This window comes from Peromyscus eremicus, chromosome 7 (genome assembly GCF_949786415.1).
Source record: "Peromyscus eremicus chromosome 7, PerEre_H2_v1, whole genome shotgun sequence".
NCBI classification, from domain to species: Eukaryota; Metazoa; Chordata; class Mammalia; order Rodentia; family Cricetidae; genus Peromyscus; species Peromyscus eremicus.
In genome coordinates, this window is record NC_081422.1 from 96738109 (window position 1) to 96882287 (window position 144179).

Here is a 144179-nt window from a genome sequence, read left to right on the forward strand (position 1 = left end):
ATCTTATGAAAAAGCTGCAAAATGGCAAGTTTTACTAATTGGAACTAAACGGCATAATGTTTTCTACTGGCAAAACAGGAGTGTGCTGGACTGTCACAGAAAAAACTCATTATCCCTCTCCCTGTCCCCACTCCACATCCCTCTCTGCAGATGTATGCAGCATGCATTTGTGTACGCATGTTTGCATGTGTGGGGACACGTGTGGGGGATGCACATGTGTGTACATGCATGTGGAGGCCCCAAGTGAACATTGAGTGTCTCCCTCAATCACTTTCCACTTTATTGAGGCAGGGTCTCTCAATAAAGAGCTCGCTGATCAGCTATTGTAGGTAGCCAGCTTGCCCTGTGGGTCCCCCAGCCCTGTCTCCCCACTTCTGGGACTGCAGGTACCTGCTCAGCTTTTTTACAAGGGCCCTGGGTAATCGAACTCTGATCTTCAAGCTCACACTTTGTCCACGGGGCCATCTCCTCATCCTGCTCATGGATTTTTTAAAAAAGAGGATTGCTCTTGGGGTTGAGTGGGACATGAACAGAAAGCTTGGTTGATTTGGTGGCCAAGGTCAGCAGTGAGGGTCTGGCTGTGAAAAGGAGACGTGAACAGGTCCACATAAAGACACTCCACCTGTCTGGGACTCGGGAGACGGCTCAGTCAAGTGTTTGCTATGCAAACATGAGGAGTTTGATCCCCAACATCCATGGAAAAGGCCAGGTGAAGGGGCACCAGGGAGGTAGAGATGGGCGGAGCTCTGGAGCTTACCAGCCAGTGAGCCTAGCCCAGCTGGCAAGCCTCGGGTCCCAGTGAGAGACCTTGTCTTAACAAAAAGGTAGATGGCACCTAAGGTTGACTTCCTGGTACATGCATGTCCAGACACTCACACACACACACACACACACACACACACACACACACACACACACACACACACGTTACCTCTCTCAAGCAGACTGTAGACATTTGAACATCACTGCCTGGACTAGGTTTATGAGGACTCTGAGGTCTCCTCTGAGCATGTAGGAAAAACCTCGTGGTGACCAGGGATCACAGATCCTGGATGGGAAGGGCTGTTTGCACATATCCACCAACCCTGAATAATAGCCAGCAGGAGCCAGGACCATAAGAGTGAAGGAATTATTCAGTGTCATGGGGGATGCTGGCTCCCATTAAGTCAACCCACTGTCTGAGAACCAGCTAGAAACCAAACAGTAGATCCCTCAATGCTCTGGCGGGCTCTTCATAGCCCTGGGCTCTGGGAAAGATCCATGTAGCATCCCCATTTAGGGTACATCACTCCAAAGAGATATTAAAATGCTCAAGCCAAACTCACTGGCTATCACATCTCAGATTAAGCATTGCCCTGTATTCAGAGTGAGCAGCAATCTGAAGTGAGTATTGAATGGTCACTTCAAAATGAAATAGCAGATTACTGTGTTGTTTACATGGTTGTTGTCCAAAGAGGCTGTTACAACATCCTAAACAGTCATTTCCTCCTTGCTCCCAAGTAAGTCGAGGAGCAGATGCACAGCCTTGCCCTGTGCTGCTTCCATGGGAATTGAGAGAGAGCTTGCCACCTGGCTCATGGTGCTTACCTCCAAGAAACAAATCGGGGCTTGGGCAACCGATCGATGCATTCCAGGGAGCCCTTCTTCTCAGGGAATTCACCTGTCTGGAGCTTTGCCAACATTGCCAGATGACACAAGGAATCAGCCATCATGTTACCCTGGCTGTGCCGGGACCCTGGCAGTGACAACCCCTGCAGCATAGCGGAATTGTAGAGAGGCTTAGGGGAGAGGGACAGAAAGGCAGCCACAGCTAGAATGGCCAAGAACAGCTGTGCTATGTGACCAAGGACAGCAGACACCAGGAGAGAGGTACCTGTGTAGCCTTGCTGTGGCAGAGGGTGGTGGTGAGAGTGAGTGAGGAGGGTTTTATTTAGTTGCTGTGGAATAATCCTCTTATATACTGTATAGATTTGTCACTCAAATTGGTTTAATAAAATGCTGATTGGCCAGTAGCCAGGCAGGAAACATAGGTGGGGCAACCAAACTAAGGATGATGGGAAAGAGAAGGGCAGAGTCAGGAGTCACCAGTCAGATGCAGAGGGAGCAAGAGATGCTGTGGATATCGTTCTGTATAAATAAAACACTGATTCGCCAGTGGCCAAGCAGGAAATATAGGCGGGACAAGGAGAGAGGAGAATTCTGGGAAGTGGAAGGCTGAGTGGGAGAGACACTGCCAGCCGCCGCCATGACAAGCAGCATGTGAAGATGCCGATAAGCCACAAGCCACGTGGCAATGTATAGATTTATAGAAATGAGTTAATTTAAGATATAAGAACAGTTAGCAAGAAGCCTGCCACAGCCATACAGTTTGTAAGCAATATGAGTCTCTGTGTTTACTTGGTTGGGTCTGAGCAGCTGTGGGACTGGCGGATGAGAGAGATTTGTCCTGACCGCGGGCGGGCCAGGCAGGAAAACTCTAACTACAAAGAGATGAACATGCCATGCTAATAAAGGTACCACCACATGGCAAAGCATACATAGAAATATGGGTTAATTTAAGTGTAAGAGTTAGCTAGTAACAAGCCTGAGCTATTAGCCAAGCATTTATAAGTAATATTAAGCCTCTGAGTGATTATTTGGGACCAGGTGGTAGGGACAGGAAACATCTGTTAACAGAATGTGACAGCACATACTGTAATCCCAGCACTGTAGAAATAGAAGTAGAGACAGAAGGAGTTGGGGGCCAACCTGGACTAACTTCATGGACAGATAGCGAGGGATGCGGAGAGGGGAAAGGTGGCTGCAGGGTAGCAAGTTGCCCACTGAACACTTTGCCAATACATTTTCATGTATGTGAACACCAAAGAAACCTGAAAACTGGTGTTGACCATTTTGTTACCTAATAAAAAATGAACTGAAGGGCCATCGAGATGGCTCGGTGGGCAAAAGTGATTTCTGTGCCAGCCTGATGACGTGAGTTCAATCCCTAGAACCCTCATGGTAGAAGGAGAGAACCAACACCTGATAGTTATCTTTAAACCTGCACATGCATGCTGTGGCACATCCACCTGAACTCACACACTTCATAAACACACACAATAGTAATCAATAGATAAAAATCTTCAAAGCTCCACATACATGCTGTGGCATGTCCACCTGAACTCACACACTTCATAAACACACACAATAGTAATCAATAGATAAAAATCTTCAAAGGAATGAAGCCATTCCTCTGGAGGCACTTGGAGACCACTCACATTCCTCCATGACCTCAGTAGCCCCTTCCTGGAGAGGGCATGTGTAGGTACCAGGCCTCCTTTATACACAGTGTTATGAGACTAAGATGGCATGCCATACCTCCCAGAAGGAACACCAGGAGCAAAGTGGTGTTAACCTGTTGTGGGAGTAATACCCTCAGGTGATAAAAGCTCTGCTTGACTTTTTTTAAAGCTCAGCGAGAATGTGAAAGTCCATTTTGAAAAGACGCCAATGATCGTCTTTCCAGGAAGATGGCCTCTTAGCTCTCGGTCTCGCCTGACTGAAAGCCTCCTTGTGCCATCAGGAGCCATTAGCAGATGATTGAAGCCTCGGGTATCCCTCTATAAACATTGATTTAACTCAGTGAAGAGTGTTTGGTTCCCCCTTATCCAGCACTGGCTGGCCTGGGCTGTGGCCAGATTCTGTTTGCCAACAGGCAGGAATGCATGAAGGTGAAGGGTGTACACCCCAAAGTGGGTTATTCTGCCCCTGCCACCAGCCCAGCCGACTCCCACCTGGCCTGGCAAGATCCAGACCCTCCCTGGCTGTTTTCTCCTCAGAGAAGTGAAGAAAATCATTGCACCTACTGTATATAAGCTCTCAGGAGGAGTGAATGAGTCAATAACTCAGGAAATGGCCAGCAAATCCCTAGCACAGTGAGTATGTGGGTCCCTAACATAGTGTCTCAGTTAGGGTTTCTATTGCTGTGATGAAACACCATGACCAAGAGCAAATTGGGATGGAAAGGGCTTATGCTTCCACATCACAGTTCATTGTCAAAGGAAGTCAGGACAGGAGCTCACACAGGGCAGGAACCTGAAGGCTGGAGCTGAGGCAGAGGCCATGGAGGGGTGCTGCTTACTGGCTTTCTCATCATGGCTTGCTCAGACTGCTTTCCAATAGAACCTAGGACCACCAGCACAGGGATGGCACCATCCACAATGGGCTGGCTCTCCCCTATCAATCACCAATTAAGAAATGCCCTCCAGGCTTGCCTGCAGCCCAGTCTTATGGCGGCATCCCCTAATTGAGGTTCCCTCCTCTGATGGCTTCAGCTGGTGTCAGGTTGACATAAAACTGTCCAGCACAACTGACCCCTTGTCGTCTTGATACATGAACACATCACCCTCAAGTCACAGTTTTTCCTTTCCCATTCATCCCCAAGATCTCACATTTAAAACATAAATTAACTTTAAAAGTTCCACAGTCTTGACAAATTCAAACACATTAAAAGTTCAGTCCCTTTAAAATGTCTAGTCTCTTTAAAAATCCAAAATCTCTTTCAAAAGTTTGAAATCTCTCAATTACGGGCTCCTGTAAAAATCTAAATTAAGTTAAATACTTTCTTACTTCAGGAGGGAAGAACCAGGGCACAGTCACAACCTGGGCAAAGCAAAACCAAACTCCAAGAGTGCAAATAACTCAGTGTCCAGTATCTGGGATCCACTCACCATCTTCTGGGCTCCTCCAAGGGGCTTGGGTCACTTCTCCGGCTCCGCCCTCTGCAGCACACACAGCTTGTCTTCGAGGTTCAGGCCAGCTCCACTCCACATCTGCTGCTGTCCTTGCCAGCCAAGCCATGGTACTGGCATCTCCAAAGTGCTGGGGTCCCTTGCTGTCACTGGACTGCACTTTCACCGATAGCCTCTCGGAGGCGCTCTCCAGGGACTCCAGCCCTGCCACACAGGGCCAAGCCTCAGCTGTTCTCAATGACCCCCTCATGCCTTCAAAACCAGCACTACCTGGGTGACTCTTTCACACTCAATTTTGCTTCCAGTACAAGGTCCAACCTTGGCTACCTCTGGAACACTGCCTCTGCGTGCTGACCCTGAGAAAACACTTTCCAGAAGATTTCACCTCAATGATAGTGGTCTCTTAATCACAGCTGATTTCTTCAGCCCCAGCTCGCCAGAACCACAGATTTTTAACTCAAATGGCCCTGTAGAGTCTTTCCTTCCCGCTGAAACTTCACAAGCCAGGCCTCCATCATTTGTACAGATCTCGACATTCGCATCTTCCAAGAGCCTACAGAACATCCCACTGAGCTCTCAACACAAATGGCTTGTCTAGCCTAAAGTACTAAAGTCCTTTCACAACCCTCCCAAACACAAGGTCAGGTCTGTCACAGCAATGCTCCACTATGCTGGTACCAACTTATCTTAGTGAAGGTTTCTATGGCTGTGATGAAACACCATGACCAAGAGCAGGCTGGGGAGGAAAGGGTTTATTCAGCTTACACTTCCACATCACAGTTCATCATCGAAGGAAGTCAGGACAGAAAATCAAGCAGGGCAGGAACTCAGAGGCAGGAGCTGATGCAGAGGCCATGGAGGGGTGCTGCTTACTGGTTTGTTTCCCATAGCTTGCTTAGCCTGCTTTCTTACAGATCCCAGGACCACCAGCCTAGGGATGGCTCCACCTACATTGGGCTGACCCTTCCCCATCAATCACTGATTAAGAAAATGTCCTACAGGTTTGCCCTACAACCTATCTTTTTTTTCCCCCTTCAATTTTGTATTGATTCTCTGTGGATTTCCCATCACGCATCTGAATCCCACTTTATCTCCTCACCCCCTCACTTCCTCCCTCTGCCCATATAACCTCCCCCTCAAAATAAAGTAAAATAAAGGGGAAGATTCTCATCGTGGAAGCTGTAATGTGGCCCGGTGATTCACACAGTTTACCCTTTAGTCCATACATCTTTACTTGCAAGTGTTCATTGCTATGACTCATTGGTCTGGTTTGAGGCCTCTGGCTTCAGCTACACTATTGATAATGGGCTCTCTCTGGGGCCCCTCTTGGATGTCCTGTTGTTGTCCTGTGTCATGGAGGTCCTGCTGCTTTGGAACTGTAGGTTTGTCCCCTTCACATGCTCCAGCAGTTCCCAGATGTGGTAGATGTTGGGGTGGGCCAACTCATAGCCCTGGTTCTGGGGTCTCAGTGGTAGCTGGGCTGGTCAGCCGGCCAGCTTTCCCTCATCATCAGGCCAGAGAGAGCTCTCCAGCACAGCCTCATCTGGCTTCCCCAATACAGCCTGCAGCAAGGAGTGGGGCCAGATCTCCTGTTCTCAGATCTCTAGATTCGGGCCACTCACACTCACACCACTAGGGTTGATCCTACTGTTTTGCACAGGTGAGGTGCAGGGCTCTCTCTCCCAGCTGCTGCAGTGGGTATATGAGGTTCGAGATGCAGGGAAGGATCAGCTCTCCTGCTCTCACGCCATCAGGGCTGGCTCATCTGCACCCCGGACAACAGGGTCAGCTCTAGTGTGCTGTCCAGGCAGGATGCAGGGCCCACACTCCTTCCTGTGTGCCGCAGCTGGTGAGGGGCAGGGCGACCCTCTCATTCTTATGATCCTAAGGCCAGCTCTCTCACCTGCCAAAGACAGCAAGGGGCAGAGTGGGGAAGGACATCTTACCCTCACCCATGCCACCACATGGCAGACGAGGGAGATGGGGTCAGCTCTCCTCCTCTCATGCCTCAGAGTCGGCTCACCTGCATATGGATGACAGGTTAGACTCTAGTGTGCTGCCCTGGTGAGTTGCACACCTATGATGTGGGGTGGGGCCGTCTTTCCCCAGTGTGTGTCTGGGAAGCAGCTCTCCTGCTGCAGTATCCAGGAAGAGGCAGGACCATCCATCCCAGAGCCATCAAATGGGTAGGGCTGGCTCAGCACCACCCTTGAATTTCCACTCATGAGGTTCCTATGACCCCCTTCCCCTGTGCTAAAACTGGCCATGAACATTATCACAGACCCCAGCTGCAGCAGGACCATGAATCTAGATATGGCCCTTGGCAACAGCTCGGGCCCAGAGGTCACCATGGCCCTAGTACCAGCACAGGCCATCCAGTATGGCCCTGGTGGCCGCATGGCCCTCAGACACCAACATGGTCCCAGGTGGCTGACCAGACCTTGGGCATCTGCAGAGCCCTCAGTGGTAATAGGAGCCCTGGACATCACCCCAGACCCTAGCCACTGCAGGCAGCGGCCTAGATGTTTTTATGGCCCCAGGTGTCAGCACAGGCCACCCAGATCAGTATGGCCCTGGTGGTAGGATGGCCCTCGGACACCAACATGGTCCCAGGTGGGTGTCCAGACCCTGGTCATCTGTATGGCTCTCAGTGGTAACAAGAGCCATAGACATCAGCTTAGACAGCCATAAAGTCATGGACCCAGACATGGCCCTCGGCTGCAGCCCTGGTGACAGTGCTGACAACTCAAGTCAGCATGGTCCCAGTGGCAGCACAGGCCCTGGACACCATCCTGGTCACAGGCTGTGCCTTAGACCTCAGGCACCTTGTGGCCTTTAGTGACAACATGGGCCACTGTACATCAACACAGATCCTGGCTGTGGCAAGACCACGGACCCAGACATGATCACCGGCAGCAGCCTGGGCCCGGATGTCACCTTGGCCCCAGGTGGCATCACAGGCCACCCAGATTGGCATAGCCCCTGTGGCAGCATGGCCCTCAGACACCATCATGGACCCAGGTAGCAGCCCAGCCACAGGCCTCTGCAAGGCCCTCAGTGGCAACAGGAGCCACAGACATCAACACAGGCCCCTCAACTGCTTCAGAGCCTCGAATCAAGACTTGGGTGGCCCTCAGCAACCCACTGGACTGGGGTGGCAGGCAGGCCATTCACATAAGCCTGTTCCTCAGCCCCTCACCACTTCAGATATGCCTCTCTCCCCAGCCCATCAACAGTTCTGCCTCTCTCTTCCATTGCCCCACCCTGTACTTGCTCACCATAGTGGTCCCCTGATGCCTGATGGACTCCTGGTTGAGTCATAGGTGGCACTTGGTTGAGTCCTGCCCGCCCCAGCCGCAAGGCATGGTGCACAGATGTTGCTTTTCATCTCCCGAGTGCCAGGGCCTAGAAACCACAGGCTTGGTATGCTGGCTCCGGGATAGTTGTGGTCCCCCCAGACCACGACGTTGGTGGAGAGTCATGTGTGTCCTCTGCCACACAGGCCTGGAAAGTACCAAGCAGGGGGTGCCTACAGCCCAATCTTATGGAGGCAATTTCTTAATTGAAGTTCCCTCAGATGACTTCAGCTTGCATCAAGCTGACCTAAAACTATCCTGCACATGTAGTCAGTATGAAGTATGTCAGACAGTTCTGCGATGACATCACAGCTGTCACATGAGAGCTAACAAGATGGCTTTGCAGGGTCTACTCTCCCCAGGATCTGCATGATAGGAGAGAACCAACTCCTACAAGTTGTCCTCTGCATGTCCTCTATGCCTTGAGTGTGCTCTCACACACATACACACATGCACATGAATACACACACACTAAATGAACATATGCGATCAACGCTTTAGGTCATTTCAGTTTTACAAAAACCCCAAGGTCTGTCCTCCCTCAAAAGAATCATAGCACTCAGAGGTCGGGGAGACGGCTCAGTTGGCAAAGAGCTTGCAATGCAAAGTAGAGGACTTGAGTTTGGATCCCCAGCACCCACGTAAAAAGCTGGATGTGGCAGCCATCTATAACCCCAGTGCTGGAGAGGTAGAGACAGAAGGTTCCCAGGGCTCACTGGCTAACCGATCTAGCCAATCAGTGGGCCCAGTCCCAGTGAGAGACCCTGTCTCAAAAAATAAGGTGACGAGCGATTGAGGAAAGCGTTTGACATCACTCTAACCCCCACATGCGTGGGCACACCAAACAGCACTTCCTCGAAGCACAGCAACGAGCCCACCAGCTCTGGGAGTTCAGTTGTCACACTGCAGTGCCACCACATTCCAGGTGCCCCCACGTCACCTCTTCAACTGTGACTGTAGTCCGAGGGTCCTAGAGCCTGGGGGGAAGCAACTGTAGTTACTCAGACAAGAGGGCCAAGGAGCAGAAGGAAAGAGAAAGGAAAGCTCCCACTCGGCCTGCAAACCAACTCTTGAAAGCACATAAAGGGCTGGAGTTATAACATGGTGACAGAGCATTTACCTCACATACATGACACCATGACACCCTACGGCCAACCCCAGGACTAACAAAGGAAAAGAGAGGGAAGGAAACAACATGATAAAACTACCACCCAAAGATTAATCGATGGCTAAATAATCATGACCTGATTCTAGAGGGACAGATCACCCAGATCTCTGATGCCACTCAACTCCCCATATCTGGCCACCTGGTTTCTATCTTCCTTACAAAAACTAGACTCCTGTTTGAGAACACGAATCACCCTAAGAAAAGGTGTACACGTACTATCTGTGAGTCCTAAAGGGGAGGACTGAGTACCTCTGGGAAGCCTACACTCCCACACACATTCACATGTACACTCACACACACATTCGCCTGTACATTCATACATACATATGTTCACAAACACCTACTCACATGTACTCAAACTCACATATAAACACACACTCAGACATAAACTCACACACATATACAGACTCAAAAACACTCACGTTCAAAATCTCATGGTTTGTAAAAATGGTATTTGGAGTTGTTTAAAACTATTTTTCATGAATTCTTTGGTCCTTCTAATGTTCAAGTGATAGAGCCTGGGGGCTGGAGTGAGCTCAGTTGGTTTATAAAATGCTTTCCCTGAGAGCATGAAGCCTGAGTTCAATCCCGAAGTACCCACATTAGGGGGAAAGAAAGAAGGAGGAGGAGGAGGAGGAGGAGGAGGAGGAGGAGGAGGAAGAGGAGAAGAAGGAGAAGCTGAGAGCAGTTGTGTGTGCTTATCACGGAAGTACCGCAGAGGTGGACACAGCAGACCCCTGGGGCTCATTGACCAGCCAGCCTAACCTGATCAGAGAGGTCCAGACCAATGAGAGACGGACACACAAAAAGCAAGGTGGCCAGTGTCTGAGGAATGACAGCCAAGGTTGACCTCTAGCTTTCCCATGCATATGTGCATATGCCCCCCCCAAACACATTCACACACACACACTAGAGCTCAATCTCCATGCTCTTAAGTGGGCACTATATACATAAGGATTCTCTTCCAACAAAGAAAGCTAATATGGGACACTCAAGACGGAGACTCATGAGAGCTTCCTCCTGCTTCTCTCTCCTATATCTTTCCCCCAAGCAAATAGGCACCACGTTGGAAAGCCCCTCAAGCAGCCCTGTGAACAGGGTCAGGAACTGGGCCCTCCTGCCAGCGCCACCTCACACATCCTCCTCAGAGTCCACTGCTCCAGAGCTTCCTAAAGGCACCTCATAAAGGATGCTGAGTCAGAGCCACCAACTTCATCCAGTTGCTCGATTCCTGGCTCATAAAAATCACAAGGTGGGGCAGGAGAGATGAGTCAGCGGTTAAAAGCACTGGCTGCCCTTCCAGAGGACCTGAGTTCAGCACCTACATGGCAGCTCACGACCATCTGCAACTCCTAGTTCCAGGGGATCTGGTGCCCTCTTGTGGCCCCTGTGGGCACTACACACACAAGGTGCACCTCCATGTAGATAAAACATAAATGTATGTGGAATAAAAATTAAATCTTTAAAAGCTCATGTGGTGACAAAAGTTTATTGTTTGAATACAACAAGTTTGAGGAGGATTTGTTACACAGCCGTAGATAACCAATACCGTACTTTCACAAGTGAAAGACCCTCTCAAGATCCCCAGACATGAAAAAATGTCTGACTTAACAGTTTAAATTCCCTATGATATTTGAGTATGGTGGTGGATGCTTGTAATCCCATTGCTGGGAGGTGGGGACAAAAAGGATAAGTTCAAAGCCATAGTAAGACAGTATCTCAGATGAACAGTGACAAATACCCTGTGGCACACAGAGAGCAGCAATGAACACAGACCCATTCAAAATTCCTAAGGATGAGTGCCAGAACGACAAAGACAAACCAGGCCTCCCAAGAAACAGTAGGACCAGCTCTCTGGGAAGAACCAGGAATGAAACAGCTTCATGTTTCACAGCTCGCCACAAGAGGACAGAGGTCTCTGCCTTCAATGCTGCCGGAAAATGATGTCCAACCTGGACATGCAGCTGAAATCCAATCAAAGATGAGACTAGGATTAAAAACATTTAGAAACATTCAAAGTCTCTAAGCAAATTGACCTCACTTGAGCCATTTCTCTGGCAGAGTGCTTCATCCAGTGAGGGACATGGACCAAGTGATACTACCCCTGAAAGGAGGGACGCCAGGAACTCCTGGGACGCTGGCAATGAGAAATCTGAAGATGAGGGGGGTGTGGCTCACAGGCCAGGCACAGGAAGATAGTCTGAGGGATGCATCACCACTATATGGAAAGGGGTCCTTAAAGAGGCTTCCTGATACAGTGGATGATACTGAGAGGCTATGGAGTGCTATTGAGTTTGGGGGACTGCTTTGTGAAAGGTATGCAGAAAACTAAACCAATGCTAACTCAGCAAGGAAAATATGAACCAGAAACTGAATGTCATCACAATGCACAATATGTCAATGTTTACATTATAGTAATGTAAATGCTGTATGCTGATGTGTTAGATAGTTTGGAAGTCTGGTAACCCTCCCAGCCGCATTCTTCCTTCCCCCATCTCGTCTCTGAAGGGCACAGAATCTCCACTTCCCATGGAAACAGTAGGTCACAGTAGTCGGGTGTGTGGTTTACTAACCGTTTCTGCATGTGTCTTGCTATAGTTTAGATGCTCTGGTAAATGGTCTCAACCTTTATGTTGGTTTTCTCATTGTTTGTTTCTAGTCTGTAAAATGCATTTATTCTTGTGAATGGACTTTGTATCCAGTGAGCTTCCTAAATGACCTTCTCAACTGTTCACAGGTCCATAAGGAGGTCCTGTTGGGCCTTTCTCCACACAGCCTCACGTTGCTGAGAAGAACTTCTTCTTCCTTCTTCTCTCATTCTTTTGTTTCTTCCCCTGTCTGATTGTTCCAGGTAGACGTGACGAAGACAGTAGGTGTCTGTTCCACGCTTCCTATCTCGGTGTGTTTTAGGGTGAAGGAATGCAAAACTTGTACATCTAGAAAAAATTCAGCGAGGTCACAATATATCATTGTTCTTATACATCACAGTTTGGTTTAGTTTTGAGACAGGGTCTCACTCTGTAGCTTTGACTAGCCTGGAGATCACAACCAGGCTGGCCTTGAGTTTACAGCAATCCTCCTGCCTCTGCCTCTTAAGTACTACGAGTGCAGTCTTAGGCCACCATGCCTGTCTTCTATCATGGGATCTGATTTGTTGATGATTCAATTAGATTTTTTGTTGTTGTTGTTGGTTTTTTGAGACAGGGTTTCCCTGTGTAGCTTTGCACCTTTCCTGGAACTCACTTGGTAGCCCAGGATGGCCTTGAACTCACAGAGATCCGCCTGGCTCTGCCTCCCGAGTGCTAGGAATAAAGGCGTGTGCCACCACTGCCTTGCTTTCAATTAGAATTTTTAATCTACACTCACAGGAAATATTGGCTCACAGTTGTCCATTTGCAAGGCCCTTGTTGGACTCTGTGGAGGTTACGGTAACCTTGAAAGTGACTAGAGAATTGCTGGAGAGCCCATGAAGGCTTTTTCCCTCCTTAAATGTTTGGAAGCATTTGTTGGTGAAGCCACTGGAACCTGTGGTTTTCCTTATGGGGAGATTTTTCAATTAAAAATCAATGTCTTTAAATTACAGAAGACCTTTGGCATTCTCTTTCTCTATGTGTCTGTTTTGATGTGCTGTGTTTTTAAAGGATCATCCATTGGACTCCAATTGTTCTATTAATTACACTAGTTCTTTGTTCATTTTTGTTAGTGTCCATAGGATCAGACCCAATCAGAATTATTAGTTATTATTATTATTATTATTATTATTATTATTATCCCAGATATTGCTGATTTGTGCTTTTCCCCCCCTATTTGCCCTTCATTGGTCTGACCAAAGTTTAGCCAATTGCTCCACAACTAAACATGGGGTGCAGACACCATCACTGAATGCCAGCTTTCATTCCTTCTGGGGTACCCCCAAGAGAGCTCTAGCTAGATCATATGATAGTTGCGTTTTAGTGTTTTGTTTGCTTTTATTTTTGATTTGGGGCTGGGGTTTTTCTTGTGTTTCTGTATATGTTATGTGTGTGCGTGTGTGAGTCAGGGTGGGTGGGTACCACAGCGCGTGTGCTAAGATCAGAGGACCACCTCAGGTGTCCATCCTTGCTGCCACTTTGTTTGAGCCAGGGTCTCTTTGATGTTACTTCATGCTCCAGGCTGGCTGGTCTGTGAGTTCCTGAGGATTCTCTGTCTCTGCCCCACCCTCTCCAGTAGGAATGCTGGGATAACAGACACACCCTGCTGCTCCTGGCTTCACACGGGTTCTGGGCATCCAAACTTAGGTCCTCATGCTATCATGTCATGCGCTTTACCAATGAGCCACCTCCCCAGACCCCTCTTAGTGTTTTTGAGACAGGGTCTGGCTGATTACCTAGGTTGGTCTCAGACTCACAGTCCTCCAGCTTCAGCCTCCCAAGTGATGGGACTTTTACCACTCCTCTGCAGTGTGCCAGAAACAGGATATAGTTGAGCGTTCTGAGGAAACTCCGTACTATTTCCACGTGACTGTGCTCTTTTATTTTCCCACCAGCTGTGTGCAGGGTTGTTTCCACCTGAATTCTCACTGAGATTTATTGTGTCCTTGATGACAGCCTCTGGCTGGGGTCAGTTCGAATATCACTGTGGTTCAGCACTTCTCTAATGCCTGAGAGATTAAACATTCGTCCATATCTATAAATACATTTACATGCATGAATAAAAATACATATATATATATTATATATATATATATATATATATATATATATATATATATATACTTTATATACTGGGCTTTTGCGCCTTTTAGGAAGTTATCTGTTTGTTCTTTTTTCCTGTGACAGTTGTTGAGTTCTTGGTAAATTCTGGATGTCCCTCTTCTGCCAGATGACTATCCAACAGAGATTTTACTCCATCTTCGAAGCTCCCTCCACTCTTCTGTTCCTTTTGCTGAGCCCAGCTTTTTACTCTGATGAGATCTCACTTCTCAGTTCTTTTTATTACTTCTTGAGCTCTCGGGGTCCTATTCGGTTGAGTTGGTGCCTGTAATTATACCTCTAACTTTCCCCAGAGCTTTCTTCTAGTAGTTTCAATGTTTCCCATCTTACATTAAGGTTTGGGTTAAACCTGAGAATCACGAGGAGAAAAAAAACAAATCCACAATTGTCCAATTAAAGCAAGCTGTATTTTGGGGTGCACCTCGGACTGGCCAACTGGCTGTCTCACCCCAAGTCTGGATTTGAGAGAGCGGCCCCTGCCAGCCTCTTGAGGCTCTTTATATAGGAGAGATAAGGGTTCACAGAGGGAGACCATTGGCTGTTACACGCTGTTAGAAAAATAGAATGAAAGGGAAGGATCAAGGCTAAGGATATACGTCATATGAAGGGGGTCCCAAGCAGTTTACATCAGAGCTAAGAAACAGGAGCTTATTCTTAATTAAAATAGAAACCTTACCTTGCAAGAACTTAACACAGGACAAACAGGAATTTATCCTTTAACTACAAACAGAACCCTTAACCTGCACAGGACAAACAGGAACTTATTCTTAACTGTCTTAACTGCAAACAGAACCCTTAACCTGCAAGGTCTATTTCTTCTGTTTTAGTCTCCCCCGTTAACTTGCAAGGTGTGTTGTTCTGATTTGGGCCTCCCACTTGGATGTTTTTAGTTGGCTTTGGGGCAGGGTGAGAGATAGGAGTCTAATTTCAATTATCCAAATGCGGATATCCAGTTTTCATAGCACCCTTTGTTGAACAGGCTGTCTCCCCCACAACATGGGTTTTCAGTATCTTTGTCACGGATCAGATGGCTGTGGCTATGTGGGTTGATTTCTGGATCCTCTGTTCTATTTTGGCGGGCTGCGGGCTGGTGTTTGCGCTGGCACCACACTGCTTTTGTTGCTGTGGCTCTACACCGAAGAGTCTACAGGACTGCGACACACACCCCAGCGCTGCTCTTTTCGCACAGAACTGCCATGGTGGTCTGTGCAGTTTGTGGTCTTCTGTGCTTCCCTGAGACTCCAAAACATACTTTCTAGCCTGTGAATAACTGCATTGGTACTTTGAATAGGGATTATTGAATCTGGAGACTCCTTTTAGGAATATGGCCATCTTAACACTACTAATTCTGCTGGGCCCTTTGCAGGGGTGATTGCTCCATCTTCTATTGGCCTTTTCGGTTCCTCTCTCAGTCGTTTTTAAAGTTTCATCATAAGGTTGTTCACTTCCATATGCTTAGGCTTATTCCTGGCTCTGACCTTGTTTGTTTAAGGCTATTCCTAATGGGATTGTCTTCTTTATTTCTTTCTCCAAGAGCTCATTATGGATTTCTAGAAAAGCTACTGAATGACAATTGATGATTGATTGATCCTTTGTTTTCACGTGCATATCAAGGGTGTGCTTTTTTTCTTTTCTTTCTTTCTTTTTTTTTTTTTTCTTTTTGATAGCATCTTTCTATGTAGGCTGTCTTGGAACTCGCAATGTAGACCAGGCTGACCTTGAACTCACAAAGATCCTCCTGCCTTTGCCTTAGGAGTGATGGGATTAAAGGTGGGCACCACCACATCCAGCCTATCAGCTATCTTTTCTCTGGCACCTTCAACTTTGTTTTCTGAGATAGGGTCTCTCATTGGAACCTGGGGCTTACAGATTAGGCTATAGTGGCTGCAGCTACCCATCGGGGTCATCCTGTCTCCATTCCCCCAGTGCTAGGACTACAAACATATGCCCGGAACTCAAGTTGGAAGAAGCGAGTCCAATCTCAAAATGGAGAACCATGATCCAAAGGAACCAGAACAGTTGGGGAAGCTGTTTATTGGTGGTCTGAGCTTTGAAACCACAGATGATAGCTTAAGAGAACATTTTGAGAAATGGGGCACACTTACAGACTGTGTGGTAATGAGAGATTCCCCAAACAAAACGTTCCAGGGGCTTTGGTTTTGTGACCTACTCTTGTGTTGAAGAAGTGGATGCTGCAATGTGTGCTCGGCCACACAAGGTTGATGGGCATGTGGTGGAACCAAAGAGAGCTATTTCTAGAGAAGATTCTGTAAAGCCTGGTGCCCATTTAACCATGAAGAAAATTTTTGTTGGTGGTATTAAAGAAGATACAGAAGAATATAATCTGCCATACTTTGAAAAATATGGCAAAATTGAAACCATAGAAGTTATGGAAGACAGGCAGAGTGGAAAAAAGAGAGGATCTGCTTTTGTAACTTTTGATGATCATGACACAGCTGATAAAACTGTTGTTCAGAAATACCACACTATTAACGGGCATAACTGTGAAGGGGAAAAGGCCCTTTCTAAACAAGAAATGAAGTCTGCTGGATCACAGAGAGGTCGTGGAGGTGGATCTGGCAACTTTATGGGTCGTGGAGGAAACTTTGGAGGTGGTGGAGGTAATTTTGGTCGTGGTGGAAACTTTGGTGGAAGAGGAGGCTATGGTGGTGGAGGTGGTGGCAGCAGAGGTAGTTACGGAGGTGGTGATGGTGGTATAATGGATTTGGAGGTGATGGTGGCAGCTCTGGTGGTGGTCCTGGTTACAGTAGTAGAGGAGGCTATGGTGGTGGTGGACCAGGATACGGAAACCAAGGTGGTGGATATGGTGGTGGTGGAGGAGGATATGATGGTTACAATGAAGGAGGAAATTTTGGTGGAGGTAACTATGGTGGTGGTGGGAACTATAATGACTTTGGAAATTATAGTGGACAACAGCAATCAAATTATGGGCCCATGAAAGGGGGCAGTTTTGGTGGAAGAAGCTCAGGCAGTCCCCATGGTGGTGGCTATGGATCTGGTGGTGGAAGTGGTGGATATGGTAGCAGAAGGTTTAAAAAAAAAAAAAGCAGAAAAGGGCTCCAGTTCTTAGAAGGAGAGAGAGGGAGGAGTTGTCAGGGAAGCTGCAGGTTACTTTGAGACAGTCGTCCTAAATGCATCAGAGGAACTGTAAAAATCTGCCACAGAAGGAGCGATGATCCAAAGTCAGAAAAGTTACTGCAGCTTAAACAGGAAACCCTTCTTGTTCAGGACTGTCATGGCCACAGTGTGCAAAAAGTGCAGCTATTGATTCATGCAATGTAGTGTCAATTAGATGTACACCCCTGAGGTCTTTTATCTGTTGTAGCTTTGTCCTTTTCTTTTTCTTTTTATTACATCAGGTATATTGCCCTGTTAATTGTGGTAGTGGTACCAAGAATAAAAAATTAAGGAATTTTTAACTTTAAAAAAAAAAACCACATGCTTACATGCTTTTTCTGTGTTTGGGGTGGGGGGTGGGGGGTGGTAGAAAGCATTAATCATGCAGCAAGAACTTTACTAAGCCATGTCCCAAGCTAGTGATTTGTGTGTGTTTGTGCGCACGCATCCTGATGCTTTCTGACTTTGACAGATCGAAACGATTTCTAGTGAAGCCTTAGGATCATCTAAGCAGATGATGGTATCATTTACAGCACATAATTTCTTTTCTATTTGTATCCCTTTTTCTTTTACTTGTTTCATTGTTCTAGCTTAAATTTCAATTGCTGCACTGAGTAAGTGTGGTGAGAGTGGGAATCCTTATCTTCTGCCACATTTAAGAGGAAATTGATTCAGATTTTCCCTGTTCAGTCAGATGTTGGCTATGGGTTTGTAATGGAGATTTTAGTATGTAGAGTCCTGATCTACCTATTGGTGTAGGACTTTTATCAGGAAAAGATGTTAAATTTTGACAAAGACTTTTCTGCATCCATCGGGATGATCACATGAGTTTGTCCTTAACTTCCCTCAAATAACTATGGTTGATGTATCTTACATATTCTGCTATGCCGTATCTGATTTTCATTCATTTTAGGACTTTGAAAAATCCCTTCCCTGATTTCCCTAGTCACTGCTTATTCATAACTGTACTGTTTGGGGTCCATGTGTGCTATAGACTCCTTTCCTCTCTCTCGCTGCTGATTTCTGGCTTCACTCCAATCACATCTGATAAAGAAATTATTTCGGGCGAAGGACCCATTCCCCCACCCCTCGGTGGAAGGGAAGGAGTACAAGAGAGTCCAGATGAGGGTCAACCTTCAGCTGCGCTCACCATGGCAGAGATGCTTCTGTTTCCAGTGGGCGGTAGTTAATGCATAACTGACCAATGTGCTGAGAATAAATGACCATTGAGTATTCAGCTTTAAATGGAACATCTAGAGCACCCCCTCCAAAACCCAGGGAACCTGACAGAAGAGGGCTCAGGGAGAATGGAAGAGTCTGGAAATGAGAAGGAACACTATGAAAAACTGTCTTCTAGACACAGCATCAGTGTTTCACTCAGGAACTCACAACAGCTGTATTTATCTGCACAAGACTGTATGACACTGGGCCCAACAACGTCACATCGTACATGGGGACGGGACTAAAGATGATTAGTGGTTACTGGAGGAGGAACCACAGCCTTTGTTGATGTATCCACTAGTAAGTTGTAAGGGAAATAACCACCACCACCATGTTTATGTAGGCAACCCTAATTGAATGCATCAAAAGGCACGAAAAGAGAAGACTGACTTGCAGAGAAGATGGGCTTCAGAGAGCAGGAGGAAATGAAGGAGGATTATGTGGGGATTTTAATCAAAGTACAAAATATATGTATGAAATTGTGAAGCTTTAAAAAATTATTTCAAGTGTTTAGGGTTGTTTCTATATTTGCTAAATTTTGCTTTAGAACTTAAAATATCTATTTGGGAGTAAGTTATGTGAGTAGCTGAAAAGAATGTGTCTCTGTCTCAGTTGTTGTATGGGATGATTTATAGCTGTCTGTCCACTTGATCTACAATATACTTTAACCCTGACATTTCCTTGCTGATTTGGGAGATATTGGAGATACTCATTATTAATATAAATCATGCTCAGTAGTGTTTATAAAATTGAGTGCACCAACACTCAATGTATAAAAATATAATACACACACACACACATGCATATACATAATTATTATAGTGTCCTAATGGATTCTTCACTTTATCACCATGTAGTGACTTTCTTTGTCTCTCCTCACTAACTCTGGCTTGAGTTATACTTGGTCAGATATGACAATAGCCACTCCTGCTTGCTTTTAGGTTCCCCTTGCTTGGAATGTCATATTCCCTCCCAAACTTTCAGTCAGTGTGTCTATGTCATCACTGTAAAGTAAGTTTCTTGCAGACAGCAACTACTTGGATTTTTTTTTTTTTTTTTGAGACAGGGTCTCTCTGTGTAGCTTTGCGCCTTTCCTGGAACTCACTTGGTAGCCCAGGCTGGCCTCGAACTCACAGAGATCCGCCTGCCTCTGCCTCCCGAGTGCTGGGATTAAAGGCGTGCGCCACCACCGCCCGGCCGGATTTTTTTTTTTAAATTCAGTCAACTATTCTATGTCTTTCAATTGGACAATTAAGACCACTTACATTTACAGTTATTATTGAAATGTATGCATTAGTTTGTGTAATTTTGTTCTTCTAGCTGTAGAGAATATTCTAATGCTCTTATATTTCACCCTATTCACCTTAGACTCGTGTTTACTACATCAATAATCTTTGATTCCTCTGATTCTTATCTGTTTATCTGCTCTTCTAGTGAGATTTCTCTTTTACTGAGATCTCATGTCTTACTTCTGTCTGTGTGTGGGATTAAGTATCTTATATTTAATTAACTAAATTAAGTATCTTATACTGAAATCATATACTGGCCTAATGGTCATGAATTCTTTTAGTGTACGCTGATCTTTGACAGTCTCCATTTCTCAACTGATCTTTAAGGATAAGTTTCCTGGACATGGCTGGCTAAGTTAGTAGTTTTTTTTTCCTAAGGCTTGAAAGATTATTCCATGCATTCCCACTAGACCTTTACAGTGTATGCTAAGGAGTCTTTAGCACCTCTCTTGCATCTTTCAGGGTTTTTTTCTTTGTTCTTGACAGTTTAACTATAATATGATGTGAAGAGGCCCTTTTTTAAAAATGGAGGGGGCTTTTAAATCAATACTAACAGTTGCTTAACTACATATACATGACTGAAAGTAAGAAATCTACCCAAATGCTCAGTCATGAAGCTGAAAATCCCCACTCATTTCCAGACAGACTCATGAAGTTCATTCCCAGCAGCCAGCAAGAGGGGCCAGCACTCCCCAGTGTATCCAGTGTAGCTGAGAAGGGAATGCAATCTCGAGCTTGCTTGATCTCCTACTTCCAGCGAAGACCATGATCAGAAAAGAAATAAGTGGCTCCTGTCAGTGTCTTTCTTAGATGACAGATCTTGGCTGAGGAGTATAATAGGATGCTGCTTCTCACGTCCTCCATTCACAGTGGGATCAAAGCCTTCAGTCCAGCTGTGGCCCACTGTTTGTTCAAGGGAAGGTACTGGTGTGTCTTCTGCAACCTTCAGGCTGTACTGATCAGCTGTGTTTGGCTTCTCTGTCATTTTGATCAAAATACCAGGAGAATGTGAGCTGCAACAGGAGATAGGACCAATCAATCCTATATACTAACAAGTTAGACATTGAGGGAGTCATTAAGATGGTCACATCCTGCCCCTCCTCAGTGGCCTTCTGGAAGTTGAGGATCTCAAGGCCACCAGGTGGTGAGTAGCACCTGAGCCTCTCCATACATCTCACTATACTGGCGTGTCTGCCAACAGCTTCATGTTGTATACATCCACAGCAGAACACACTCATCATAGCTCCCATAGCTAGAATATGCTCCCATGGGGCTGCTCTGGATGCTACTCACATCCGTGGAATGTGTATAGGCAAAGGGAGGTCCTCAGGCAGAATCAAAGGGGCTATGCCCAAGCTCTGAGCCCAGGGCCAGCTGCCTTTCACTAGTGGAAACAGACACGCCAAGCATCCTGCTGTCCAGCCTCTCAGAAGGCTATTACTTCCCCCCCACATTCCACCCAGCAGAGCAGCCTTACAGCTCCACCGGCATTTGCCAAGCCTATAAAATCATGGCCAGCCACTGGGCTGTGGCATTTCATGTCCAGGATGGCAGAAGTATCCGTGTTTTGGATCTCAGTCAATGGATTGGCAGCATTGTCATAATTGAAACTATACAGGTAGACTTAAATTCATTGGTAGACTTAAGTTGCTAATATTTCATTAATGGCTTTTGCATTTACATTCTTCTTTATTTATTAATTTTAATTTTATGTGCATTGGTGTTTCGCCTGCATGTGTATCTGTGTGAGGATGTTGGGTCCCCTGGAACTGGACATTCTTGAAGGATACATGTCAGTAAATTTCCTGTAATGTCTCTGTCAGTCTAGACTGTTCTTAAAAAAATCAAAAAGGATTCTTTCTTGTTTTCTAAAAGTATTGCATTATGGTTGGTATTTTTGAGTGTTTTAAAAAGGTTTTTTTGAGATATAAATTATAGAACATAACATTTACTTTATATATGCATACCCTTTGCCATTTTTATAAGTTCTGTATAGTTACTCCACCATCCAGTTTTAACACATGCCACTTACCCTGTAAAACTTGCCCAGACTCATCTCTTACTCCAGACAACTACTAATTTAGAGATTTACTCTCTAGAAATTGTACACATAGACTCATGTTATCCATGACTTTCAGCTTCTGTTGCTTATTTGGTGTGGATTTTCTTAGGTTTATCCAGCTGCAAATGAACCATCAGTTTGCTACTCTGCATTGCCCTATAGTGTTGTCCTGGCTGAGTATAGTATGCATTTAATTCACCAGTTGATGGACACTTAGATTGTCTGTGGGTTTGGGCTATTATGAATACAGTTATAGACATTCAATGTCTTTACACCAATATGCATATAGAGATCCATGTTTCCATTTAAATTTGCAGGTCCCTAGAAGTAGAATTGCTGTATTGAATACATAAAGACCTTTACTCCTTCTTAATAAGAAAACAAGCAACCCAATTTTAAAAAATGCACAGAAGTTTTAAATATACATTGCATCAAAGAAAATAGAGCATGAACATAGCTAATAAACCTGTAAAACTGTACTCAACATCTTCAGTCATTAGTAAAATGCAAATTAATATCATAACATGTGTTAGCTTTCCACTACTATAACAAAATACCTAAGATGAACAGCTGTAAGGGGAGGGGGGAGAGTTCATTTGTGCTCAGAAGTTTCCACATGTGGTAGATCAGCTCTGTAGCTCTGAGACTATGGTGAGGCAGAGCTGGTGGGGAGCAGGTCGTTGATCAAAATTTCTCACTTCATCATAGCTGAGAGGCCAAGAAAGAAGGACTACAGTCTTAATATACCCTTCAAGGGCTCATCACCATGACCCAACTCCCTGCAACTAGTCCACACCTCATGAAGGTTCCACCACCCACTAACAGCAGTGAGGCTGGGAAACAAGGATTTAACATTTAAGATTTCTTACTCTTATTCTGTGGCTTGCTGTGCAGCTGAGTGGCTGGCCCCTGATGTCCTCCTCCTTCCCTGGCTAGTTGTCCCTTGTTCTTTCTCCCAGATTTCTCCTTCTATTTATCCTCTCTTCCTGCCAGCCCTGTCAAACATTTCTGGGCCCTTGCAAACATTTCTGATCCAAAGGATGGCAAAGAGTTACCATGCTACACGCACACATTATGATGCCTGTAATCAGGAAGACTGGTGATATTCAAGGTTTGGTGAGGATGGGGTTAAACTGGAACCCTCAAATGTTAGTGGTGGGCAAGTAAAATGGCTTAGCCATTTTTGAAAACAGCTTGGTATTTGAAAAGGCTAAACATAAACCTGGCAATTCAACATGTCATTCTAGGGAAAGTACAGAAACGAAATCTGTTTGAACCCAACCCAACCCCAGGGCCTAGGAGTGACCTTGGCAGCTGCCTTGGCGGCTGCAGGTTTCATGTGTGATGTACTTGTTTTTACCTCTGATGACCCACAGAGTTATGCAGCTTGTGGCTGTGATGTGTGAACACCTTCCTCACCACAGCAGGTGCTTCTGAAGACAGAAGAGGACTTAGAAAGGCCACAAGCAAGTTTATGTTAATCTTTTATTCTGTGTTTTGAGTGTATGATAAAATGGTGACATTTCTTAAGTCCAGGGAGAGGACGCATCTGTGCTTCTATCTTAAAGAGTCTGCCTAATTCAAAAGAACAAAGTTTTTCTCGTTATTTTTTTTCCTATAAGTTTTATAACTGCGGTTTGCGGGGGTGGGGGGAGGTGTATGGGTTTGTGTGTATGTACCCATGTATGTGGAAGCCGGAAGTCAAAGTTAATGTGTTGTAGAATATTATTTTAAGGTGTGTTACCTTTGTTTATGTTGCATTTGTTTAACTCTGTGAAGCTGTGTTACTGTGTCTGTGTAAAACACCTGATGGTCTGATAAAGAGCTGAACGACCAATAGTGAGACAGGAGAAAAAAATAGACAGGGCTGGCAGGAAGAGAGGATAAATAGAAGGAGAAATCTGGGAGAAAGAACAAGGGACAACTAGCCAGGGAAGGAGGAGGACATCAGGGGCCAGCCACTCAGCTGCACAGCAAGCCACAGAGTAAGAGTAAGATTTACAGAAGTAAGAGAATGGGAAAAGCCCAGAGGCAAAAGGTAGACAGGCTAATATAAGTTAAGGAAAGCTGGCAAGAAACTAAGCCAAGCTAAGGCGAGGCACTCATAATTAAGACTAAGCCTCCATGTGTGATTTATGTGGGAGCTGGGTGACGGGCCCCCAAAAAGAGCAAAAAAAAAAACCACAATGTCTTCCTCAATCTCTCTCCACTTTATTTTTGAGACAGTCTCCCTGTATCTGGAGTCAAATTAGATAGATGGCCAATAAGTTCAAAGAATCCTCCTGCACCCACTTCCCCAGTGCTAGGATTACAGGCATGCAGCATGAAAAAGACCTGGCCTTTTATGGGGGGGCCAGGGACCCAAACCCAGGTTCTCATGCTTGCGCAGTAAGCACATTACCAACTGAGCCATCTCCTCAGCCCCTAGCTTTTCGGGTTGGTTTCATTTTTTGAGATGGGACCTTACTATGTAGCTCAGATTGACCTTTAACTCCTGCCTCAACCTCCCAAGTAGTGGGATTTCAATCATGTGCCTCCATGGCTAGTTGCCTTAGCTCTTAAAGGAGGTCACTGTATTGTGAAATAAGCCCCATTCTTCCTGGAGGATTGAATGAGCATGTGGTAAATGACTAGATCCTGTGGCTTCAGTGTCCCCCACCCCCAAAGCACTGTGAGCAAAAGAAATGGCCTCCCCTGCTGTCTCTATTCTCCCTTTCCTGGGGTCCTTACCTGTGCTGCAGGCTTATGGTCCCAAACCACACTTATTGCTGTATTAGGACTATTCGGGCAGAGAGTGAAGACCCTACTTCTTATTGATGTTAACTGGTATCAGCATTTAAAAATAAGGAATATGGCTTAAAATCTGACTGGCCATCTCTTCCTGAGGAGCTTGTGAACATCTCTGTGGGGAATCCAATTGTGCTGTCACCATCTGGCTGATCTGGCTCTGCGGGGCACCTCATACCTGTCCTTCTGAAGGTCTCTCAGACCATGCAGCTGGTCAGCTGTCTGAACTGGTGATTCCTACAGCTGCTATCTCTCCAATTGATGTTCCCTGCAGGGTCTCATCCTCAGCTCTCCAGTTCCTATCCCTATTCAGCATCTCACGCAGCCTATGACAGGCTTGATGAGTTAGGATCACAGTATGCATTCTGAATATGAAGATTCTGCCCAAGGGCATACAGCTGCTAAGTGGTGAGCTGGCTTTGAGGCCCTCTCTCTGCCCTCAGATTCATTTCACTGAGCCCGAGCCCTGAGCCTGGGGGTTGTCCTCAAGCATTGTTGACATAAACTGCTGAGGGCGCAGGTGTATCATTAGTCCCGCCATGCACACTTGTCAGAGGTTCTAGGAGCAGTAGAGGAACTGGTACCCACATTCCCTGTGTTGGCATCTTCAGAGGCACTCATCTTCCGAGATGAGGGCTGTTTCATTCATGTTTGGAGGAACAATTAATAAATGGGTGGACTGTCATCTGGGCAGCTCTCACATGGATAGTCATTAATCAAAACAGATTCAACCACAGAAACAATTCGGCTGAGGCATAAAGGAAGAGGAGGGCTGGCCAACCAAACCAGAGTCTGTGGTCTTACAATCACAGTCACGTCTTCTAATGGCTGCACACTGAAGGGAGAGCCTTCTGTAAAAAGCCTAAATAATGTTTGAACAGCCATCAGAAGTGAATCTTCTGCAGAGAACTGGAGGAGACCTGTGGTGCTTTGAATGAGAAATATTCCTGCAGGCTTGAATATTTGAATACTTGGTCCCCAGCAGGTTGCTCTGCTGGATAGTTTTTATCAATTTGACACACACTCAAGTCAACTGAGAAGACAGCCCCTCAACTAAGAAATCACCTTGAGCAGACTGGCCTGTAGGCATTCCTGTGGGGTATTTTCTTGATTAATAGTTAATGGGAGAGAGTCCAGCCCACTGTGGGCAGTACCACCCTTAGCCAGGTGGCCCAAGGTTGTATAAAAAAGGTAGTTGAGCTGGGTGGTGGTGGCATATGCCTTTAATCCCAGCACTCAGGAAGCAGAGGCAGGCAGATCTCTGTGAGTTTGAGGCCAGCCTGGACTACAGAGCTAGTTCTAGGACAGCTAGGGCTGTTACACAGAGAAGCCTTGTCTCAAAAAACCAAAAAAAAAAAAAGGTAGTTGAGCAAGGCATGGGGGCCAGTAAGTAGTAGCACTCCTCCATGGCCCCTGCTCCATTTCCTTCTTCCAGGTTCCTGACTTGAGTTCCTGCCTTGGTTTTTCTCGATGATACACCACAACCTGTAACCTGTAACCTGTAACCAGAAACAAATCCTTTCCTGCTACAAGTTGTTGTCAATTAGTGCTTCATTTCAGCAACAGAGAATCAAACTAGGATAGTGGCACCGTTCGGGGAGGTTATGGAACCTTTAGGACAGATTTGCTAGACGGAGTATGTCACTGGGGGCAGGCTTTGAGGGTTTAGAGCCCTGTCCTACTTTCTGCTTCCTGCATATGGCTAAAGTCGTGACCCGCCTGCTGCCATGCCTCCTCCACCGTTATGAGCTCTCATTCTGAAACTGTAAACCAAGATAAATTAATCCATGAGTCACTTCTGATCGTGGTATTTTATCACAGCAATAAACAGTACCTAACACAAAATCCACATGAGCTACAGTGTAAACATGGTTTGTCCCCTTGAAACTCAATTGAGGGTCATAACGACAGCTCAAGTACAAAGTGATCCCCACTCAAGCATGCGAACCTGAGTTCAGATCTCCAGCTTCCCTGTTAAAAGGGGGGTGCTGCAGTGCATATCTGTAACCTCACACTGGGTAGACAGAGACAGGAGGATACTCAGTGCTCACTGGCCAGCCAGTCTAGCCCAAATGGTAGGCTCTTGGTTCAGTGAGAGACCCTGTCTCAAATAATAAGGTGGAAAATGATAAAGGAAGACGACCCTGTGTCAATCTCTAGCCTCCACACACCTATCATATACACACATACTAACACACAATGCATGCACGCACACACAAACGCATATGCATATGCATGCAAACATCATGCACACACACAAAAAGAAAAAGTCATATTGAATTTTGCCATTAGTGGTGTTGGAAGGCAGAACCTTTAACAAGTGATTAGGTCATTGAACATAATGCCACTCTCAGATTGGATTAATTCTAAATTCTGGAGAGACAGCAAGCTCTAAACTCTCATGAGGCTACATCAGTTGAGTGGAGTAATTCTAAAGCAAGGCTGTCCCATGTTTATCTCCTTCTCATGCAATCACTTCTTCCATCTCCCTGCTGTGCTCAGACAGTACCAGAAGGTTCTTATGGGTTGTACTTATCCAATCTTGAATACTCAGCCTCCAGAACCACAAGCTTAATGAAGCCTGTTCCTTTGTAAATGACCTTGGGTGGCAGTTTGAGCGAGAGATGTCCCTCATAGGCTCATGTAGTTGGGCTGCTGTTTGAGGAGATTATAGAACCTTTGGGAGGTGTGCTAGTTAGTTGGGTTTTGGTTTGTTTGTTTTGCCAACTTGACACAAGCTAGAGTTATTTGGGAAGAGGAAGCTCAATCGAGAAAATGCCTTCATCAGATTGTCAGTAGGGCATTTTCTCAATTAATGATTGATGTGCCACAGTAGGGTAGTGCCACCTCTGGGCAAGTGGTCCTGGGCTGTAATAAGAAAGCAGACAGAGCAAATCACCAGGAGCAAGGCAGTAAGTAGCACTTCTCCAGGGCTTCTGCTGCAGTTCCTGCCTCCAGGTTCCTGTCTTGAGTTGCTGCCCTGACTTCCTGATTTCTCTCAGTGATAGGAGTGTGACCTGAGAGTTGTAAGATGAAATAAACCCTGTGTTGGTTTGCATGAGAATGGCCCCCATCGGCTCATGCCTTTAAATACTTGGTCCCTGGTTGGTAGAAGTGTTTGGGAAAGATTAGGAGGTGTGGCCTTGTTAGGTGTGTCACTGGGGCTAGGCTTTGAAGTTTCAAAAGCCCACACCATTCCCAATCTCTCTCCCTACCTACCTCTCTCTCTGCCTTGTGCTTGTAGATTGAGATGTGAGAGCTCTAAGCTACTTCTCCAGTGATACATCTGTCATCTGCCTGCTGTCATGTTCCCTACCATAATGAGCATGGACTCTAATCCTCCTGAACCATGAGCTCCAAACTAAACTTTCTTCTATGAAGTTGCTCTTGATCGTGGTGTTTTATCACAGCAAAAGGAACCCTACAGCAGGAGGGGAAGACTTGTATGCCACTGGGGGCTTTGAGGCTTTATGGCCACACCATACTTTCTGTCATCTCAAGGCTTCCTGTATGTGAACAAAAATGTGGCTGGCCAGCTTCCTGCTCCCACCTGCCACAATGGCACTCCTCCCTTGCTATGAGAAACTCTATCCCTCTGGAGCCATAAGCCAAAATAAACTCTTAAGCTGCCTTTGGCCACGGTATTTATCACAACAACAAAAAGGTAGCTAATGCACCTTGCTCCAGGAATTCTGATATGTTGTCAGAAAATGGACTAAGACAGTATGAGACAAATTTCATTACATTTTCTCTGAAATGTGTAATTACAATGAAAAATCCACACAAGAGGAAAGGTATGTAGTTTATAAGAAACCTTTCAATGGAATCTTTGAAAGTTTTTTTTTTTTAAATAAAAACCCTGACCTTTCTTGAATTACTTTTTATATTAGGATTTATGTTTGAGACAATACACAATCCCTGTCGAGATATTTTTAGTGACGACATCTTTAAATTTTTCATAGACCACATTGATAAGACAAAAAAGTGTTAATTTTCCTTGCAATATTCATTCAGAAATCTTAACAGTATAGACTTACACAAAAATGCAATAACTGAGATTCCTCCTCTTTTTTTTACCAAGTTTATTTCTGAACTTTTAATAATATTATGCATAGATTGTTAATCCAATCAAATATTTTTTTAGACCTAATGTTTAAAAAAAATGAGATGCCATGATGAAACCCATTGTCTTGTAAGCTAATCTTAAATATTAGTGACAAACGCTAATTTGAAGAACTTGTTTCTTGTGAGGGAACAGACACCCTGGGCTTGGGGTAGCTAAGGACACCAGCAACAGACAAGAAGAATTATCTGATTCATGTTAAACAATACTCTTAGCCTTGCTTGTAGAGGCTGCATAAAGATTCAGAAACCTGTGTGTAAAGGCAGATTTGGGACCACTGCCTACACCCACCCCGGCTTTGCCTTGTCTCGCCGTGCCAACCATTCCCTTGCCTCCCATGCCTCAGTGCCCAGGGGAATGCACTTGGGCATTGCACAGTTCTCTTGGGGGCCCACAGAGCAAGTACCAGCCTTTCCAATCATGCCATGTGCTCCTTTTCCACAGTACACAGTAGACCTCTCTGCTATTCTGTCAAAACAGATGACCAGGGGGTCCAGATTCTCTTTGATTACCTGCAGCCTGCCCAAGAAGTCACTTGCTGGGCATGTGGCCCACAAGGACTTGAGTTGTTTAGCCACATCTAACTTCTTCCAAAAAGACCCTGGAGAGGAGTTCCAGCTCCCTGGGGTTGGACTTGGCTGCTGATACCCTTAAGCCTTGTGAGGCCTTGGAATCACCTGCAATCCAGGCAGGATGCTCCGACCTACCAGATGCAGGACAGTTCTCTCAGAAGCTCAAATGTGCTGCCTTGAATTTTTAAAAAAGTACTGTTGCTTTGACAAGTTGGTTTGTTATCTCAGCCCATTTGAGAACTTGTTCTTTTTTTAATAAATATTTTTATTTTATAATTAATTTAATTTTACATATCAGCCACAAATTCCCCTGTCCTCCCTCCTCTCACCCCCCAGCCTTTCTCCCCAATCCACCCCCTATTCCCACCTCCTCCAAGGCAAGGTCTCCCCTGGGGAGTCAGCCCAGCCTGGTAGATTCAGTTGAGGCAGGTCCAGTCCCCTCCTCCTTGCACCAAAGCTGAGCAAAGTGTCTCAGCATAGGCCCCAGGTTCCAAAAAGCCAGCTCATGCACCAAGGACAGGTCCCAGTCCTACTGCCTGGGGGCCTCCCAAACAGTTCAAGCTAGTCAACTGTCTCACTTATCCAGAAGGTCTGGTCCAGTTCCATGGGGGCTCCTCAGCTATTGGTTCACAGTTCATGTGTTTCATCCCAAGTGAGGTAACCCAGACTCAGAAAGACTCACTCATAAGTGGATACTAGATGTAAAGCAAAGGATAACAAGACTGCAACTTACAGCTCCAGGGAGGACCCTGAGAAAGACACAGGGCTCATCCAGCGATGGAGAAATGGATGAGATCTACATGAGCAAACTGGGAGGGGGGGTGGTAATGGAGGGCAAGGGTCGGGGGAAAGCGAGCTTAGGAGAGCGGGACGTCCCAGCTGAATCAGGAACAGAGAACTTGTTCTTAAGAGAGATGGCCCCCCAAGGGAGTGGCACTGTTAGGAGATGTGGCCTTTGGAGTAGGTGTGGTCTTGTTGGAGGAACTGTGTCACCTGGAGGCAGGCTTTGAGGTCTCCTATATGCTCAAGTCACACCCAGTGAGACAGTTCACTTCCTGTTGCCTTTGGATCAAGATGTCGAATTCTCCAGCACCATTATCTGCCTGCACACTGCCATATTCCCAGCTGCCATGCTCCCAGCCAAGAAGATAATGGACTAAACCTCTGAGATCGTAAGCCACTACCTCAACTAAATGTTTTCCTTTCTAAGAGTTGCCATGGTCATGGTGTCTCTTCACAGCAATAGAAACCCTAACTAAGACATGGCTCAGAGGTTAAGAGCACTGGCTGCTCTTCCAGAGGACCCAGGTTCAATTCCTAGCACCCATGTGGTGGCTTACAATCATCTATAACTCCTGTTTCAGGGCACTAGGCATACACATGGTACACACATACATTCAGGCAAAACACTCATATACATAAAATGCATTTTTTAAAAGGTTTTAAGTACAAATACTATCCTCCTCTAAACAAGTGAAATGTCTCCAAGGAGCCAGAGTAAGTGAAATAGGGTAAGTCTCTGAAATCTTAATCTGGAGGCCACAGACTGCGCCAGGAGCTTAGAACCAGAACTCAGTCTAGAGCCCCATGAACTTGGGCCTTCTACCTGAAATGTGCTGTTTCTTCCACTGTGACTAGAGGCCATAACCCACAGTGGTGCTGCAGTACCTGTAGCTTTAATTCCAACAGAAATCACAGACGTTGCCACAGCTCATTAGAATTGCTGCAAACATCCCAGAACATCCTATGCACGCATGGCTGCTTCAAGGCACGGTGGGTGATAGACCTGCCACTAGACCTTGTTATTTAATGAGTTAATAGAGAGGCACACAGAAGACAGTATCACAAATTTGCTTTTCTTGCGTTTTGGTAGCTCAGTGTCAATGTAATAGCAATAGTTCTTTTTAATGCTATGCACTTTATTTCATGCACTAAATTAGAGAAGTTCTAAGGCTTCACCACAATGCAGGCAGAATCCTCAATACCAAGGCTACCAGCTCTCAATCCATTTGGAAAGCAATGAGGAAGGTGGGGGAGGGGGATCCTGGCCAATGGGAGGGGCTGACCTGCACCTGGGCTATCTTGTAGTGCTTCCCATCCTGGTTTGGCAATTTCTTTGTCTGTACACATGTGTGTGTTCATGTGTGTGGGTGTGTGCACAGATGTGCGTGTGCTAGAGGCACATGCTTAGCAAGCGCTTTACACTGCGTTGTCTTTTTCTACCTTGCCCAGTTGGGCTCAGAAATATCGGAGGGGCTCGCCATGCAGTCTGAGGGTATGGATCCCCTATTTTCAGGAAGTGGTCTGCACCCTTCTGACTAGTAAAAGCAATTGTCTATCCATGAGGCTAATGCCAAGTGCTCTGTAGCCAAGAAACCACCTGGCAGATCCTGCAGCAGCTCCTTCTGTACGCTGGAAACTGCTCCTCCAGGGGGAGCAGCACCAAGACCACACCCACTGCAGAGCTGGGACTGCCCAAGACCACACCCACTGCAGAGCTGGGACTGCCCAAGACCACACCCACTGCGGAGCTGGGGCTGCCCAAGGACCACACCCACTGCAGAGCTGGGGCTGCCCAAAGACCACACCCACTGCAGAGCTGGGACTGCCCAAGACCAAACCCACTGCAGAGCTGGGGCTGCCCAAGGACCACACCCACTGCAGAGCTGGGGCTGCCCAAAGACCACACCCACTGCAGAGCTGGGACTGCCCAAGACCACACCCACTGCAGAGCTGGGGCTGCCCAAGGACCACACCCACTGCGGAGCTGGGGCTGCCCAAGGACCACACCCACTGCAGAGCTGGGGCTGCCCAGTCCGTAGGTGCCTGGCAAATCCCTCTGAGCCACATTACCTCATCTGCTGATAAGCAACCACAGAAGCAACCACTCCTGAAGTTCTACCATCCACACTCTTCGACAGGGTGTCACTGCTCCACAATATGAGCCAGAGCAGGAAACGTCAAACTAATTTCACCATAGCATGTACCAGAGTTTCCAGAATATAAACTTGATGTTATCTTTTTCAGTGTTGTGTTGAATCAGGAGTTTTGGGGGGAGGAAGTTACAGATTAAGATAAAATTCAGAATCTTAGTGACCCATACCTATTATCCCCAGCATTTAAGAGGCTGAAGCAGGATTAATTGCCATGAGATCAAGGCCAGCCTGGACTACATAGTGAGTTCCAGGCCAGCCTGGGCTACAGAGTGAGATATCTAAAAAAATAAAAATAAAAAATGAAATTCACACATCATAAAATTCAGCCATTTGGGAAGGGTCACAAGAGTTCACCCTTCTGTGAAGATACATGGGCAGTTAATGCTTGCTGGGGGAAGGGAAGAGTCATATTCCTCAGTGACGTAGTCACTGGTAAGCTCAAGTAGACAGCTCTCTACCCATCCAGGCAACTCTAAGTGCAGTAGGCGCACACACACACACACTCACTCTCTCACACACACAGTAGAAAGAGGATTTGTGAAGAGGTTCAGTGGTGGGGAAGGGAATAAAATAGTGTGGGGGGGACTATTATCAAAGTACATCATACAAGCGTATGAAACTGTGAAAGAACTAAAAAAAAAAAAAAAAACACCTCACCCATCTGAAGCATGCAAATCCAATGTTAGTTGTGTTGTGCTCAGAGTGGGACAATGGTCAGTGCCATGAACTTTAGAATATTTGTAATTCCGAAGATAAATTCCACATTCTTCACTTAGTTCTACTTCCCCCAACTTCCACCAAGCCCTCAGCAACTCCTGGTATACTTCTCACCTGTGTGGATTTGTCTGATCTGGGCACTTCATATGAAAAATCACACTTTTTGTGATATTCTGTAGCTGGCTCCCTGTTAGCATGGTGTTTTCCAGGTACTTCCTTGTTGCCTAAGGTGCCTTCTGATTGGTTTAATACAGAGCTAAATGGCCAATAGCTAGGCAGTAGAGAATAGGCGGGACTTCTGGAGAGAAAGCAGACTCTGGGAGGAAGAGAGGCAGAGATGCCGGCGGCGAGAGGCAGAGCAAGTCGGACAAACAGAATGGAAGAGAGGTAAAAGCCATGTGGCAGAATATAGATTAATAGAAGCAGGTTAATTTAAGAGCTAGTTGGGAACAAGTCTAAGCTAAAGGTCATGCTTTCATAATTAATAATAAGTCTCCATGTCATTATATTCAGGCTGGTGGTCCAAGAAAATCCAATGAGAAAGCTTACTACACTTCCTTTTCATCGCCAGTACACTCCAATGCATGGCTAGCCACATGCTGCACATACACTCTTCAATTGTAGACATGTAGGTTGCTTCCACTGTGGAGCTGTTGTGAAAAATGCTACTGTGAACATATGTGACTAGCTTTTTGCAAGACTTGCTTTCATTCCCTTGAGCATGCCTGGGACTGATGTTGCTGTTCCACAGGCAACTCAACAATTACTTCCTGAAGAACCATCATCTGTTTCCCAGTGTCTGCACCATCCTTCATTTCCATAGCAACATAAGTACCCCATTTTCCTCACTGCATCATCAGCACTAATCAGTGCCCATCTTTTCCAGTGGCTGTACAGTGGTATCTCAATGTGGGTTTTAATCTCATTTCCTGGGAGTCAGTGACTGAGTATCTTTTATGTGTTTTATTACATATCTGTAATATATTTTCTTTAGAAAAAGATCCTTTGCTGATGTAATTTTTGTATGTGTATGGTTGTTATGAGCCTCCAGCTCATACACTCTTCAGATGTAGACGTCTTGTCTCAGCTGAGTACTGAGATGATGTGCATGCACCACTATGCTAGTTACTTTGCTTATTTTTAATAATTTGGGTGTCTTTTTATTACTGAATAGTTTTTATTCTCTACTATACTTTAAAACTTAACCCAGTAAGGAGGATTTGACTCCAACTTTATGTCTCTCACCAGGAAATAAGGTATTACCCCAGGGGCACTTATTCTGAAAGCTTTGGCTTTTAAATCTCTTTTTGGTTCACAGATATCTTTAAGAATCTTAACAAAAATCAAATTCCCTGAGAGAAAAACACATGTGTACGTATCTCTTTTTTCATATGATACCTAAGAGTTTCTGGCCTTTCCACTGTTCAGCCATCACCTGGACCAGGTGCTTTCTTTTTCCAAGGAGATTACAAACCCACTTTTGATTAACTGTCAAGGGGGGCTGCTGTGGGATGGTCTTTTTGTATGCTGTGAATATGTGTTGTTCTCATTGGTTGATAAATAAAGCTGTTTGGCCAATGGCAAAGCAGAATAAAGTTGGATGGTACTATCAAACTGAAGACGGAGATGAAGAAGGGCAGAGTTGGGGCAGACGCCAGCAGACGCCGAAGGAATAAGATGCCAAGCACCAGTAAGCCATGGGCCACGTGCTGATACAAAGATTAATAGGAATGGGTTAACTTAAATGTAAGAGCTAGTTAGTAATAAGCCTGAGTCATCAGCCAAACATTTATAATTAATATAAGCCTCAGAGTGATTATTTGAAAGCTGCTATGGGACAGGGCAGGACAGAGTAAAGCCTCCGTTCTTGTGGAGTTAAGTGTCAGCAGTGTGCTGAAACTATCAACATTTCTCTTAGAACAGCATTTACAGTGGGTTGCTCTAAAGTCTGAAGGCCATCTCCCCACCCACACCCAGATTTCCTCTTTGGTCCAGCTTCATGCCCTCATGCCCAGGACCCTCTCAGAACCAGTTCTGATCACATTTCAGCCCTATGCCTTCAATCTGCAACTGTAAGGAAGCAAAGCAGATTCTTTATCAGTTAGGAGAATATTATAATCTCCCCCAACACCTGTCACCCAAACAAATGTTCACCAGGCCCCAGGCAAGCTCAACTTCTCTTAAGGCAGGCATCTGCTTCAACCTCGGAGGCACCAGAAGCCTTTAGAGTGTTTTCTCCTCTGCCTCTGCTGACAACTCCCTTCTCTTGTCTCTGTCCTGTGCTTCAATGCTCTTCATGACAGCTGTTTGTGTCACCCATGTCCTCGGTGATGTACAGCTTGTTCTGCGGTATTTTTCTCACCTGTAACTTCTAACTCTGGACTCAAGGGTATTGTGCAAACAGAAAACCCCTTGCACAGCTCTACCAGATCTTCCTCGTCACTAGGAGAGGGGAGGTAGGACTTGGAGTCAGGAAACCATCACAGAGCAAAAGGCTAAAGGTTATTTCCCACTCAAGATACTTCCATAGTATGCCGTGCCAAGCAGGATGCTACGTGCTTTATAAATATTACTAAGTTCATTTTCACAAGAACTCTGAGGTCTGCCGGCAGTGGTGATGGCAAACGCCTTTAATCCCAGCACTCGGGAGGCAGAGGCAGGCGGGTCTCTGTGAGTTCGAGGCTAGCCTGGGCTACAGAGTGAGTTCCAGGAAAGGCGCAACTACACAGAGCAACCCTGTCTCGGAGAGGGGGGACGACAAGAACTCCAAGGTCGGCACTCTTTTTACTGCTCTATCTTACAGATGATAAAACTGAAGTGTAGAGAGATTAGTTGAGTGGCTCAGGTTTACCTAGCTAAAATGGACTGTGCTAGCATTAGGAGGAGGGTCATCCATTGCTCAGAGTCTACGCTTCCTCTTGGCTCTGCTAGAGGGAGGGCTCCAGGACCCTCCACAGACCATTTTAACTTCCTTATAAAGTGGGGGAAATTACAGCTTCTTAGAATCTAGACACAAATTCATCAGGAATCCAGGACAAGAGGGATGACATAACTCATCTGACAAAGCAGTATCTACAAACACTGAAGGAAGACTTCATCCCCAGACACGGTGGTGCTGTGATCTCAGCACCTACGACAGGTGAAGGCTGCCCCTAGCTACACAGGATATTCCAGGATAGGTTGGACAACATGAGAACCTGACTCAAACATCAACAGCAATGACAAAAAAAAAAAAAAAAGGAAACTTCATCCCTCATCATCTCATTTGGGAACCCTGACCAGTGACAGTTTATAAAACCTGCTAAGAAACAAATTCACTTACTTTGGACAAATTTGGGTAGTAAGAAATCTTCTGAAAAACCAAAGTCTAAGGGACTAAACTACAATCAAAATGTTCTGACAAATTTATGCAATAGACTACTTAAGCTTTTACAAGAACACAGTGTAATTCTAAGGAAATTCATAGACCCTCATGAGTCCGTGAGTGCTCCTAGGGACTGGGCTGTCCTTGTTCCTGCCTGTTAAGACACATGGAGACCTTCCATCTGAAGCTTGGGAGACTCTGAAATTCCAAAACCCCTTCAGACTAATCTACACAGTACAGCATCTTCAGAGTCTGAACAGTCCCTTTAGAAATATATCTTCACTGGGGGGTGATGGCACACACCTTTAATCCCAGCACCCAAGAGGTAGAGGCAGGCAGATCTCTGTGAGTTTGAGCCTGGTCTACGAGTGAGTTCCAGGACAGTCAGGACTGTTTCACAGAGAAACCCTGTCTCGAAAAAAATCAAAAAAAGAAATATATCTTCAGTTACTCCTCTTAACCCCAGTAACATTACTCTCCTCCTACCTAAGCACAAAGGAAGGCCCATGGTCATCATTTTAACACACCCATGATGATTGCCCAGTTCCACCTGTACAGCAGCACACTGTTCAGCCCTCAGGAACAGAGATAAAGGAAGGCAGCAGAGTAAGGACAGTGCTGTTGGAGGGACATGCTCAGGATGCTGTGAGAGCAAGAGCAGCTCCCTGCCCCTGACCAGTGCATGCCACACAGGTGTAGCTGAAAGTTTTCCTGGTCCTGTCCGGCTCCGCATCTTATTAAACCAGTGTACAAAAGCATTATCCCACAGCCCACAGGTTAAGATAGCCAAGCCACTGGGTGCTGTGGGGCAAAGCAGCAGTGATAGATTGTGGGAAGACGAGACTAAGAGGAAAGCCTGTGCAGCAGCAGGGGGCAGCATGTGGGCATCTGAAGGACGCCATTTATCACTGGCTCACCACATCTGAGCACCTCCTAGAAGATGGTCTTGTGCAGGGTATGAGGACCCCACCAAGACAGAGGTAGCCAAAGGTCCTGTCCCCAAGAGGTATAATCCAAGTAGCAAAGCCTTCTCAAAGGATGAGGAGCCTACAGAGAAAATCCTTTAGGAAACCTCGGATGAGCAGCTGGCTGAGGTTGGCCCAATGAGTGTCGTGTGCAGGTCCAGACCATGGAGGCTCTGTGGGCACGACACAGCATTTGGGTTTTATTCTGAGTGCAGTAAGAAGCCTCCTTAGGTTGCAAAGGAAGAAGCAGTGGCATTTCATTCATGGTCTGAAAGCAGAGCTCTGGACACGCTGTGAAGATGAATTATTGGTGTCAGGTGTTGGAGTGATACCAGGTGGGAGGCCACACCCAGATTCTAGGTGAGAGTCTGTGCAGTCTGGAACAGGCTTGTGGCAGCAGAAGAGAGCAGTGCATGGATCTGAGAGAAGCAGAAGCAGCGGGGCCTCCGATAAACTGGACAGAGGAGATGGCAAGGAATCAAGAGCAACACAGAGGAACCAGCAAACACAAGCTCTGTTCTGAGTTCTCTGCTGAAAATGTGAAGTGTTGGACCCTTCTCAGACCACCAAGTAAAGACATCTCACCAACGCGGAGGCAGCTCTCATTCCTTGACTGTGGAGTACACTGGCCTACACACGGTCATAAGAGCTTGAGAACAGAATGGAACATTCTAGAGAAGAGTACGCTAGGTGAGGAAAGCCATCTAGAGCCCTCTGACACACAAGTTAGAAGAGGAAGAGCCAGTGACGGTGAATGAGGTGGAGAGGCCAGGCAGACAGCAGTGGCAAAGGAGGACGAGAATGACGTTCAGATTAGGTTGTTAATGACCTCCATGGCAGGACAGTAGCTTTTGAGTAAAGAGGGCTCAGAATAGAGGAGACAAACCAGAAACCATCACTGCAAACAGCTATTTATGGAAATGCTTGCTGAAGAGGAGCAAATATCTAGAGTAGATGGGCAGCTTTTCTGTTTCTTTCTTTCTTTTTTTAAAAAAGATTTATTTATTTATTTATTTATTTATTTATTTATTTATTTATATACAGTATATATAAATACAGTATATATGTGTATATATATACATATGTGTGTGTGTGTGTGTGTGTGTGTGTGTGTGTGTGTATACACTGTGTAATGCCTGCACACCAGAAGAGGGCACCAGATCTCATTACAGATGGTGGTGAGCTACCATGTGGTTGCTGGGAATTGAACTCAGGACCTCTGGAAGAACAGCCAGTGCTCTTAACCACTGAGCCATCTCTCCAGCCCTTTGTTTCTTTTTAAAGGAAAAAGAAACACTAGAATGTTTGTGTGCTGATGGGAAGGACCCACTAGCAGGGGGAATAGAAGGAGCTGGGTCCTTGAGCTGGAAAGTACAGTATGTGCCCTCTCCTTGATCTAACTGCATGCTCCACTTCCTGTACTAGTCTGGCTCCCATGATCCTCTGCTGCCCAGAACCCCACTCTCCTCTCAATACACCCTCCTTGTGGCTTCAAATCCTGTCTCCCATCTGACCCTCTCTCTCCTCAGTGTGCAAATGCTAAGCATTCACAGTGGATGTCCAGGGGTCCCACACACTAAATCCAGCTCTAACCCTATGCCATCCTCTCTTCAACTTCAGAATGGGGCAAAAGCCTCCTTGCCAAGGACTTCACCATGACCCCTTCATACACTTCTAGCCAGGCTTTACACTTAACATGGGAAGAAGTGTAAGAAGCCAGCTGAGCAACTTTAGAGCCCAGGCTTCCACTACATACTTCCTTTGAGGGAAGCTCTGTAGTTACTTTACTTTCAAACTGTATTAAAAAAAAAAAATCTTTATTTTATTAGTACACAGCTATTCACATTTAAGTCAGAAAGAAAAAGTTTTGCTTTGTGGTGGTAATAAATATTCATGTGAGAAAAGTCTGCAAAGTGGTTTATTCTCACAAGTTACCGCTGGAAGAAGTCCTTCAGAGAAGCCAGTGAAATGACCTAGGTGCAGGTTCTTCAGCGCGGCTCTCGCCAGCATCGTCTCCAGTGTGACTATATTCCGAGTCTTCTGTTTGTGGCAGTACAGGGCTACACGAGGGCTGTGAACTGCCTCACTGTCCTCTCGCTTTCTCTTCTCAGTTCTTCAATGTGTGCGTCCAGACGCTCTAGAATATGGTGAGACCGTAGCTCCTCCTCCTCCAGAAACCTGGTAGCTATCGATCCCAGAGGAGAGACGGGCAGCGAGCACTGGGAGAGGGACAAATCATGACATGTGTTAGGAAGCAGGGATGAATGCTCCGACACTATTTGTGATATTTTCTGCCTAGCAATGCTAAAAGGGGAAATGTTCCTCTGGAGAGATATTTTCATGTTAATGCCAAGAAAGAAAAAAAGGGTAAGTTCTGAAAACATTGCACCACAGGTCTCTTTCTTTCTGACCCAAGCAGTGTCCATGTAAAGTGTAAACAGGTGTAGGAAAGCTTGTCACTAGTCTGAGACTATCTCCGCTCAGATCTGAACGCCTGCCTGCCACGCAGAGGACAACAGAGCCAATGCCTGCCACTTCAAAACTCTAGCTGTCACTCTCACTTTAAAGCCCTGAAAGTCTGCGGAAAACAAATTAGATGCCAGTTAAAAATCAGTATTTTTCCCTTTCTTAAAATTCCACCCCATGGTCTTTGATCTGCAACTCTCGGTTCTAGTAACGTTTCGGATCTCAGATTTTTGAAGGTAATACAGGAAATCTAGCGTATGTAGTTGGCCCTCATTTACAGTTAGGTTTTAGAAGTGACCCTGAATGCTGAGTTAGCACAAATCCCTGTCTTCAGGGTAAATAAACACACACAGTATAGACATACATACAGCCTGGGAGATTCTCTTCTCTCCATTCGACAACACAGAAGCAACTTTCCCCAGGCTACCAGCACACTAACTGGTACTGGAATTAAGGATCTTACACTACAGGGTGCTACCTGCCATCATCACATGAACACTACAACAGAAACGCAGACTGAGCCCGCCCTGTGCGACCTCCAGTAGGAACGTTTAAGTCAGCTCCCCTGCTTTGTTTGTGTCCACATGGGCACAGCAGGACCTCAGTAAAGTCTAGTGGGCAGGCAAACAGGCCATTGCTGAATAATCAGGATCAACTATGCTGGCCCCGTAGAGTACTGGCACCAACTACTAAGTATTTCTGAAGGAAAGCACATGGATGCTCACACTACTCAGAAAAAGTGACATCTATAAAATTCATATCCTCACAGGTCAGGAAAGATGTGCTGCCAAACTAAGGAAGAAAGTCACTTTTCTGTGCATTGAGGGTTTTTTGTTTTTGTTTTTAACTACATGTAAGTAAGACAGACATTTATTTTGAAAACTAAAGGGAAACCTTTCCATGGAACTGCTGGCACATTTTTAAAAAATCAAGGTTACTGAACTTTCACAAGGATGTGATCACAGCTGACAACAGGCAATGAATGGCCCAACACAAGTGCTCCCCTACAAAGGGCAAAGAACGTAGAGCCTAGTGGTGGGGACAAGGGGTCAGCACAGCATCAAAGATAGCCTCCACCACCAGGGCCATCGCAGGCACCCAAATCACGCTCTGCATACCTCAGATGCACCGCCCTCTGCCACCTGCCACCAGCCCTCCCTAACAGCCCCTCTTTTCCTTTCTCACTATCCATGCTTTGGGGCTCCCCTGGCATTCAGAAACAGTCCTTGATGCAATTCCTACAACACAGAATCAGCCTTCTCTGGAAAAGGCAGTCAGGAAGGTGCAGGCTAACGTCAGTGACTACCTACACCCACAGCTCAGAACTTGAGTTTGAAGTCATGGTGGCTGAATGTGCCTTCACAAGTAAAGCTGCATGGTAGAAATGCGTGGGAATCATAAAGGGTACTGATTGGGACCCAGTAAGAACAAAACAAAACAAAACACCCTCTTTACCTCAAAATTAAAAATAAAAATAAACGTTAACATCAGAATGTTTCCATACCGCAGACACAAACTCTTCTTGGTCATTCATACAGTCAGACAGGATGTCAGAGAAGTTGGCATCGTTTATATCTAGCACTGAAGGCAAAGAGTGAGCATGGCACAGAAAGTTGGAAGGCAGAGACACGGTGGAGCTGTCAGGGCTGGTGGGAGGACTTGGGGGGCTAGGGCCCCTGGCCATAGGGTCTATGCTATCCAACGTTTGTTCTCGAGGCGAGTGGTGACCTGTTTTGTACTGCTCAGTCTGTATTCCATCATGTCTGTGATGGCCATGGGTTGGCCTGGATAGCAGATTAGAAGACAAAATAAATGAAAATTTGTAGCAACTTTTCTTTCCAATAAATGCTGAAAGAATCATGCTCATTTGAACGTTAAATAAGAAGCTAAGCAGCGAGGCTCTATCACTTAGAAATGAGCAGCCCACTTGGAGACAGGTGTTCCTCACTCATTCAAGCTCTGCTCTCATGCTTCCCGCACAGCAGAGGCCAAACAAGCTGCCACTGTGATTCAGAGTGGGCAGGCAGGGCAGCCCCATGCCCAGAGAAGGCACATAATGTCACTGTGGGTGAGAGTGGGGGTGAGGTGCCACCCAAGGCTTCTGGTAGGAAAACACATAAGCTACATAGAACAATGAACTGAAGCCATTAGGCTTCTCATTGAATGGATCTTTCTTATGGTAATAACCTAAAATTAATTGACCAAAAATACAATGGACACTTTTTATAAGAAGCCAAGTTTTACTTCTTACAGAACAGGTGGGATAGAGGTGGTGGGAGGCAGCCTGAAAAGGCTCAGGGGAACAAGGTGGCTTTTACCCCTACATCCAGGGTGCACTGAACAAAGGCTGTAACCACCTGAGCCGCTTGTGCACACTGCAGTCAGAATGAAACCCAGAGCCTGTGCTGACTGCACTTCCAAAGCAGAGGAAATCACACTGCAGCACACACATTTCAAAGAGACTTTTAAGAAACTTTACTTAAACTCTGTGTTCTTGAACTCGGCTGCTCTGCTGCGTGCTGGTTTAAAGATCCTGCCATCTTTTTTGTTACACATGTGAGTAGCATGCTCCAGCTGAGATTTGGTGTCCATCAGATCTTTCTGGAGTTGTTGATTTTCAGACACTAATTTATTTAATGCCTCAATATAATTCTCCTGAAGGTCTGCTAGTGAAATCTCTTTTGCCTGATAAAGAAAGAATACTAAAATCACTCATGAGTTTGAGGGTACTTATGATCAATCTACAATGGCGCTGGCTGAAATAGTTTCTTTTTTAGTTTTAATTAATATGTAGCTTCACTTAGAGAAATTAAGATTTGTCTTTAGCCGTGTTAAGATGAACACAGAGAAAGCATCAGTCTGACTAGCAGGAAGGGAGCGGGATGGCTTCCTCCTGTACATGGACATCCAAGAGATGGAAACAGGAGAGGAAAACTTCAAGAATCAGACACAGGGAAAATCAAGAATATAACAGCCATGGCTCTTAAAGGAGAATGAGGGGCTCCCTTCCCACTCTACCCCCATTCACACACAGAATACCTGTGGAAGGAAATCAAAAGAACTAATTCAAAGAAAGTAATTTAAACACAAGGCTCTAAAAAGAATTCTGGCCCTAAGGGGGCTTTTAAATAAGTACCCTCTCATCTTAAGCACTTTTGGCACCTAGGTGTACATAAAGTTAGACAACAGAAAAGTAGGGCTCAAATATATGGCAGGAATTACTACCGGGATCTAGTCTTAGCTCAGGATAACACATCTTATTTCTTGATAATACAGGTCTACTTTTTTTTGTGATCTATTTTAAACAGCATTCTACAAAATTATGGTGATCTTTTCAGTTTAACATTTCATTTTCTGTAAAGAAAAACTATGAAAGCAAGCTGATCAATAGTGTTCTGATAAACATAATTTACCTGTCAAGTCACAAATGTGTAAATACACCTGTAAACTAGGAATTATAAGATCTTTCAGTAGCTGCCCATGTCTGACAACATCTCAGGCGTATTTGCAGGACACGGGGCTCCACTGTCAACTACTACCCATCTTTAAAGTATCCAATATTCATCAGAGCTACTGCTTTCATTAACATAATTAGATTAATTTGAAAAAGTAAATTCACCTTCCTAGGTGGGAGCATGCAAAAAGCACTTCCTAATAATTATGTTTTGATAATCTGTACAAGATATCCACACTATATGTAACCCTGAAACCACAGAAAGCTAAAACTGACAGGATTTTTACCACTTTGATGTCTAAAATCATTAAACTAGATAGAGTTTCTCAACTGGTGGGCTGTGACCCCTTTGGCAAACCTCTATGTCCAAAAAATTTATATTAACGATTCATAACAGTAGTAAAATTATAGTTATAAAGTAGCAATGAAAATATTTATGGTTGGTGGTCACCACAACATGAGGAACTGTAATAAAGGGTTGAAGCATTAGGAAAGTTGAGAACCACTGCACATACCTAAAAAAAAGATAATACTTATCTTTGCATGCATCTTTCTGAAACTGCCAAGACTTATTGGTTTATTAACAACTACTCCAGGTCCATGAATGGTAAAGGTAGCATGACAACTGGGTAGCAGACATGTACTTAGCAGGGTAAAGAAGGGTCAGTTTCCCACTAGGATTCAGAAGTTCAGCTGCGAGTCTGGCTGTGACATTGTGAAAGCTCTCAATATTGAATGTGAACAAGGAATCACTATATCATGTAAGGGTCCCTAAATCTTTAACACTGACAAATCACATGTTCTTATAAGGTTCTGTAGTATAAATCAGATTAGTTCATGAATTACCACTTACTCAGTGTTGGCTTTATCAGGGCATACAAAGTCATTTGGTCCATACTCCCACTCAGTTACCTACCCACTCATCCATTAACCAATCATCCACTAATTCGCCCATTTATCATCCATCCATCCAGTTATTAAGCCAACTAGCTGATTAGCCAATTGGCTTCCCAACTCCTGCCTCCATCCATCTTCCACCTCCTTTACAAAATGTTTAGTTAAAGGATTGAGAAGATGGTTCAGTTGGTAAAGTGCTTGCCATGCAAGAGGACCAGAGCTCAGATCTATAACATCATGTAAATGCTAGCTGAGTGGACACGGTGGACTGCCTATAATCCTGATACTTGGAAAGAGGAGGCAGGAGCTCTAGGGCAAAGTGGCTAGCCAGATCAGCCAAGGCAGTGACTTCAGGGTTCAAATGAGAGACCCTGCCTCAGTACTTAAGGTAGAGAATGATAGAGGAGGACACTAGTACCAACCTCTAGCTTCCATACGTGCATACACACACACACACATGTGCCTACACACACAGAAATAAAAGCAAACATGTTTTAAATGTTTGGCTATTGTCTCCTCTTCTATTTTCCCCCCATCCACATGGGTTTGTGCTTTAAAAAACAATTTTCATTATACTATCAAAGGGATGTGGAGTAGTGGCAAAACTGAATGAGTATTTCCATCTGCTGTATTAAATGAGAGCATATTTCACAGTACAATCATAAGTCAACCATTTTAGTAACTGGTTTATTTTACAATACTGCTGTGCCCACTTCTAAACATTTACTCCTACAAGACGGGTTCTTGGGAATGCAAATGCTGAGGACACTGAAGAACATGACTATTAATATCACTGATGTAAATACCCAGGTGTACTTGGGGATGTATGTATTTACAAGCTTGATGTCCATGACTCAGCTGTCCTGAAGGCCGTATCAATATGCATGGCAGAGCCTGTTCTCTAAATACTTGCCAACAGAGGCCATATATTCAATTTTTAAAGCATTATCAAGCTCATTAGAAGAGAAATTTTGTTTTTAAAAATTTTGGTTTTTAGGGAAGTTGACCAGTTTCCCTTGCTCACTTGAATTTACATTTCTATGAAATATTTACTCTACTGCATCTCTTCCCTATTACTCTTGTAGGGCCTTCTCATTTGCTGATACTTTATGTCAGCCCGTGTCTTAGATTACTTCTCCTTGTCTCTTCACTTGTGTTTCCTTCTTTTGCAGTGTGACGGATATCAATTCAGAGCCCCATGCTAGACAACTGCTCTCCTTCTAAGCTTCACTCGCGGCCCTTTTGTTGTTATTTTATTCTGAAACAGGGTCTTGCCCAGTTTGGCCTTGAACTCTTGGTCCTCCTGCCTAAGCCTCCTGAGTAGCTGGGATTATAAGCATGAACCACCATACCTGGCTTCTATTATTAGCCTTTTTAATGGAGTCTTTTGCCATCCAGAAATTTTACATTTTTATGTTGTAAAATCCTTTATGGCTTCATGATGCTTAGAGACTCTTACCCATCTGAAAGATTACAAAACAATAGTCCCCCATTTTTCTAGTTGAAATTAAGTGTTCTTCTAGCCTTTTGCACCTTCTCCCATCTAAGCCTCCATGACTGTGAAATTGCAACTACTTGGGAGCAAATAGGGAGGCTTGTGTGACTATGCAACTTTCTGGAGGCAGAAAACTCTCTGGAAGTTCAGAAAAAAAAAGAATTCAATCTTCAGATATTTGATCTACATAAAAAAAATAGATGGTTCAGAATAGATGTGTCATTTTATAAATGATAAGAATTTTATAATAAAATGCTTAAAGAACATCACACTGCCTGTAAACCAATCTTGTTCTCTGATTTCACAGTAGCTTATATATATATTTCTCATGGTCTCTACTAAATTACTGTAATGACTTTAGAGTCAAAAATTTGATTATTCATCCTGTGTTCAATCTAGCACTTACTATTGTAGATTTTTTGACTAAATGCAACAAAACTGAATTATTTCAAAGATGACAAACTTTATGGTAAAAACACACTGTGAGCACAATAACACAGTAGAGCACCGGCATCCATTTCACGCTTACTAACCACACTGTGTTGAACCCTTTGCAGATACTCAACTTGCTGAGAACACAGACTATATATGCATCTTATTACACACAACAGAAGACTGTCCTACTGCTGCAGCAACCCTCCTCTGGCAGTAGGATATCTGCATCTCATTTGAGACTGTACCTACCAAGGGACTGTCCCACTAGTTTAAGTCTAACTCCACCTAATGTCAATATTAACAAAGCTACTTTCAAAGGCTTCACAAGTACAAAAGCTGAAGTGTCTATGTGTGTACCTCATGCAAGCCCAGTTCCAGCTTCATCACTGTTTCAGAAAGACGGCGATTTTCTAACTTGAGTGATTCCAGCTGACTCAGAATCTCCTGAAAAAGGAAAATCAAGGCAAAAACCCACATAAATCAAATATATCTTACAAAGCTTTTCCACAGATAATTTTCACTAGTCTAGCTATTCTAGTCTACATCCTCCATTCATAGATATACTTTTTAAAAGTGTGTACATATAGTCTGTGTGTGTAGTGCGTGCACATGAGGGCACAGGTGTGCCTGCCGTGCATGTATGCAGAGAACCAGAGCCATCGAATTCTCAGAATCTGCCTATCTCTGCTGCACACCCCGCCCTACCCCTGCCCCCGCAATGCTAGGGTAACAGAACAGAACATGCAGCCAAGCTTGGCTTTTTATGTAGGTTTCTGGGAATCTGAACTCAGGTTCTCATTCTTGCAGAGCAAGTTCTCTTACCCAATGAGCCATTTCCCAGGCCCCACACATCCTTTTTAAAAGAATGTGTCAAAGGTGTTAGCAGGTAAACTGGTATGCATGTGACTAAGTGTCACTCTCAATGATGAATGGTCACAGGCAGACCCTTAGCCACACCCTGCCTCTGGCCCTGATCTTTCCTCTTCCCACACCACATGAAACCGCACTTTCATACACTGCTCGTTTATTTTCAGTCCCCGCGTCCTGCTGAGCTGTGCTGCTTGACTATCTTCATGAACAGACTCCTGCCTTCTTTTGCGACTTTTTCCTCAGCAGAAGTGGCCTGCAGAACTTCCTCAGCGCTCCTTTTTGAAAAGCTCCAGCCCACTATCTTTTATACCAAATTGAGAACTATCCTAAGTCTGATTCGAGTCACTCTTGTGCACACCCTGTTGTCTTTTCATGATAGCCACTATGTCTGGGGAAGCGGAATTTCAAATGTCAACTTCCTGCAGGGACTTCTAAAGCTAAATGGCTAACCCTTGGATTCCAGGCTTTCTGTGGAGCTGGCTAACCAGTTTTCTATATAAAAGTCCAGGCTTTCTCTGAAATCAAATGTGCCACACCAATGTCCCTCCACTAGCTTCCCTATCGTGTGCATATCTCACAGACAGGCATCATCCTCCCCAACACTTGGACTATTTTCTGTCTCTTTATAGAGCACTATTTGGCTGCCCAAACTATTTCCTCAGTAACAGCTTCTTTCCCTGTCTGCTCTGCTATCCTATCAATCACAAAGCCTAGCTGACCGTACCAGCCAAGAGTCCCTAGAACCCATCCACTTCCCTCCACAGCCCTTGCTCACTGCTCAGGACACATGTTCTCACACCTGCTCCACGCAGTTTCTTCCACCCTTACTCATTCTCCACTTGCAGCAGTAGAGATCTTTAAACTGGGAACTCCCTGGCTGTGCCCAGCACCTTGCCCACACAGTACTGGGTGGCCATTTTCCTCATCTGTATCCATCAGACCTCCCCACTCACCCTCACTACACTGCTTGCTGACCAGCCCCAAACAGGTGTCCACTCAAAGTTCACTGAAGTAAATGTGGAAGATACTCCTGGAATGGATTCATCCTTGGAAAACACAAGGGAACACGGAGGAGAAGGCTCAGGTGGCCTTTACCTTATGCTCTGCTGCCTTTTCTTCTGCCTTCTGCATCTCTGCCTTCAGCTGCTTCTCCATGTCTGAGGAAGAGCACTTGGCAGAAGCAATGGTGATGTCTCGCTGGTGTAACTCCCGAGTGAGCTGGGAGATTTCCATCTTCATTCCTTCCAGTGCAGAGCTGTAGGTCTGATCAGCCTGCAGAATCTGTTCTTTCAACTACAGAGAAACACAAAAACACCGAAAGTTCAGAGCAAGTACTTAGAATTCAAGCATGTGGTAGTACACAGTGTTAATTCTAGTGCTCAGGAGGCAGGGCCAGAGGCAGGAAGACCCCAAGATTGAGACCAGCCTGCTCTGGCCAGTGATTTCAAGGCCACATTGAACTTCACAGGAAGACCCTGTGTCAGAAAACAAGGTCTGGGGATGTAGCTCACTGGTATAGCACTTGCCTAGCATGCACAAGGCCTTAGAAGAAAGACAGGTTAAAGGCTGCCAGGTAAAGGGGTGTCATTTCTTCAGTGGTGTGGTCACTGGTAAATTGTTCCAGTAAATAACCCCCGACAATGTTCAAGTAAGCAACCCTAATTAAACTCAGTAGGCCTTAAAGAAAAACCAAGTGAGCGTAGCAGAGAAACTAGATGGGAAGGTGAGATCAGCAGCAGGAGGACAGAAGAGGGTAACGGGGGTGAATATGATAACAATACATAGTACATATGTATGAAATTGACAAATTGATGTTTAAAACGGACATAATTTAACAAAGAAAATACACAAAACATTAATAAAACAGATAATGCTTATCTTACCTAAGACATGAAATTTTTCCTAGATTACATAGACGGAAAATGAGCAATTTACCAAGTTGTGTAATTATTCTGAAAGTCTGGTGGTTAAACTTAAAATCATGCATTAAGTTTCAAAAGAGCATGAGTTACTCAAACACAGAGGGTCAATGTCAAAGTCTATGTTCAATTGAATGTAGAGTGTCCTAAGACTTTCATTCTCTCCATAGCTACAAATTAAAATTGTTTGTTTTGTTTTTTTGTTTGTTTATCTGGTTTTCACAGAAGAGATATAACAGAAAGGTAATAGGAAAAAAAGGGCAAGAGCCTTTGGGAAGATGGCTCAGGCTACAATGTTCTTAGAGCAGGAGCAGGAGGGCCTTGTCTAGATTCCTAGCATTCACATAAAATACACCTCAGAAGTTGTATATATCTGTAACCCTAGCATGGAGAAAGTGGACACAGGTCACCTTGGAATCACTGGCCAGCTAGGCTAGTCAACCAATGAGTACTGAGTTCAGCAAGAGCCCCTGAGAAATCCTGTCTCAAAGAGGGGATGAAAGTGCAGGAATAGACAGCAATAGGCAGACACCCAACATCTACTTCTGGGCTCTACGCACACATATGAACACATGCATGTACACACACATGCACACACACACACACACACACACACACACACACACACTGACAGGAACTAGGAACAATCTCAAGAAGTAATGAAAAACATAAATTAAGCCAAGTATTTTGACACACCTCTAATGTAAATACTTAGAATTCAAAGGCCAGAGGATCATGAGTTTGAGGCCAATCTGAGCTACATAACAAGACCAAGTCTCTAAATAAGCAAGTAAATAAATGCTAACAAAAGGGAAGCCAGAGCCCTTTATTAATTTAGTTTGGTATTTTGAGACAGTCTTGTATAACCCATGCTGGCCTTGATTTCCTGTGTCTTCACTTCCCAAGGGCTAGGATTACAGTGTACCAGCACACCTGGGGACAGGACCCTTGAATAAAAATGCTCTGAATAACTCAACAGCCAATGAGGACACTAACTACATCATCACAAAGAGGAAATACATATTTATCTTTAGCCAATGAGAAAATATAAAATGGCAGGTCACATAATATCTTTTTATAAGAAATAGTATAATTGTTTGGAAATCATCATGATGTTTAAAATAAAGTTGTAGAGTTCAAAGTGAACAGATTTCAATCATTTTTAATTTACTGTTTCTTTCACAATTTCATATATATACTCAGTGTACTTTGATCATCTCCCCATATCCTCTCTTATCCCTTCCTTCTCCCACTGAACCTCTTCTTCCCAGCCAGACTTCTCCAGGTCCTTGTCCACTCCTGAACATCAGTCTTCCTGAAGAGACTTCCCTCACTGACCGTCTCCCAGCTCAGCCCTCAGTCCACAAATACACTGGATTTTGTGACCCGCCCAGGCACCCAGGGTTTCACCTTCTTAATCTCGGTCCTGTACTCATTGTTATGCCCCTCCATTCTCTTCAGTTCTTCATATTTTTCCATTAGTTCTTGGCTCAGCTGTTTACATGTTGCACTCACAGATTCCAAACTGTATGGCAGAAATACAACCACAAATAAATACACAAAATTCCTGAAATCCATAAGATGGATTATCTAAATATACCTTCTTGATGCCCAAGACACATCTTCCTGATACCGTAAACTTCATAGCTTCGTTAAAAGTCACTTCCAATTCCCGGTCCCCAGGTGCAGCAAATCCATCACAAACCTTTAGGTAGCTTTGACTTCAACGTTTACCTCTACTCCTTCCCCTTGACTTAAACTTAACTGGTTACAGAATTATAAAGATACCAGCAACTTTACTAACAGTTTTACTATAGCGCTATGATTTTTCTCTAACTGTATGAGAGAGGGAAAGCCACCAAGAACTGTCATGACAGGTGCAAACTTCGTCACCTCAGCGACACATACTCCAGACTACACAAAACCCTCATGAACAGCCTTTAGAGTCCTGACTCATTATTCTCATTAAGAGCCAGTCCTGAGACATAAGAGCCACGGAGGCCACATGCCTCTCACCCACTGCTCTTCTCTGACAAGATCTTTTTGCTAAGCTTTGCTGTCTGCCATGGGCCATTTGCTCCACCTGCCTCCTTGTGTCTATACACACCATCCTTTCACCACAGAGCACCTCCCTCCCCCACCCCTTGGTGGCCAGTACCTTCCCATGAACTAGATCAGATCCACCTGATTACAGTCACCCCAGTCCTCATTCCCATAATCACTTCATATAATTCAAGTTCAATTTTGATAACTTGAAGGTAAATTTTTCTAGAATTTTCTACTTTAAATGTGCTAATTGAAATTCCTCAAGTCCTTTAACATGAATATTTTATCTCTGAAATTAAAATTTCTATGATTAAAATATTTTACTTCTTACTCCTGCCAAACTTAGCCATTAGCCCTTAGTCCTCCAGCACATGCTTCTAGACTGTTCCACAAATGCTTAGTATTATATTGTTTCATAAACAAAGCCAACTTGCCAGATAACTTATTCAAAAATATCATCTTTGTAGTACAACAGCACAAAAACAATCCCCTTTTCCTATTTTAAGTGCTATTTATACAACTAAACACCACAAATTATTTAAAACAGTTCTTTTGTCCTCTTGGTTTTTCAAAGAAAAAATTTAAGCCATTATTACTGAACACTGTTAATTATAAATCCTAATTTTATTTCCAGAAATTCTAGACTTTTCATTGATTTAGTATTTGTTATATGATTACCATGTGCTAAACACTAAGGGTAACAGAGGAGTAAAATCAGAGGTCACATCTCCTGTGCACCCATGGAAAGGCAGGGCCTGAGGGGCAAAAGTGTTCAATGTACAGCTGGAAGTCAACCCAGAGGAATGGCTTCTGAACCTGACAAGGGGCAGTGGCAATTATCAGAAAGGCAATCAGGGGAAAAAAAACTATGCAAAAACATACAATTTTATCCATTATCAAAAAACTAATAATAAGCTTTATTTAGCTCAGTGTGATAGGTGGAGCACACCTTTAATCCCAGTACTTGAGAGGCAGAGGCAGGTGGATCTCTTAGTTCTAGGCCAGCCTGGACTACAGAGCGAGTTTCAGGACAGCCAGGACTACATAGAAAAACTTGTCTCAAAAAACCTAATAATAATAATAATAATAATAATAATAATAATAATAATATTTAGTAGTAATAGTAAGCTTTATTTGACTCAGTCTAAAGCATACACATACACCTCAATAGTGATCACGAGTGTCTCACGTACTCCAAAAGGAGTAAAGCAGAGGGTGTGTACGAACAAAGCACACCTAATACTAGTGCTTTCCAGAAACAGCCAAGTGAAAACAAAAGGATGGGATGTATAAAGGCAACCTAGAAAGTGTAGAGTGGCATTTCTTCTTGTTCTCTGTTTGCCTAATGGCTAATAATTTACTTAAGTATTTCACCTACCCTTTGCACACACAAAAAAATTAGTATATAAGCAATTATGATAAATGAGTTTAAAACAAAATATCAAACTCTTACCAGTAAAAAACCTTCACAAATATGACAAACTAAACGTTTGTAACTATGGCAAAAATAAGCATCACCTGCTACACTATGCCATGCTGTGCTACACTATGCCATGCTACACTATGCCATGCTACACTATGCCATGCTGTGCTACACTATGCCATGCTGTGCTACACTATGCCATGCTACACTATGCCATGCTACACTATGCCATGCTGTGCTACACTATGCTGTGCTACACTATGCCATGCTACACTATGCCATGCTGTGTTACACTATGCCATGCTGTGCTACACTATGCCATGCTGTGCTACACTATGCCATGCTGTGCTACACTATGCCATGCTGTGCTACACTATGCTGTGCTACACTATACCATGCTGTGCTACACTATGCTGTGCTACACTATGCCATGCTATACTATGCCATGCTGTGCTACACTATGCCATGCTGTGCTACACTATGCTATGCTATGCTACACTATGCCATACTATGCTACACTATGCCATGCTGTGCTACACTATGCCATGCTGTGCTACACTATGCTATGCTATGCTACACTATGCCATGCTATGCTACACTATGCCATGCTGTGCTACACTATGCTGTGCTACACTATGCCATGCTGTGCTACACTATGCTGTGCTACACTATGCTATGCTACACTATGCCATGCTATGCTACGCTACACTGTGCTATATATAACCAATAAATACTACAGTACACTATACCATTAGCCAGCATTCAATGCACAGCCAAGAAAATCTAAATCATACCATAGCAGAGAAAGAAGGAATAACACGTGCCCACTGTGTCCTCTCCAAGAACAGTTTCAGTGAGGTAGTGGAGAGAAAAGCTGAACTGAAGGGGGCCTAAAAAGGTAAAGGGTAAAGTGGGGGCAGTCAGAATACACAAATCTTGAAGAATTTAATTTTGAAAAGCAGAGAAAGAGGAGATTGTTTAATGTAGATAAAAGGGTTAAAGGGGGTTTAACTGTTTTCAAAATGGAAGAGATCACAGAATACTTTCTGTCCATATAAATCATTCTGAAGAAAGAGCCCAGAGAGGAAATCATGGCAGGAGCAATGATTTGAGCAATGATTTGAGACATCTCAGCAGACCACAGGCCCTGAGGCAGGTTCTCCTCTGTGTTTTCAATGAATTAGGAAGTGAAGCCATTGCCAATGCTAGAGGGAGAAATCAACTTTATTTTCCACTACTGTATTATTTTACTGAGTCCACATAAAGATCAAAGTTCATCTTAACAACTTGAAGTTTTAAATGTGTAGCTAATTATCTACCTGCCTTCAAGACGAGTCACCTCTGCCTGCAGGAGCTCCTCACTGGTGTGGCTGAAGTCCAACTGTGACAACACATTGTCTAAGACTCCCTGCCCTGGAGAGGGGTAATTCCTTTCCACCTGACAATCCTCCAGCGGCCTGAGGAGACAGGAGAAGAAGGGATCAGGTCTCTTATTCTGGCAACAAAAACAATGCAAGGCCAGCATGCTGTCCCGACTGCTCTAGTAATTAAGCTCCTTAGAAGCTCTTAGTTTGTGGTCTGCTTTGTGGGGAAAAAAAAGGAATCTACACCAGGAGAACAATCCAGGGTCATCAGCGATTTAATCTTTACTAGGATTTGGCATATTTTTCAAGGGTGAAAGCCACATAAGATAGCAAAACCACTTTGCTGAAAACTTGATTCCTAACTGAAAAATTACAAGATGGTCAGGCAAGATGTCTGACTTAAACACAAGTCACTCTATTATTTTTTACTATAAACCTGCCCTAACAATAACATATAAAAATAAACCCAGGGCTGGGGATGTATAGTTTAGCTGATAGAGTACTCCCATACTCCCATGGCATGCATGAAGCCCTCAGACTGGGTTGGTCACACACATTGGTAACCCCAGCACTTGAGAAGTAAAGGCAGGAGGATCCTCAACACAGTAATTTTGAAAGCACTGGGATACAGGAGATCCCATTTCAAAACATAACAATAATAATAATAATAATAATAATAATAACATAAAAAATCAGTTCTCAAAAGGGCTAGCTCAGTGGCAGGATGTTACTGATGACAAGTAGCTACTCCTCACCATGCCCTGGTCTCCTAAGGCATGGAGGTTCACCAGACTCAATGAGGAGAAAATAAGGAGTTCCCAATTTTATGATCCTCAGAATCTTAGAGATGCAAATGAAAAGGAGACAAAGCCACCCATACAAATTTTATGACAATGAGAATCTAATTCATAAATTAAAACCAAGTCAGACAAGATGATCAAACACAAAAATGTAAATATTCAATATTAAAATCAGCACTCAATGCCAAACCTTCAAATGGACCAACAGAATAATATTTAAGATTCAAACAGACCTCATGCTTTCTACTGAGTGATGAGTGTCAACTGCCTTTAATTTTGTTTGTAGTTTCTCCTTTTGCCTTTTTTCCTCAAGGATGAAGTTTTCTTGAGATTGAAGACTTGCCTTCAACTCTTTCTGTTCTTCCTGCAGAGCCTGCAAAACACTCAAGAAAAAAGTCAGATATTATTACAACTTTCCTTCAGCTCTCTCTTTTTCCTGCAGAGCCTGCAAAATACTCCAAAAAAAAAAAAAAAAAAAAAAAAAGAAAAAGAAAGTCAGATAACGTTACAGCATTTTTATTTCATGAGAAAAGCAACCAGGGAGGCTGACTGTAAGTTTTAAGACAAGGACAGTATTAATACAGCTATCAGCAGCTGAGCCATCAGCCTCAGCTCAAGGAGGAAGCTCAGCATCCTGGGACACAGTTCTAGGTCAATCAGTCTCGAAAGACTCGCATACACACGTTCCCTAAGCTAGACATTATAACACACACCTCTAATAATTTTTCAGACTCTCTCAGTTTCTCCTCCTTTTGCCGCTGCTCCTGCAGGATAGTCATATTGGTCCCCATCAGGTCGTTGACCCTCATATTAAGGCGCTCTATCTCCAGCTCGTTGGAACAGATGGTATCCTTAGCCCGCTCCAGCTTACTGCTCAGGTGCTGGATTTCAGACTGGCTGGACAGTTCTACAGACTCTAATTTCTGTTTACGGTTAGTAAGCTGAGCCTAGAAAAATATTAATTTTTTATTATTAGGAATTATTATTATTAGGAAATAGGCAAAGAGAAATAATAAAAGAATAATCAATAATTGTACTCACTAAGGAAAAAATACCTAAGAAGGACTGGTACTATCAGTAGTTTTTGGACACTTTCTAGCTGATAAATTTAACCAAATACAGCACATCTGAAATTAGTTCCTTTCAGTGGCATTATCTATCAAAGTCTTCTCAAATAAAACCATTTCAGCAACTGTGCCACAGGCCTGTGGTGTGCAGTGCCTAACCTTACAGCTCTGCATGCCAGGTGGAGTATTTTGCCTTCCCAAAGTCTGCTTTTCTCATGTTTTAATTCAGTATCCAGACTGGGTTTTCATCTATACATTCAAAATGGACATAAAGGTAAACTTCCCTTACTTTAAACATCTGTTAAGGAAAAGACATACAATTTTATTTTAGAAATTCAAACAGAAATATCTCTGTGGAATTCATCTGCTATAGATTTAAAGATTCTACTGTATATAGTACAGGGCCAAACTCTTATACTTCATATTATGGTGACACAATGCAGCTGCTGAAAGAGAGAGAGGGAGAGAGGCAAAGACACAAACAATGTCTGTGTAAATGAGAGCTCAAGGCTTTAGTGTAAGGCAACTGTTTTGTCTTTTGACCAGATCCCTAGAATGGTGTGTGTGTGTGACAGAAGAGTCAGCCCAGGTTGACTGCTAACTGCTATGCATGCAATTGTCTCCACACTTTCAAACACAATCTAACCTTCTTCTTTCCAAGAAGAAATCTTACACAGAACTCTCTGAAGAATAAGTAAAGGCAGAAATTGGTTGAGAGTAGGAAGGAAAAAAGACTGGTTCTTAGCTGAGCCTCAGCTCACCCCAGCCCTACCTATCCACCAGCCTGGAGTTCACAGACCCAGATGGAAACCCTCTGTCCAAATGAGCACTCTGGAGCACAGACAACACAGGGAAACTCAACACTGTGATCACTATGGAACACTGTGATCATTATATATAACATCCTGTAATCACTATGTTACACTGTGATCCCTATGTAACAATGTGATTGTTATGTAACACACTGTGATCACTATGTAACACTGTGATCATTATATAACATACTGTAATCACTATGTAACACTGATGGCTATGTAACACACTGATCACTATGGAATCCTGTAATCACTGTTACACTGTGATCCCTATGTAACAATGTGATTGTTATGTAACACACTGTGATCACTATGTAACACTGTGATCACTATGTAACACTGTGATCATTATATAACATACTGTAATCACTATGTAACACTGTGATGGCTATGTAACACACTGATCACTATGGAACACTGTGATCATTATATAACATACTGTAATCACTATGTTACACTGTGATCCCCATGTAACAATGTGATTGTTATGTAATACTGTGATCACTATGGAACACTATGATGGCTATGTAACACACTGTGATCACTATATGACACACTGGGATCGCTATCTAACACTGTGATCTGAAAGCAAATTCAGTACTGGAGTTGTAGCTGTGTTAAGTAACCATGTAACCAGTTAGTCTAGATTTGTTACTTTAAAATTAGCTTCTCAGTTTTGAAAATTAAGTCTTCTTTTATAGATCTATTTCATGCATGCAAAAAGACTGTTTTCATTAACTAGAAATGATACCCCAGGCTGTACTGTGTACCACAGCAGTAAGGGTCACATGTGGAGACTGTGCACTGAGCTGTGGCTATTCTAATTTGAGAAATGCTCTAACTGTAAAATAAACAGGGGGTGCCAACGACTTAGTTTAAAACAAGAATATAAATTTTGAACTGATGATATTTTGACATACTGGGTTAAATAAAACATTAATTTCTTTTTACTTTTTTAATCTAACTACAAAAAAAGGTAAATTGTGCAACTCACATTATACTCCTACAGTGGCACTAACCTCAAGAATACCTCTTCCAATACTAAGCAAGTCAGAAAATCACAGAAACAACTCCTAAAATTATCATTACTTCTCCTAAACAGCTGGCTTTAGAAGCATTTAAAGGTTAATATATTAGAAATCTTTTCATGTACAAACTACTTCAAGAAACTAGAAATTTTCCTTATTCACTAAGCATTCAGCATTCTTTTACTGACTGAAGGGTGGAGTCATCGCAACTAGGCAAACGACAGGGAAAGTAAGGAAACCATTAAAGGCTGCAGCGCACGCCTTTAATCCCAGCACTCGGGAGGTAGAGACAGGTGGATCTCTGTGAGTTCGAGGCCTGCCTGGGCTACAGAGCGAGATCCAGGAAAGGCGCAAAGCTACACAGAGAAACCCTGTCTCGAAAAACAAAAAACAAAACAAAACAAAACAAAAAATTAAAATTAAAATAAAAAATAAAAAGAAGGCCATTCACATTAGGGAGACAGGAGGCACCTCAAGGCCAAGTGCACTGGGCCGTAGACACAGAAGGGTCCGAGGTGCGCACTGAGCTCAGAGCTCTGTGGGCTCTTTCAGGCTGCCTCCTGGGATGCCATGGCCTGCATGGACACATCCGGAGGTGACCCTGATGGAGAGACAGGTCAGAGACTGGTGCTACAATGATGAGGCCTTTACACTAGGATTCCCTAGAAAATCAAAGCCCTTGCTGCTTCCAACCACGTTGTTCTTAAGCAATCTCCCCCTCGGTAACAATGGTTTCCTTGAAGCTCCAAAACTACATTAAAAAAAAAAAAAAAAAAAAAAAAAAAAAAACAAAAGGACAGAGAAAGGATGTTCTCATTTTTCTAAAATGAGCATGGGAGTATATAATGTTAATAGCTGAGTAGAAGAATTCAAGCAAATACATGACTCGAAGAGCATGAAGTTATTTTTGAATCTCATTTTTAGATGTTAAAAATACTTAAGAATTTTTTCTCATAAGATTTGCCCAATCTCCCAGATTTTCTGCTTTCCTACATATCAACTAAATGCAATGAGTCAAGCTCAACCGGACTCTACTTCAACTGTGAAAGGCTGATTTTTAGACACCTGCGAGAAAATTGTACAGACTGAATATAAAATTGCTATTATTTAATCCTGTTAATGTCATCCTGTCATATTGTAAGGATTTTAAGTCCTTACCTGTTCTGAAATGAGATGATCTCATTTGCTTTGAAACTTTTTTTTTCCCCTTTGGTTTTTTGAGACAGTGCTTTTCTGTGTAGCCCTGGCTGTCCTAGAACTCTCTCCGTAGACCAGGCTGGCTTGCTCAAACTCACATAGGTCCACCTGCCTCTGCCTCCCAGTACTGGAACTAAAGGCATGTGTGCCACCACAACCCAGCCTTCTCTGTAACATTTTAATAACCAAAAATAAAGAGTAAAAGTGTACCCCAGTTTTAGTTTTCCAAGATGGAAAGAATCGGGCTGAAGAGGTGGCTCACTGGATAAGAGCATGGGCTATTCTTCCAGAGGTCCTGGATTCAGTTCCCAGCACCCACACTGTGGCTCACAGCGATCTGTTCCAAGGAATACAATGCCCTGCCCTGGCTCTGTGGCACTGCACAACAGTGGTGCATATACATTAAAGCAAAACACCCATACACATAAGTAAAAAGAAATAAATCAATTTTTAATGCCATGTCCCTCTTGAAAACAAAGAAAGAGGGGAAAAGTTCCAAAGAACAACCGCACAAAATGTACTCATGTTGTTAACACAAACGAACTGCACACAGAAAGCCAGTTTAGACGGCCTGGGGTTTGGCTCGCTGACACAATGCTTGCCTAGCATGAGTGAAGCCACGGGTTCAATATTACACTGAAAAGAAATTTAGGTACAATTTCTGTAGTACATTTCTAAGGCCCCATTCATACACAAGATTGTCAAGATGATGACAACTATTAACACTGGGTAATGGGCACACAGAGGTTTAATTAAATGTTTAGTAAAGATAATCATACAGCAATTGACTGACACAAACTGAGTCACAGGAAGCTTTAATTCTTGCTTAATTTGCCAAAGGAGAACGAGAACTAGATTTCATAAGTAATACTTTTAACTAATCAGATAACTTTCTTTTAAACAAAACTATGAGAAGAATTATTCAAACACCTTTAGTGGGGCACAACAGATGTCAGCTCTTTAAAGGTATCTTATTGGTAAATAAAAACTCTATTTTTACTAACAATGAAGTTTGAATTACATAGAATTAATCACAATAGTAATTTGATAGCAGTGGCTTAAAGATGATGTAATCAATAAATAACATGAATAAAATGAGGACTGAAAATAAAAACTCAATTTGTTCTTTCCCAGTCTAAGGGCTATAATTCAAATACAGCAGTGTATCCTAGTCTTTAAGAACACAGAGCTTCTCAATCAGGTTAAATCCTCACCCCTTATCCCACCCTCTCCCCCAATGAGGACTTCACTGTCCCCATTTTGGCTGGTAGCTTCTTGATGATGACAATACAGTCTTTATTCTGTGGGGTGTAGGGCCATCCTGCAAGTCTCAGTGGAGTTACTCATTAGCAAAACCATTCACAATAATGTATCAGACAGCTGGTATTTTAGGGGAACAAAGAAGATGAAGGCTTAAAAGAAAAAAACCAAACATCTCCCTCTAGCTCTTTGAACTTACCAAGTCTGTCCTGGCACTCTAGAAACTGAGATAACTACCAGTGTAGACGGATTGTCATACTACCAATAATATACCATGAACTGATGAACATCCAACAGGTAACAGAGGGCGACTATACATACTCCACTCTCTCTGCTCATTCCTCCTGTTTTCTTGATTTTTAAAGGAAAAAGGCAAAGGAGCTGGCTATGTCCCAAGAAGACGTATCCTAAATTCAGTGTCTATTTAGTTTTTGCTGAAGTCATTAGCTTTTTACAAGTTCCTACCACTACACTAAAAAAGCATGTCTGTAGCCATGAAGACATCACTTTCACTAGGGTGCATACCAGTGCAGTGAGATTCTTTCCAAAGTCAAACTAACTGAGCTCCCTAGCGGAGGCACCTTAGCCAAAGTGCTCAAGCTGTCATGGAGACAGACAAAGTAGACAGAAGCAGAGCTGAGAAACCAATGGCAGGAGCAGAAAGAAATAGGGAAGCAGACAGACAGAGGGCAGAGGCGTGAGGTGGAGTGAAGAGCAAGGTTAGGAGAGTGAAGACAATGTGGAAGAAGGGTGACATGGGGAATCTGAGCTCTAGATGTCTAAGAGCTGAGCCACAGTACAGGAAGATGGGCTTAGCACACAAAGGTTAGCAGAGACAATCCAAGAAAGACAATGGTGACCGACCATCCGAAGGTTCACGGCAGTAGGTCAAATCCAATCAGAACCCACCTGTCAGACAATTGAGGCCCTACCTGGATTATCTCTGACTGTTCAGCCGAGAGCCTTCCTCTGTGCTTCCAGAGAAGACACCTGTTGCTGATAGACGCAAACGCTGCTTCTCCCAGTCCAGAGATTTCTGTCGGAATTCCTGAGGAGGCAATTAAGGTACTTAATATCTAAGTGCTTCCTGGACTGTGATGACTTCTCACTTCGCTTTCCCAGCCCCCCCACTCCCTGGGTACAGCTGCACCCTTCTCCTCAGCAGGAGTTCCATTACTCCCTTAGCTGACTGAGCTGCAGAGGAAAACTGAATTTTGCTCTCCTGTGCCTCTGGATGTCTGTCTTTCTAAATTTAACACCCTAATGGTGAAGAGGAAACAGACCCATGGCAGTGGGGCTCAGGAGCTTCTTCACAGATCTTCTGCCTCCTAAGGGTTATTACTATTTTGTATAATTTTTCAGAAAAATGATGCTTAAAATATTTCCCTTGCCATCTAAATTCCTGACATCCAAACCCAGAATTGAAGAGATTCAAACAGATTTCCAAATGCAGTAACTCAGTAACCCAATTCTCACTTCAAATTCTGCTAAAACAATATTTTTGATAGCCAAAGTTTTATTATTTCACAGAAGAATTGTAAAAGCTTGAATAACATGGAAAATATGCACCACATTTTAACAGGTATTTATAACCCAGAGCCAAATAGTTCAAAAGTCATGGTTAGTCAACAGCAATTCCAAATTACACTTCATGAAATAAGCCCGACATTTCTGACAATCAGGCAAACCAAAGGAAAAGATCCTCAATCTTCCCATCTGTCTTCCAGGAATCTTCAGCTTCAGATTGCTCCTTAGATTGTTATCAGTCAGCTTTCTGACAGTCCAGTCAGTCAGTCTGTCTGTATGGCATTCCATCATATGTGCCAGCACTGATTTAGGAAAGTTTTTAATAAATAAACCAAAACTGGTCCCCCAAAACTGGTCCCACTGGAGGGTGATAGACATGGCATGCACACTAAATGAATGAGTAAATAAGAATATTAATTGAAATCAAACAGGACATAAACTTTTGAAGGAATTCAAAGAGAAAGCAAACAACCACCTGAATGAAATAAAGTCAATACAGAATAGGAAAGAGAAATTCAATAGAGACAGAAACACTGAAAAAACGTAAATGAAAATCTCATTGAATTAAATAAAAACTCAATGGAAAGCCCCTCTAATAAATTAAATTGAAGACATTAGGGCCTGAAAACAAAGCGGATGAATTAGAGCATTCGAACAATAACAAAGATAATAAAGTCGAGACTGGAGAGATGGCTCAGTGGTTAACAACACTGGCTCCTCTTCCAGAGGACCCGGGTTCAATTCCCAGTACCCACATGGCAGCTCACAACTGTCTGAAACTCTAGTTCCAAGACTATAACACCCTTACACAGACATGAATGCAGACAAACACCAATGCACATAAAATTAAATTAAATTAAATCTTAAAAAAAGATAATAAGAAACTATGAAGGGAATGTACAAGATCCAAAGGACACCATTACAAGACTAAATATAGATGGCTCAGTACGTAAACATGCTTGCTATGCAAGCATCTAGGCCAGCAATCAGTAGAAAATCTGGGCATGGCAGCCCATGTTTGAAATTCCAGTGCTAAGGAGGTATTAACAGAAGGTTCCCTAGGCTTACAGGTCAGCCAGTCTTGTTGAATCTGGGAGTGCCAGGTTCAGTGAGAGATTCTGTCTCTAAAATAAAGGTATAGAATAATGAACACTGACCTCTAGCCTACACACACACACACACACACACGCACGCACGCACGCACGCACGCACGCACGCCCTCACATGCATGCATGCTCATACACATGCGAGCACACACATAAACAAAGATCAAATCTGTGATTCATTGGCATAGAAGAGTGAGAAGTTCAAGATAAAGGTGTAGAAAATACACTACCATCATAGGTTAAAATTCCCCAAATATAGGGACAGAGCCATCAAGACACAAAAAACATTTAGTATGTCAAGAAAAGAACCTTTCTACATCATATTATAGCTAAGACACTAACAAAACCAAGAATACCAAAGTTGCAAGAAAGAGGTACAACTACATACACAGAGGTAAAGCCATCAGAATAAAGGGTTTCTCAACAAAAGCTCTAAAAGCCAAGAAAGCAGGAAACAATATAATTCAAGCTCTGAAAGACAATACTGCCAACCCAGATTAGAACCACTGCGACTATTTGTGCTAGCTGATTTCTATTAATTTGACACATACGAGACATATGTGGGAAGAGGGAATCTCAACTGAGGAGTTGCCTCCATCAGACTGGCCTGTGCACATGTCTGCAGGACACTTTCTTGATTAGTGACTTGAGGGAGCTGCCATCCTTGGGCAGATGGGTCTGGGCTGTGTGAGAAAGGTACTTGAGCAAGTCCAGGAAGCAAACCAGAAGACAGCATTCTTCCATTGTCTCCATTTCAGTTCCTCCTGCAGCTCCTGCTTTGAGCTCCTGCCCTGGCTTCCCCTGTTGACAGACTATAAGCTGTAAGCTGAAACAAACCCTTTTCTCCCCAAGTTGGTTTTGGTCACAGTGTTTTACCACAGCAACAGAATGTTACTAAGACACTATTCTTCAGAACTGAAGGAGAAAGGAAAATTGTCCTTGATAAACACAAACTGAAGGAATTCTTGGCCTCATTGTAATAATACTGAAGTAATCTACACACTGAAGAGAAAGCTCAACATCCATGATACGACAGGGAAGAACAAACTCCAGTGAACAAATGAGGATTAGGAAAACACCGGACACTAAGAAACAACAAAATGACAGACAGGAATGATACCTTTCATTAATATCTCTGAATAGTAACGCTTTCAATTCTCCAACCACAAGACACAGACTAGAGCTAGGGAGGTGGCTCAGGAGGTAAGGCTGCTTGCTGAAAAAGCAAGAGTCCCTGAGTTCAAATCCCCAGCACCCATGTAAAAGGTTGAGCATGGCTATGTGTACCTGTAACTCCAGCGTTTGGAGGAGGAGACAGTAGGATTCCAGGAGCTTGCTTAGCCAGTCACCCCAGCCAAAATGGCAAGTTTCCAGTTTACTGGGAGACCTTGTCTCAAAACAAACTGGAAATTGACAGAAGAAGACAGGCAATTTCTCCCTCTGGCCTCCACATGTGCTCATATGGGCACAACTCACTCTCTCTCTCTCTCTCTCTCTCTCTCTCTTTCTCTCTCCCTTCCTCCCCACCCCCCCCCCCCCCCCGCCTTCCCACAGACTAGTTGATTGGATTAAAAAATAGGTGTTGGTGGCGCACACACCTTTAATCCCAGCACTCAGGAAACAGAGGCAGGTAGATCTCTGGGAGTTCGAGGCCAGCCTGGTCTACAGTGAGTTCCAGGATAGCCAAGGCTGTTACACAGAGAAACCCTGTCTCGGAAAAAAAAAAAAAAGGATCCATCTATTTTTGTTGTCTGCAAAAAACACACCTTACTAGCAAACACAAACATTGCCTTAGGAGAAAAGGATAAATCATTCACTATGACCAAGTAACCAAGTATACATCATTACAAGGATACAAGGATGAGTCAACACACACAAATATAATGCATCATATTGACAGATGCAAGGACAGAAATCACATGATCCTCTTAATTGATGAAAAGACTTCTGATAGAACCCAATAGCTCTTCATTATAAAAGCCTTGAAAAAACTAACAGTAAAGAACTATAGCTCAATATAATAAAGGACACATATGGCAAACCTACAGCCAACATATTAAACGGGGAGAACCCCAAAGCACTGCCACTAAATGAGGAATGAGAGGCAAAGACATATACTTTCTCCACCATCATTCAATAGTCTTTGGAGTCTTAGAGCAAAAAGCTAAAGGAAAGAAAAGGGATATAAATAAAGGAAGAAATCAAATGATCCTTTCTTTAGACACAATGATCCTGGACTCTAATCCCACCACCAGACAGCTTCAGGAACTAATAAACACCTTCAGAAAAGGAGCAAGATATATGGCCCCCACACAAAACTCAGTAGCTTTTCCATAACCAATAATGGACACCCTAACAAAGAACTCAAGAGTAATCTCATTCACAACAGCTTTAAAAATACTGCAGAATTAAATAAGTATACATATGTACACACATACACATACTGTAGAATAACACAAGCAAGGAAGTAAATGACAACGAAAACTTTAAAACACCAAAGAAGGAAATGGAAGACATCAGAGGATGGAAAGGCCTCATGGATTGGCAAAAATAATATGGAAATGGCTATATTACTGAAAGCATCTCATAAAGGCAAGAACTGAGGAATGCTGATAGGAATAAGTGAATAAGACGATCAAAACAGCTAGACAAGAAAGGATGCTAAGAAATGCCAGAGTGTGATATGTATGATACACTATGTCTGTGGAGGAAACTCACGAAGATTATGATGAGAGCAGTATTAAAGAGGATAATAATGAGCTGGAAGTGGACTCTCAGAGCCAGTGAAGTAACCAGAGGATAACTCCTGAAGCTCTGTGCTCGTGGTTGGTAGTGTAGGTTGATAAGGATGTGAAGGGCTGGGAGGAAAAGGTAGCAGGGAAGAAGGCTGGAGGGGAAGCAGTATTTGTGTGGTCCTCTGATTCTAAGTTCTAAATCTATAAAAATGTTAAAAACAAAAGGACACTAAATATAAAAATTACATTTCCAGACAGTAAAATATACTGGCATTTGTGTGTGACAGAAAAATTTTAAGTAGTCACACAAAGTTGCTGAACAGTGTTTCTCAAATTAGGTAAAGTACAGATTCCTAGATCCCATGCCTACTTCTAGATCAGACTCTCTGAGGTCCCAAAGCACCCCAGGTGACTGTTACAACGCACTGCAGAGCTCAAAGAGAAGAGAGGGAACTCACTGCCTCCTGTCAGTAATCATGGAGTTATAGAGCAAACACAAATTCAGCAGAGGGAGGCAAATCCTTTGTAACGTCCACTCTATCTAAATGGGAACTGAAACTAAACCTCCTGATGTGCTGAGTACTCTCTGCAAGACAAAACCAAGAATTCCCCAGATTCACTAACACATACTCAGGTGTGGAGACACAGGATGCTGCTACTAACTTATAGTCACTGTTCTCAGAATGGGAGGTACTGAATACTAGGATCTTCTCCAGGATATAGTCCCAAGCATGTTGGCTACCCCTGCTCCCTGTACCCTAAATGCTAATTTCATGCTCCATCATTTTAACAATAACAACAAACAAACAAAACAAAACTTCCATACATTTCCAAGTGCCCTGTAGGGTAGAACTACCCTCTTGAGAATTATTGATGGCTTGGAACCCCACCTGCCACAGGCGAGCAAGTGTTGATGGGCTGTACTGTGGATCACCCACCCACCACTGAGTAGCTCAGTGGCAGTGCCTTCCCCTAGAAGGCAGGAACTGGCTTCAGGAAAGAGCTCCGCTGGAAACAGCATTTTCCTACGCATCAGCTGACAGTGGCAACTGGGACTATTGCTGTGAACATACCTCTATTTTTCCAGTTAACCTTTCAATCTCAGACCGATCCTCCCGCAGACTTTTTTTAGTTCCTTTAAATTCTCTTAGTTGCTTTTTCTGCAGCTTTTCATAGCTTCTCTTCAGTCTGTCTAACTGTAAAAACAGTTATTTATTACTTAAAATTTAAGAATTAGTACATTGTGGTGGTCAGAAAAATTGGGATTATAAAGCAAAAGCAGTGCTAAATTATCCTATTGAAAATAGATTGGCAGCATGTTAGAGTTGCAAAGCAAAATAGAAACCCTAAAAATTATAGGGCTGGAATGTAGCTCAGTTGGTAGAGTGCTGACCTAGTAAGCACTGGGCCCTGGGCTGAATCCCAAGTACCACATGAACAGGGTGTGGTAGTAAATGCAATGATCACACAATTAGTGGAGGCAGGAAAACCAAAGGTCAAGGTCATCTTCAAATACATGAAGAATCTGAGGCCAGCCTGAGATACCTTATCTCAAAGTACATCCCTGCTTGTATGTATATGTATGAGAAATAAATGCTAACAATGAAATTTCCAGGCCAAAAAAAAAAAGAAAACAAAAAAAAGTTAGTTTTATTACAATTGCCATGCATTCATAGACCCCATGATCCACTCCACAAAGAGAGGAAGCAGTAACTGTTCCCCTCTAGGCCAGTGGTTCTCAAGACATACTCCTAAGGGCACTGATGCACAGTAAACAGGAGACTGACTTCAACGAAAGCAATTTTCCCCAAAGTTAAAAAGAACATTGAATACTATAATAAAATTTTCTTCATTTTAAAGATTTTATTTTTAATTTCTAACTATGTGTGTTTGTCTCTACATGGGTATGTAAGTGCATGCAGGTACAGATGCCCATGAAAGCCAGAAGATGGTATCAGATCCCTCAAGCCAGAGTTATAGGTGGTTGTGAGCTGAACTGGGGTCCTCTGCAAAAACAGTACACTCTTAACTGCTGAGCGATCTCTTGCCTCCCAATTTCCTTGCTTTTAAAAAAAAAAAGTTTTAAAACATTCTTTTATTTGTGGGAGGTAGCATGTTGGGGAGGGGAGGTGTGTGTACACTACAGCCCACCCAGTGGAGGTCAGAGGACAGCTTGCAGGAGCTGGTTCTCTCCTTCCACCATGTAGGTTCAGGGATCAAATTCATGCCATCCAGCTTAGTGACAAGTGCCTCTACCCAATGAGCCTTCTCACAGCACTTGCTTTTCTTAATGCCAAAATATTTCTAAGCCTTTTGTTTCTTCCAATATTTAAAAATCAGCAACTAAATTAACTTAGAAATTAAAATATTAAGTTTTCTGGTCTCAAGACTTCAGTATTCTACAAATAGAGCTCTTTTTCCTTTAGGTGCTCAGCCAATTGCTGGTTTAGGTAATAACAAACATATTCTTGCCGGGCGGTGGTGGCGCACGCCTTTAATCCCAGCACTCGGGAGACAGAGCCAGGCGGATCTCTGTGAGTTCGAGGCCAGCCTGGTCTCCAAAGCGAGTTCCAGGAAAGGCGCAAAGCTACACAGAGAAACCCTGTCTCAAAAAACAAAACAAAACAAAAAACATACATATTCTTTGCCTAGATTCAAGGTCAGAAAGATAGATTTCTACTGCATACTTCCCACAGGGTATCACACAGGCTGTGCACTTCCCACCATATGAAGTAGAAACCAGTTCTCAAGACAACAGCTGAGGATTACAGAGAAAGAACGACCGCATGTCACATCACAGAACTAAAGCCTCACTTCCTCCTGCAGCTTCTTTAACTCCTGCTTATACTCCATGGCCATTTGTTGCTTGGTTTTTTCATGTTCTTCTATCTGCTGATGCAACATTCCAACCTAAAAGCAGAAAGGGTAATACAGCTCAATATTAGCATTGAAATGATATCCCTGAGACATAAAAACAGAAAATAATCCTTGTACTTACTTGCAAACTAACATTCTCAGTGTATCTACATGGTTAGCCTTCTTCCCAGGAAGGCAAAAAAAATGGCTGAGTCAATAATCTACATAACAGCTAAAAACATGACCAATTCTTCTACAAATTTAAAGTTAGTTCAAGACTCACACTCTTTGTCTGATTTATTCTCCCCAACCCTTTGTTAAAATAAATAATAAATCCTCATAAAAATAGCAGATACAAAATTTAAATTTTTTGATCATCAAAAATATTTCATTTTTAGAAACCTATAAAACTTGAACAGTAATTTCTGCACATAAAGTACAAGTCAGTAATCTTTGAAACAGGCTGGAAGACAATAGTGGCTCCTACTTACTTCAAAATTCCTCTGACCACCCAGGGTAAGGAAGTGAATCCTAATCCATTCTTCAATGATTTGGTCCCAGTGACAACAATCTCATATGTAGCCCTCAACTCTAACTAAATATCCAGCAGTATCTTCCTGACAACCAGTTAGAATTTAACCAGTACATGGAAATAGAAAGGAAGACAGGAGTCCAGATAGTCGTGTGTGTGTGTGTGTGTGTGTGTGTGTGTGTGTGTGTGTGTGTGTTCATGTGTATGTAGGTGTGCATACATATATATATAAACATGCCTGTGGAGACCAGAGGTAAATGTTGGGTGTCTTCCTCAATAATTTTCCACCTTATTTTCTGAGCAGGGTCTTTTATTGAACTTAGAGCTTATCTGTCCAGCTAGACTGGCTGGTCAGCAAGCCCTAGAGACCCTGCTGTCTCTGTCCCTCCAGTGCTGATTATAGATGTATGCAGTCATACCTGAAGTTGACATGGTGCTGGGGATTGAACTCAGGTCCTCATGCTTGTGGGGCAAACAATTTACCCACTTACTGAGTCATCGTCCCAACTTTTTCTGATTTCTTAAAACAGATATTTAAATGACTGATTTTCAGCCTTCCTATAGTAACATATCTGGAGATACAGATAGATAAAATGATCTTTAGGCACCATGTGAGGCGCATCCTATGTTGTTTTTCTGTTTATTTTGGTTCTGTGCTGGGGATTGATCTTAGGGCCTCTGCACATATAAGTACACATTCTGAGCCGGCAGTGGTGGCATACACCTTTAATCCCAGCACTTGGGAAGCAGAGATAGGTGGATCTCTGTGAGTTCAAGGCCAGCCTGGTCTACAGAGTGAGTTCCAGGACAGGCTCCAAAGATATACAGAGAAACCTTGTCACAAACAAACAAACAAACAAAAAAAGTACACATTCTACCACTGTACCATTAATCCAATCCCACAAATATTGATCCACAGGCCACTGAACCCAGGCCTTTGCATGTATAAGCATACTCTCTGCTACTGTCCATTCACCTGACCCCACAAATGTGAACCATAAGAAGTTCATTATCATTCATTATCAAAGCATATTCTAATTTTCACTGTGATTTCTTCATGACTTAAAGGTACTTGGGAGGGTGAGGAGCTAGCTCAGCAATTAAGAGCATTGGCTGCTCTTACAGAGGACTGGGGTTCAGTTCCTGGCATCCACTCAGTGATTCCCAATTGTCCGCAATTCTAGTCCCAGGGGATCCAATGCCCTCCCTCTGACCTCCATGGGTACCAGGCACACACATGGTGAACAAAGATATATGCAGGTATAACATTCATATTCATAAATAAAATAAACAAATCTAAAATAAGGGTCCTTTAGAAGTGTACTGTTTTTCAAGTACTTGAAAGGTCTGTTAGAAGTATATCACTTAATTTGCAAGTACTTGAAAAATTGTCTTTTATTGTGTTGAGTTTTAGCTTAAAACTACTTTGTTACAAAAATACATAATTTAATCTGTGCAGCTGCTTGACAGCAATAAAATACTTCAGTCACTTAAAAAGAACATATTTAGGATTAATTAGGTCAAGTTGATTTTAATCAACTCTCTACCTCAACTGCCTTTCCATGTGCTTGTTCTATTAGTAGCCAGAGAACTGTGTTAAGACTTCTACAGTTTCCATGAATATAATTTCTCCCTAAATCCTGTGTTTGCTTTGTACATTTTAAGGCTGTTATTAACTACTTACAGCTGGATTATTAGAGTCCCAGAGTAGAAGTCAGAGGATAACCTGTGGGAGTTGGTCCTCTCCCTCCACTCTGTGGGTCCCAGGGATTGAACTCAGGTCTTCAGGCTTGGCAGCAAGCATCCTTACCTGCTAAGCCATCTCGCTAGCCCAAGTTACATCCATATTCTTTTCAAAGTCTTTTCATGTTACAATATTTCCAAATTCTTACTTTCAAATTTTGGTGTATATTTTTAAAATTTCCTTCCTCTAAATTCTTTGGATTTAACAAGCTCTCTTCCTAATCCCCTGAAATAAATCACCACCTATAGATTTTCAACCTATCTTCTCCTGATACTCTTATGCCAATAAATTGTCCTCTTCGACACTATCTGCATCCTGCAACTCCGATTACAGTTCTATCTTGCATTCAAACTATTTTATTTCTATTATGACTTCTCCCAGTCATTCAGAACTTTACTTCTTAATTTCCAAATACACAGATTTTTCAGGGTTACCTTTTTCTAACTTGTCTCTGCTATGTAAGAGAGCTAATCTATGATTTCAAGCCTTTGTTTATGGCAAAATGTACTTCATAGCCCAGTACAAAGTCAATTTTGGTAATCATTCAGTTTGTGCTAGAAAAGAAACGCACACTCTGCAGTTCTCTTATGTTGTGTGCTATAGTTATAAACTGGGTCAAGTTTGCTGATCAAGTTTGCTGTCCAAATCTGTATCTTTATGAATGTCCTCCAGCAGTTACTAAGAAAAATGTGTTAAAGCTCCCAAGCATGACTGTGGCTTCATTGTTTCCTACTGACAGCCCCGGTACCTTTTGCATACATATAAGGAAGGTTAAAACTATCTTACTGTATTATTGTGTCCTATTTTGAGTTTTCCTAAAAGTACAATCTGTGATGTGGATTTCTGGATAGGTAACTGGAGTGACCTTGGAAAGCACAGTGAGGGGACAGGAAGGAAGAGCCATACAGGGTCTATTCCTGGACAGATGACCACAGTAAGCAGCTGGAGTTGTGTTACTGGGAACCCACTAAGGAAGCAGACAGAGGTGTTTCAGATCTGTCTCTATGAACAATGGGAAGCTGCTGACCTTTCTCACCTTCACCCTGCTGAGGTTTGTCCTGGAAAAGTCAACTACCCCACAGTTCTAGATTTAGGGTGAGCAGCTTCCTGAGGTCCTGAGAGGAGCAAGGGCAGTAGAATGCTGATAACACAAAGAGCCATATTTAATGGCTAAGGATGAAATTGGAGGGAAGGAACATGGTACAGAATGCAAACATAATTGCATGTCCTGAGACTGTTACTCCCTCGTGATGAAGCATTGCTGTTCCCTTAGTAATGCTCTTCCCTTCTGCTTCAAGCACGCTTTTTCTAGGAGGAATACAATTACAGCATCTTTCTCTTCTAGTGTCTGGGTGGCAGGCATTTTTATTTTACCTTATACTTTCAACCTTCATGTGCTTTTACAATCATTAAAAATTGTGGTTCATTATTTTCACCTCGTTGGCTAATTTTGGTCTTTTAATTGAGTCAGTGGCTGCATTTACAATTGATGGACTTACCTGGATTTAAGTTTACTGTCTTATGTGCTATGTATACTTAATAAGTCCTGCACCTTTTTTCCTTACTGCTTGCCCGCTTTGAACTGACTCCTTTCTCATCATTCCATGTTCTCCCATCTACAAACCTGGAGGATATTCTCAACTAGTATAAACTTTAAGGTTCCCTCAGACTGACATGGGGATCACTGACATAACAAGTCTAATGTCAGTTGGTTGCCTTTCCAATTCCCTGGTAATCCTGAGACTAAACCTGTAATTAAATTCCACTCATCTCCAAACTGACTTAACTGTGCACATAATACTAAATGTATGATAAGCTGCTATATCTGACCACTATTGACTTAGATTTTCTTCCTGGAGCTCTGGCCGTCTATCTAGATCTCTCATTAATATCTAAATTATGTTCTTTTTTAAAATTGTTTATTTCATTTATTGTGTGCATATGCATGCCATGGTGTATGTGAGGAACTCAGTGAAAAGCTTGCAGAAGTCAGCAAGCTCCTTACCACTGAGCTATCCCCAACCCTCAGTGGTCACTTTAAATATCACTTTTTTCTTTCAAGGTGGTCTCAGTATTCACAGCAATACTGGCATAGGGGTCATGTCCCCACTTTGTACATGATGAAGCAGGCTGAAGTTTCTTGTTCAAAAACTTTCAGCTGAAAAACACAGAAACATGGGCTGGAGAGATGGCTCAGAGGTTAAGAGCACTGGCTGTTCTTCCAGAGGTCCTAAGTTCAGTTCCCAGCAACCACATGGTGGCTCACAACCATCAATAATGAGATCTGGTGCTCTCTTCTGGCGTAGGCATATTGTATACTTAATAAATAAATCTTTAAAAAAAAGGGGGGGGGCTGGAGAGATGGCTCAGCGGTTAAGAGCACTCGCTGCTCTTCCAAAGATCCTGAGTTCAATTCCCAGCAACCACATGGTAGCTCACAACCATCTGTAATGAGATCTGGTGCCCTCTTCTGGCCTGCAGGCATACATGCAGGCAGAACACTGTATACATAATAAATAAATAAATCTTTAAAAGAGAGAGAGAGAGAGAGAGAGAGAGAGAGAGAGAGAGAGAGAGAGAGAGAGAGAGAGAGAAACACAGAAACAGGGCTCTAAATTCTCACTTGTTCCACTAGGTCAACTTGTCCCACGGGGAGTTAGAGACAACAGTGGCAGAAATTCCATCAAAATCAACCCTGTCTCAACTCTCCAAAGAGAAATACATTAGCTAGCAAAATGACTCTTACACTGGTTCTCCTCCAAGCATGGTCTGCAAGCAGCTAGTGCTGGCCAAAACCAGCAGCTCAGCATGAGATAAGGAGCCTTCAACAGGGTGTAAATCAGCCATCCATGAAACTCAAGCTTAGTGTAAATGACATTCACACACAATAAAACATTCTCACCAAAGACGCAGTGCACAGATTCACACTCTGCCACAAGCTTTCCATCTCATCAGGTACCTGTCCTTTGAGGAGTACAACTTCTGCCTGTACCTCTCAGACAGAAGACAAAAACTTAAAGAACTATTTCTAGTTGTCACAACATGTGAGATTATCAACACATTAGAAATGAGTGAGGTGTTTTTTTTTTGCGTGTGTGTGTGTGTGTGTGTGTGTGTGTGTGTGTGTGTTTTCTCATATGTGTGGGTGCACACACAAAACCTGCTAGAGCACACCATGTGGAGCCCCAAGGTTGACATCAGGAGTCTTCCCCAACTGCCCTCTACTTGACCAGTGAAGAAGGATCTCTCGGTTGAACCCAGAGTTTGCCATACAGCTTAGTCTAGCTAGCCAGCTTGCTCCAATGACCCCATCTCTGCCTTCCAAGAGCTAGAAGGGCCACCATGCCCACCTGGGATTTAAGTGGGCTCAGGGGATCTGTACTCTGGTCTTCATGCTTGGACAGCAAGCACTTTATCCACCGAATCATTACCCCAGTCCTAGAAGTAAGTGTGTTCATGAAACAAGATTTCACAGACTCTGAACTAGAGCCCATTATTGATATTTGACAGAAGTACATAACGTCTAGAAACTTAACCAAGGAAGCAGCAAGTCAGCTAGACATCTGCAATTCTAAATCTCCTGGATATTCCATGCCAAACTCAAGATCTTAAAATCCTTACCTAGGAACCTGCCATTCAGTCCACTTCCTCTTTGAAGCAATTACGTAACGGTAATAATGCCTGTGGTATGGATTAAGTTCAAACAGCCTCAGAGTGGAGAAATAGTCTCGCGATCACAAATGTGAGTTTCTTTGGTAGATTTTAACAAAATAAACAACTTAGAAATCAACATATACTGTGATTTTCTGAACCAAGAAACCACTGTCACTTCAATGACTTAGTATAACTGCTCTGTCTTACCCCACGAGAGGTGAAGCAGCCACGGTAGTTCCCAGGAAAGGAGCATGGGTCTACTCAAATTGTGTCATTTGTTTGGTTGTCTGTCTGTTCTTATATGTGTATGGGTGTTTTACCTGCATGTATCTGTGCACCACACGCATGCCTAGTGCCCATGGAGGCCAGGAGAAGGTGTCAGATCTCCTGGGACTGGAATTACAGACAGCTGTTAGCCACCATATGAGTGCTAGGAATTGAACCTGGGTCCTCTGAAAGAGCAGCCAGTGCTCTTAACCACTGACCTATTTCTCCAGTCCCACCAAACTGCTGGGGGAGGAGGGTTGTTGTTACTTTTGTTAATCCAGTGTGACTGTCATTTGGTGTTCCTTCTCATCACCTTCCCTGTCTGTGTGTAAACTGTGTTCTTAAAACAATCTACCTAAGCTTTAGAATAAACTCTAGACTGGCAAATACAATTTGCAGAAATCTAAATTTGATAGAGCCGATATTACTTAAGTGATATTGACTCTAAGTGCAAATGGCCAACCACTAGGAGATAATTTTTAATTCTTTGAAAATTTCATACACGTATACAGTATCCAAAGTCACAATTTCATGCTGCCAGTCTTGGCAGTATACAGGGCATAGCAGCCAACTTGCCCTGATGAGGGCAAATCCCACGTAGGCAAGTCTGGCCGAATGAGCATGAGGTTTGGGGTTAGCATCTACCTACAGCTCTTGTCCTTCCTTCCCAGACTAATTGGTATGGAACGTAGAGACAATGCTTCCACCTGCAATGCTCCTGCTTCCCTTCCAGTATTCAGTGTCCTTCTTCCATTGTACCCCCAGTCCTCAACTTTGTTTTTTACCTAACCTTACAAGTGAAGACAAAACCAACCCCTATTAAACTTGGTGATGTTCATACGGACATGTAATATGATGAAAGTTATGCAGACACTCTGTAACCCTTCTTCCACTTTCTTTGTGTGCTAGGTTACAGATGTAACCACCACTCAACTTTATTACATGAGCTCTGGGGATGCAAACTCAGAGCCTTAGCTTACACAGTAAACACTTAACAAAGCCATATTCCCAGTCTCCTCTGACGTTCTCTTACATAAGGTGTGTATTACATATAGTGTCCAAAGTAAAATGGTCCCTGAAATAAATATTAATATTATTACACTTTCATAATATTTTCTCCTAAAGGAAAGAATAAATATTATAATAAACACCAAAAAGAAAAAGAAAAAAAGAAACTAACTTGGTGAACAAATGCTTTCTTTTAACAAACACTTAAGAAACATGTTTAGTACAAAAGATTCAACTATCAAGAGTGAATCAAGGGTACTGGGGCATGGGGTTGCTCCAGCTGTATCACAGTCAAGCCTGAACACGGCTCGAACCCTGTATAATTTAAAAACCAGAGGTGACAGTAGCAGGAAGAGTGAAGCAGCCGTTTTACCTCTTTGTGCTTCATGTCCAGCTGACTCCTCAGAGTCTTCAGCTCTCGATCACGGATGTCCAAACAAGTCTCCAGGGCATGGGTCTGCCCCTCCCACTCAGATTTCTTATGAGCCACCATTATATCGATCTGTTTCATGAGCTCTTGCAGTTCTGCTTCACAGGATGTTAAAAATCCCCTACAAACACCGACAGACCAAACACAACTTATGCCCGAGTGCCTTCTCCTCTTTCATAGATAAAAATATCACAGACTGAAGCTGTCTGAAGAACTGAAACACCACGGAGGCAAAGAGCAGGACATCTGCACCTTCCTTTTCATGCTGTCATATACTATGGCTCCTGACTCCACGGAATATTTTGCTCTCCTCTAAGGAGTAACCTAAAGCTGAAGCCACTTGGTGAAACACAGATGGATGTTTTACATCTGGCTCTCCAAGGGAGACTTCCACTACTACTAACCAAGTCTTGTGGAATATTTTAGGGATGCTTTTGGAAAATTCAGGCAAGCCTAGGTCGTATCTCTTTCAGCCAAAATGAATGGCCTTGGCAGCAAATGGGCTATTGTGCAGGAAAAAGATACTATTAAAAAATAAATAAAATAAAAGCTGTTTCAAGAAATTCATCCTTGAGCAAGACCTATTGCAACTACTTCTCGAGCTGTTACTGGGAACACACTGCCGCCCACCTCACTGCTCTCAACCTCCTGATGCCTTCTGAGCTGCAGGAGAGAACCCGGCTAGGGTAGGAGCAAGAGCACCCCCGGTACTGCTAAGCCAAACGATGTAGGGAGGGATGCCGTCCACAAATGTGTGGTGGCTCAGCTTAGTGTCTGCTTAACAGAACCAGATGAGCTTTTAAACTCACCGAGAAGCTCACAGTCAAAGGCAAACTTACCCACTATGCCCCCGATTTTGTATTCCTTCCAACAAAGCCTCCATCGCCAAATCTCCTTTGTTTTGGCAACTGGGGAGAAAAAAAGGAAAGGAAAGGTGAAGAGAGAGAAAAGTCACTGTTCTGAATTCCAGCATTCCAACCTAATGTGAGTGAGTGACAGCAAAGAGTCACAGTGAGAAAACACAGAGCAGCGTAAGATGGCTGTACAAGCAAGGAACATCATTTAAGAAATGCTAGCACCAAATACATTCTAAAAGAAAACAAAATCCTAATTGCTTCTGACACTACCCTGCAAAATCAATGAAACATCTCATTATTCTAGGCCTTTATATTTATTGTTGGATTTAACTTTTCAGACAGGGTCTCATTATGTAGTCCTGGCTGGCCTGGAACCAGCTATGCTATGTAGACCAGACTGGCCTTGAACTCACAGAGGTCCACCTGCTTCTGCCTCCTGAGTAGCACCACCACACCTGCCTTTCTCTCTTTTGTTGTTTCTGTTGTCAAGATTTATTTTTTAACCATGTGTGTTTACACATGGGTGTGTACACATGCGTTCAAGTGCCCACAGAAGCCAGCGGCACTGGAGCCAGCAGATCTGGGGGCTAGGATCCAAACTCTGGTCATCTTCAGAACAGTGCATGCTCTTAACTACTGAGCAGTCCCTCTAGCCCCTCTATGCTACTTCTTGAAGAATGTAAGGGCAGAAAGTATTTCCTCTCAAGGGACATTTACACAGACCTCTTGACAGAGCGAGAGGAGTCGACTGGGACACTCACGAGAGGAAAACGGTGTTCACTCACACAGCACAGGAGGGGGGGGTGTTCACTCACACAGCACAGGAGGGGGGGGGTTCACTCACACAGCACAGGAGGGGGGGGTTCACTCACACAGCACGGGGGGGGGGGTGTTCACTCACACAGCACAGGAGGGGGGGGTGTTCACTCACACAGCACAGGAGGGGGGGGTTCACTCACACAGCACAGGAGGGGGGGGGTGTTCACTCACACAGCACAGGAGGGGGGGGTGTTCACTCACACAGCACAGGAGGGGGGGGTGTTCACTCACACAGCACAGGAGGGGGGGTTCACTCACACAGCACAGGGGGGGGTGTTCACTCACACAGCACAGGAGGGGGGGGTGTTCACTCACACAGCACAGGAGGGGGGGGTGTTCACTCACACAGCACAGGAGGGGGGGGTGTTCCCTCACACAGCACAGGAGGGGGGGGGTTCACTCACACAGCACAGGAGGGGGGGGTGTTCACTCACACAGCACAGGAGGGGGGGGTGTTCACTCACACAGCACAGGAGGGGGGGGTGTTCACTCACACAGCACAGGAGGGGGGGTTCACTCACACAGCACGGGGGGGGGGGTTGTTTGTTTTTAAGCATATGTTTCTTGATTTTCAAAACTAGAACCATTAGAATGAGGTCAAACTCCCTGGTCAGGAGTTGGAGAGATGACTAGTAGTCAAAAGCACTCGCTGCTCTTGCGGAAGACTTGGGTTCGGTCCTCAGAACCTACATGGCTACTCACAGCTGCAGCTCCAGTCCCAGGGGCTCCAACACCCTCTCTGGCCTCTGCAGGCAGCAGGCATGCACATGATGAACATACATGCAGGCCAAATACCCAGACTCATAAAACAAAATAAGAAGTCTTCAAAAAAATTAAGCTCCCAAGTCAGCCACAGACCCCACTGACTCTAAAACAGAGAAAACTTCCTGCATCATCCTCTGTTCGCTGAAACATAAATACAAGGTCAACAGCACTTCACAACTCCTTGTCTTTGACACACACACCCATTCTTCACCCCAAATTACACAGAATTTGAAAATAAAGGTTTTGCACTCTCCTCCTTCTTTCTAGACCACTGGTCTCTCGAGGACGGAAACCCAATGTGATCATCTTTGCAGTGGAGAGCTGAGACCAGTGTTTCAATGTGGCAGTGCTGCATGCCTTGGGCTGACCTCATCTCCCCTTCCCCCATCGTGCAGACTGTGACAGCCCAAGGACTGCCAAGAAGGACAAAGGGAGGAGACAGAAGAGAGAAATTCACACAAAAGAAAAAGAAAGACCCTTAAATTCAGAAGCGTCATGAGTTGTGTGGTTTCTCTTCTTCATAAATCCTCAAATGTGGCTTGGCAAACCACCTTTCATTCCTTAGAAAGTATCCTATTAGCCGGGCTGTGGTGGCGCACGCCTTTAATCCCAGCACTCGGGAGGCAGAGCCAGGCGGATCTCTGTGAGTTCGAGGCCAGCCTGGGCTACCAAGTGAGTTCCAGGAAAGGCACAAAGCTACACAGAGAAACCCTGTCTCGAAAAACCAAAAAAAAAAAAAAAAAAAAGAAAAGAAAGAAAGTATCCTATTGGGCAGGAGAGAAAGCTTCATGGTCAAGAGCACTTGTAGTTCTTGCCGAGGACCCAGGTTTGATTCCCAGAACCCACATGGCGACTCCTAACTATCCATAACTTTAGTTTTAGGGGATCACTAGGCATGTGTGTGCTGCAGATAAACATGCAAGCAAAAAGCTTATACACAGAAAATAAATTTTAAAAAAGAAAACTGTCCTCTTTCCTTAAACTTTCAAAGTTTCAACCCTGAATTAGCCAAAGGCTAGGGCGTAAAGATTCAGTCCCTCTGTCCTAATGCTTTACCAAAAATTGTATTTCTCGGAGAAGTAGATTACTTTATTCAACAAATTCAGTGTTGTATAAACTGCTCTCTAGATAATAATAAAAGGCATGCTCCTTCCCAAGAAATACCCCAGTGTAGGACTGAAAAAGAAACAAAAATGTTCACGACAATGAATGTAGGACAGAGACACACAGAAGACTCTCGAGACAGAGATGAGATTAGAAGACTGGAGAAGCACAGCTGTGTGCTGTATCTTCACCTAGTTCTATACATCCTAACAAGGACTGTGGGCTCTTCATGCACAATGTGGCGGAGAAGCACAGCTGTGTGCTGTATCTGCACCTAGTTCTATACATCCTAACAAGGACTGTGGGTTCTTCGTGCACAATGTGGCGGAGGGCTCCTGCCTCCGGCGAGTGTTCTGATATATTTCACCATGACCCAAAGGAAAACCCTAAAGGAAAGGACCCTACATTCAACTCCACTTTCTTCCAAACCACAGTGACAGTCAAATTACACCACCACACAGGCCCGCCTTTGCTCTGCTCCAGAACTGGGAGGCAGTAGAGTTCACTCAACGCTAAACAGAGGCCCATAAAGCAGTTCTGCTCTGTAACTAACCAGCTAGGTGTTGTCAGACTTTGGTTTTCCCATCTGTAAAATGAAGGTATGAACAGTAACTACCTAAGTCTTAATTTCATCTTTATAATTATTCCTCAAAATTATTCCTACTAAAATTTTACCTCTTTAGGTCATGTTATTCTTAAATAGTAATCTACTTAATAATATACAATTTGTTGGCATTTATGTATCACACTTTCAATAACTAATAATGTGTATAACAGACGCTAAACTTTAGTGACTGTTCACCTTATCTGCCTGCCTCTCACACTTTCTATCTTCTGTACCGCATAAAAGACAGGTGCTAGGGCTGGAGAGATTGTTAAGAGCATTGACTGCTCTTCTAAGGGACCTGGGTTCAATTTCCTGAACCCACATGGCAGCTCACAACTGTCTGTAACTCCAGTTCCAGGGGACCCGACACCCATGACCAAACAGCAATGCACATAAAATATAAAGAAAAAAAAAAAAAAAAAAAAAAAAAGGACAGGGGCTCTCACTTTGAGGAAACACTCTTAGAGGGTGAGATGATTTGACTATGTAAAGCTACAGGTTATATTCCTGAAGTTCAAATCCAGGGAGCGTGACTGTCCGGTCCAAGCAATGTGCCATCTTTTATATTGCTCTGCCTTCTTATGCTTAACAGGATTTTCTGGGTGGGAAACAGAAAAAAACTGAAGTGTAAGGCCTCTTGGCCACTAGGTGGCAGCAGCACTGTGATAAAGCTGTTCAGGTTGAGGGGAGCCACCCGCTCAAATTGAAATCCTAGGGCTGAGACAAAGAAATTCTAGTTTAAAACGGGCACAGAAGAGCAGCAACACACCCTGAAAAAAAGCCTGCGAATGTGAGGTGTGTTTCTTTAGCAACACCCTCTGCACCAGTTTCCATTCTCTAGGATCAGATTTCCTGTGGACACTTGGTTGTCTACGGTTGCTCCCAGCCACATGATTCTGTCCCTAACTAACATGGCCTTCCTTCACCTCAGACACGTTACTTGTTTCCTCTTTGATGATGCCATGTGACACAAGACTGTGTAGCAGAGTAGTCTGTGTTCCTAACAGTCAATACAGACTTCACAGAAACTGTCTGACGGTCTGGCACTCCTCTCCACTAACATCAAACACTAGCATGGGCTGCACAGCCAGCCAACAACAGGCAGAACTCGGTATTCACAACAGCCTTTGGGCTGAAGGCTGAAAGGAGAAGTATGGGTTCAGGACCCAACAAGACCAAGTTCTCAGCACAAAGGAGATTTATTTGCCCCAAAGGGACAGAGCGCAGGGAACAAGAGACAAAGACAGGAGACAGAGGATGAGGGAGAAGGGAACAAGGGAGAGGGGGAAGGGATATTTGTCCCAGAGGACAAAGGACTGCCTCCAGACTCCAGATAGAGAGGAGACAGATGTGCCCCATAGGCAAATGGTGATTTATAAAGGTAAAAGGGGAAACCCTGTGTTAGGATGAGGTGTTTAATTTTAATTGGGCATATTAATTAGGTGAGCCATAGGGGGCTTTTGATTGCTGGACTTCAATACTTTGACAGCTGGACCTTAGTAGTCAGTCTCAAGAGGAGGAAGTGGCCAAAAGAGGGAATAGACCTTGCTGTCTTTAGGAACGTAATCTAATGGTTTTTAGCAAGGCAGAGAGAATGAGAGAGAAAGGTAAGGCCTGCCAGAGCCACATGCTCCAGTGGGCTAGTGTCCCTTCAAAGGCTGTTTTCAGTCACTCAAATCTGGACCTGAATGATTAAAGGGGATGCAGGTTTTTATCAAGTCCAGGGAGCAGGAAACACAGGCTTTAAGTGTTGAGGGGGGAAGAACAGAAATAAGAGGCCTGATCATGCCAAATCTTTTAAATTCATTAGCATATTGGGACTTAAGGGACAGAAGGCACCATAGGCCTCTAGTTTAACTTTTTCTCTCAGGTTAAGGGGAAATATCCAACGTATACACCAAAGATAACACTATAAAATGGAACATAGAAAGAAAAAACTATGAGTAAACGTGTAAATGTGTGATGCTCAGAGAAGGAGCACCTTAAAGGAGAAGAAGGTGTGCAGTCACTCTGCCTGCCTTGGGATTCCTATCATTGCAAAGTTCTATGGAAAGAACAATCAACACTGTTCCTTGTTTACCAAAAACAAAAAACAAAACAAACAAACAAAAAACACCCTTTAAAGGTTGGGGGGTTGTAAACTAGAGAAATTTTTCAAAATAAAGATGAAAGTTTTAAAAGGCTATCCAAACTGTGACCAAAATCAGAAAGTAAAATTACAAAGACTAAGAAATATGACTACTTAAACTTTTAAATGGAAAAATGCCACAACAGAGGCAGGAGGATTTCTGAGTTCAAGGCCAGCCTGGTCTACAGATCGAGTTCCACGACAGCCAAGGATACACGAAGAAACAAAACAAAACAAAAAAGAAAGAAATAGTTTTATCACAAATGGTAATTACTAAACATATAAATAACTTACAAAAAGCAAAAAAAAAAATAGCTATAGGAAAATGGGTAGAAGATGGGAACAATCAGAACAGAAAAGGAAATGCAAATGTCCTTAGTTTAATGAAAAGATGCTCAGTCTTGCACATTGGAAAAATACAAAATGAGATATATAAAGGGCATTCCCTGCAGCATTATTTATAAAGTAGGAAACTCACTACATATCCATTCACTGAGGGAATACTATGAAGCTATAAAAAGAGGTAACAGTCACTACATCCTTTATGGAGGGCTCTGTTATAAGATACAAAACAGTAAAAAGAAGGAAGTGTGTTTGCCTTGGGGTGCTTGTTTTCTGAAGAACAAAGTGAGAAAGAAACACTATACCTCTAACGGTAACCTGCCTCAGCTAAGTCTGGGTTTGTGTGTTTTACAGGGACTGTGATGATGTTTGATAACTAACACAGAAAAAAGAAAAAGAAGCAGTACTGAGCTGGACATGGTGGCTCACACCTGTAATCCTAGTACTTGGGAGGTGGAAGCAGGAGGATCATAAGTTCAAGATCATCCTTGGCTACAGAGCAAGTTCAAGGCCAGCCTGGACTACATAAAACCCAGCTAAAGCAAAACTAAGAGGAAGCTATCAAAACTATGGGTCTTGAAGGGTTCCAGTGGGCTAAAAACAAAACAATTTAGGGTATCAAAAAATTGCAATATCTTCAAACAATTTAAACCCATTAAAGTTTCTTGGTTTGTTTTTAAAGGTAATGCCCTCAGATTATCTCTGGAGGTTGCCAGGCCACAGCTTTAAACATATTAAAGTCTATCTGTTGGTTTTAAAGCTAAAGCCTTCAGGTTACCTTTGGAGGTTGCTAGGCCACCAATTCATTGCTGTTGTCTGAAAAGAAAGGAACAGAGTTAAGCACTTTTCTTGCCATTCCTATACCAACTGTATTTTGGGTAATCAGTGTTGGAAGCCAAGTTCTTCATAAGAGTGCCAGCTAAGCAAGCACTTAAGACATGGCAAAACCAGAAAGCACCCTGCTGTGGCTGTCATGCAGTAAGAGAGACCCAGGCACTGTTAGCCAGGAAAGATCTCCTAGTAACTAAAAGACCCTTGAGCAATTTCATGGTGATCAACTGAGCTGACAGAGCAGGAACCACTACACAGCTCAACTGTAACATCCCAAATGAGATGACTCAGACATTACATGTCTCCCTGATAACGAACGCAACAGATAATTTTCAGAATATAAAGCCTACACCTATGGCATTTTTCCTGCACCTCCCATCAGAAGAAAAAAAAAAAAGGTTGAATCTAACACTTCTGATCATTGTATTTCAACAGAACTTTCTGTAATTATAGAAACATTTTTATCTGCATTACTCAAACAGTATCCACTAGGCAACCTATGACTGCTGGGCGTTTCAAATGTGGCTAATTCAACTGGGGAACCAAACTTTTATTTCATTTAAAATAGCATGGCTATCCGATAACTACCACACTGGGCAGTGTAATTCAAGACTTAGCCAGTGGAGGGGAGGCCATAGAGGAAGTAGAGGCACGTATTCAAAAATACACACAACCAGATAAATTTTAAATGGTAAAGAGAAAAGGGAGGTAAGAAACAGTTGATTAGAGGATTTAAATGCCTAGCAACCATATGCAGCAGACAGTTCTCTGCAGAATTTTGGTCCAAACAAGGTATTGCAAGCACATATGGGGTAGTTGAAGAAACCTGATCCCACTGGATATTGACACTGTGTTTTTTTTTTTTGTTTTTTTGTTTTTTTTTGGTTTTTTCGAGACAGGGTTTCTCTGTGTAGCTTTGTGCCTTTCCTGGATCTCGCTCTGTAGACCAGGCTGGCCTCGAACTCAGAGATCCGCCTGCCTCTGCCTCCCGTGTGCTGGGATTAAAGGCGTGCGCCACCACCGCTCGGCTGACACTGTGTATTTTTTATAAATCTGTACTGATATAAAAATAGTATTGTGGTTTTGTAAAAGCAAATCTAGCCCTTGGCATGGGAAGCACCTTAGCTATGACAGTGAGGGGGTGGGGAACATATTAGCTATGACAGTAAGGGGATGGGGACTAATGCTGTCACCATCAGCTCCTATACAGTACTTGAGGGCAGGAAGTTAGGCTAAGTAAAGGTCCTCCACAACTCTACAGGAGGAAGCAACATTGGCATAATTAACAATATCTATACCGTAAAACTTGTGTTGTTTTTCGAGACAGGGTTTTTCTGTGTAGGCTTGGCTGGCCTGAAACCATGCTGGCCTCGAACTCACAGAGATCTGCCTGCCTCTGCCTACCAAGTGCTGGGATTAAAGGTGTGCACCACCACTGCCCGGATTACAGGCCCAGAGTTTGAGGCCAGCCTGTCTACACATAGTGAGTTCTTAACCAGTTAGGGCTTCTTTGGGGAAGTGGAGGAGGAGTGGATGTTTGTTTTTCCGAGACAGGGCTTCTCAGTGTAACATGTTACAGCCCTGGCTGTCCTGGAATTCGCTTTGTAGACCAGGCTGTCCTGGAACTCAAGAGATCCACCTATCTCTGCCTCCCAAATGCTGGGATTAAAGGCGTGCAGAGTCAGGGCTTCCTAAAACCCTGTTTTGATGGAGAGCAGGCGCTGGGCAGGGAGGGCATACTTTGGGCAAGTAAGTGTACAGTCTTTAAATGAAACAACAGTTTGCTCTAACTCCACGAAAGCCCTATTGCAGTCCAGATTCACTGTCAAGTGTCTCCGTGATTAAAGCATTATAGAACTGCCCTTTCAAAACTTTCACTCTACCAATCTTGTTTCCTTCCGATGCTTGACTTGAAGGCACGAGGCCATCTGCAAATCCTCTGCATCAGGGTTCCCGCCACGTTTTGGCACCTCTCATACTAACATTACCAGGGAAGCCCGCGGGGCTTCCCGCTGAGCTGCTAACCCTAAAGCCTGGTCCTCCGCCAGCGGCTGCAGCAACCGGCAGCCTGCCGCCCTCCCGCACGCCTCCGCCGAGGCCGCAGCACCTGGCCGGCCAGCACGGAGCGGCACATGGAGCCGTCGGAGAACCCCCGGGGTGCTGCGCCCGGGCAGCCGCGGGCGGGCAGTAGAGGGCCTGGCTGCAGGCGGGCAGCGATGGACAGCGATGGGCAGCGGCCGCGGGCCATGCGGCCTGCAGGCTAGCGGCACCACGGTGGCCAGGGCCGCGTCTACCCCACAACAAGCCGCGCCTCGCCCGTCTTTGGGGGACGCAGGCGGTTACAGAGCGCGTCCCCGGCCGAGCGCGCCCCCCAGGCTTGCTCGCCGTTCCTCGGGAGCGCGCACGCGTCACAACAAATTGACGTTCGTCCCGCCTCCCACAGCCGCGAAGGGACTCACCCACATACGGGGTATAAGAGCGCCACGCGTCACGTGACCCCGCAGGAGGGCGGGGCCGGGAGGAAGCCGATGCGCGCTCGGTGGGTAAGGGATTTTTTTCGCGCCAGCGGCCCGGGGTTTCGGAGGGTGGCCAAGCGTTCGCCCTAGGCTTCAGGCGTCCAGTGCTTCCAGAGGCGCAGGCAGGTGCTCTCATCCGGCCTTCAGAGCCACTTCCTTATGGCGCGCCGCGCCGAGTGCAAGGGAGCCCGCATGGCGACGCTCCACCTCCCCTTTGCACTTCCGCATACGGTAGCGCCAGCCTTGGGGCCGGAAGCGGCGCCCCGGGCGACTCTGCGTCTAGTGACCTAGGATGGTGGCCCTCGAGGACCAATTTTAGTATAGAGGGCCGTGTTTTTAGCTTAGAAATAGATTTACAAAGCTATTGATTTCGAAAATGCATAAAACGTGGTCGTCTACTATCTGGAAAGAGATGTCTAGACAGTGTGAGAGGCTCCCCTGTTGTCACGCTTTGTGCCCAGAGATCTAGGGGTCTGGTGAAGGGAACGGCGCTCAGCCTGGCGTCTAAGGAGACAGCCTGAGAGCTGAGATTTTGTATTACTGGGGGGGTGGGGGACGGCACTATAAAGAGAAGAGTACGTGTGTAAAAAATATGTTCAAGAAACCCGGAGAGGTTCTGCTATGCGATAAGGGCTTGGGACGGTGGCCGTTGTCTGGGCGTTACCTGTGCTTGTTTCTTTGTTCGTGTAAAAGGGGGAGAACCCGAGTGCCTCCCCCAAAGATTTGTCATCCGTGTTGTGTTTGGAAGGACGGCCAAGCATTCTGAGGAAGAAATGCAGGAGGTGGATGAAAGGCTTGCCAAATTGCAAGCGTGAAGAGGAGGGACATGTTACAAAATACTGAGGCCAACTTGTGGAAAGATTGGGAATCATTGGTACAGCTTTTATACTTTACCGCTGGTGACAAAAGTACCCTGCCAATCAGTCACAAAGCTGACCTAACTCGTTTCATAGATTAGTTAAGGCAAGCAGCAAGTATTTGAGGACAGAAAGTCTACTAAAGCTAGAGGGAAGTCAGATCACTTCAGGAAAAAAAAAAAAAAAAGGAGCAATCTGTCAAGACCTGGGAAAATCAGCAGAGGAAGTGTGACGTGTAGCCCAAGGCACAGCTCCAAGAACAAAGGAGTGACAGGAAAGTAGGAAAACTTGTCAGATTCTGCAAGTGTGACTAGAACTGACAGGAAGGACTAGTTATACATTTCTGCAGATGGGATCCCTCCGCTGGCTTTGCATTGTCCACTGGCTAGATGCAATTAAATCTGAGTAAAAATGCTAAGCCGTCACCTGGTTCCCAGGTGGCAGTAGGAGCCGGCCACCTTTTGCTTTAATGTGTGTGTATGTACAGGGAACGGTAGTGGTGGAGGTTTGTGCCTAGAGGTGGAGTGGGGGGGGGGGGGGGGGCGGGGATGGAGGCCAGGGGCCAACATCAGTGTCTTCCTCCATCACTTCCTCTTTGAATCTTTCACTAAACCTGGAGCTTTCTGATTCAACTAGCATGCCTAGATAGCCTGGCAATCTCCCAGAGATCCTCCTGTCTCTGCCTCCCACCCCTGGGATGGCAAGTGTGTGCCATTGTGCCCCGCTTCTTATGTGGATGCCAGTGATCTGAATTCGGGTATTCATGCTTGCAGAGACTTCACCTGCTGAGTTGTCTCCCAGGCCCCTTCTGTCTAATTTTTTTAAAGTAAAAGCCCTTCCCCACCCCCAAACCAGATAGAGAGTGCCAGCTTGCCTTTAATACTGTTGGAGGCAAGCGCATACCTGTATGGCAAAGTTAGACTCCAATGCCAAGGGTTGTTTCTTACACGAGTCTCCCTTCTCTCAGAAATGGAAGAGTCCCTGAGAGAGACACTGGTGCTAGTAATTTCAAGGCCTTTGGGTTGCCACTTTGTAGCAGGGGACACAGTAGGGCGGGTTTGTGATAAGGAAGAAACTTGGAAGCTGGAAACCCGGAAGTGCTCGTGATGACCAGTCTTGTGAGTTAGATTACAACTGTTTCAGGAGGAAAATGAGGAGTGATCTATGGTCAGGGAGCTAAGCAAGCATCCCGAGCACTTGAACCAGGTACTGCAGAGGGCCAGCAAGACGGCTCAGTGGTATAAAGGCACTCCCTGCCAAGCCTGGCACTGAATTCAACTGTGGGACCCACCTGGTGAAAAAGAGAACCATCTGCCCCAAGATGTCCTTTGACTTCCACATGTACATACACAAATCAATGTAATTATTATTATTATTTTTTTTTTTTAGGAGGAAGAGGGAATTGGAAGTGATTAATAGCCTGGTGATTTGCGATATCTGTTGGGCCAGGTCATATCAAGCTCCTACAGCCAGTACCTGAAGTGGCTAGTAATCTAAATGACCCATACAGCCAGGGACTCCCCAAGCTCCCACAACCAGGATAGAGGATACCTACTAGTCTAAATGACTCTTACATTATCTGTATAGCCAGAGGCTCCCCCAAGCTCCCACAACCAGGACCAGGGGTGGCTAATAGCCCACATGACCTCTACGTTAGCTGTATGACAAGACCTGGCCAGACCCTTCCTTAGGCCCTTAAGCTAGTACAGGTAGCCTGTCTCTAGAACCCATCTTCTTGGAAGAAATGACATGGACCCTGAGTCAAGTCGTGCTGTGATTACGGGGATTGTATTACATCACTGGGGATTGTATTACATCAGGGAACTTGTTTCCAGATTATGCTGTTTAAATGTGCTGGGACTAAACCACCTGGCATCAGACTCCCCAAGTCTGACTCAGGTTGATGAAGTCAGTCTGAACTGCATTTTCATTCTTACCTCTTACACTTTGCTTCCCTGCCTGGACACCTGCAGGGTCCCCCTCAGCTGGGCATGTAGGTCAGTTGATAGGGTGCTTACCTAGTATACATAAGGGTTCAATTCCCAGTACCTCACAAAGCAGATATGGTGGCATATGCCTGTAATCCCATTGGTGGAGGCAGGAGGATTAGGAGCTTAAGGCTGCTTTTGGCTACAGAGAGAGTTTGAAACTCTGTCTCAAAAAAAAAAAAAAAAAGAGGAGGGCCCAGTCATGGTGTTACACGCATTTAAGCATTTAATCCCAGCACTGGGGAGGCAGAAGCAGACTCCATGAGTTCGAAGCCAGCCTGGTCTAGAGTGAGTTCCAGGACAGCCAGGACTACACCGAGAAACTTTGTATACAAAAGCAAGAGAGAGGGAGGGAGGACAAGGAAGAGGTAGCCCAGAGGGACACAGAACGCAGAACTGCCACTGCTGATCATGGCATGCTACTTTCAGAGCTCAGTCTGGATGCTTTTTTTGTTTTTGTTTTTTTGAGACAAGGTTTCTCTGTGTAACAGTCCTGACTATCCTGGAACTTGTTCTGTTGACCAGGCTGGCCTTGAACTCACTGAGATGGATGCTGTTTAAGAAAGGAAGTGGCTTCCGGGTAAGTCCAGCTGCCCACATTATTCCTGCTTTAAAGGATTAGCAGCTGGTCTGTGGTCCGTTACTTTACACATTCCAGCTCAGTGTCACCCTGCGTGTTCCCTTAGCTCCTGTGCCTTAAGAGCACCGAGGTTTGAGCCAAGGCGGTTGGAAATTTGTGCCAAGTAATGGGGGAGGGCTTAAGGAGCCGGAGATGAGACTCAGCAAAGGCTTTACAAACAAGGAAAGATTGTATATGACTGTAAAGAAAGCTACATTTAGATACAGTGCCTTCCAGGGCTTTGTTCAGAAATGTGTTGCTGTTACACTAGGAACTTGTCTGTCAACTAGACTGTCCCTGCACCATCGAGCACCTGTCAGCTGAAGTGAGAAAAGAACTGTGGTCTTTTATGTTGTCACCTGATCCACATAAGATTATGTTTGTTTCCTGGGGTGATGTTAAGAAACAAAACAACAACAACAAAACCAATTTCAAGCTAAAAGTATGGGGAATCCTGGCACTGGATTTCTGTACCCTCATGCTGAGGAAATGACCTCTTTGGCTTACAGAACTGAGGAGACCAAAGCTGCAGGAGAATGGACAGCGAGGTACAACGAGATGGAAGGATCTTGGATTTGATTGATGATGCTTGGCGGGAAGACAAGCTGCCATACGAGGATGTTGCGATCCCACTGGTAGGTTGTGATCCGAACTCAGGACAATGAGTCAGAGATGTAATGTGGGGAAGCCTAGTGGAAGCTGATGGGGGGGTGAACTACTAGGGCCCAGAAATCCACGCTTTGGCATCCTCTAAATCTAGAAGCCTCTGGAGAATCGTTAGTTCATTTCTTCATGGCTCAGAGAATGGGCTGGTGTAACCACCTTAGTTAGGGGTCATTCCAGGGCTGGAGCCTAGATTTTCAGAGCCCTGTAGTGGTATCTATCACCCCACCCAAAGTCAGAGGTGAGCCAAGCGTGAGTTCAGTGCATCACATACAAAGGAAGCATGGGTGCCCTCGTTTCCCAAGTCCAATGAATCATGAAGAGGAGCAAGGAGCATGTGTGTGCTGGCTTCCCTACTGGCTTGTCGGTCTTTGGTTTTAAGATTTATTTTGTTTTTATTTTTGTGTATGTGCATGTGAGTGTCTGCCACTAATGTGCAGGTGGGAAGGACAGAAGAGGACATCAAATCTCTGGAGCTGGAGTTACAGGTGGTTAAAAGTCATTTGACATAGGTGCAGGGAACCAAATTTGGATCCTCTGGAAGAGTAGTAGGTGATCTTACCACCGAGCCATCCCCCCCAGCCTATTTCTATTTGTGTGTGTTGTTGGATTTTTTGGGGGGTGGGGAGGTAAGTGCAGGAACCCTCAGAAACCAGAAGAGGGTGTTAGATACCTTGGAGCTGGGGTTAATGGCAGATGTGAGCCACCCAAAGTGAGTGCTGAAAACCAAACTGTCCTCTCTAAGACCAGTATGAACTCTTAACCACTGAGCCGTCTCTCGGGCCCTCTGTTGGCATTTCTGAAACTGGAGTGCACGCATAGGCTAGCTTCCAGGAGGTGCTTAGAGACTACCTAGCATTTCTTCTTTGGCCTTTAGACATACAAGCTCTCAGAACACCTCTCTTTGCTGGTCTTTGGAAAACTCCCTTGAAAAGCGATTGTTGAACCTTATGTGATAAGTGACCCCTCACTTTTGCTTATATAGGTTTTTATGGGTTTTTTTTTTTCAAGACAGGGTTTCTTTGTGTAACCATGGCAGTCCTGGAACTCACTCTGTAGACCAGGCTGGACTTAAACTCCGAGATCCGCCTGCCTTTGCCTCCCAAGTGCTGGGATTAAAGGCGTGCACCACCACCGCCCTATGTACATTTTTTTTTTTTTTTAAAACTCTAATTGATGCCACAGAAGCCTAGCAAAGAACAAGGACAAACAGAGTCTGGGCTTTCTCTGTCCAGCATGCCACATGCTCTACAAGAGCAGCTGACACCGGATGACTTCCAGGAGCACTGCCTGCCCCTTCGGGTTTACAAAGAAACTGCTCAGCTCACCTGCACTCTCATTCAAGTGTGAGAGGAGGTGGTAATGTGTTCAGTGACTACCCAAGTTCAGGGCAATAAAATAAGAAAAAAGAATTGTAGCTGCCATTCATTACCAGTTTTAAGCCATAGACTGAAGAAGTTAAGGCTTCCGTTATCTGTAATTCTTAAGACAACCATACAGGGGAAATGGTGGTATCTCCATTTGGTAGGAAAAAAATAGCATTATAGAGGCGTGCTTGACCCTATTACCTAGTAAGTCAGACTTCATGCCTTGGTCTGCAAAGCTCAGATCTGTAAGCTTCCATCCTTCCATCCATCCATCCATCCATCCATCCATCACTTCTCAAAAATCTACTGTGTGCCCTAAGATTATATGAGCGTAAGATAAAGTTTCTGTCGGGGTCAGGGATCAAGAGAGGCAAGATGCTGAGTAACTAATTCCAGTACCAAGCAGGGGGAATGAACAGCCAAGTGGGGAGTGGCTGGAGGCCTGGCATGCAGCAGAAATGCTTCGGAGAAGATGCAATGCTTAAGAAAGAACCACAAGTTTAATGGTGCTAGATAGGGCACTGCCGCAGAGAGGAGAGGCGTGTGACAGGCCAGGGTTTGAAACACGGTGGGAGACAGCGAAGCAGGGGGCAGCAGTTACGTTTGCAGTTCGGAGGCAGAAAGTTGGGGACAGCTTTTGAGAGGGTGTTTGTGGCCCACTTAGGTCTCCTCCTCGAGGGCTCTAGGCATGAAAGGTCTGCAGAGTGAGGCTGCCATGCTCAGATTTGTCTCTCAGAAAGTGGGGTTCAATACAAATTCGTAGAGACAGAAAGATCAGATGTTATCTCAAGATAGAGAAGAAAGGAATATAGAGCAATGATTTCTTAAGTACAGAATCTCTGTTTTGTGTGATGGAAAAACCCCACAAATAGACAGTAATATCAGGACATAATATCATGAATGTAATAAATCAATACAATTAATGTAATTAATGAATATCATAAATATAATTATGGAATGAATACTGTGAATGTAATCAATGAATACCACAAATGTAATTAATATCATAAGTGTACTTAATGAATGTCATGAGTGTAATTAAAAAATAAATTAAGCCGGGTGGTGGTGGCGGCAGCGCACGCCTGTAATCTCAGCACTCAGGAGGCAGAGGCAGGTGGATCTCTGAGAGTTCGAGGCCAGCCTGGTCTACAGAGCTAGTCCAGGATAGGCTCCAAAGCTACAGAGAAACCCTGTCTCGAAAAAACAAAAAATAAATAAATTTTAAAAAAAAGAAAGTGGGGTTCACAGCACCAACAGAGAGAGCCTGATAGAAGAAAGGGGCAAGGGGCCCCAAGTAGGAGGCTGCTGCAGTGCAGCAGTCTAGGCAAGGTGGGAAAGCCAGAACACCACCAAGAAGTGTGGCGACTTGAACTTTGTACACAAAAATTAAGGGACTATCTCTATGGTAGGGAATGAAGAAGAAGGAAATTCCTCTGCTGACTTCCTGGTGGCAGCCTGAGCCTGTTGCCCATCCAGGGAATTTTGTGATTCTAAGGGAATGTGCATATCAGTTAGCTTTTGCTGCATGACAGATGGCCCTGAAACTTAGTGGCTTACAGTAACAACTGTTAGGTCATGATTTTATAACTCAGCTGGGAGTTCTGGTCCACGTCAGTTCAGGCCACTAATGCTGGGCTCGCTGCTGTGCTGTGCAGACTAGCAGGAGCTGAGTGGTGCAGGGAGATTCACATGTTTGGTGGTTAACAGGATGTTTCCAGGAGGTAGAGGGACTGGGAGTTGGCACTCGTGATCTAGCATGCCCTCCTGGGACCTGTGCCTCAGGTTCAACAGAGGGAAGTGCAGAGCCTTAGAGTGCAGGCCCAGAACTGCCCCACAGCTGCAGTCCACTGATGAGAGCAAGTCACTGGCCATTCCAGATGTGCAGTCAGGGAATAGACTCTGCTGCTAGGCAGAAATAGCTGCATAAGGTGTGCTTATGGTACTTTGTGTTAAGTGAGCATGTTTTGTGCTGTTTTACGTGGTGGTGTTCATTTAAGAAGTCACCAAGTGAAGGATCCATCATTTTAGGAAGCCTACCATGCTCTTAGAGGAAATGAAATTAAAGCAGTGACCTACCTCCTGAATTAAGTAGTTCTTTTTGATTTTTCAAGACAGGGTTTCTCTGGGTAACAGTCCTAGTTGTCTTAGAACCTGCTTTGTAGACCAGGCTGGCCTCGAACTCACAGAGATCCACCTGCCTATGCCTCCCAAGTGCTGGGATTAAAGATGTGCATCACCACTGCCCAGCTGAATTAAGTAGTTCTTAACCAAGGGCCTGTTTATTCTTTGTGGCCTCTAGATAATTATTAAGGTCAGATTTCTAAATTGATTATAGAATGACAATTCTTTGGCTCTGTATAAGGAATATTAAATGTCAATTTATGTTTGTAAAACAGATGCAAATGATGCAAACACATCTGGGTTTTTCGTGTGTGTGTGTGTGTGTGTGTGTGTGTGTGTGTGTGTGTGTGTACCTGTGTGCTGTGACACACATGTAGAACTCAGGTCATCAGCCTTGGCAGCAAGTGCCTTTACCCATTGAGCCACCTCACTGATCCCAGTTCAAATACATTTGTACATATTGTAGATAAATATCACTTAACTACATGTTGAACATAATTTTAAAGAGAAAAACACCTCCATATAGTGTAAATAAGAATTCAGTGGGAGCCGGGCGGTGGTGGTGCACGCCTTTAATCCCAGCACTTGGGAGGCAGAGGCAGGTGAAACTCAGTGAGTTTGAGGCCAGCCTGGTCAACAAAGTGAGTTCCTGGTCAGCCAGGACTGTTACACAGAGAAACCCTTTCAGTGGGAAATCCTAACTGAATATTAAGCAACAGTCTGCTAACACAAAGTGTAACTTCTGGTAACTGCACAGAAATACATGGTGAACTCTGGAGCCCAGCACAGATTCAGCAGTCCCATGGCTTATCACTTAGAAAACAACTATTGGGATGTGAGTTAGTCTTTACTGTGTTTTCCCACTAGGGGGAGGTCTCGACTGTTACATTGTCTGTGTCTCTCATCCAGCCCATATTAATTGTCACATAAGCATTTTGGGTGTAGCATTTTTTTTTGTTGTTGATACATGTCCTATATTTAGAAACACATTCCAGCAAATCTGATTTGCCTTTAAAGCACTTTCAAAAAGGTTCCGAATTGGCTCTTGTCAGTGTTCTCAGCCACTCATACTAGTGAGTGCCATGGAGCACTGGACACCCTCCACGGTGCCAAGCACGGATCTAAGGTCCTCGTTCTCTCTTTACCAAAGTCTGAGGTGTGAAAAAGCTATTTTTTTCCTCCCATTTGCGAGAAGGGAAACAAAGATCTCATGAGTTTGAATTACCTCACCCAAATAAGCCAGCAAATGAAGAGTAATCTGGGGCTCCAGTCTCTGCCCTTAGCCCTTCTGCCTTTTGTAAGAAAGCCAGAGTCACAGTGTCCAAAGGAGAAGCAAGCCACGCTGAACAGAACCTCTGGTATTTTCCATACATCTGTTTATTTTGACTCTTTCTTTAGAATACGCATATCAGCTATGCTGGCTGTTCTTAGGACCTCACAGGCTTTAATTCCTAATGTTGTTGTGTTTTCAGAAGTAACTATTCAACACTAGGTCCACACCTGTAATTCCAGCTCCTCAGAGGCAAAGGAAGATAGGCTAGAGTTCAAGGTGATTGGCTGAGAATGTGACGCAGTGGTAGGATGCTTGCGTAGCATGCACAAGGCCCTGGGCTCAGCCCCTACCAGTGCAGAAGCAGGATTCAAGATGACATAGTGAGTTTGAGGTCAGCCTAGGCTACCTGAGACTCATCTCAAAAATGTACAGAAAGACAGATTTCTCATGGCCGCTGTGGGTGTCCTTCCCTTTCAGAGTGAGCTTCCCGAGCCTGAGCAGGACAATGGCGGCACCACAGAGTCTGTGAAAGAGCAGGAGATGAAGTGGACAGACCTGGCCTTGCAGTGCCTCCACGAGAACGTCCCACCAGCTGGAAACTGACACTGGCTTGCTTTCCCATGGATCGGGTTTTCAAAAATATGTAGATAAAGCATGTTTCCTCTCTGTCTCTGAATTCAGATCTTTGAGTAATAAATTAACACTCAAAAACGTACGCCCACTTGATTTTTCAGCAGCAGAGCGCAGTGTGAAAACGTTCTGAATGAGAAACTGAGACTTCTCAGGAATGCAGACTATGTGGCTCTCAAGCCTACGGTGAGTCATTCACTCACTAGTGTTTGAACACAGTCGATAAACATTTGCCTTTCGCTCCAGTTCTGCTTCTGTCAACGTTTACCACTTCCCAGCTACTCCCATGTGTCCTCTGGCTCAGGTAGTTGAAAACACGAGTGGAAAGACAAAGAGGAAGCCAGATGGGAAGAGAATCACAGACCTGTATTTCTGCGCCTGAGAAGCGTTTGAGTGGAAGTCACCTGTAGGTGCATGTGCCTCCAGCAGATACCCCCACACATACCCCTCACTGATGACGGGCATTCCTGAGATTCCCAGGCTGTTTTCAGACTTTGCATAAATGTACAGATTTAAAAAGTTATCTCTGAGGAGTTAGGGGGTGGCTTAGTCAGGACCTAAGTTTGATCCCTAGGACTCCAGTAAAAACTGGGCTTGGTAGCATAGTGGTGTGTGCTTGTAATCCCAGTTAGCTGTTAGTTACCTCTGCCCCCTGTCTGCGGTTGTTGCCCTTGTGCCCCTGGCAAGGGTCTCCATGAATGGAGTACCCCTTTATTCAGAACAGTAATGGCAGCTCATATCCCAGCGCCCCTTCAAATATGCAGCACCTTGGAGGCAGTGGCCAGTGCTAGATTTATAGAAGAACTTGCTGAGGCTGGAGAGACAGCTCAAGTGGTTAAGAGCACTTGGTGCTCTTGCAGAGGACCTGGGTTCGGTTCCTGGTGCCCACATATTAGCTCTCACCTGTCTGTGACCCCAGTTCCAGGGGTTCCCTTCCCTCTTCTGGCCTCTGAGGAGACTGCACATGTGAGGTGCATGTGCACACATGTAGGCAAAGACACACATACACATAAAAATAAATCTTATTTAAAAAAAGAATCCATGGTTTGCCAAAATACCCACTAGACTTATTTCTTCTCACCCCTCACTGGCCTTTGTCTTTGTAGCTTTCAGAGGAAAGAGTGTATCACAAAACAAATGAAACTGCATGTATGATTTCAACCAGAAATTTGGTTGTAGCAGCTTTCTTATGACCCACAGGCATGTAGTCTCACCTTCTGCCTCAGTGGCACTGCCTGGGAATCATCAGAAGTTAAGACCCCATGGCACCATCCATCCCTTCAATAACTAGACAAACAGCTACCTAATTGTCTGGGGATAAAATTTTCAACTAAGGTAATTTCAAAAACTTAAAGACTCCAGTACTGACTTCAAACGAAGACAAAAGGACTAAAGAGTGAAGACACACCACAGCTTCCACAATGAAACTCCTTTTTTTTTTTTCTTTTTCCCTTTCTTCTTTCTTGTTTTGCTTTGTTGGTCTAGTTCGGTTTTTGGTTTTTCTTTTAAATTTTGTTTTGTTTTGGTGGGGAAGTTGTAAGAGCAGAGGGCAGATGAGGGGGAGGAAGATGGGTGGGATCAGTCAGGATGTATGATATGAAAATGGCAAAGAATCAATAATAAAAGTTAATTTAAAAAAAATACAGTCCTAAGCCTGGCAGTGGTGGCACATGCCTTTAATCCCAGCACTCAGGAGGTGGATCTCTAAGATTGAGATCAGCCTGGTCTACAGAGTGAGTTCCAGGACAAGATAGGCTACACAGAGAAACCCTGTCTCAAAAAAAAAAAACAAAAAAATAAAAATAAAAAATAAATCCAGTGTATAAACTGAGGGTTTCAGTATCAGACATATAACCTGAGGATACGACTGCTTCAAGGTATGGCTGAAGGGAAGGTTTTTACTGTAGATAGGAGAGAACAGCCAGAGGCATCTGGAAGAATCCAGACCAGAGAGAGAAAATGTTACTCTGAAAATGGCCGGCAGACTGGACTTGATTGAGAGGAGAAAGAGGAAGAGAAGGAAACAACCCAGAGAGAGGAGACAAAAGAGAAGCATAGCTCAAATACTGGCTATAAGGGAATGAGAAGTAGGGTGAGCTGAAGTTTAGGGTAGGGGGTAGGGTGGGAAGGACCACAGGTAGCTGTGATACTGAGGGAGCCTGGAAGCCAGCGTGTGTTTTGATGTGCTAATAAGACCATAGATAACTCATCTAGCCTTTCCTGGCAATATTGGAGTGCCATTAAAATGAGAGTATTACCTTGATTTTGACTGAAATGGGATATGATCTCTATAAGACACCTTTTGATTGGTCTGATTGGCTTCTGGCTCTCATCTGAGGCGGGCCTCCATGCCCAGGAATGACCTGATTGGCTAGGTTGACCTGATAAAAACAGAATTGTGGTTCCTTATGTCCGATTAAGTGACCTAAACAGGGCCAGCCAGAGACTGCTAACTCTGACTATGGAATTTGAGGGGAACAAACAAGAGAAGACAAGCTGAAGCTGTAGGGTGGCCTTCTCTCCCAAACAGCCAGAGGGGAAAGTGTCTATTGATGGAGGTTAAGAGGCTCTGTGACCCTTGGCGTCCGGCCCCTTCTCCATTGTATGCACGAATTCAGATTGACACTATTGTAGTCATCTTGAACCATAGCCACTGGACTGCACTCAGTAACCCTAGCTGGATTTCCCTGCAAGGCTTTCTAGCAAACTCTTAAGTAGATAAAAACCATTCGTCATCTGGAGCTTTATACCTAGACCCTGGCTCCCAGGATGGACCTGACCCTTGCATATTACCTTGAGAAAAACCATGTACGTTCCTGCCCTGTCTTTTATCCTAAGTGACTTTATATAAAGTCACTTTTATCCTAAGCCTAAATCTGCCCCCACCTTCTCACCCAACTTTCAGGAGCCACCTGGGCTTGCTGCCACCAGGAAGTATGCTTCCGGCATTCAGTTCCCCAGTATACACTGCACTCCACAGCAGTGGATCTCTGACTCTCCAGTCTCACTAAAGAGAGAAGTGATCTTCGCTCTGGACCTTCAGATACTAGGCCTGGGTTTTTCAGGAGCACATACAGTATTCTCTATACTTAGTGCTAGTAATATTGCAATGGAAAAAAAAAAAAAAAAGCATGGAGCCAAGCATCTTTAATCCCAGCACTCAGGAGACAGAAGCCAGTGGATCTGTGTGAATTTGAGGTTGCTAATCTGTTCTATATAGAAAGTTCCAAGTCATGCAGGGCTACATAGTGAGATGAATGAAAAAAAGGCCCCTGTTTCCGTGGGATCTTTGTTTACTTAGGGATACTTAGGAATAAATAAATATTAAACTAATAACTGTATAAACTATAGATTCAAATCGGATGTATCTAGAAAGGATAAAGGATGGGAGCGAGTTTGGGCCCCTAAAAGCAGAGCCCATGGTGAGGTTTCCTGTGCAAGTATGATGAGTCAAGAAGCTTCCAGAAGCCTGGAAGAAGTGGGGCAGACCAGGAAGAGCTGAGCAAAAAATGTTTTCAGGGCAGAGCCCCAGCCTGATCCCACAAGGACCCTGGATCATACGGCATCCAGCTCTCACTTTGGGGACAGAGGTACTGCTATAACTTGTTAGTTATTGGCTTCCAGGCATCCCTTGGAGACAGTATCAACACAGCACTCCAGAGGACATGACCTGGGAACCCTCGACAGCCAACACACAGTGGCTAGAGAATGGATGAAAAATATATAGAAAGGGGTATTGCTGGGGTACAGCAAAGTAGACTCAAATGGATCTCATTTGCTTTAAAGAAAATGTGACATTTCTTATGCCCGCCTCGAGTTTGTGCACCAACACCTGACGTATGAGCCAAGTGGACAGGGGACATGATGAGAGGTGAGTATTGACCACAGAGCAAAAACTGTACAAAGCCCTAAGTGGAACTGGTGTTACAAGCAAGGGACCTGGGTGGACAAGAGGCGTCTCAACATTTTCCTGAGTCATTGAAAGGTTTGATCAGAGCTAGGAGACTGCTTGGTCTTTTTGCTTTGTTTCATTTTTCAAGATGGGGTTTCTCTGTATAACCCTTGCCTTGGAACTAGCTCTGCAGACCAGGCTGGCCTCGAACTCACCAAGTGCTGGGATTAAAGGCGTGGGACATCACCACCCGGCTTTGGTTTTTGTTGTTGTTTGTTGTTTTGATGTAAGTTACCATGATGTATGGATTTCATAAAGACAGGAAGTGCAAAATCCAAAGAGCTTTACACTGAAGGAGATTCTAGTCGCTGGTGGCTTGGACCAGCAAGGTGAAGGTAGAAGCAGAGGAACTTGGGATAGCTCTTCCAGGTAGGCTTGCCCAGGCTTGCCCACTGCACAGTATTTCCTGCAATGAGAACCCTGGATTGTGGCTCTATGGTTCTAAAGAGACTCATATGTAGTGTGAGCCCTGTCTTAGAATTCAGGAACGACTTCTTTGAGCCAGACATAGGCCTGCAGATACAGCCTCTGTCCCCAAGAAAACAACCAGAGTCCAGGAACTGCCCATCATCCCAAGACCCACTTAGACCCGCCCCTTTGTGGTATAGTAACAATAGCAGCTGGGATAGATAGAACACTTGCGTGGCTCAAGGATCGCCAGCCTTGCCTTCTCTTTTTAACTGGGTGTCACTGTCCTCTGCTGTGGGATGGTCTGTATGTCAAATGTGTTGCTGATTGGTCAATAAATAAATCACTGATTGGCCAGTGGCCAGGCAGGAAGTATAGGAGGGACTAACAGAGAGGAGACTTGAGAGAACAGGAAGCTGGGTGAGGGACACACTGCTAGCCGCCACGATGACAAACAGCATGTGAAGATGCCGGTAAGCCACGAGCCATGTGGCAAGGTATAGATTTATGGAAATGGATTAATTTAAGCTGTAAGAACAGTTAGCAAGAAGCCTGCCACGGCCATACAGTTTGTAACCAATATAAGTCTCTGTGCTTACTTGGTTGGGTCTGAGCGGCTGTGGGTCTGGCGGGTGACAGAGATTTGTCCTGACTGTGGGCAAGGCAGGAAAACTCTAGCTACAGTCCTCCTTTGAACAGAAGATGGCAACTTAAAATTTAATGTCATTGCAAGTTAAAATTAGCCCATTGCAGGTTAAAAGACAAGTCACCCAAATAATAAGTGTCTTCCAACCCAGACTGTCACATTTCTAAACCTATGTCCTTCCAAAGGCCACATTAGTGCCCTAGAAAATCCCATCAGAATTCTTAGAATTTTCTCATTTGTCTTACTTCTAGAATGGAGACAGACTTGAGATAATCCTTATTAGAGACCTTAGATACATGAAACATTAGATATTCCTGTTTAATTACCAAAATAATATGATTACCTCCCCCAAAAAGTCACATTCTCACTGGTTTCCAGAGTTTGGTGCCAATGCCTCTTTGTTCCCAGCAGGGGCCGCCCAACTCCTTTTAAAAAGCTGGTGTTCACTGAAGAAAGAAATTGAAGAAGGTATCAGAAGATGGAAAGATTTCCCATGCTTATGGATCGATAGGATTAATACAGTAAAAATGGCCATCTTGGGGGGAGGGGGAGCTGGAGGAGGGAGGACAGAGGAATCCGTGGCTGATATGTAAAATTCAATCAAATTATAAAATGTAAAAAAAATGGCCATCCTACCGAAAGCAATCTACAGATTTAATGCAATCCCCATCAGAATTCCAAAATAATTCTTCACAGAAAATTTGCAGCTTCAGCTTCATATGGAAACATACAGACACACACAGACACAGACACACACACACACACACACACACACACACACACACACTACTCCTGAATGATAAAATAACCGCTGGAGGTATCATCATCCCTGATCTCAAATTGTACTACAGAGCTATAGTAATAAAAACAGCATGGTATTGCCACATAAACAGGTATGTTTATCAATGGAATGAATATACACATCTATGGACACCTGTTTTATTTTTTGTTTTTTGTTTTTTTTACAAAGTAACCTATATACGGTGGGGGAAAAACAGTATGTTCAAAAAATGGTGCTGGTCAAACTGGACGTCTGCATGTAGAAGAAGGCAAACAGATCCATAGCTGTTACAATGCACAAAATTCAACCTCAACGTAAGGCCAGATACACTAAATCTGATAGAAGTTAAAGTAGGGAAATGCTTTCTAAAGAAAACACTGATAGCACAAACACAAAGAAGAAAAAAAAAAGTTGGTGTTTAGTTCCTAGTTCCTTCCTGTACCAAAGTCCTTCGGTAAACCCAGTGGAAATCAGCAAGGCATGAGGGGCTGGCCCAGAAGGGCAGCTGGGACCCAGGTGGTGGATGCCTCCGGCCTCTGCCTCTGAGCTAACCAGGACTGGCTCCATGAATGTGCACCTCCAGAAGCATGCATTTGGGTTAATGCTTGACCCTTCTTATCTTGAATGCCTCAATGGCCTTTAACTAAGGGCCCACGTTTTCATGTGGCAATAGATTCCGAACATTATGTAGTTAATCCATGGCAGCCATCTGTCGGGGTTCCACAGTAGATAGAGAGTAACTCAAATGGTACTACGGTGAAAGAGTGAGCATTTAAGGTCCTGTATCAACAAACTTTAAAGCGCCAGAAAACCAGGCAGGACCCAGAGAAGCAGAGCAGAGAGCTGGGATGAGCATCCTTGCAGCCCTGTGGGGCTTCTGGCTTCTCTCAAGATCTCCAGATGTTTGCCAACTGAACTCTCTCAGGCAGTGCCTCTGAAGCCTTGTGTAAGTGACCATGGGGGACGGGCAGGTACAGAGATTCTGTAAGCCCAACGAGACAGGTGTGTGGACAGCTAGGAGCACTTGAGGCCAGCTTATCAATCACCCGACTCCAGGGCATGTCCTTCCTGCCGTTTGCCATGGCTCAGAGACAGTGACTCTGTACCCTTCCCTAGCCCTGTCTCACAACAGACCCTTTGACCCAAACAAGGTATGGAATGCATGATGACAGCTGGGGACAGTGTTCAACTCCTCAGTCCATTACTCAGTAGGATAAAGACTTTTTACCCGTGCCTTTATCTGGGTTGCTTCCCCAGCTTGTTGATCATATACAAAAGCAATTTTTGTAGTTCAAAATCAGCCAAAGCATAGCAGTTTCCTTTGTTTTCAGCTAATATTGTTCTGAGACTTGATTGTACATACATAGAAAAATATGCATGAACACACACACACACACACACACACACACACACACACACACACACACACACACACACGAGCCAGATTTGCTGGGGGCAGGAGAAGGGGAATATGGGTGGAGAATTCAAAAATACCAAATGACTGGAGAGGAAGTTAGGGAGGGTGATGTAAAAGCCCATCCCTGTTATCCATGTCTTCCCTGGTGACTCAGACCCCCTTTATGGAGAAGCCACCACCCAAGGGCAAAAAAAACCATTTCCCTCTGCCCCGTCTCTGGTCTGGTCTTTGCTCTTTTGGCCGTTCTGCCCCAGCTTCCACCCCACCTGCCTTCTCAGCAGGGTCCTCCCCGCATAGGCCTTCTCCCAGAATGCTACTCACTCTAACTGGCACCCGTGCTGGTACTGGAGGACTTCCTGCTGAAGAGAGAGGCAGCTGGGTCCCCGCCTCTTCCTCTTCGCCAGTGAGTTTACCCGCACACCGTGCCCTTGACTGAGACCCCTCCCGGTCTGACCTATCGTCTTTCCAGGCTCATCTTCATGGCTCTTGCATTCCCAGCCTCGCTCCTCCCAGTCCCTATTCTCAGAGCTGTGGCAATGCTTGGAGGTGCACCTGCCCCTGCACTCATCCTGCTCTTACCCAGGCTGGAGGGGAGGGAGGGGTCTACAGGCACCAAGGCATCAGAGCCCGGGCTGGAGGGAGAGTTGGTCCCTCTATTCCGGTGGACTTTCACCCGGTAGCTTTCTCTCTATCAACACAGCCCATCATTCCATGTTCCCTTGTTTTCTCTGTCATGTGCTTCTTTTATTTTTGTACTCTTACTTAAGCATCGATCTTCACATCTAGAAGCATTTATACCTCTCCCCCTCTCTGCTTTCATATTGTGAAGTCTCTGAAATAGACTTCATGTCAAATTCACAGCTCATTTGTTTCACACAATAGTTGTTTATCTAATATTATGTTTGCATAAAATGCACATAGTATAGTAACTAAGTGCATAGACCTTGAAACAGAAGGACTTGAGTTCAAAACCGAAAGCCAAGCAACACTCCAGCTGAGCATCTGCTCATGGATTATCACTTTTCTGAAGCCAGGTCTCCGTGGAACTGAGTACTGCCTATAGCATATGCTTCTCAGAAGGTTCAATGAGGCAGTGCAGGTGATGTGCTTAGAACAGTTTGGGACCCATGGCAAACACCAATAAATCTGTGATCACTTATCAATAAAAAGCATTTCTTTTGATTTATTTACTTATTATGTATACAGTGTTCTGTCCACACGTATGCCTGAAGGCCAGAAGAGGGCACCAGATTTCATTACAGATGGTTGTGAGCCACCATGTGGATGCTGGGAATTGAACTCAGGACCTCTAGAGGAGCAGCTAGTGCTCTTAACCATTGAGCTATCTCTCCAGCCTCACAATGAGCATTTCAAAGGCATCCTACATTAAGCTCTGGAGTCAAAAATAATTTCATGACCTTCAGAGATGGCAAGATAAAAACAACAATGAAGCAGAAGGCTTGGGTTCGAGTTTTTTTGGGTTTTTTTGTTTGTTTGTTTGTTTGTTTGTTTGTTTGTTTGTTTGTTTTGGTTTTTCAAGACAGGGTCTCTCTGTGTAGTTTTGGTGCCTGTCCTGGATCTCGCTCTGTAGACCATGCTGGCCTCGAACTCACAGAGATCAGCCTGGCTCTGCCTCCCGAGTGCTGGAATTAAAGGCATGTGCCTAGGCTGCCCGGCTCGAGTTATCTTTTAAGGAAAACTGTGCTGGGAGTTGAACCCAGGACCTTCCATTATACTCAACAAGCACTATCCCACTGAACTAGATTCCCAGCCTGACTTTAGCTTAAGTCCTAATTGTCCCCTTGCTGACTCCAGGACCAGGAACAGTCTGTCTGCCGACTTCTCCGAGCCTTCCAAGATCAGAAAGTAAATAAAAATGCATTCAAAACTCCTTTGTAGCTTAAAGCACAATAAACATTTAAGTTACTCATCCAGATTCCATTTCCTGCATGAATTCATAGGGTTTTCTCACATTTTCAACAGCTCTTAGTGTCTGTGTGCTAATTTGATAGATGTCTGTGTGGGCATAGCCGTCTATGAATCTACATAAACCTGTTTTATACACTCTTGGAAGGGGACTACTAGCAAGGGTCATATCTAGGGACAAGATCTGACAGGCTGAGGAAGGAAATTCTACAGTTAGCTTTCTGAAAAAGTAGTAGCTCTTTGGGTAATTTTTTCAGATAAATACTGCAAAACTTAGAAAAGTATTATTTATTTAAAAAAAAAACTCTTCTCACTTCTTTTGAATGAGGATCTGGGACATGGGTCAAAACTCTTATCTGTATTCAGTAATTTCCATCCTGCTAATATTTAGCAGCAAGCAGCAGATACACAAAGCACTCTGGGAAATGCAAGTATAGAATAGATCTGAAGTTGGGGCTCTGCCTGATAGTACAGTGTGTGAGGCCAGATAAGACAGTCATGTAACTAGTACAATATAAAAAGAGCTCAGTGCACAATTAATGCTCAATACTTAGTGGATAAATGGGCTGCTGGATGGATGCATGTGTGGATACATCAGATGCAAGGATACATGGGTGGACTGAGATGGACCTGGAGACCATGCAAGAGGAGATTCAGAAAGACAAAAGGCCTCTGGCAGTTGAAGGAACTTAGGAAAGCTTGGCAGAAAAGGTAGCCTTTGAGAGCCTGGCTATGGACACCTGGACTTTGGAAGGGGAATTGAGAAGATGCCTTATAGTAATGGCATTCTGTTTGTTTCTGATTCAGTCTGTTTTCTCCTCCCTCCCTCCCACCCTTCTTTTCAACTAAGCGACCGGAATGGTATGCTTAGAAGCATGTGAGAACTTTTTTTTTTTTTTGGTTGTCTTGAATGGCATAGGAGGTAGGTAGGTGTCAGGGAGTACTAATGTATTTAGTAGGGTGTTAGCCAAGACCATTAAACACATTGCAACAAAGAACTGTTCTAACCAACTTTTTTTTTTTTTCCATTTTAGATAGGGTTGAACTATGTAGCCCTGGCTGGACTGAAACTCACTGTCTCCATCAGATGGATTTCAAACTTTTACTCCTTCTTCTTTTATTTTTAAGATTTGTTTCTTTATGTATTTTATATATATGGGTGTTTTGTGTGCATGTACGTCTGCACACTAAAATAAGACTGTAGCTGGAAGTTTTCCTGTGTCCTGCCTGGCCCGTGGTCGGGACAAATCTCTCACCCACAATCTCACAGCCTTTTATAAAATAATCACACAGAAGCTTAATATTAATTATAACTGCTTGGCCATAAGCTCAAGCTTATTACTGACTAGCTCTTACACTTAAACTAACCCATAATTCTTATTTATGTTTAGCTCTGTGACTTGGTTACCTTTTCTCAGTTCTGCCTTCACATCTTGCTTCCTCTGTGAGGAAGCAAGGCTGGCAACTCCTGACTCAGCCTTCCTCTTCCCAGAATTCTCCTTGTCTTCTTATCCCACCTATACTTCCTGTCCAGCTACTGGCAAATCAGCATTTTATTTATCAACCAATCAGAACAACACATTCACAGCATACAGAGCGACATCACCCATCAGAGGACATTGGATCCTATGGGACTACAATTATAGATGGTTGTAAGCCACTGTAACACAAATCTTAAAAGGTCTTATTAAAAAAACAAAACTGGGAGCCAGATATTGGGGTGAAAGCTGAAAGGTAAGAGAAAAAGAACAAGCCACAGCCAACCTCACCTTACCTCGACAACTCCTCAGCCGATCCTGTTTCCACAAATCCTCAGACTGAAAACCTCTGAGTCTTCACCCCTGAGGATCTCAGTTGAACTGCTGCTGCCACTAGCTTACCTCCAGAAAATCCTGTCTAAAAAGTGTTAAGTTCCTGTTTCCTCACACCTTATATACCTTTCTCTGCCCTGACATTACTTCCTGGGATTAAAGGCGTGTGTGCATCTCAAGCAAAGACATGAGATCTCAAGTGCTGGGATTAAAGGTGTGTGCCACCATGCCTGGCTCTGTTTCTAGTGTGGCCTTGAACTCACAGAGATCCAGAGATCTCTGCCTCCTGAGTGATAGGATTAAAGGTATGCACCACCGCTGTCTGACCTCTATGTCTAGTGTAGTGGCTAGCTCCGTCCTCCGATCCCAGATAAGTTTATTAGGGTACACCATAATATATCACCACAAGCCACCATGTGGATGCTGGGAATAGAATTCTGGACCCCTGGAAGAGCTGCCAGCACTCTTACCCATTAGGCCATCACTCCATCCCACTAGCCAGCTTCTAAAGGAGACTACGTGGAGAAGTACCAATAGGTGAGGGGAGCACCCAAAGGATGTCCAACGGTGTAAAGAAGTTGCTGGTGTGGATATGTGCTTTGGCTTCTGCTATCCAGTTCCTGTGATGTGTCTTCTCTTCTGTACACATGAGCAGGGAAATAAGACGGCAAAGGCCACAGGTAGGGGACTGGGGTCAGATAGGTAAACACAGGACTGTCAACAGATTAAACCGTTAATGATGAGGAAGAGCAGCCCAATTAGGCCTTCTGAGTAGGATGGTTATCTATCACATTTATACTTTGGGAATGCCAAACCCATCTTTTTAAGGCTTTTGGATAACCAAAGAGTGTGAAGTCATCAAAATTAACTATTGTTAGGTTTTATCAAGGGGAAAAAAGGCTTGAGAAAAAGGAGAGAGGTTGTCCTAACTTTTAAAACATTCTGTAGGTTTAAACTATTTTTTTGCAGGGGGCAAACAAATTATTCAACAAATTATTCAATAGCTGAGACAATTTGTTTTCCACTGGGGTGGGGGTGGGGAGAGGCAATTTTAATCTAGATCCCTGGGTCTACCACACATTACACTTGATCTTAGACAAAAGGCTGAGATGTGATTGCACCATACAATAGATAAAGTTTTAAGAATTAAACATGAAATGTCTATAAGGCTTTATGAGGGCTGGTGAGATAGTTCAGTGGGTATGGGAACTTGCCACTAAGCCTAATGATGTGAGTTCAATTCCCAGAACCCTCTGTAGAAGGGAAAAGTCAGCTCCTGAAAGCTGTCCTCTGACCTTAACACCTATACACATCACACATCATTATCATCATCATTTTTAAAGTAAAGAATAATTATGATAAAATATAGTTGTATCCAGTAGGAACACTGAGGTGGAGATGCCTTCTTACAATACAAAACCTAGGAACTAGAAAAATAAATGTAAAATGCCTACATGACAGGAAATATAAGTTTAAAGAAATAGATGATTATTGCAAATATAATAGCTAAAATTATTTTCCAGGTAACACATAAAAACATCAATAAATCAAGTAGGAAAACATAACCCCAGTAGAAAAGTAGACAAGAGTATAATTGAGCAATCCATTTGAAAACGATACAAAACACAAGAGCATGATTATGTCACAGATTTCAGACTAGCTCAGCCCATGCCCTCCATCTTGCAGCTCACCTTCCTGCTGCTGGAATGTGGATGGCAAAGTTTTCCTCTCCAACCTCCTCAGAGCTTTTACATCTGGCTTGATATATTCTGAGTGGTGTCCCTCAAGAGCTAGCTACCAGCTCCGCTGGCAAACAAGGTCTAGAACAGCATTTCTCAACCTGTAAGTATTGACCCCTTGGGGGTGGGGGGGCAAACAATCCTTTCATAGTGGCCTCTAAGACCATCAAAAAACACTGATAACACTGATATTTACATTATAATTCATAATAGTAGCAAAATTATGGTTATGAAGTAGTAATGAAAACAATTTTATAGTTGGGGGCCACCACAACATAAGGAACTGTATTAAAGGGTTGCAGCACTAGGAAGGTTGAGAATCACTGGTCTAGAGGGTGTGTGTGCGCGCACACATGCGCGCGCATTTTTCTGCATCCATAGGTCTCCAGCTCCATGGATGTGCTTGATAGAATGTAGGCATCCATTGTTTAGCTCAGATAGCACAGTCATGGAGACAAAGTATGACCGAGGCTTCCTGGCTTCCTGTCTACCATATCTGTGTTTAGGTCCCAGGTCCTCAAGTCCCCAGCTTCCAGATCATGACAGAAGGGGGCGTTGCATCCATGGGTCTGTAACTGAGATTCAGTCATGGAATCTCAACCTGGAACCTTCTATTCCATCTGGTTTGACGTAATTTTAATCAACTGATTTTTCAATAGTAAACAGTTTTCTGTTATCTGAAGCTGAGCTAAGACACATTACTAATAATTAAATACAGATTATCAGCAATGCTGTTATATCTCGTTCATCAGTGTCCACACTTTTTCAAAGGCTAGCGGAGGACCTCACACTGGTGAGGCTGTCTGTACTGAAGGCTGTGTCTTGAAGAAACCATTGTCTAGCACAGTTTGGTAGTGGACACCTGGAGGTAACAAGTTTATCTCGTCAGGGATTGTACCTAGAGGATGCGGTCAAAGAGAAAAAGGGCACGTGTCCTTAAGGAAACACTTCCCAGTGTTGACAATTGCATGCATCACTATGAGGAACAGAGAAGGGGTAATAAAGGAAGAACTGAAGCCCCTATCAAGAGGGACAGCCTAAAGAATCATTCTAGAGTCATTCCTGGGAATTCTTGGCAGCAGTCAAAGAACAAGACAGAGGGACCCACCTGATGGAGAAGACCATCGCTGCAAGTGAGAAGTAAACCACCGAACAGCAGGTGGAGTGTGACCTCATTTGCGACTGAAATCATGCTTCTTTTTTTTTTCCCTCAACACATGCGCTTGCATAAACATGGAGGAAGGTGAGAAAGGACACAAGCGAAGCTGCCTGGGGGACAGTGAGGGTGGCAGGAGAGCCTATCTATGCACGGCTTCCGCTCATGTTCTCCCTCGTCTAAACTCTATTGTTTGACTGTCTTATGGCAGTCTACTCACACATCACATTAGCATACAATTAAACTCTCTAGGGAGCAAGATTCAAATTTTCCAATGTCTAAGAAAAGATATGTGTGGATATTTCCTAGAGGAAACTGGGAGAAAGAGGAGGCAGGACAGAACGTAGTAGCACTTCCTGGATCTAGGCAGAAGGATGTGAATGTTCGCTGAGCTAGTCTTACAACTTGAATTCTTTTCATAACGTACAATAAGAGCACAGTAAATAAAAGTCCTTGGACACACACCGTTTTCCTGCATAAGCAGATTTTTCCAGATGTGGAAGCAAAGCCTGTGGCTTGCTCAGCTGTAATTACGGCCAAAAGCTATTGGTATTCCTCCATTCCCACCCCCACCCCAGCTGCTTAGAGTAAGCATGTCCTCACCCCTGTGGCCAGTGTCTTGCAGAGGCCACAGTAGACAATGACTGGTGGACAGGCCCTCTGAGGACTAGGCCCTGCTGGAGAGCAGATGCCAAGCTGGCCTTCCACTGTCTCTTCTTGACCCTTTAATTCAATACATGTCCCCCAGGTGTGTCTGGATTCTAGCTGGTGACAGTGTACAGAACCCATGTCCCAAAGAAAATGTGATGCCTCCTAGCAGCCTCAGGAAGAGCCAGGTGGCACTGTCGGGAAGAAGCCATGGAAGTCCCTTTGTGGCCAACCAGAGGGCTCCGAACAGACCCTATTCATCGGACTTTGCTCCTTAACCTGGTGTTTATTTTTGAGATAGCAGTCTGAGAAGAATGGGGGGAAAAGGAATTGCAAAAGTGGAGGGGGGGGTGGAGAGCTGGAATTTTAATGAGAACCATCTGGAGTGTTTTCCAAGAGCGCAATGTTTGGAACGAGAAAGTAATTCCTCAGCTCAAATGAAGAGGAGAGAAGTGGGGGAGATTGTTATATTGTGTTTACCCTCAAGATGCTGCCAAACAGAACTGCTTAAACCGGGCAAGTCACCCCGGAGCGGGGCCAGGGTGGGGGCTTTGGGAGGGGAACAGCAGTGTCGCCTCTCTCTGGGCTCTGACGGCTCTGACGTTGCTGCAGGCAGAAGGAATGCTTTCTGTCTGCCAGGGAGACTTTGAGGGATGGGTTGCGGTGGGCCCCGAGCCAGGCCCTGGAATCTGGGTAACTATGGAAACGGGCTAAGGATGACAACAAACACAGGATGGAATTTCAGGCTTTGCAGCAGGCCAGGAGGAATGGGAAAGTTCGGGAAAGTCTCGCTCCTTTCTTTCCTCTTTCCCCTTTCTTTCCTTTCTTTTCTGCTTTCCTTTCCTCTATTTTAAGTTGGGGGAAGAAGGAAGGCAGCCCCTCTTGCCCCAGCAAGAAGCAAAAGTCTCCAGAAGACTCAACTTTTTTGCTATATTCTTTCTTTTATGTTTAGCCTATTGTAGCTACTCAAGCGTTTTACGGTCACTAAAGCCACTCCAGGGGGGCATCTCCGTCCAGCGTCTAACGGGTGGCAGGCCACCCTAAGGACAGCCACCCTCCTTGGGGACTTCTGTCCAGCTCCTCAGAGCATCCTCCCCACAAACCTGCAGCCCAGATGGTAGGGCCCCTGGCCTGCAGATGGGGTCAAGATCACCTGGAAATCAGGGGCCAGCTGCCTAGGCCCAAGCCCAGCAAGCCATCATCCCGACGACCTTTCTTCTGAGAAAATAATAATAATAATAATAATAATAATAATAATAATAATAATAATAATGGCAGCCAAATTTTGTGAAAGAGAATCAAGCTGCTGACAGAGATGGGGGTGCAAATGTCAGCGTCTAAACGGCTGCAGAAGCTGCGCAGGCTCCCACCTCAAGTCTATGGCTGTGAGGGGATAGGAAGGAAGGTGTGAGGGAAGCGGGAGAAAAGTTAGAGAAACAGTATAAATTCTGGAAACTTCTCTCAGGTCTAACTTAGAAACGGAATAGCCAGTGTCTGTTTAGGTATAACAAATCGATCCTTGTCCTCCAGACAGAGAAACCCAGGCTCTCTCAGAACTTTCGTCTCAGAGTTCTGCTCCTGACTCCAGGTTGTTTTCTTGTACAGCCAGGGGTCTAGGAACAAGCCCCTGGCTCTGTGCCTTGGAGTGTCAGTGCGTGTGGTGACTACTGCTTAGAGCAGGGGGTTGAGTCTGGGGTCAAAAGAGGAAACAGTGCATGGGGGACAGGCATTCCTCAAGATTGTGTCAGGATGGTATAAAATCCACTCAAGTTCACCATCAGGACCTCGTCAGCGGCTAGGAAGGAGCCTTTGTCCTGCAAGGAGCGAGAGACTCAACAGCTAAGGATTTAACCAAGAAGATTACTCTAAATCAGTAAAGTCACATAATCTTTCCACAGTTTCAAGAAACCATCTTGCAGCTTCATTAGGGAAAAAAAATTTTAAAAAAAAGTTCCTAAATAAGCCAGCAGGAAGTAAGAAGCACAGGAATTTCTGGAAACGGGAGAGTGGTTTTTTTGTTTGTTGGTTTTTTTAAATGGAAAAAAAAAAAAAGTTTTGAAGGAAAAAGGAAGTCCTGACCCACATAAAGATAGAGTTTCAGTAAAGCTAATTTGAGACCAAGAGGACAAGGCAGTGCGGGCCAGGCCCTCAGGGCTCTCTGTGGAGCCAATGTTACACACTAAAGGCAAACCTTTACCAAAATGCAACCAGTCTGCAGGAGATTGTCCACGGCCCTGGTGAAGTTTAACTGTGGAAACATGTTAAAATTGCTTTAGCATTTGGCAATCCTGGAATGCTTGTTATTTATCCTGAAATAGTCGATTTTTCTCTAAAGCTGCTTTGTAAAAGTGTATCCTAAAACCCCCCTGGAGGGAGTGTCACTCGATTCTCAACTATTTGTGTGTTGGAGTATGTGGGGGAGGGTGTGCCTGTATGTGTGTGTGTGCATGTGCGTTCACATGTGCTGGTGTGTGTGTGTGTGTGTAGAGGCCAGATGTCAACCCCAGGCATTTCTCTCAGGAGCTGTCCACCTCGTTTAGTTTATTTTGTTGTTATTTTGGGGGTGGGGGTGATTCGAGACAAGGTTTCTCTGTGTAGTCCTGGCTGTCCTGGAACTCGATTTGTAGATCAGGCTGGCCTCGAACTCACAGAGATCCACCTGCCTCTGCCTCCTGAGTGTTGGGATTAAAAGCATGTGCAGTAAGGGTTCCACTTTGTTTTCGAGACAGGGTGTCTCACTAGGTCTTGGGGGTTGCTGGTTAGTCTAGAGTGGTTGACTAACGTGCCCCAGGGGTCCTCCTTTCTCTACCTCTCCAGTTCGGGATTAACAGAGGTGGGGGTAGGGTGTCTGTGTGTGGTGTATACATACATATGTACCAGTGCACATGGCCATGCTTGTGCATGGAAGCCAGAGGAGTGTATCCTGTGTCCTCTACCTTTTGCCCTTGAGACAAGGGTCTCTCAGTGAACCTGGAGTTGGGCTGGGGGCCAGAGACTGGAAGCCCGAGAACCTTCCTATCTATGCCCTAACGGTGTTGGGGTTACAGACAGACACATGTCACCATGCCTGGGTTTTTATGTGAATGCCAGAGACCAATTCCAGGTCTTCACGCTTACACAACAAGCACTCTCTTAACTGAGCGTCTCCCCTTCCTCTCAACAAATACATTTTTAAATTTAAATTGCATTATTTATTTCTGGGTATATGTGGGCCCTCCATCAGAGGGCAACTTCAAAAGAGTCAGTTTTCTCCTTCTACCACATGGATCCTGGGATTGAACTCAATATTATCAGGTTTAGCAGCAAGCACCTTTACCGGCCAAGCTATCTCGCCAGCTCAACAAATACTTTTAACACTATGCCTATCCCTAAACAAGGTGCTATTAAGTTATCAGATTATTATTGCTTCTTGGGCCGAACACCATTTCTAAGCTTCTCATTTTAAAACATAGAACGGGCTGTGACTCCATGAGTCTCCCATTGGGTGCTGCGTTTTCTACCTTCAAATACCTTGAATACTTCACAAGCTTTAGGAGGCCACTGCTCCTTCCTAATGAGAATCCTCTGTCTATGATTCACAGATTAAACTCCTATAAATGGTTTTATGTACATGCTCAAAATATGTGGATCTGCAAGAAGTCTGGGAGTACTCATTTAAGTGTGTATCCGCTCGTGAGAAAGTGTGTGTGGGAGGGAAGGAAGGAGCAGAAACTGCTTTCATTTTAAAAAGCCAGGAGGGTAAGCAAAAACTACTGATAGACATCATCAAAGAAGTGAGAACACAGGGCACCAGGAGGGAAGACAGCCATGTGTGTTCAAATGGCCGTGCCTTTCATCCTTCAAGGCAGTGGTTCTCAACCTTCCCGATGCTGTGACCTTTTAATACAGTTCCTCATGCTGCAGTGACCACCCCCAACCATAAAGTTATTTTCGTTGCTACTTCATAACTGCAGTTTTGCTACTGTTATAAATTGTAATGTAAACATCTGTGTTTTCCAATGGTCTTAGAAAGGGTTGTTAGACCTCAAAGGCGTCACAGCCCACAGATTGAGAACCATTGCTTTAAGGCTTTAAGGCGCTGTTCCTTGATGAGAAACCATGAGTTGATGGCAACCTGTATTGAGAGCAAGGTCCCCTCTGCTGGTGGGCTCCACACCTATATACCACACACTCATTTCATGCCAGCCTGACTGAGAGGGAAGGAGCCGTGGAGATCACCTCAGCCCAGGGTGTGCACAAGATTGTCGTGACAAGTAAACATGTTCTCCAGGCCAAGATGCCTCTTTCTGGTCAGTTCAAGACTGTTTCGTTGGATGAGCAGAAGCTTGATGACAGGCATGCTGCAAGTCAAGATCACGTTCCAGATCCCTTCATCTCTCCATCACTCTCGGGTTCCCATGGCTCTCATCCAGCTTTCGTGAGTGGGGCTAACAAATATCACTCCTGTTTCTGCCCAGATGCCTCTGAAGAAAGCTCCGAAGCTGAGCTCTACTTTGCACAGGGCCATCAATGACAGATGATGAGCCAGGCAGTGGTGGCCCATGCCTTTAATCCCAGCACTTGGGAGGCAGAGGCAGGCGGATCTTTGTGAGTTCAAGACCAGCCTGGTTTACAGAGCAAGATCCAGGAAAGGCGCAAAGCTACACAGAGAAACCCTGTCTCGAAAAACCAAAAAAAAAAAAAAGACAGATGATGAACACAGAAGCTAGAGCCAAGAAATGGGGTGATGGAATCCACTGGACCTTTTGCTTTGGTTGGAAGATTTAAACACTATAGGCAACTATTATTTCATATGATAATAATATGATATTTCAACCTAGATCCAGGATTGGTGAATTCAGTGCCTAAAGGATACCACAGAGATCCTGGTCCATCTTTAAGGTTCTTGAGTCCTAAGCTCTCTGTTGTCATGGTTACAGGATGAAGTTCACAGCGGGCAACCTCTGCTCAATTCAAAGCAGAAAAAGGCCTATCTTCTCTCTGTGGTTAATCTGGGCCACTGAGAACTTAGCCTTGTGGCCTGTAGGCCACCATCTTGTGACCATGTTGTGATGACATATCTAAGGGCAGCTCAACTGTTTGAGAGAAAGCCAAACCAAGAGACAGGACACATCTGCACACAAATGTCAACCTGAGCCCACAAAACCTCCTGGACTTCTTCCATGACCCAAAAGCTTTCTCCTCAAAGTGGTTGCCTGTCACTGGTAGCCCCGAAGACCTACTCACATGCTCTACTTATAAAAAGGAAAATCTGTTGACCTTAAGCTCCAATGCCCATGTGGAGACTGGATGAAAACTTTTTGGAGTTGGTTCTCTCCCTCTTCCATGTGGGTTCCAAGGATTGAACTCAGGTCAACAGGCAAGGCGGCAAACATCTTTATCTGCTGAGCCATCTCACTGGCCCCAGTGGCGGGTTCTCTTTAGAACTACTGAGATCATGATCAAAAAAGCAAGATGAGAAATGATCACAAGCTAAGCAGACTAGATAGCTACATATGAAGAGATATCCGGGGCCATTCCTGAGGTAGAAAATGAATCCTGGGAAGGCGGGTAGTGAAATGCAAATAAAGAATCCAGTTTACAGTTCTGCGTCTATGTTCATTTCTTCCTTTTGACAAACACACTGGGCTTTTCAGATGATGTGAGGAAGTGGAGTGGCTTAGTCGGGAAAGTGTTTTCCATGGAAGAGTGAGGACCCGAGTTTGACCCCTAGAACCTACATACAAAAGTTGGGTGTGGTGGCACATGCTTGCAATCTCAGATCTGGGGAGGCAGAGATCCTCCGGGCTCACTGGCTAGCCATTCTAGCTAGATCAGAGCACCAGGCCAGCAAGAGACCCTGTCTCCAAAGAACAGAGACAGAACCAACCAAACAAACCAAGATGGATGGCTCCTGAGGCATGATACCCAAGGTTGAACTCTGGTCTCTACACACACGCACACACGTGCACAATTACACAAGTACCTCCCCCCCCCACACACACATACCAGCACATGTGTGCGCACACGCGTGTGCACACACACACAAACAAACAAACAAAATGATATAAAAGATATAAAGGAAGTTTGAGTAGAAACTAACATTAGGGAAAGCTGCCTATTTTTGTCACTTTTCTGTGATTCTAAAATTATTCCAATTTGGGCTGGCCATACACCAATACACATAAAATATAAAGAAAGAAAAAGATTTGCTTAAAAAATTATTCCAATTTTTTATTTGTATACTTTACTAGCCACTAATGCTTTTAACTCTCATAGTCAGCAGGCCAAGCTGAGTTCTTCAACTCACAGTTAACAACACTAAGTCCCAAGGAGTTAAGTGACCTGCTCATGGCACCTGGCGATTCCTGTCAGAGCCAGACCTGGGACCAACTCTTGTTACCTGGGTAGATGATTCATGCAGCCCAGGGATGCTGGGGCTTTCTCACAGAACTCTATTCCCATGGAAACAGAGCTTTTATAAACACACTCAATTCCCTTATGGTGCTCACCACACTAGCTCTGGATTATTACATTTCAAAGTCCATTTTTCACATTGATAAATTACACAGTTATAGCCATCCAAGAATGAGCTGTAGCCTCACACAAATGGAATTTGTACTAGAAATTTACACTGCCATATGGCCAGCGGATTAACGTTAACCGTAAATAGAAGCCACCACACACTCTCTGGTGCTTGCCAATCACACCCCTCTGAATTAAGTATTTTCTGAAAGGCGATAGATGAACATGGTTGGTGCAGAATAAAGCATAGCCACCGCCTTCCTGAGGACATTTTAAAGGGGTTGTGCTTCAGATCACGTAGGTGGGGGTGACGGTGACGTACTCTGGAAAAAGGCTATATTAGCTATATTAGATGATTCAAGAAGTGGCTTCAGCGATGACAGATGTTGATGTCAAAGGCTCATTTGTAAAGTGTGGGTAACATGTGTCCCATAAAATGTGAAGGAAAGAAATGAGATCCATGCCAGCTCTCAAGGGTCATCCCTGTTTTCAAGACTTCTGCTGCATCCGTTCAGATTTCATAACCCAGTGTCGGGATGAGACGATGTTCCCAAATGAGTGAGAGAGAGAGAGTGTCCCTCATCTGCTTCCTTTCCCCAAATTCACCCACTCCTCTCCTTCAGTGTCCCCCTTCTGCCGAGCTCTGTCACCCATGCCCTGGTCCCCTGTGCCAACAGCGATGTCATCTGCAAGTGTTAGAACCCTCCACTCCTCTCCCCACCCAGTAATTACCCCTCTCCCATCCTGTGGGTGCCAGGCCCTTGGGCAGAGTCCAGGCATCCTGGAATGCGGATCGCAGAATGTCAGAACCCAGGGGATCCCTGAGAAATGCAGACAGAGATGGCTAATGAGCACTCTTTCCTGTAATTGCCCTGACTATTGGAATTATCTGATCAGAGCTACGCCACTTCTCTTCCTCAACACAGGGACACACCTCTCAATAGAGGGAAAAGCCACACTCTCAGATGTTTGCCACAGTCTCCTTCATTAGCTGATGGTTATGTGACAGAAGATAAAAAAAAATTATCTTGACAGAGAAGAGTGATGGGCCCCAAATTATAAAAAGTAATGTAGAAAGAATGTAGGCAGCTCCCTACAGTTAAGTTCCAAAAGGGCCCTGAAGGGACTCGGGGGGCATTGTGTGACAGAGGCAGGAGCTGAGATCCAGTCCTTGGGAGCAGCAGGTCCTTCCTGTCCCAGCCAGCCCTCCAACTAGCTGGCCCTACTCCAACTAATGACTAGCTTCCCTGGATCTGAGTTTCTTCATCTGAAAATGATCGTTCATGTGCTCTCCAGATTCAAGGAATTCTCTGCCAACACCAGGAGAGCCGAATAAATTATAGGGCATCCTCATGATAGAATATCATGCAGCTGCTATGAGTCCATTTCCCGAGAACACTTGATAATGTGAGAAAGTGCTTGCTACATGGTGTGAGCTAAAAGGAAAAATAAGAGGAAAGAACTAAGTGTGGCTTATGATACAAAAGGAAAAACAGGCCTGAGGGGTGGGGTGGGGGGCGGGCAAACATGTTAGTACAAAAAGTACTAACAGTGTTTACTATGGGCAGTTGGCATTAGTTTTTATTACTCAGAGAACTCAAAATTGTATTTATTAATACAAAAGAAGCTAATACCTAGTTTTAAAATTCCAACCATACACAAGTGCAAACAGCAGAAATTATAGGCCCTAGGTTTAATCCCCAGCATGGAGGAAGAGGAGAAAGAGGAGGGAAGGAAAAAGAGGGGGGAGAAGAGAGGAAAGAAGGGAGGGGAAGGAAAATAATACAGTAAGCCCCACTCGTAATGATTTAAAGGGTGTGGAAGCGAGAGGCAGGAAGAGGGGCAAGAGAGTCAATACACAGGCATACCTACTACCTTGGAGCTATTGCGTTTCTTTTATTAAGTATAGTCTCATAATGTAAAGATTATGAACTTCAAGTGTAAATTTTAAAAACAAGTTGTGACTAAGTCAAGGAAGCTTGGGGGAAAAACGAAGCTGTTGTGCCAAGCACAGGACTTGAGGCCACATACAGCCAGCTAGTGGGAACGAGCCGAAGAGCTGCCAGACTTGGCCGCTCAGCGATCACTCACAAAGAAGCCGGTTGTGGACTCCAGCACAGTGCAAGAACGAAATGTCCCAAAGACAATGCTCACTACCAGACTCAAACCTCCTACTCCTCGGCAGAGGAAACCTCAGTGGACCACACGACCCACAGAGATGTACCTGTGAGGATCGCAACCAAGTCAAACAACTGCTGGGGCAGGCCAGAGGGTTGGGTGAGTCAGTGTGCAAAGTTGAAGCTCTACCATTTCTGCAGAGAGCTCCACCACCCTCCCCCCAGAAGATTCAAATCCATGCCAGGGCCAGTGAGCCTCCGTGGTAAAAGCAAGTTCCACACAAACCTACCTGACCAGCTGAGTTTGATCCCAGGAATGTACAAAAGTCCAGACTCAGCACCTCACATCTGTAATCCTAGCACTTCTATGGGAGATGGGTGTCAGAGATAGGAGACTCTCCAGGAAACTGGTGGTGGGATGGGTAACCTGGAGTACAAAGATCAGCAGAAACAGTAAGAGAGACCCTGCCTCAACCAGGTGACAGGAAAAAATGAACTCCTGAGAGTTGTCCCCTGTTCTCCATAGGCATTCCCAGATGCACACACATAATAGTAATTCGTTTAATTTTTTAAATCTACACCAATTCTTTTTTTAAAGATTTATTTATTTATTACATATACAGAAGAGGATGCCAGATCTCATTACAGATGGTTGTGAGCCACCATGTGGGTGCTGGAAATTGAACTCAGGACCTCTGGAAGAACAGTGGGTGCTCCCAACCTCTGAGCCATCTCTCCAGCCCATTTTATTTTATTTTATTTTTTGTTTTTCGAGACAGGGTTTCTCTGTGTAGTTTTACGCCTTTCCTGGATCTCGCTTTGCAGACCAGGCTGGCCTTGAACTCACAAAGATCCGCCTGCCTCTGCCTCACAGGTGCTGGGATTAAAGGCATTCGCCACCACCGCCTGTAATCTACACCAATTCTAAAGTGAACTAAAAAAGAAAACTAGATTGTCAGATTCAAATCAACCCTCTGTAAATGAGTGTGGAGGTTAAATTCCTGATCCTGTTGAAAAACTCAGAGCTCACACCTGTGACCTTGGCCGTTCTATATTTTTGTTTGTTGCTTCTTTTTGTTTGTTTGAGACAGGGTCTCTCTACATAGCCCTGGCTGACCTGGAACTCACTATGTAGATCAGGCTGGCCTCAAATTCACAGGGATCTACCTGCCTCTGCCTCCTGAATACTGGGATTAAAGGAGTGTGCCCAGCTCAATCTTGACCATTTTAAGTGATTGAAATTCTAGGAAGAGTACTTAAATGATACAGTAAAATGAAAGTAATAACAAGGATAAGAACAGGTAAGTTCAAGTACTAGTACTTTCTCAAATTTTTTTGAGGTTTTATTTTCTATGTATTAGTGTTTGCCTACATGTGTGTCTGTGTACCTTACGCATGCAGTACCCGTGGAGACCAGAAGAGGGTGTCAGATTCCCTGGAACCAGAGTTATAGATGGTTGTGAGCTGCCATGTGGCTGCTGGGAATTGAACCCAGGTCCTCTGGAAGAGCTGCCCATACTCTTAACCACTGAGCCATCACTTCAGCTCCAAACAGCACTTTCTTAAGTGGCTTTAATATAAGTTTAATAATCCACCTTACAGACACCGTGCTCTTTGGGGGTGGTTTTGTTTTGTGAAGTACTTAAAGAATGTAAGAAAATTTGATAGGACAGATTGTAATTCTAGGATGTCAAAAATGGCAAAAACTAATTTTCAATCAGTGGGAAAATAATTGGAGATTTAGGTAAGTTTAAGTTAACAATAGTGTGGCTATTACATGAATATGCAGATAAATATGGAGCATTTTCAGTTATCAGAATGTGAATCTTTGACAAATTCAGAATATTAGTGAGTAAGTCATTAAACAGAGAACAAGAACCGTAATTATCTTCTATCCTCAAAAGCCCTCAGACATAAAAAGCTTGCTTAAACACAGCCTGGATGTAGGAAGGAAGGAAGCAGAAAACTAACCTCTATCTTGACTGTCAGAGGTGACATCCTCAACAAGAGGCCCAGTCCTAGACGGTGTGACACCCCTCTGCAGTGAGGGTAACAGTGGCATCTACTCTGGGGAAGTTCCAGAAGAAGGTCTGAATTCTACCTCTACCCCAAGCACCATGCAGTGTTTCCACCAAAAACGCCACACATGTCATCATTTGAACACTTTTGGTTCATCCAGGTGGGGTGGAACCAGGACGAAGGAAAATTTGAGCCAAGACTGGAAGCTCTATGTCGTTAGTTGAGGAACTAAATGGAGAAATTTGACCTCGATTGTCCCGCCATACTGTTGAAGTGTGGTAAATTGGTTGCTTTCAAATCTGTGGTTGAATTAGAATGCTATTATTTAGCCCCAAAGCTTTTATTCCCCCCCCCACACATCCTCCCCCTCCTCCCCTTTCCAGGTGGCTGGTACATTTCCATTCTGGGCAACCAGAACTCCATGCTCAGGACACCTGTTCCTGATCCAGCCGCTGTCCCCTCCCTGTTCCACCAGCAGGAAGAGAAACAGAACAGCCACAGTCAGAACATCAGAGTTAAACTCTGACGGAGTTTGGAGCTTCGGGGCTAGATTAAACTACACAAAGGGAGACTGAGACGAAGACGGGAGAAGCCAGCCTGTGGACCAGTCCTGCAGCATCCCCTGACTCGCCAGTTGCATGAGCCAAGAAGTCCCTTTTGTGACTCAAACAAATCTGGAGACTTTTAAGAATCTGGGAACTTCACTGGGAGAGTATCTTAGGAGCTGGCAATGCCATCCCAGGGAAGAAGAACTACGATTACACCAGGCGGTGGTGGCGCACACCTTTAATCCCAGCATTTGGGAAGCAGAGGCAGGCGGATCTCTGTGAGTTTGAAGAGTTCCAGGACAGCCAGGGCTGTTACACAGAGAAACCCTGTCTTGAAAAACCAAGAGAGAGAGAGAGAGAGAGAGAGAGAGAGAGAGAGAGAGAGGAGAATGATGGCTACAACTCTCTTCAAACATAATTTTGATGAAGAGAAATAGGCAAGTGAGCTTTCTAAAAACTAAAGTTGTCACATAGGAGACCCAGTTTCTTCAGACTTCTTTAGTTGAGGACTATCCCATTAATGAAATACCGTAGTCAAGACTGGATGAGCTACTGACAAGGATGTTGGCATGGGGATTCCTTAAGTGGGTGGGGTGTGTGAATGGCAAACAGTGCTTCTACTGTAACTGGCAATAGAATGTAGAGGAAACAACCGCCGGGGAAATGGGTAGGGCGTGCCGTGAGGCTCTAGAGAGCCTCGGTGTGACCAATGAGAAGATAGGATATTAGTTCTTGGAATCTGACTTGATCATCACCATCACTGCTAGGTGAAATGGTTCCCATGGGAGCCAAAGGCATTTCGGGGAAGTGTAGAAGGCTGCATGGCTGTCCTTCCACATCACGTGAGCTGTTTGGTGGGCGTGCTCTAGTTATAAAGCCACGTCCTTTCTGTCCTGTTCACTTAGCTAATGTGAGAGTGAAATATGGATGAGGCCACCCAGCAGCTTGAAGAGGATGGGGGATTCTTGATATACCTGCACGATTGTGAGACCAGAACTAAAGTCCTCTCGGGTCTCACAGCCCATCGGCACTGCACGTTCCTCACAGACAGGCACCTAGGTTAGGCATCATGAGACTGAGATGGCACGGAGTACGTCATGTTGGCATTAGCACTTTGGTTTGGTTCTATCCACATCGTCTGCCTTTCTTCTGACTTCTTCCTCTCTCCCCCAGTCCACTGTCCTTTGGCCACTTGGCCCTTCCTTTCTTCCTCAAAGACACCTTGCTCATTCCTGGTGACTCTTGCACTCCCAACTACCAGGAGAAGCTCCCAACCCTGACACACACACGCACACACACACACACACACACACACACACACACACACACACACACAAATCACCACCTACAACTGGCTTCCTGAAGTTGTTCAGCTATTAGCAGGGATGGTATCTCCTTGATGAAATCTCTCCTGACTACCAAGCCACATCGGCAAGCCATGTCTCAACCCAACGAGTCCCCTCTGGTGTATCACAGTATCCCGATCCATTCACTTCCTAGAACTCCTCACTATTAGAACTGTCTTTTCTATTTACTGTGTGCCCCCTCCATTAAAACACTCAATAAAAACAGAGACCATGGCTGTTCTGCTCCGTTGTCTTCTCTGCTCTTAGAAAACTTCCTGGCAGGAGGCTAGAGAGATGGCTCAGAGGTTAAGAGCACCAGCTACTCTTTCGGAAGTCCTGAGTTCAGTTCCCAGCAACCACACGGTAGTGCACAAGCATCTACAGTAGGCTCTGATACCCTTTTCTGGAATAAAGGTGTACACGCAGAGAGAGGACTTGTATACATAAAACAAATAAATCTTTAAAAAGGGACTTCCTGGCAAATAGTGTCCATAATCGTGAACGACTGTTGAATCAATCAATGATTGAACAGACATATTCTTTCTGCCTTGATCTTAGAACCATTCCTCCTCTCTAATGTATTCCAGCATGCAGAAGAATAGGTAAGAAATTCAGAGGTAGAGACCATTGTTGAAAATACTTGTCCCTCATATGGAACTTGCCCTTTAATTGGCTCAGAGTCCTAGAGTAACTAACAGAAAGGGAAGATGGGACTTCATTCAGAGCCCAGCCCCCTTTATGAGTGCTCCTAGCACATTCTGCAAATGCCAGGCAGCCTTATTTTTTATTGGGCAATAGCCTAGGGATGGCGGCCTACTGCCTCATCAGCTCTGTCTGAAAAACCAACGCAGCCTCCCTGTTCTACCTCCGTGAACGGCCAGCAAGCCTTGAGTTGGACTTGACTCTCTGGCATCTCTATTGTTTTTCTTCCCAGGATTGACAAATAGTGACTTGCCAGCTTGCCCAGTGCCTGAGATAATTGACAGAAGATGGTTTTTAAGTTATGAGTACGTGTCATTAAAGCTAAGTTTGAACCTCCCTCTGAAGGACTTTGCCCCCTGGGGGAGTTCTTTCCGAACCTAGCAGGAAGAGACCTGAAATTAATTTCAATGAAAGAAGGCAGGGGAGGAACTCTCTGGAATGTCACCTCACAGGCTTTCCTGGAGTTAGGTGTAATCTCAAGCACCCTAAATATGTTGCCTAAGTGGTTACAGCTGGCTTTAGCCTCTTGGGGAAGTCTGCATGCAGTGGGTGTGGCAACCAGCTTCCCACGGGGAGAAAAGAAAAGCACCTGGCATATAGGAACAGGACATCAAGGTCGGGGCCACTGGACCCTGCCCATTAAAAAGAGGATCACGGGTCATTTGCTTCAGGCTAAAATACTGAATCTGGGGGATGGCTTTTATTTCTTGGTTTGTTTTCACAGTTACTGGAAGAAATTAGAATGTGGTCCACCCTGCACTCACTTCTCTCTTATTCACCAACCAGTAGGTTTGATTACCTGTATTTTACATACCATCTCTGGTACCAGGGAATGGACTCTGTTTTTGTTTTTGCTTTTGAGACAGAGCCTCACTGTATAGCTATGGCTGGCCTGGAACTCACTATGTAGACCAGGCTGGCCTAGAACTCACAGAGAGCTCTGCCTGCTTCTGCCTCCTGAGTGCTGGGGTTAAAGGCATCACACAGAACCAAGTTAGCTTTGGCATTATTATCACTATTATCCCTTCTAACCAGCTGAGCTAAGTAGCCACATAGCCAGGCTCTTCTGGAAGGGGGGCAATGAGCACTTCCCTCCCCAGCTGACCTCCTTCCCAATACTCTTGTTGAAACTCTCTCATTCACATCCTCCCGTTGCCATGGTTTCTGGGCGAAGGTGAGCATCTCCATCAGCACAGCCTGTGTCCTCCAGTGGAGACAGTAAGGGAAATAAAGCGAAGATGGGCACAGTAGGACATGGGTAGGTTCCTCGAGTTGGGGAGATGTTAAAAACATTGTTAAAGCTCCACTGAGCCCAGTTACCATGGCTGAACGGACCAATAAGGACAGGAAAACAGAGATTAGAAAGACAGCAAGCCTTACCCAGACAGTGCTGCCAAGGAGAAGGGAAGGGGCTGGGTGTCACAGACCACAGCAATTAATGAACCAGTTTGGGAGATTCAAGTAAGCCGGTCTGCCTGATCCTCACATCCTGGTAGCTCCGCATACAGTCTAACATCTTACCGTAGCCAGTTCTCTGTTGCTATGAAACAAAACACCCACAGCTGGGTCGTTCCAGAGGCTCAAGAGCACAGTGATGGCTTTTGCTCAGCTCTGGTTAGAGCCTCGTGGGAGATGGTGTCACAACAGTGGAAGTGTGTACAGAAGTGTGTGCACACGCCAGGCCCGTTGGCTCACCCAGTCCTTCCCTTCAGAAAGCCGAAGAGACAGCATGGTAAGACTGAAAGAAAGAGAACCCAGAGGGACCATGCTAGCTCTTTGGAACATTATCCATTCTGCACGGCCAGCTTAATCTTTTCCAGGAATGGTGGTCCCCATGACCCAAAATTATTGTCCACTAGGCTCCATGTTAAAAAAAAAAAAAAAAAAAAAAATTTAAGCCAGGAATGGTGACACATGCTTGTAATCCCAGTGTTGGGGAAGTAGAGACAGGAGGATCCCTGAGCTCATTAGCCAGCCAGCCTAGCCCACTTAGTGAGTCTCAGGCCAATGAGAGACCCTGCCTTAAAAAATAGACAGCACCCTAGGAGCAACACCTCACATCAGGTTGTCCTCTGGCAACACACAGAGACACGCCTGCCGCGCACCCACCAAAGAGTCCACTGAACTAAAGTTTCTGTATCTAAGGTCCATAGATTAGCACGAAATGAAGTGGAATACTGACTCAGCAAGAAGCATCTCACGCTCTCAATACCTCACGGGTTAAAAACATGCAAAACCTGAGCATCAGTTCTTTCAGTTAGTGGCATCACAGGGGGCCCAGGAAAGCCTGTCTCCGTTGTCCGGGCTCTGTAGTAAGGTGGATGAGTGCTGGGAAAAGGAAGTGATGGAGATACATGAGTGATTCTGGTTCAAGATCAAGAGCGAGCCACTTGCCTCCCTCCGCCCCATCCCCAAACACGGTGAACGAAATGCTACACAGCATTACAGGGCAGAAGGCTCCTTTCAAGTCCACTGAGTGTCCACTTCCTTGTTTCTCTTTCTGTTTCCATGTGTGCTTTGAGACGCTCTCGTTAATTAATGTGGTATCCATAACAGTTGTCCCGGGGAACTATGGAACAGTAATAAATCGTTTACATTGTTCTTCGATTTGGTCATAAGCTTAATTTACTATGCTTAAGAATCTGTGCCTCACTGGGCATGGTGGCCTGTGCCTATAAACCCAGCATTTGGGAGGGAGGTGGCCGGAGAATTAGAAGTTCAAAGTCATCCTCAGTTACGTAGAGACTTAAAGGCCAGCCTGGGCTACCTGAGACCTTGTCTTACAAACAAAAACAAAACAAAACAAAACAAAAAAGGGTGTAGGCTTCTACTTGCATTCTTGGCCTGAGCCCCACAAATGCTCAGGATAGGCCTGGGCAGTAGTACCTTGGTTACCAAGCAGATGTCAACAGAGGGATCAATGGGAAGCAGGCCACGGTTCATGAAAACATTCCAATGCTCAGAGCAGCACTCTGTATACACGCTCAGAGGTACTGGGGCTTACAGCCTTGCTCTTACAGCCCATCTGTGGGGTGTCAGTGGTGTCTCTGCATCTCTGAGGGCTACAGCTGAGGCACCAGGAGGAGGCTCTGGACCCCTTAGCTGTAGAGGAAGAACTTGGTATCTTGGTCCTCACCACCCCCACCCCCAGTTCAGGGGATTAGGTCTGCTCTTTTGATGTTTCTAGTGGCTCCCAGGTGCCATCCATATCAGAGTGCAGCACCAGTGTCTTTGTGTCCAGTGTCCTTGTCCATGTCTCTGATGCTGCCTATGACTAGGCTTTCTCAGAATACTGCTCTAGGGCTCAGTGATGACCTGGTCTCCTTGCCTGTCTGCAGTACTGCTGTCTCCAAGTCTCCTGCAGAGAACCCCTGGGCTCTGTCCTGACAGTAAAGACCCATTGCATGGGCTTCTACCCAGAGCCCAGACATCTCCCAAGGACAGGATCCTCTCCCACACCATTTGTCTGGCTGGCCCCCTTCACTACACCCACTCTCCAGAAGCCTCCAGCAACACTCCAGAGTCCACATGGGACATGTATGTCCCCTCTCATACCAGCAGGGACAGGCTAAATGCTATTTTTCAAAAAAAATAGTCTCTAGGTCCCACATGAGCCTTTGGAAAGAATCATTCTTGTCTTTGACAAAGGAGGTTAGCTTTGAAGGTGCCCCTTTCAGACCAGTCTAATTCTAAATTATTCTCTCAATGTATATGATATCCACATGCTGTACATTTTATGCACACAGTAAAGAGGCCATAATGATGTGTTTTCATCTTCTTTACAACCTCACTTTGAATGCAGGATTTTCAGAAAAATAAATTGAAGACTAACATTCAGATCATAGTTATCTTTAATGAAAAAGTATCCATGCATACTTGGATTAAAGAAAAAAAAGACAGACCAGCAAGCTATCTCAGCAGAAAAAGATGCTTGTTGACAAGTCTGATGACCTGAGTTTGATCCCCAGGACCTGTATGGGGAAAGGAAATAATCGGCTCCAGCAAGTAGCACAGCACATACACACACACACACACACACACACACACACACACACACACACACACTTCATGCATGCCTGTGCACACACATACTCATGAGGATAGATAAACAAACAAACAAACAAACAAACAAATAAATGTAAAACATTTAAAGAAGAAAGGAAAAGGAAGAGGCTGTATGAAGGACCACTTCCCACAACACTCTTTTTTTTTCCCCCCAGGCAGGGTTTCTCTGTGCAGCTTTGGAGCCTGTCCTGGAACTTGCTCTGTAGACCAGGCTGGCCTTGACCTCATAGAGATCCGCCTGCCTCTGCGTCCTGAGTGCCACCACCTCCCGGCTCCTACAACACTTTAGTACAAATCCAAGTTCCCATCATCCTCTCATACTAACCCTGCTGCCACTTCTAATCTGTTAGAGTTGGGGAACCATCAAGAGGGGAAGACACAGTCAACACTTACCAGATGTCATATACATCTGGTCAGGAAAGAGTCCTGGAGCCTAACTCAAAAGGACACAGGCTGCCTGTCCACACATCAGAGATGGTGTTGAGTTCAATTCTCTGGTTTTGCAGGTGGGGGGGACAAATTGACCCAAGGTCAGTCGTCAAGTCAACAGCAAGGCATGTGCTCCGACCTGTGGCACTTTCCATCACAGAGGAACTGTGTGCTCGGCTCCCAGGAGACAAGCCTACGCATCTGGGATGAGTAGAAAGGGACTTCCAGGGCCTTTTTATCTGTCTGAAGGAGGGAGGAAGTGTGGGCAGGAGACCTGGGGCAGTCATCAACAGAGTGGCTAGCCCCAGACATGTTTGGGTCTGGCAGAAGGAAGTCCAAAAGCAGAGGAGGGGCAGAGACAACAGGGACTCTCCAGTCCTGGCCATGGTGGCATCTGCTCACTCCCCCATCCAGCACCCACACTCTCCCTCATCCACTGCAGCAGCTGTTCAGGGCTTCCTCACCGCCACACCTCCTGGGATTCCTTCTGAGATCAAGGGCACGGGGAGAAGATTCATCAGAAGGGGAGAAAGTGGATGATCAGGAGATCGGAGACATAGAGCACCCACTAGAGATCCCCAGGGAGAAATGGTGCCAGCACTGGTGACAGAGGACCTCAGAGCTCTGTCCTCAACTTCAGCAGCACCCTGGCATGGCCCAGAGAGTGCACAAATACAGATACTTAGGGGCTGGAGAGATGGCTCCGTGGTTAAGAGCACTGGCTGCTCTTCCAGAGGGCTGGGGTTCAGTTCCCAGCAACCACATGGCAGCTCACTGTTGTCTGTAACTGGTTCTGAGGGATCCAATCTCCTCTTCTGGCCTCCATGGTGCTGCACACACGGGACACATATTTACACACAGACTGAACACCCATACACACAAAATAAAAAATCTTTTTTTTTTTTTTAAGAATAGCTCCTTTAAGAATTTTTTTTTTAAAATACAGGCACTTGGGGCCATAACACAGACATATTTTTTAGTTGCAGACTGTACATCAGGATTTTAAACACTCTCTTGATTCTAACCTAACCAAGGTTGAGATCCATGTCCCAGAAGGAACCTTAATTTACTGCATACTAAGTTTTCTACTTCAATAACAAAAAAGAATCTAGCCTTGGGTGATGGTCCATCCCGAGGACCCCAGCACTTGAGAGGTAGACAGAAGGATGAGAAATTCAAGGCCAGCCTCAGCTACACAGTGAGTTTGAGGATAGCCTGAGCTACCTGCAAGCCATCTCAATAAAGTAACAACAACAAAATTAACTAATAAATACAGGTAAACAAAAAAAGAAATGTTAAGATTTTTTTTCTTTGAGGCAATCAAGTAAATTCTTTTCTCATGCTATTCAGGCCCGCACCCTACAAACCCCCTTGTCCCAGTACAGAGCTGTCAGGTTCCCTCTTGTAATCCCTTCCCCAGGGTCCTAAGCCCCTCTTCCCGCGTCAGATCTGCAGGCCTCAGATTCCTCTGGGTCCTTTCCAGGTCCCATTTCATTTGCTATGGCATGCGAAAGAAAAGTTTAAAGTTGCCACTGCTCTAAACAGGACTGGAGAGATGGCTCAGTGGTTAAGAGCACTTACTGCTCTCAAAGAGGACCCGGGTTTTGTTCCCAGCACCCACATGGTGTCTTTCAACCACCTGTAATTCCAGCTAGAGGAGAACAGATGCCCCATCCTGGCCTCCACTGGTACTGCATGTACATGGTGCACATACACACATGCAGACAAACATGAATACACATGAAATAAAAATGTCTTTAAACGTGATCATCAAGACCTTCCTCTACTGGTTAGGGTGAAATCCTCAGGCTCACATTGGCTATGTGCAAGGAGCCACTGTCACAGTGCGGAAGAAAGAGCACAGGCTGAGCATTGCGACCTTGTCAGGTTAAGCAGGCAGAGGCTGGAGTCAGAGGAGTCTCCTTGAGGATGGAACTAAAAACCAGATGTGAAAGGGTAGGGTGAAACCCCACAGGACTGTACAAAGAAGAACTTGGACTCTGCCTGTGGCACAGTCCCCAGAGCCTTCACAGGCTGTGAGGGAGTAGAAATGCCATCATAGAGGAGAGATGTCATGTAACACCACTGAACTCAGTGAGATCCCAGAAAGGGCTTCATTTTTGTGCAAGACTATTGTGGGATATTTGATCACACTGTGTAAAGATGTGTCTGTTTTACTCCATTTGCCTAAGGCACCTTCTGATTGGTTTAGTAAAGATTTGAACGGCCAATGGCTAGGTAGGAGAGGATAGGCGGGACTTCCAGGGAGAGAGAGGAACTCGGGGAAGAATCTGGGAGGTGAGGAATTTGCTACCGAAATGAGGAGGAAGATGTACAGTATGGAGGAGAGGTAAGGAGCCATGTGGCAGAATGTAGATTAATATAGATGGGTTAATTTAAGTTTTAAGAGCTAGTTGGGAATAAGCCTAAGCTAAGGCCAAGCTTTCATACTTAATAATAAGTCTCCATGTCATTATTTGTGAGCCAAAGAAAGTCTGACTACACAAGACTAAGTAAAACATACCGTAGTGGTTTGACTGAGACATCTCCCTTAAGTCTGTAGTATTTGGTCCTAGTCAGTAACCCTGTTTGGAAGGCTTAGGAGGTTTGATCTTGCTGAGGGAAGTCTGTCACTCAGGGACAAGCTTTGAAGTTTCAAAAGCTGTGTACCGTTCCTAGTGTGCTCTCTCTGCTTCCTGTTTGGGGCTCAAGATGTGAACTCTCAGGTCTTCTCATTACCATGCCTTTGCTTGGCCATCATGGGCCCTAACCCTCCAGAACTGTGGGTCCAAAACAAACCCTTCCTTCTGTAGTTGCCTTGGTCATGGTGTTTTATCACAGCAACAGAAAAGTAAATATACAGAGACTTAAAGCAAAGGTTGTTTCAGACCTTTCTCAGCAAAGCCTCACAGCAAACTTAAAAAAGCTGAGCTTGCCTCAAAAATTTTTACGAGCCCATCAAAACAAAATTCACTATTTTAGAAAGGTAAAAGGTATTTGTTTATTTTCTATTGCTGTAATAAGACATCATGACCAAGCTAGATGATGGCAGTGCATGTCTTTAATCCTAGCACTTAGGAGGCAGAGGCAGGTGGATTTCTGAGTTTAAGGCCAGCCTGGTCTACAGAGAGAGTTTCAGGACAGCCAGGGCTACACAGAGAAAAGAAAGAAAGAAAGAAAGAAAGAAAGAAAGAAAGAAAGAAAGAAAGAAAGAAAGAAAGAAAGAAAGAAAGAAAGAAAAAAGGTAGGAAGGAAGGGAGGAAGGGAGGGAGGGAGGAAGGAAGGAAGGAAGGAAGGAAGGAAGGAAGGAAGGAAGGAAGGAAGGGAGGAAGGAAGGAAGGGAGGAAGGACTCAGTAAGAACTTAAGGAGGGTAGACAAGATTGTGGAGTATGTAGAGACACCTGCTGCCAAGTCTGATGGCCTGAGTTTAATCCCCAGGACATACATGGTAGAAGGGGAGAAGCAACACCTCTACATATATGTTGTAGCATTCATGTGTGTGAGTTCACATATACAAATAAATAGTGTAATTTTCAAATTAAGAAAAAGACATCAAACAAAAAAGAAAATAAACAAATATGGAGAAAATATTTGAACAGACATCACCAAAGAAGATATATAAGTAGTTAAAACCACATGAAATGATGCCCAACAACTTTAGCCACTAGGAAGTACAAAGTAAAACCATAACACACACACACACACACACACACACACACACACGCACACATGCACAATCAGAATGGGTAAAGTTTAAGAGCTCACAGTGCAAAAAATGTGAGGCAACCAAAACCCTCATAACACTGCTGATGGGAATGTTAAACAATAAAAACACTCGAGAAAACAACAGATAGCTTCTGATCAGTTAAAAATACACTTATTCTAAAATTTAGCAGCCTCATCTTCAAGTATTTACCCAAAAGAAATGAAAACACTGTAGAAGCTTAATTTGCAGTAGACAAATGCCATGAACAACTTAAATGTCCATCACCAAATAAATACACAAACTCATTATGACATATCCATTATGATGGGATTACTACTCAGCAATAAAAATGTATGCACACACACATACACACACACACACTCACAAATGGACCATTCTCAACAGCATCATTCTGAGTAAAAGAAACTGGACAGTATATATTTTACAATTCCATGTATATAAAATTCTAAAAATGGTCTAAGATCAGGGTATAGCTCAACAGTAGGGTGCTTGCCTGGTTCAATCACCAAAACTTCATAAGCCAGACCTGAAGATGGATAGTGGGAGGTTCTCGTTCTCGTTCTCTCTCTCTCTCTCTCTCTCTCTCTCTCTCTCTCTCTCTCTCTCTCTCTCTCTTTCCTCAGTTGCTCACTCCTTCCTTCTCTGTATGTTCCAGAGCCTCATGTATCACAGGCTGGCCCCACCCACAATCAATATCTCTTCATGTGCCCTGTGTGGAAGATCCTCTATGTAAAAGAACTACACAGAAGATTCTACATAGGAGTCCCTCTGTGTGAGAGTCCCTCCATGTGGGAGACCCTCTGTGTGGGAGACCTCCCTTCATCCTTTTCCTGCATCTTCCATAACAGGGAGTGCTTATAAATGAATGGTCATGGTGGTTCCCTCAAGATCAATAATTTGGGCTTTCATTTAAGGTCTCCCTCGGGGACAAAAATCAATAAAAAACCACCTGTGCATCTCAGCAAGACCATTATCAATGATGTAAGTCACCCAGAGTTCCCTGCATAAACTCTGCAGGATTGAGCCCTGCTCTTTCAATGGGTGTGTTGCCTCCCGTGGGGCGTCTCTTTCTTTCCTTACTTACCCTTTCTCTGGTTACTCTGGACCTCAGAGCCCACTCATCCCTTCTCACTTTCCCCATTTTTCCAGCTACATCTCTCTTACCTGTGGAAGTCTCTTGGTGGCTCTGGCACGCCCATGGCCCTGGCTGCACAGCCGCGTGTGAAGTTCAGTGAGTCAGTGAGCAGAATGGAGAAGGTGGGAAAGCACACTCCATCTGCCTCTAGGCTCCCTCCTACCTCAGCCTTCCCCAGAGGATTATCCCGCAAGGCTGCAGGATGAGACCCTCCTGAAGGAGAGAACCCGCACCCCGGGACAGCAAATCACACCCCAGACTTCCAAAATATGTTTAAAAAGACGAAAAGAGCCTTGCAATTGGGCTTAATTGAACATGTTTCCCAAAAAGGCTTTTTTAAAATGTTTTGCTGAGGGCTGAGGAAATAGCTCAGTTGGTAGAGTGCTTGCTTGCCTGGGAAGCTCTGACTTCAACCCCGAGAATCATGGGAGGAGGGATGCTTGCTTCCTGGGCATGGTACTCAAAAGGCAGAGGCAAGAAGATCACTACAAGTTCAAGGCCAGGCCAGCTAGGGTTAAAAAGCTAGACAGACCCTGTCTCTAAACAAAACAAACGAACAAACAGCAAACATTTTCACTATTAGCACTGCCTTGAAGGGAATGGTCATTCTGCCTGTGAGAGGATGTCCTAAGGGCTTCTCTTCTTTGCTAATTTCAGGGAGAACTGCTCACGCGCAAGTCAGTTCTGCTGAAGCTGGCTCTCAGGAACTTCAGTCTTTCCCACTGCGGCACCTAACCACCCATGCTAATCATTCACCCCGAACCCCACCCAGCATTCCTTATCATTGTCCCTGAAGGCAGACCTCAAGGGCCAACTACGTTTCAGATCCCAGGACTGTGAGTTTTAGGAAGACAATAGTCACAGAACCCCTGTGGGCTGGGAGCAGTATTCAGCAGGCGTCTGTATCCAGGTTCAAATGTTCACACACAGGGCCTGCAAGGGACAAAGAGCTTCAGGCCACCTCCGTCAGCATCTGGGACCAAATAAGGGCTTCAGAAGTGGTTCTCAGAGCTGTTCTTCCTTATGGCTTTGCAGATAAGAGGCTCTCCTTTGCACTTCTCCAGCTATTTCCCAAGCTAATCTGCCCTGAAGAGAATCTTACTGCTGGTGTAGGCAAGGCTTGAATGACGCTTACAAACAGTGATGAAACACTGAAAACCAGTCTTGGTTTCACCTGAACAAATCCCTTTCACAGCAACCCGACACCTGCCCAACTGACAGCTTCCGTGACCCCTAATTGTTCTTCACAGAACCCGGCCACCTGCCGCCATCTGCCTTGGACCACCTCACACCTGCCCCTCCAGATGTTCACCTTCTCTTCAAAAGCTCTGGCCCCCATGCCCTCCTCCAGTTCCTTTCCTCTTCCCTGACCTCCAGAGTCCTGGTGCATGAAGCAGAGTTAGAGGAGGTTCAGTCCTGGAAAGAAAGATGATGGCCACCACAGATTCCTCTTCAGAGCAATCAGCAGGGTTCTGGTTGTGTTGCAGAGAAAGTGCCTAGAGGCCCTGCCCAAGGGACCCTCTCATCTCCTCCACGTGAACCACTAGGCAAGTGGGGCTCTTCTTCTGCCCAGCTCCGTTTTCCACAAAGCCTTCTGTGAGTATGCACACAGAGTTCCTGCCATCCTCCATAGGCCTTGGCAGGGGGCAAGAATGCTTCAGGGTAGGCTAGACAGGCATGCTTACACTGAGTCTCTTTTTACACCAAGAAGCAACCATGTGGGTGTTCCTAGACCCTCCAGCCATTTTTACAGCTCCTATGCCCATTTTAGAACATTTTAAAAATAATAATAATGTTATTAATTCTTTGAGAATTTCATACAATCTATTTTAATCCTATTCACTTCCCTTCCCCATCTCTTTCCAGCTCCAACCTCATCTTCCTTCCCACCTAACTTCAAGTCTTTTTTTTTTTTTTTTTAACTCATCAAATCCTATTTGTACTGTCTAAATGCTCCCCTGGAGTGTGGTTGACCTACCAAGGGGTCACAGCCTTAAAGAGAACTAGCTATCCCTTTCCCAACAACCATCGGTTGCCAAGAACTCCTCAGCTAGGAGTGGGACTTCTTGTCCACCTCCCCTCTCCGTGCTGGGATTTGGTCTGGCCTGATCTTGTGCAGGTGGTCTTGTAGATGCTATCATAACCACTGAGTTCTTACATGGAACTACCCTGTTCTGAGTTCTTACATGGAACTGCCCTGTTGTGTCCGGAAAACATTGATTTGCTGTAGTTGTCCACAGCCTCTGGCTCTTACAATCTTTCTGCCTCCACTTTTGTGATAATCCCTGAGCCTTGGGGAGAGGGGACAACACCTTTTGCTTTTTGTTTTTTGTTTTTCTAATGACTCATAATTGCCTGTATTGATGGAGCACAGGGTGCCATTTTGATACGTGTTTACCCGGTGTAAAGATCAGACCAGGGTAAGTAGCCTGTCTGATGCTATCTCCAGAGCCTCAGGTGCTTCCCCCTCCTTCTGGCCTGCTTGGTCCCTCTTCCTGTTCCCACTGCATTCCACGTCTCCGCCTCCGGTCTCTGAGCGCAACCAGCAGACAGTTCAGTCCCATCTTTAATCATCTCCAAACACTCAGGATGCTAAGTGCTAGGGGCAGGTGGTTGGGGTAACGTTGGGCCAGCCACTAGATAAATAAATATGGCTGGCTGCCTGAAAAGAGGCTTCGCATGGGCTGCGAGAGGGCTCAGTGGGTAGCAGTGTTCATTGTGCAAGCCTGATAACCTGAGTTCAGATCACCGAAACCCACATAAGAAAACAGTACTACAAAAAAATAAGGAGTACTACAAAGCTGTAGTTCTAGCACTCCTATGATGGGATGGGAGGAGGAGACCGGGGAATCACCTGGAAGCTCACTGGTCAGCTAGCCTAGAGTACATACTGAAGAGGTCAAAACAAGAGAAGACACCTGGTCTAAAACAAGGTGGAAGGCTAGAACCAACATCCAGAAGTTGTTCTCTGACCTCTATATATGTGCTGTGGCATCACTCACACACACACACACACACACACACACACACACACACACACACACACACAAGCTTTATGTTCTTTAACCCAGTCCCATCACTCCAGAATGTCTCTCCAGATGTCACCTAAAAATTCTGTCCATTAGAAATTGCAGCCGGGCGATGGTGGCACACGCCTTTAATCCCAGCACTCGGGAGGCAGAGGCAGGTGGATCTCTGTGAGTTCGAGGCCAGCTTGGTCTACAGAGCAAGATCTAGGACAGGCACCAAAACTACACAGAGAAACCCTGTCTCAAAAAACCAAAAAAAAAAAAAAAAAAAAAAAAAAAAAAAATTGCAAAGCAATTTTATTTTCTTGGCTGCTGTTCTGTCTAGCTAAAGGAGGCCAAGGTGGCACCGTGTGACCTGGCCTGTCATAAAGATGCTGCTGTAGGTTGCAGCTGTTAAAGTCACCAGGAATGTCCTCAAAACATGGTGCACAAGAGTGTCTGTATGTCTGTGTCCTGTGGGCACTCTAGCTGTCACTGTGATTATAAAATGTGGGGGCCCATGAAGGTCACACCTGTTCCAAGTGGCTAAAGCATAGTCTTCAGGTCACCATAGGTGTTGGGGTCAGAGTCTGGACTCTTACAGCCCTAATATGCTAGGCCAGCCTCCTGTCCTCAACAGGTCGATTAGACAGACAAAAATCAGTGAAAAGCAGAGAGAGGAGATTTAATCATTGTGACCACATTGGGAAGAGGACCAACAAGGTCCAGTGATTACACACTGCCACCACGACACTCCTCCCTGACGATCCCTTTTCCCAGGGACCTGATAGGATGCATAACTAAGTAGTCTCAGTCAACATAGGGTCCAACCCTTCACCATTTCCTTACAAAGGGGTCTGAGCTGTATGTAATCTCTTTCAGGGAGACAAGGTCATCCTTTAGCTGGCCCCAGGGCCCCAGGCTTTTCTTTCTCCCAGTGTGAGAGTCCTAGAGAATTCCATTCCTGGGGCCTACTGACCCAGGAGAGTATCTTCACTCCTGTCAGGACTGTTACGTTCTGGGCCAGGCCATGTTCTAAGTATCTGATGGGGGGTGGGTGGTAAGGGGAGTCCTATACCATTACCGTGGTTTTACAGACGACAGGCCTGAGAAGCAGGAAAGCTAAGTTGTTTTCCCAAGCATCAAGAGGCTGAGGAAGCTGGATTGGGAGGCCCTCACACACCCTTGGCTATATTCCTGCCCTGGCCATTGTTCACCCCAGGCCTGGTCTCCTCTGTTCTGGATCTGAGTGGGTTCAGTATCTATGAAGGTAGAGCCTGGAACCTCCAGTCAGTGACGAGTTGCTTTAATCCCAGGAGCTTTTCTGCTACCCAAGAAGACTAGTATCCTGTGTCTTCTGGGGGCTCTTACAGGGAAGCTACTGGAGAGCCCTGATGGTAATGTGGCTCTTGGCCCCCCTCTCTCTCTGCTGCCAGGCTGCACTTAGCTCTGAGAAGGGGCAATAGGCTCCACCATTCAGGTTATTCACAAGACAGGGCTTCCTGGCAGTGCAGGCAGGCTGATCGACGTGGCTGGCAGATGGGACCGCTTAATCCCGGCTCTCGGGAGGCAGAGGCAGGCAGATCTCTGTGAGTTCAAGGCCAGCCTGGTCTACAGAGCAAGTTCCAGGACAGCCAAGGCTACACAGAGAAACCCTGTCTCAGAAAGGGGTGGGGGGAGGAAGGAAAGAAGGAAGGGAGGGAGGAAGGAAGGAAGGAAGGAAGGAAGGAAGGAAGAGGAACAAAAAAGAGGTCAAGTGAGCCCCAACCTGTCTTTGGGCATCCTGACAGAGCTTCAGGTTTAAACAGACAGCAAGAGCTGACACCCATCACTGACCCATCATTGTCTTGGCTCTGGTCTACCCAGAAAAATGGTCTGAGAAGTTGTCAGAACTGAGTGACATTTCTTTCTGTGAGGTAGGTTCTTCCCCTGGATGACACCAGGCATCAGCATCTTCCCTACCCCTACCCCCCCTGGGATTCCTGGAGACATTTTCCTTCTTTGGGGTGCCTTGCTTCAATACTCTGAGAGCTGACAGGAGGGGCACCAGTGTCAGAATTTCCTTCCTCCGGCCAGGAAGGTTATCCCAGGACCTGGGGCTGCATCCTAGTTATCTAAGAACTAGTCTCAAAGCAAAGCTCTGAACCCCCAGGGCACCCCTATCCTTGATTCCCTCCACTCTCCTCTGTTGGGGCTCCCCAACCCTCAACTAATTCAGAGTTTGTAGCGAGTGGCAAGAAATGCTTGTCTCAACAGGTATGGTGGCGCACGCCTTTGATCCCAGCTCTTAGGAGGCAGAGGCAGGTGGATCTCTGTGAGCTCATGACTATCCTGGTCTACAGAGTAAGTTCTAGGCCAGCTAGGGCTACCTACTGAGACTCTGCCACAGAAAATGAAGTCTGCTTTTCCTCGCTGTTTCGAGTCCTCTAAGCCTAGACGGTATGATGTTTAAGGGCAGGAGGGACACTGTGTCTTGAGGGTTGCTGTGGGCTGGGACACAAAGCCTGGTGTATAGTAGTTACTCCATAAATACTGGAAAGATGACTGCAGACTGGACAGAGGGAGTTAGAGAGCTTGTGACACTTTGAAATCCCATGGGAGTTTGGTTTTCAAGCTGGGCTGTGTCTGGGAACTATGGAAAGCTGATGTTCCATTGAGGTGGCTTTGGGAAGGAAACAGTAAGACGAAGCCATCTCCAGGAATGTGAAAGCTTCGTTCTGGGGGCCCCTGACTCACCTTCCAGACATAGCACTGACGTTGGTCTTAGCCAAGGTGCTCATCACTCCCAGGCATGACTCCCCTGGCCTTGGATGGCTGAGATGACTCAGGACACACTCCATCCAGACCTCCTGCAGTGGCCTGTGGCCATGCCAGCTGGGCTCCAAAGCCCCAATGCTCGACTGTCAAGGGCTGAGTTCACCGTCTCCATGAGTGTCTAAGTCCTGACTCTGCTCTCAGTCACTGGGGCACTTTTTAATCCTTCACCAAAGATGGATAATTTGTCACTTATTTTTAATTGCTTAGTTTGTTTTCTGTTTTGAGACAAAGTCTGGATATGCTGCCCAGGCTTGTCTCAAATTCCTGGACTCGATCAATCCTCTAACTAAATAGTTGGAAGTAGGTGTGTACCAATGTATCTAGCCACCTCCCTCTCTCCCTCCCTCTTTCCCTCCCTCCCTCCCTCTCTCCCTTCCTCCCTCCCTCCATCCCTTCCTTTCTTTTCTTTCTTTCTCTTTCTTTGAGAGCATCTCATGTATCCCAGGCTAACCTCCAACTTGCTATATAATCAAAGAGAACCTTGAATTTATGATCCTCCTGCCTCTACATCCCAAGTGCTGGGACCACTGGCCTCTACCACCACATCTGGTTTAAGGGGTGCTGGGTATCAAACTCCAGTTTTTGTGCGTGCTAGACAAGCACTCTACCAATCAAGCTACATCTTGACCCCTTCTTGAAGGAGGCAACTATAGCCCAGAGAATCAGACCAAAGAAGGCTAATCCTATGTGCTCTAACTGCCCCCTTTTTTCTGATTCCAAGAGCCAGGCAGGCCAACCTGTCACTATGAGACAGCCTGAACCTCCCTGAGTGTCACTGGCCAGAGAGTCTCGGGAAAACTTTGGAAGAGGCGGGAAAGACCGGAATGAAGGAAGATCTTCATGAGCATCATTTAAGATGGTCAGGTGTGGCTGTGTCCAGAAGGCTTTGCCTGCTTAAAATCAGCTTTTGAGGTCCAGCTGAAGTGGCTGGTACAGCCCAGCATAGTCAGGGATGTGACCGTAGGTCTCGGGTAGGAGAGAGTGCACTATCCTTCATACTCCTGGATGGCATTCTCCTTATCCTATCTTATTTTGCTCATCTTCACCTAGGAAGGCCTCTAGAATCCAACAACTTCCTCTTCTGAAAGATGCCTGCAGGAAAGGCCATGTGGTCCAGCAGGGTGGGCGTCCAGCTTCAGGCCAACACACATGGGCTTCCCCAGATGTTCCTATGGCCTCAAAGTACTATTATCCTCAGTACATCACACGACTGACTGACTATGGTCCCTGGAAAATAACCAGGGTCATGCAGACGCAAGCCGGCCTCTTGTTTACAATGAGGAAAACTAAGACCTTGTCTATATGGGCAGTGAAAGAGCAAGCTAAACCTAAAAACAGGGCTTATAATCCCAAGATGGGAAGGCTCCCTTTGAACTCTCTGAGTGACCTTGAGTGCCACCATTCAACTTTGCTCAGCGACTAGTTGTGCTGCATGTTATATGCCTTGTCCTGGGGGGGTGTGACTAAACATCTGTTTGCTCCAGATGGGGCACCATGGCAGATCAAAGAAACACTTCCACCCAAGTCTAATGTAGTGAACCAATGAGAGTGTTGGGGTTACATGGAGAAGTGTGGGTGAGGTGTTATTTACAGGGGATGGGTGACTCAAAGGCATTGGTGGAAAGCTCACCCCAGCATGGGTGATGACTCACAAAGGCTGCATCCCCAGAGCTTCCTGCACAACTTGCAGACAGCCCTGCCCAGTGGAGGGTTGCCCCCTCTCCAGCAGTTTTTCTGCTTATACAACCTTGGGGGTGGGACTTGTGAGTCTTGGTTTTTTTTTGCCCTGGTCCTTGTGAGCCTTGGTCCTTCTCCCAAGAGGGAAGGTTTCAACTCGGAGGAAGCAGCTCCGTGGCAGTGCACCTGGCCAAGACAGGCTTAAGATGGGGTTTGGGAAGAAAAGGAGGAAAGAATGAAAGGAAGGCTTCGCCACGGCAGGATGGCTGTTTAGACTTTTCTCTACCAGACAAGAGATCCGCTCCCCCGAAACTCCGCGCGGGAGCTGATCAGAACATTCCCAGTCTTCACCCCTTAGCAGACAAGGCAACCAGCTCAGTCTTGAGTCCTTTGTGATTAACTGAGAGGGCACAAAGGACAGAGGAGTTGGACTTCTTCGATTCTCTCTACCTATCACTTGTCTAATAGTCATCTATATATCACCCATCTACCTATTTACCATCATTATAAGCATCCATCGTCTGTCCATTCTCTGTCGGTGGCTTGTTTCACCATCCCTCCAGGTGGCTCTGCTCTCTCCTTCCCTCTGTCATTCTCTTCTAATCACACCACTTCACTGGACAGAATTTAGAACACTCTTTTGCTTTTTTATTTTTAAAGTTGCTACATTTTCTTTCAAGTTCTCATCATTTTCTTGTGGTTTCCTTTTCTGCTAAGGGATCCTACTGATGCTCTTCCCTTTGGACGATGTTGAGGGCATGGGGATGGGCGTGTTATATTCGGCAAGATCCCTGGTGTCTGGGGGCCCATCTCCAGTTCCCTGTATGGTGTGAAAAGACTGTGCCCATGAGGGTAAAACATCTTCTTCACTCACGTCCCACCTCAGGGTGTACCCGCAGATGTTGTCCCAAGCAGCCCCAGCGCTCCTTATCGTCACCACTTTAATAAACTTTGGTTTCCCTGCAGGCCCCAGGATCCGGTTGCCTGGGTGCTGAGCTGATGGGTTCACTGTGACTGCAATCTGTCACTCGGCACCCCACTAGGGACTAGGTATTTCTCTAGGCCTGATATGCGGACACCCCTTATCTTTTATCAGTGGATACACAGGTCTCGTGTCCATGTGACAGAGACAGATGTGACAACACACAGTCACGGTTGGCATGTAGCCAACTGCATCCTTGCTCCGGAGCAACAGGACTTTTTGTTTATTGTTGGTGTTGTTGTTGTTTGGTGTGTATAATGTGGGAGGGAGGTGCAGCAGGTACGCCATGCTCACATGTGGAGGTCAGAGGACACGTTTGTGGGGTCAGTTCTGTCCTACAGGGGTTCTAGGGAAAGCACTCAGGCCGCCAGGTTTGTTCAGCAAGCGCCTGTATCTGCTGAGCCATGGGGTACACTGGGGGGTGAGGTGACCAGATGTTTAGGCACCTCGGGAAGTATCTCAGACCAAAATGGCACATTGGTCTAGTCACCAGAGGAAAAGACAGATCAGGACTGCAGAAGCTTGGAAGAGAGAGGAGAACCATTGGCTGGCCTGCATAGACAGAACCTCAGATAGCTTGGAGGAGGAAGGGACTTTAAAAGGAGACAGAGAGCCAGGCGGTGGTGGCACACGCCTTTAATCCCAGTACTCGGGAGGCAGAGCCAGGTGGATCTCTGTGAGTTCGAGGCCAGCCTGGGCTACAGAGCGAGACACAGGACAGGCACCAAAACTACACAGAGAAACCCTGTCTCGAGGGAAAAAAAAAAAAAGCAAAATAAAAGAAGCAGAGGTACTGACAGGCAGTGGGAGGTTAGTCATGCAGGGAAAGTAGCCAGGGCTGGAAAAGAAGGCCTATATGAGGAAGGGAAGGAACATTAGGTGGGGCCAAGGGTGTAGACTTTTTCTTGTCAGAAATGGAGTACAGCCTCTTGGTGCCCACCCCTCCTCTGGCCTTTCTGTTCCATCCTCTGGGAACACTGGCACAGCTGGGACTCCTTCTGAAGCTAAGGAAGCTCAGCAGTGGCCTTGAGAATGGACTTCGCCAGTCTACCACGTGCTGCATCCCTTGGAAGCATCGGGCCCAATGAGCAGTGGAAAGGCCTGCCGAGGAGTCTGTGACAGCTCCGAAGGGAGACAACACCTGGAATGACAGGATGCGTACCTCAAGACGTAGCACGGGCTCTGATGCAGCAACCAACATATGATGCAGTGTGTCCGTAGCCAGGAATCCTGTAGCCCTCAGCCTGGATCTGGGAACGGAGGGCTGGAAGTAGGGATGGTTCCTCTTAGTCTCACAGTGAATAACCAACCCAGATACTCTGTTTTCACACTAGCATAGGCCTGTGCTGGTTTGGAGGCCTTCCTCCCCAGAAGAGGGACTCTTCCAATTTCATCAGAATGGAGCATCAGACTGCCATCTGGCCATTTGAGAATCCTTGGGCCACCGAGACGGCAAGCAGAACATAGATAGGGCTTGCTCTGTAGGCAGGTTGGTGGAACCTAATGACCAAGGGAAAGCCAGGATCTTGCTACACAGTGATTTGCAAGGAGCACCATGTGTTGTTCACAGTGAAAGTACAAACAGAAAAAAGTAAGAGCTACTGAGATTAGATGGCCCAGGACAAAGGTTGAGTCAACCCACCAGGTCAAGAACGACAGCCATGTGAGAACACTGGATGAGTACGAGGAGAAAGAAGCAACAGGCATGTGTTGCAGAACTCGCTTTGGAGACCTCATGCCTAGCCATGGCAATGAGGACCATTAACAGCAGTGTGTGTGTGTGTGTGTGTGTGTGTGTGTGTGTGTGCGCGCGCGCGCGCGCATGTTCTTCCCACTTTGTTTTATGTAAGGTATGTTGATAGTTACCTGTGGAATTTAAATTGGTTTTAGGTTATAAAATAATTATATAGGAGTATGACTGAATTAGAGAAATAATTATCATCATCCATGGGTAGATACAATGACTATGGCCAGGAATGAACTTAATAATGGGAGTTATATATCTTTATTCTGATGCAGTTAAAACAGTGAAAGGGAATTTCACATTTTGATCTTGATGGCTTTTGAGACTAACTTTGTTCTCACAAAGTATAGCTGCATCCTGTTATATCAAAGCAAAAACTTGCAATTAATGTGTGAACACTGAAGTATTTACAGAAGGGTGTATATTCATATTCAATATATAGTTGACATTAGGTATGGAAGGTAAGTGGAATCCCAAAGAGACATGATGAGAAAAGAACCCCTGGAAGCCATACTATAGACAAAATGCCAAGAGTAGAATATAAAAAAGGAACATTCAAAGCTTCAAGGAAGAAGTGCCAAGTTGCCTACAAAGACAGACCCATCAGGATCTCAGCTGTCCCAGCAGAAATCCTGGAGGCCAAGAAATTACAGATTAAGTCTCTCCAGCCCTGTAAGAAAATAACTGTCAATCTAGTTTACTATATCTATCAATACTATCCTTCCAAATCAAATTAGAAATAAAATCCTCCACGACTCTCATACATAAAGGTATCGCAACCATTAAGCCAGCCCTGAGGAAGACACTTAAGGGAATCCTATGCAGCAAAGAGGAAGGATAAACACAGCCACAAGAGCAAAGAAAGAAAGAAAGAAAAAAAGAAAGAAAGAAAGAAAGGAAGAAATCTCACTAGAAGATAAGCCACGCCAATGAAAATTAAAAAGGCATCAAACCTTAAGAAACTAAATGACAGACGTTGGTTCATACCTTTTTATTATATCCCTGAATGTAAATGGTCTTAATTCTTCACTTAACAGACTCAGACTGGGTGGTTACATTCAAAAGATATGCAAGTGTTTGCTATCTGCAAAATGCCCACCTCATTCACTGGCAAAGATACATACAGGCTGAAAATAAAAGAATGGAGATTAATATGCCCAGCAAACATAGCCAGGAAGCAAAAAAGAACAGCTACCCTCAGATCTGACAACACAGAAATCAAGCCAAAACCAATAGAAGAGACAAGAATGTCACCACATACTAATAAAAGGAACAACAGTCCATCCAGAAGATAATGTGGTTGTAAAAATGCAGGCACTGAGTGCATAAAACCAACACTATGGGATATAGAGGGACATCTATGCAATAATGGGTGACTTCAGTACCGTACCAACACCAATAGATAGAACACCCGTACCCTCCCCACAAAATCAGCAGAGAAACCAGAGTAATGTTAAGCTACACTACAGATCAAATGGACTTAACAGACAGCTATCTACAGAACTTGCAGACATTCTGTTCAACAACTGCACATTCTTTTCAGCAGCTCACGGAATTTTTCTCCAAAACAATCCTATTTTAAGCCACAATGCAAGACTTAAACACTACAGAGGATGAAATCATACGGTACTTTTCATTAGGTCATAGTAAGTAACTAGATATCAAAAGCAACAGAAACCATCCAAGCACATGGAGACTGAACAATGGGCGGTATAGTTTGGGATTATAATGTGGTTATCGTATTATATGCTATGTGGTTATTAGAGAAAGCAAAGGAGAAATTTAAAGATCCTTAGATCAAAAGAAACCAGAA

At 44.7% G+C, this 144179-nt stretch overlaps 2 protein-coding genes and 1 pseudogene across 4 annotated transcripts; 2 read left to right on the plus strand and 1 right to left on the minus strand.

Annotated features, from left to right (window-relative positions):
- The first annotated feature begins 15991 nt into the window (after positions 1-15991).
- On the plus strand, positions 15992-17260 carry LOC131914469 (heterogeneous nuclear ribonucleoprotein A3-like; annotated as a pseudogene).
- A 21819-nt stretch (positions 17261-39079) lies between these two features.
- On the minus strand, positions 39080-85413 carry Cep63 (centrosomal protein 63). The gene is given in 18 exon segments (XM_059268462.1): positions 39080-39398; positions 41150-41429; positions 42125-42330; positions 46284-46370; positions 47892-48089; positions 50126-50240; positions 53504-53641; positions 54582-54721; positions 55062-55295; positions 60648-60671; positions 60673-60720; positions 60722-60763; positions 66157-66279; positions 67898-67993; positions 75518-75695; positions 76414-76482; positions 82975-83012; positions 85135-85413. Coding segments are annotated over 18 exon segments (2316 nt in total). The 5' UTR covers positions 85276-85413; the 3' UTR covers positions 39080-39239.
- A 34-nt stretch (positions 85414-85447) lies between these two features.
- Anapc13 (anaphase promoting complex subunit 13) lies at positions 85448-95146 on the plus strand. 3 transcript variants are annotated; one of them, XM_059268464.1, is made up of 3 exons: positions 85448-85566; positions 89517-89642; positions 94909-95146. In XM_059268464.1, exons 2-3 carry the CDS (start codon positions 89544-89546, stop codon positions 95032-95034), a joined length of 225 nt encoding a protein of 74 aa, XP_059124447.1. In that variant the 5' UTR covers positions 85448-85566; positions 89517-89543; the 3' UTR covers positions 95035-95146. The 3 variants fall into 3 exon arrangements, with proteins under 3 accessions (XP_059124447.1, XP_059124446.1, XP_059124448.1); XM_059268463.1 differs by having other exon boundaries at positions 85461-85570; XM_059268465.1 differs by lacking the exon at positions 85448-85566 and adding an exon at positions 85604-85669.
- Positions 95147-144179: the final 49033 nt, after the last annotated feature.

Excerpts from the sequence above, each read along its gene's own strand:
- Anapc13 (XM_059268464.1), top strand. The coding sequence starts at position 89,544 with ATGGACAGCGAGGTACAACGAGATGGAAGGATCTTGGATTTGATTGAT. Across the intron at positions 89,643-94,908 it reads AGGATGTTGCGATCCCACTG|AGTGAGCTTCCCGAGCCTGA; the intron begins GTAGGTTGTGAT and ends CTTCCCTTTCAG.